Source organism: Phalacrocorax carbo, chromosome 8, assembly GCF_963921805.1.
Source record: "Phalacrocorax carbo chromosome 8, bPhaCar2.1, whole genome shotgun sequence".
Taxonomy (NCBI): Eukaryota; Metazoa; Chordata; class Aves; order Suliformes; family Phalacrocoracidae; genus Phalacrocorax; species Phalacrocorax carbo.
In genome coordinates this window covers 31,473,300-31,609,581 of record NC_087520.1, presented here as the reverse complement: position 1 = coordinate 31,609,581, position 136,282 = coordinate 31,473,300, and the positions used below count along the sequence as shown (strand labels likewise).

At 40.1% G+C, this 136,282-nt stretch overlaps 5 protein-coding genes and 1 long non-coding RNA gene across 11 annotated transcripts; 2 read left to right on the top strand and 4 right to left on the bottom strand.

Moving 5' to 3' along the window:
- Window positions 1–1,582: 1,582 nt before the first annotated feature.
- Window positions 1,583–22,672, bottom strand: MYLK3 (myosin light chain kinase 3). Its single transcript, XM_064459478.1, is given in 15 exon segments — window positions 1,583–2,426; window positions 3,424–3,556; window positions 5,413–5,565; window positions 6,587–6,715; window positions 8,197–8,267; window positions 9,293–9,434; window positions 10,709–10,818; window positions 11,136–11,229; window positions 12,347–12,452; window positions 13,960–14,531; window positions 16,889–17,327; window positions 18,572–18,662; window positions 19,660–19,677; window positions 19,679–19,729; window positions 22,160–22,672. Coding segments are annotated over 15 exon segments (2,694 nt in total). The 3' UTR covers window positions 1,583–2,354.
- A 27,539-nt stretch (window positions 22,673–50,211) lies between these two features.
- Window positions 50,212–63,987, bottom strand: C8H16orf87 (chromosome 8 C16orf87 homolog). Its single transcript, XM_064459477.1, has 4 exons — window positions 63,846–63,987; window positions 59,507–59,603; window positions 56,627–56,809; window positions 50,212–50,750 (listed from the first exon to the last, which is right to left on the bottom strand). Exons 1-4 carry the CDS (start codon window positions 63,909–63,911, stop codon window positions 50,632–50,634), a joined length of 465 nt encoding a protein of 154 aa, XP_064315547.1. The 5' UTR covers window positions 63,912–63,987; the 3' UTR covers window positions 50,212–50,631.
- Window positions 63,988–74,145: 10,158 nt separating this feature from the next.
- GPT2 (glutamic--pyruvic transaminase 2) lies at window positions 74,146–104,193 on the top strand. Of its 3 annotated transcripts, XM_064459466.1 has the most exons (11): window positions 74,147–74,943; window positions 88,927–89,016; window positions 90,514–90,622; window positions 94,353–94,486; window positions 96,502–96,745; window positions 97,487–97,566; window positions 98,128–98,264; window positions 98,958–99,132; window positions 99,920–100,075; window positions 101,157–101,269; window positions 103,550–104,193. In XM_064459466.1, exons 1-11 carry the CDS (start codon window positions 74,602–74,604, stop codon window positions 103,638–103,640), a joined length of 1,671 nt encoding a protein of 556 aa, XP_064315536.1. In that variant the 5' UTR covers window positions 74,147–74,601; the 3' UTR covers window positions 103,641–104,193. The 3 variants fall into 3 exon arrangements, with proteins under 3 accessions (XP_064315537.1, XP_064315536.1, XP_064315538.1); XM_064459467.1 differs by lacking the exon at window positions 99,920–100,075 and having other exon boundaries at window positions 74,146–74,943; XM_064459468.1 differs by lacking the exons at window positions 98,128–98,264; window positions 98,958–99,132.
- LOC135314782 (uncharacterized) lies at window positions 103,139–108,207 on the bottom strand. Its single transcript, XR_010374268.1, has 3 exons — window positions 108,123–108,207; window positions 107,681–107,753; window positions 103,139–103,589 (listed from the first exon to the last, which is right to left on the bottom strand). It is a non-coding gene; the product is annotated as an uncharacterized LOC135314782 (long non-coding RNA).
- Window positions 107,967–131,149, top strand: LOC104044974 (borealin-2). Of its 4 annotated transcripts, none has more exons than XM_064459473.1 (10): window positions 107,968–108,302; window positions 108,768–108,896; window positions 109,688–109,728; window positions 110,075–110,135; window positions 110,807–110,874; window positions 111,689–111,756; window positions 113,056–113,154; window positions 114,285–114,417; window positions 114,648–114,734; window positions 120,028–120,131. In XM_064459473.1, exons 1-10 carry the CDS (start codon window positions 108,173–108,175, stop codon window positions 120,040–120,042), a joined length of 831 nt encoding a protein of 276 aa, XP_064315543.1. In that variant the 5' UTR covers window positions 107,968–108,172; the 3' UTR covers window positions 120,043–120,131. The 4 variants fall into 4 exon arrangements, with proteins under 4 accessions (XP_064315545.1, XP_064315543.1, XP_064315542.1 ...); XM_064459472.1 differs by lacking the exon at window positions 120,028–120,131 and adding an exon at window positions 115,520–115,692; XM_064459475.1 differs by lacking the exons at window positions 114,648–114,734; window positions 120,028–120,131 and adding an exon at window positions 129,522–131,149 and having other exon boundaries at window positions 107,967–108,302.
- Window positions 119,456–130,606, bottom strand: DNAJA2 (DnaJ heat shock protein family (Hsp40) member A2). Its single transcript, XM_064459469.1, has 9 exons — window positions 130,473–130,606; window positions 127,609–127,668; window positions 126,462–126,685; window positions 125,221–125,301; window positions 124,780–124,913; window positions 122,886–123,082; window positions 121,023–121,167; window positions 120,744–120,871; window positions 119,456–120,224 (listed from the first exon to the last, which is right to left on the bottom strand). The coding sequence occupies exons 1-9, from the start codon at window positions 130,548–130,550 to the stop codon at window positions 120,036–120,038; spliced, it is 1,236 nt and encodes a 411-aa protein (XP_064315539.1). The 5' UTR covers window positions 130,551–130,606; the 3' UTR covers window positions 119,456–120,035.
- Window positions 131,150–136,282: the final 5,133 nt, after the last annotated feature.

Here is a 136,282-nt window from a genome sequence, read left to right as displayed (position 1 = left end):
TTTTGTCATACTTACTGTTCCAGTGACGCACAGGTCACTTATAGTTCATCCATTTAGCTTTTTGTCGACCCCCAAAGCAAAATGCACAGGACATGGTGAAACTTCCCATAAGGCTGCAAGAGGTAGGTTCCCACTGTACTGCAGAATGGTGTAATGGGTGCTGGATCTGGGATTTCTTTCTATTAGAAACAAAATAGTAATCCTGCTGGCTAGATGCACCTTCTCTTTGTAGAAAATGAAGAGGAAATATGTACAAGAGCAGAGAGCGTCTGTGTGTTACCCTCTTACAAAAATAGAGGAAGAAGCACACAGTAGTTGGAAAATGAAAACTTAGTGGCTATTTTCCTTTCACTTTTCCTCCCAATGCATAAAAAAGGAAATCACTTGAAGCCAACTTTACTTTAATTAGCAAGACCTAATTTCACCCCAGATGAGAGTTCTGAAATTTTACAGAAACTATTGAGGAATGGACTCCAAACAAGTGTCTGATGTGCAGAGAAAATAGTGGATGTTAACCCACATTGAGTGAGAGCTGTAACAAAATGCCTCCTGTTTAAAGTCTGATCTAATATGTCACAGAGGGACCTGAGGATGGGAGAGAATCCAACCTAGTACAGTAGCATTCTGTTGTCAAGACCTACTCAGAGATGCTTTCAGGTTTGTTTGGTGGAAGGGTTAAACCAGAATTGAGGAATAAGCATGTTCCATTTCAATGGAATTTATTAGTATTAATTCAGAAATATAGAGACCAATTAATCACATTTAGCATGCAGAACCACTGTGAAAGGAAAACATGAACAAAAGTGGGCCTTCACAGAAGGTGATACATTGTCAAGATTATGTCACTTGATTTTAATAACTCTTCTCTGTCTTAATTCTGGAAATGCTGCAGAAGTCCAGAATTCAGGACTATGCAAAGTTAGAAGCACTAGAGTGGAACAGATAACAAAACTAGGGTAAGCCAGTCTTACAAAACTCTTCTTATTAGCAGCCAACACTTTTGCTAATTCAAGGGATGTGAAAGTCAGTAAAGTTAAAGGGAGCTTTACAGTGGTTTGATACCTTTGCTGGAAAGTTGATTTTAGTAGTATTAGTTTACAGGTTTCCTATGAGCGCATCCAGCTCACAGTGAGTTTTGCAGAATCTAGAATGGGAATAAAGGAATCCACAGGTTTATTAAATAATGCTATACTTTTAGCTGAGAGACTGTAAGTGGCTCCAATTCTTTATACATCAGGAAAATGTTTAAAATCCAAAATAAGTATTGTGAAGAAAATATTTATATTAAAGAGCAAAGTGGGGGGAAAAAGAGGGCTTCAACCTCCTAACTAGGCTAAAGGCAGAGTCTGGCAACACACTGTTTCTCTGGCACTGAACAACAATAAAACCTGTTCTGCATATCATGCCATATCAACTTCTCAGACTTCATTAAACTTGTCACAGATGAGAAAAAAAAATCCTCAAATTAAAACTTAGAAAATTAAGGGCTGCAGTCACAGCCAATGAGAAGCACTTAGGAATTTTAAATACATATAAAATGACACCTGGAAATCTTTGCTGGACAGCATGAGATCTTTTTGCATAGACCCAACAGTCATTAGGCAATTTTTATTTGTGGCAGTTTCACTTATCTCCTTCCAAAAGTTCAATCAATTCAGCTCAATTCAATTCACCATAAGAAAAAGCAGCAATGGACCAATTGACTTAAGTTGCTTCAAACTAGGATTCTTCATATTTCCTAACTATGCAATGATGATTTTTTTAAAGGAGAGAGTAGGATTAAAAAAAAAAAAACAACAAAACCATTCAACTTTAAGTAGTTGCACTGAATCATCATGTTTGGGAGAAAAAAATTGATCTTTTTGAAGAAAGATACAGAAGAAAAGGATATCCATTATCTTTTGTTCTAAGTAACAAACACCTGAGGGAAAAATTGTGGCAGTGCTCTAAAAATTGATGACATAAATCAGTCATGAAGGAAGCCATCTTTCTTGGTATGAGAAACCAGAAAACTGACAAGGTGTTTTCTGGTGTAAACACACCAACAATACTCTGCAGAATCAAAGCCTTCAGCAAGAAGTCAGCACCAATAACAGCCATGTTTTTCCATCACTATGTACAACAACTGAAAACATGTAAAAACAAGCAAGGTAGCTTCTGCTTTTAGAAATTATTTCAGTGCCTCTTCTTTGGGGCACTTCTGAAACTACAGCACTAACATACATAATATTTGAGGAGGGCAGACCCAAAACCTTATGTTATAAAACAAAGGTGTAGAAATCATTGAAGATACTAAGTCCTCCTTCCATGGCTTCGATGTCCAGGTCCATGAGTGGTAGATGCTTCATACAAGATTACGCAAGCTTTACAGACATACTCTGAAATCTCTTCAGCCTGTTAGCAGCAGCCACCACATAAAAATGTTTCTGTGAACAAAACAGAACAGTCCAGGTGTAAGTGCAACTGCAGTAAAGGACCTTTTCTATGGCTGATGGATTTTTCTTAGTAAATCCATTTACCTCTAGTGATCCACACCTTGTATGGGTTGCAGCACAGATCAGCTTTGTACTGGGGAACCAGAGATTCCTGCAGAACAGACTCCTGGGACTGTGAACCTCTGCACCATTATGAATTGTATAGCGGATACATCTTTAGATTATGTATTTTTTAAAATGCAAGTGCAGAAGTCTGCAACCAAACAGTTGGAGTGCAGGAGTGGAAAAAGTGTAAGCCTCTGTTTTAACTCCTTGGCAAGGAATTACAACTCTCCAGTGACAGAAGAAAAGCAAATAGTCCTCACTGAGTTTTCCTCACATTTCTACAGGCTTATTTGTAACAAGATCACTGTGTTCACCTTTCAGGACTGATTATCTACAGTCCAATAGAGACTCCAATAGAAATTCTTATGAATCACTTCTTCATGTAAAATTTAGTTCTGAAGGAGCATGGGGTTATCAGAAAGGTCCTGAAGATTTCTCTAGATGGGTTTAAGCCTATTTTTTTCTCACTCCCACATTTCTGCTCTCTGCAGTGAGAAAGCATCATGACTCCATAGTGACAAAAGAACAATGCAACTGTTGTCAATCGAAAAAATCTCTCCAATATGAAGAGAAAGAACATTTCATATAAGCTAAGTAGCATCTGAAGACTCTGAACTTTTAAAGAAAAAAAAATTTATAACTTCTGAACACCGATGAGGAGTAAAAATTGAAACCAAACTTGCTAAAAATAGAAGCAATACCATTCTGCAGGAGAAAAAAAAAACTTAATTTACAACTGAAAATAGACTTTCCAAACTTGTATTTACAACAAAGAAGCCTATGGGCAAAAGTGAGCCAACATACAGAAAAGGAAGGAATGGCTCTGCCTGTGCTCAGCTGATTTTCCCTCTGGAAGTAGATTTGCCAGACTTCATCTATTTACCTTCCATTTCCTGTGAGCCATGTAACTTTGCAGCAACAACTGGGACTTCAGGCGAAGCTTGGATTTCTTGGCTTTGGCAGGTAGATTGTTTAACCACTCGTGCTTCAGACACTGTGTTGCACTCATCCGGTAGCTGCAGGAGAAGTCTGCCATGTAAATTCAGCTACCCTCATTGCCATTTTCTCAGTGCCCTGGTGCTCCTCAATATTGCTGAGAAAGAAACTGTCTTAAATGAACCAGCAGAAGTGAGTGGAGATGCTTCCTGAGATACTGTTCATACCAGAGCATTCGATCCTAATGACATCCTGCACTCTCCAGTGTAAGGGGTGAGTGATGTGAAGCTGCTAGTGGGTCTGCAGTGAGTTGACTGAGCTGTGGTTAAATACTGTATTTTGCCTTTCTAGGCTTTGGTTTTGGGTGTGTTTTTTTTTCTTTAAAGAACCAGCAGTACAGGTTCATCAGTTGATGTACCATTTTGTTATGTGGATGCAGAACTTTGCTAAAAGAATCAGTGCATACAGAAAAATAATATTTGCGGTGTTATCTGTCTGTCCTGATAGTGCAGGCTTATTCTGTGCCTTATATTTAAAATGCAAAATTGTCTATTTACCCTAAACTTGGATCAAGCTAAGCGTACATTGTATCCTGACATTCAACAATGGGCCTAAATGTGAAGGCCTATCCAAAAAGCTTTAAGAAATATATGGTAATAGAGGAAATCCTGGGGGAGAAGTGTTGAGATGAAAAGTTTAATTTGCCTTTTTTTTTTTTTTTTTTCAAAACAAAAGACTAACTCTAGCTTTGTCTGAGCTGTCGCTGAGAAGATGATAAAAAGATGGCTCCTGTCTGTGCACACCTGATTTCAATAGTCAGGGGAGGTAGGTACAGATCTTGCACAAGGCCAGACCTACTGTCACAGCATGGCAAAGGTGCCTAGTCTGTAGGAGAGCAGAGGCTGTCCGAGCACCCTGTGAATAACTGGGCCAACCAATCATTGCTCTTTACATCTCACTGACAACACTCTTCCATAGTCATTTCATTCACAGCTTCTAACCAGACTTTGCATAGTGTCCCTCTGGCATCCCTATTCCCATTGCATAGAAAAATGGAAGACTCTAAAGCAAAGTTTACCGTCTCATCATCACAGTCAGAAAAAAGTTTGCTGTCTCCTGCTGGCAACATGCTACAGTTCAGTTTATTCTTAGCTTTTCATATGAGTTACTGTTGAAAATGTAATTAATACTAGAACTGATTTGTCCGATTTAGGTAATGATCTGGAAGTTGTTCTTCCAGCACTTCAAAGCACTCCTTTGAATTCCCCTTGAACGTACCATCTGTTTTACTGTATGCATCATTTCCTGTTTTTATTAGTTTTGTATTTCTGCTCAGCAAGAGAAAATTTTCTCTGCTCACTCACCTAACCCCATAGCCATGGTCTGACATCAATATCATCCTTATTCTCTCCTGTTGTTTCATATGTGAAATCACTTTTTATTTCAGTAGAGCCAAGACTGAGAAGCCACATGCAGATTTAAGCTACTTAGTATCTACCAAATGCACATAGACCAGTTTAGAAGAGAACAATGCACATTTTCACAGCTGCAGCTTCCATTTATCTTCCATGGCATTCAAGAAACATTTTTGCAATTTGTGTCAGGGCTTCTGAGAATCCAAAGTAACAATAGAAATAGCTTTTGCTCAGAGAAGGAATACTAAAGAGATTCCTACACAGCAAATCCTTCCAGATTTCCTCTGTTCTGCTTGTATTGATGCTACTGTGAAAAACAACTTTCTTCAGTCAAGGTACACAGATATTTTTCTTTTAAATACGGGCTTTTGAATCCCTGAGGAACTGCCCAGTAAGCACAGATACTACACGACACTTTTGTATGCTGTAAATTCTCATTGTTGGCTGCAATCCAAACGGTTGGCTAGGAGGAACTTAACGTCAGTAGGTGCTACTGTCCTTATGATCAGACAAAGAGGTACCTCTTCTCCTTCACGAGTAGTCTGGAAATAAAGTCTTTAGCTTCCTCTGATAGTTGTTCAAATGCTTCTGCATCAAAATCCCAGCTGCAATTGACTATGTAATTCATTGTCTCTGCATCAGTTTCTCCCAGGAATGGGGACAGGCCACTAAGCCTTAAAAAAAAGAAAGAATGGGAGGGAGATGAGCAGTTATTATATACATTTTTCCTTCTACAAATCCTCTGCTTTGTGATTGTTATTAGCTTATGGAGAAGAAAGACTCTCAGCTATAGGGATTTCCACTTCACAACCCCTGCCAAGATAAAGCCAACAGTTTGGAGCAATAAAGCATTGTTAGTGTTACTCTCTAGCAGGTCACTCAGCTACCTCAGGGAGCTCTGCTAATAGATCCCCAAGGAAATTAATTCAGTGGGGATCTAGGTACATACCTCAGTGCTTTCCCAGCTATGAAAGCTAGGGGGACTCAACAGCTTTCCTAAATCAAGGCCCATATCCACATTTGGCTTGAATGAAACAGAATTCTGAACAATAGCTTTTTTTTTTTTAATTAGTCTAAGCCCCGATTTATTGCTTCCGTTGAGTTTTGGCTAACATACAAATTTAGACCAGAAATTTATCCAGTTCACAGAAAGCATTTGTGAAAGATTCTGGGATGCAAAGTCAGCTCATCAGAGACAGAGACTTTGGACATACAGGCCATCCATGACTGCCAGCCAGATATCAGAGAAGAGTTTTAGCACTATTTGTGACACCCAACATTAATTCCTCTGTGCAGATGCATGCCAAGTCCACGTTACTAAAATGATCAGACTGCAAATTTGAAAATGAATTCAAGTCCTCAAGAATGCAATGAAAATGAAAATTCTGACATGCTTTCAGCAACTTCAGAGTAAAAAAAAAAGAGACCTGACCCATTTTAACTTACCACATACGGTATGGGGGAAGAAGGACATTTACATATTTATCAAAAGGATTATTTGTTGTTTAGAGACTTCGTACGCGCAGCAAGGTGACTTTGTATTAAAGGCTGGGTTTTTTAACAGAATTAATTAGGAGGAATCACAGCCAGATGGGTTCAGTGGTTGCTGCATTCCTGCCCTGCAGATACCCTCCACTGGCATGCTCTTGCAGAGCCTTTGGTGCCATCGCCACAACCCCTCAGAGGATTACTCACAACATATACGTGATGACGCCTACACTCCACATGTCGGTTGGGAAGGAAACAAAGTCATAGTTCACCACTTCAGGAGCCAAGAACTCTGGAGTTCCAAAATTAACCTTCAGTTTCTCAAGAGGTTTGTACCTTTATCGGAAAGAGACAGACACCACCGATGAAAGCATGCTGGCACATCTCACATTTGTAAAAATCAAGGCATGGCTTTTTGCCCTGCAAGCATGGCTGAGTGAGCATAGCAGACTCACCCAGGCAATCAGGACAGCATTAACATCTTTAAAAAAATAAATTGGTGAATTTTGCTGTGACTTCAGGTGAATACACTATCAGCTATCCCTTTGCCAGAGCAAAACCAGATGGAAGGCCAAAGGCAATAAACACTGCAAAGGCCTCCCCCCTCCCTCCAAGTGATAGCAGCTTTACTCTCTGCCAGGCTCCACAGGATGCTTTCCAGGAGATGTTGTCAAACATAAACCAAATAAAAACAGGTTTGGAAAGCATTTGCTTAGTGGGATGTACCCAGCTACGGCTCAGGGCGAAGGTCTGTATAGATCCAGAGAGAAGCACAATATAACTGCTAACTCAATGGTAACAAGTTTAATTTTCTCCCTATATGGAGTCACTGTTATTCTGTTCTATTGCTTAAAAGGGAAAGGTTACAAAACTGAACCAGTAATAATTGTCACTGATGGCAGCTAGAATTACACCTGCATACAGACAGAACAAACCATTAAAGCATTGCTTTTACATGTCTATTTCCCAGAAGATTTTGTTTTCAAAACTGCTTTAGTATGTTTGCATCTTTACCCTCCCAACTTAAACAAAAACAAAAAACAAAAAACCCCACCAACAGAAAAAACACCCCACCCCCACCACCCCCAAGGTATCTACTTCTGTTTTGATAAAGTACTTCTAAAAGAAAAAAATCATTGGACAGATACGTACATACACTTAGGTATATATATGCATGAATGTACCAGGTTTGGGCTTAAGAAAAGCCTCAAAGGGTTTAGAAATGAAATAGAGAAATGTTATTACTGTTACCATAACAGGAGTCATTCCTTTTTATTCTAGGGGAATTGACTCATGCTTTCACAAAAGCTTTCCTTTAACAAACTCAAGCAAGCGAAGTAAAAGAATGGAGAGAAGTCCATACTTCTCTGAGGGTTTCCTGTTTCACATGGGATAGCTCAAACATGCTTTTTAATTTTTTTTTTCCTTCAATCAACTTAGCTATGTAAAGAGTTCAGCAGATAATTTCCACAACTAGAACCCGCACATTAAAACCCAGCAGTCAAGAAGTCTGAGAGCCTTCATGGATTCCCTAGAGTAAAAGCTTTACATGGGTAATCATTTTGAGGAAATTAGAACAGCAGTATAGCTTTATCCAACAGAAATGTTACTTGGAAAAGTAATTAGATAATTAATACACACAGCAGAAAACTCAGGCCTGCAGCAGCATAATGCTTAGCTCATTCACATAGCAGAATTACTTTTAGAGCCACCAAAATGCGTAAAAAAAAAACCAACCCAAGAACTACCGAAAACACATCAGAGGTTTATCTTAAAAAAACAAAACAAAAACAAAAATTCATAACTGAACTTCTTACCTCCTTGCTAATCCAAAGTCAATAATTTTAATCTGGTTTCCTGTGTGATTTACACATAGTATGTTTTCAGGCTACAAAAAGAGAAGAGTGTATGTTGAATTAAATGTATGACTTTTTGAGAGAGATCTCTAGCAAAAGTGTATAAAAATCAGAGATTTTAATGATAGTTTTTAGTATAATACTTTTCCTTTTATTTCTATCATGGGAGAGAAGGATTTGACTGGCATACTGAGTTAGTGACAGGTTTGGTTTTGGACGTCCCATAAAGAAGTTTAACTTCTGTTCCTGTATATTTCACCATAGATGACAAATAGATTTTGAAATGGAAAGGCTCCCCCCTGTGTAAAACGGTAGTCAGTCTGGTGGTTGAGGCTTACCCACTGGATTTACTCCTTAGTATAAAAGTAACTCCATACAAAGCCACAAGAAATATGTCAAATGCATGGTTTGGTTTGCCCACCATGATGAAAATTTGTTTTTTCCAATGAGAATATTTTTCAAGGTGAGGACTGGGGGGATGATGGTGTCCTAGCTTATTACAACTGCAGAACTGTCTACAGGCCAACCAGATCAATTATCACTTGTGTAAGGCGCTGTATAAACAAGCAGGAAAAAAAATCAGTTGGTATTTCTGTTCGAAAAGATCAGTTATTAAGGGGCCACTAGGAAAACATTGTCATTTTACTGCAGTTCAGTTCCAGGCAGTCAAAAGTACAAACAATAGGAAGATGATTGAATAGGTATTTGAACACAGTCACAAGGGGGTAGGCAGAAGTGGAAGACTGCAGGCATTTCTAGTCAAAGAGGGGTTTGGGTGTGGTTTTTTCATTGATGACAAAAGGGCACTGTTTAATTCCACACAGAATGAAAAGCTTCTAATTTGAGAGGCAAAAGCACAGAATCCTGTTCATTTCACTATTCTAAGCAAGCTACTAGACATTGAAAAAAAAGTAACGCATCTCTTTAGAGGCTATTGAATTAAGTCCATTTCTTTATGACACGAGTCCATGAAATTAGAAATTACTCTTGTAATTAGAGACTCTGTGGTGGTCCAAACCTTAGCATCGCTAAAGAATGGAGAGTATGAACTACTGACCTTCAGATCTAAATGGAGAATATAATGCTGATGCAAGTAGTGGACTCCTTCACAAATCTGTTTGGTAAATAGGATTGCATCCAACTCAGTTAGATTGTAGTTTTCATCTGTGATCCGGTCAAATAATTCACCACCATCAAGACTAAAATTTTGACATAGAAAAGTATTAAAACCCTAAGATTCCTCATTAGATCAATTTATTTCCAGGTTGGGAACTTAGGCTTTCTAATTTAGCAAGGGTCCTAACAACACATCCAATATAAAGTGTTATCAGTAGTCTCTGTGACTTCAGGAGACTTATTTCTGAGTGTGAAATTAAGCATCAATCTAAATTTAAAAAAATGGAAAAGCTGTCACTAACACTTGAGGGGGATATATGTCAAACCCAAACACACATGACCTGGTGATCCAATGGGGATCTGGAGAACCTACAGGGAGTACCAAAGTATCTATTCCTTGCTCATCTTATTATTCTAGAGAAAATAAGCCTTCAACCTATAAAATCTACTAAATTAAACTTCTCAAAGTTATTATACACGAGCTGACAATTGGACTTAATTCTGCACAAAAATTAAGAGAAAATTACATCAGACATATAGCTCTGACAAGGTTTGGCAAGGTAAAAACTTCAGTAGTAACTTCAATAGACACATTTTAAATGTCTTATTGTATTTATACATGCTATTTCATTTTGTATTCTTTTTTCCTTTGTGTCATTAACAATTAGTTCTGTAGCAGTAACTCAGGTTTTAGGTTATAAAACTTCAGGTTTTTGTAAAGCAATGCACAACTACACAGAAGAGGCAGCAAGTGTACATCATGAAATCTCCCTTTTGTGAATTCCATATTTTATATAGAACAAAATTCTTATTTAGCTTCAAATGGGGAGACATTTTTTAATCCTAAATTATTCAAAGGAGGCAGACCATGCATATAATTAATCACCTTCCTACCTTCTCCATGTCTCTTCTAATTCTACTTAAAACACATCATTCCTCCTCTTGTCTGGGTCTCTCACCTCCACTCTCTCCCTAATATGAGATTCTATTTACCCACACTTTTTATAATTTGGTAGCTAGGGACAGTGTTGGGGCCTGTAAGTTAAACCTAAATGAATAATGAACCACAGTGAAGTTCTGTTCATTAACAATCTTCTAATTACATTCATACTCTTGAAGATAGCTGCCTTTCTTACTATTTGTTTGAACTGTAATCTTGCCAAATACATAATTTTTAACCTGAAACAGTTACCTTTAAAACATATCATTTCTTTCCTTCTGAAAGTGAAACCAACTCTCTCTCAGGCTAGGAAACCACCCAAGTCTTCTTCACACCTGAGAACTGTCATTCCCTATTTCCTTTAGTGACCTGAGAAAACCCGAACATCTGACAATTTCTGAGATCATTTAAACTTACTATTCCATTATCAGAGTGATATTATTTTTGGCTTCAAAAGCATCATAAAGCTGGATCAGATTCACATGATCTAATTGGTTCATGACATTAATTTCATTTTTTACTTCTTCCTGAAAAAATAATAAATTAACAAAAAATAAGCAAAGTATGCTCCTTAAATTCCAATATATTCAAATACAATTATTCGTAAAACCCAATAACAGCTATACCACAGGTCTCATGTGGACAGAAAGTTTAATCACAAACATGGGAGGTGACAAAGTCATATAAAGTCCAAGCTTCTACTTACTAAGATAGATTTTACAGTATTCGATACTACCCAACAACAAGTTGCCTCTTACGGGCCAATTCAGGGAGATAGTGTTACGGTGCTTGCAGTAGGCCAGGTTTAGAGTGTGCTCACTTGTGTTCACAGCAACATAGTTACCCTCTCTTTTGCTCCTTTCACTTTTATGATTTTGGCCGCCAGGTTGAGACCAGTTGATATTTCTGTGCACTTGTGAACTTGTCCAAAACGCCCCCTGTTGATACCACACAAAAGATGGGAAACCAGCTTAACATAGCTCACCACAGAAACTTTTCATACAACTATTCTTATCATTGATTAAAAATAGCACAGTACAAAGTGAACAGAATCAGGTGGCCAGCAGCATGATTCTCCTCTTTCCCTCAGCTTGTGAAGGATTAGTTTTATCTTTCCAGCCAGTTGTTCAATGCTTACATTAAAATATTATGACCCCTTCGTATTACTACATTTCACTGCAGTATGATGACCTGATGGTATTCTTTTTTGGTTCTGTAATTGTAGCCGCTTGCTGTCCTTCAGTGGTGCGTTAGTGGGTATATTAACAAGTATATTTCTGTCCTGATCTCATAGCTTTTAAAATTACTATAAGATCAGTAACTGTAGCCACTCCACATGCTGTATTTCTTTCGTGTTGTAAATTCTCCCCCATGTCACCCACATACATTGATGTCCCTTGGGATGATTTCTAAACACTATCTTTCTGCTATTGCATCATCAGGCTTATACTTATTAAGCCATATTTGTACTTGGATCAGCCTGTAAATCAAACCTTCTTGTCAGATAAGTAAGGATACAAGAATACAAAGGCTGAAGCAGCTGCAGACTTCCTATGAGAGAAAACTAAACGTAAGGTCAAAATAATTATATCTTCTTCCTTAGTTTTCTTTAACATGCAGTTCAGCATGGAAAAAAGATTTTGGAAGCTCCCTGACCAAATGGACTTTGTTGACTTCTGTCCGCCTCAAGGTTACAGATTTTTCTCATGACACCAGCTCCATCCAGGATTATTGTAACAAATGCAAAAACCAGTCATCCAAGATCACAGCCAGGCATCTGAAAATGGAACTGGGGCAGAAACGAGCCATTTAAGGGACACCCCTCACACACACCCCAAATATTAACAGTCGGTTCATACAAGGATCACAGCAGCTCTGACAGCCCAGAAGGTCTCAGGAATGAACATGCTCACTCGGGCGGCAGTGAGTTTGTAGTTGCCTCACCCACGCACCTTGAAGCCATCTGAAGACAACAGCTTTAGCTCTCCAGCTAACTGCCTTTCTCCATGCCTTAGCCACCATCAGCAGTACAGCATTAGGGACAAGGAGACTTACCCGCCCAGTACTTCGTGATGACACACCAAGTAGCACGTTGTCACCTCTGTTTGCTTGACACTCACTATGCGATGTTCAAAAGGAGCCGGAGGAGAAGGGGTGTCATCTAAAGAGGAGACAAGCTGGTCATTGAGATGTTTCTGCACACATCACTGCACTCAATTCACTTCCCTCACACCAACGATTTCAATCCACAGGACGTGCACATCAACTTGTTGTGTTTTCTAAGTGCAAAGACAAGTCTCAACTGCCTTCTGTGGTCTCAGTACAGACTGCACCACAAAACCATACTCTTGTACTCCCCCCCAACTTCAGCATTACTGTTCTTCCGGGGATGAACCCAGTTTCTTGGACAGGCATTGCTGACACAGAACCTGGACCACAAATGCAGACGCACACACAGGTCCTCCCCTACCTCACCCTCAGCACTTCAGTGTCTGTGGGGTTCTAAGGGAGAAGCACTGGGGCCAACACAAACACCTAGACCGGCCAGCCTCTGGATGCTGCTGGTAAAAGCTGCTCATGCAAACACTCAGACTAGAACCTTAGCATAAAGTGTGCTACCCGCTCTCCCATATTTTCTCTTTGCTACATGTTCCTCTACCAAACCATTTTTTTCTTCTACTGGAATTCAGAGAAGCACTGAAGTATCTGGAAAACATTAAGCATGCGATTCCCTCACTATTTTTAGAGTGGCATGCAAGTGAAAAAAACACTGCATTTGCAGTTAGCCATAAGAAGGGAGGTGCTGAAAATATCCAAAAAGCTCTGTTACTTCAAGCTTGAATGAGGGGTTTTTACTGCTAACACCCTTTACAGATGAGGAATAAAGGCCCAGAACTGAGAATAGCATCCCATCTCCTGAATGTCAGCCCTGTTTTTTAACGCAGTAAACCCACTGGACAGCTTTAGAAGATCAACACCTTAGTTTATGCATTAACAGAAGAGGTCACCTGAAAAAAAAATTTGGAATTTTTAAAAAATTACACTTAATCTTCTTTTAATCATTATACGGCAGCTGGAAAGGCCACCACAAATACACAGCACTGACAAAAGATGACAGTTACTGGTAGCAGCAAGATTTTTTCAGACAACGTCCAAGTTAAAGCTGCAAACATTAACATTACCACGATTAAATTTAATCATAGAATCTTTAAGGTTGGAAAAGACCTTTAAGATCAGCAAATCCAACCATCAACCCAGTGTCACCATGCCTTCTAAACATCCTAAAGTGCCACATCTACATGTTTTTTTAACACTTCCAGGGATGGATGCACAGAGAGGTGCAGCCTGTGAAGAAATTTTTCCTGCTATCCAATCAAAATTACTCATACTTCTGATCACACATACACTTCACCCAATTTTATTTTGAAGGAACTTTTTTCCCAAAACACACTTATAAGGGAAAATTACTATTAAAAGAATTTGTACAAATGTTAATTCACTTGTTAACAACATAGTCAAAGGTACCCATGGCAAAATGCTCTTGAACTATAAGACGCAGGTCTACTGAGCACTGCTCCAGCCATTACTGTATATATAACATATATATAACACACAAATAGCACAAAATCCTCAATGTAAATTTCCAAGAGTAACTGCGAGCAACTTACCAACGACCATTTCATCCTGTGTGGAAAGCTCTTCACTAGCTTTCAGTGACATAGTCTTCTCTGGTGCCAGTCCTGTACACTGATGAGCATCATTTTCACTTTCTCCTGAAGATGCAGACTCACACTCTCTCCTCTCAGAGTTGGTATCTGTTGGGGATTCTTCTGTTTTTGCCATTTCTTGATGAATTTTCACTTCTACCCCTAGACCTTTTGTAGGCTCCTTTGCAGAGGAATTCTGTGAAGTTATGGGCTTGCATTTTAATTCTGATTTCTCTTCAGCCTTTTTACCTGGTTTGGGCTTGCTCAGTAACGGCTGTTGCTTCCCTGTCTGAGGTCCAAGTTCATATTGCTTATTGTCCCTTTTCACGTCTTGATTTGGCTCAGTGCTGATGTTTCTAGAGCTCTGTTTCAGTTTTAATTTGTCAAGCAGCTGTTCAACTCCTTCCATTTCTGCTGGTGTGGAGGATGGGGATTTTACTTTGGGACTTTTACCTCTGTGATCTTTTAAGTTGCCTTCCTTGGTCATCTCAATCTTTTCTTTTCTATCAGTCATATGTACATTGATAGATATCCTGCAAAGCAAACAGTTGACATTTTATGCAGATGACTAGCCTTGCTTTTATAACGTTGTGGGGAAGAAAAATCTAAGTTTCTGAAACCACAGATTTCTACAGTATTAAAGAAATCTAATTGCATCAATCCTCTTGAATACACACAACACTAAGGGAAGAGAACCAAAAAGCATGCTGCTACTTTTCTGTGTCCTCATCTGTGTATATGCTTGCCTTCTGCTGAACACAAAACATCTGACACTGCAAAGTGTTAATCCTACATTTGAAAGCTTACCCACTTTTTGCAACTATTACAGCTGGTCTAATAAAATACCTGATTTGAAACTTGTGGAGTTGTAAAGTAGATTTTATACAACAGCGAGTAAAGAAAATTTCTGATGTCTAGGAAAGAACGTACCTCATTTTTGCAAAAGTTATTTCTTCTTCCAGTGGAGCAACCCTATTACAAAAGATGTTATGAAAGAAAATGTTTCTGCTTTTGCATAACAAGAGGCTAACGTTTCTAATTTTCAGCACCTTTAACACCCTTGTGTTGTGCTATGGGTATAAGCTGCACCAGAGTGACCTATCAGAGCAGCTCAACACAGCTCTGAGCAAACACTTCCACCCTTATCTAGACAAGCCTGAACTCGGCAGGGCTCTTGGGCATTTCTCCAAGCAGGGGAACACAATGTTCTTTTGATGCTTCTGTGCTGGCTTCATTAAAAATTGCATTCATTTTAGAGAGGCATTTACCACTCTCATGGGACTTCACACACAAAAGCGTAAATGGTAGCCTGTGCAGGAAGGCTGCAGCTTCCCCTGGGGTTTACTCTAGGTTCTGCCCTCCAGTTACCTGTCCGCATTCCTCCTCCCCAGACAAGTCTCTGGGGCTTGGACGACTCCTGTCCAAACCAGCCAGCTGCTCCAGAAGCTGCTGCCTATCTCCAAGTTCACTGCCTGGAACATCATGATCAACCAGCACTGAGTTCCAAGGGGTAATGGCAACTGTTCCTCCAGTGCTTCACAAACACCTTGAGCCATCTACAAATACAGTACAGACAGAGCCTTGGAAGCAGCACTCCAGCAGGCAGCTGGGACCAACCTGCTCCAGCTGTTAAAGCACAGTGCCTATGGCTCATCAGCCAGAGCCTAAAACCCACAGAGAAAATACAGGGAAGTCCCTCTTTTCTTAGGGTTTACAGCAACCAATTTGGAGGTAACAATGTCTATAAACTGTTCACAAAGTTCTTCCTGATTGTAAGAAAAGAAGTCACAGTACTGAAAGCTTCTACCTTCTCCTGCCACATCCTTACACTCAGCCTGTTAGGAGAAAAATATCCCAGTGTGCCAGCCTTGCCATGAGCCCTTTCCCTCGTGAGGCCTATGTGCTGACATCAGGACAACTTTCATTCGTTTTGGTAATTTATTCTTCATTCACTTTTTTTAAAAAGAGTTTTGTAATCCCAGTAGACACCCATTGCACAGGAAGATTTAAGAGTCCATCCTATAGTCACAAGTACCACTACAAATTTGAAGTTTTCCAATTAAAGTACATATACACAAAAGTAGCATCATGTTCTTCTCCAGGCTTCAGACACTGATTTGTACACATGAGCAATGGGGAAATTCCACATACAAAGTACTATACATACTATGTATGTGTGTGTCTATCACCCATACATACACAAACAACTTTATATGCACCAACCCAGACAGAGCAGGCATGGCAGTTAAAATTTGCCACAATTTCCATCTGTTGAGGTTTGGTTGGTAAGGGTGTTTTGGTTGTGGGTTTTTGTTGGGGTTTTTTGTGTGTGTGTGTGGATTTTTTAATTTAAATAAATGGAATTAATATCAAATCCTAAATAAATAGTTTTAAAGGAAGTGGATTATGAAAGACCTATTATGAAACACCTATATAAGGAAAAGATTAGGCTAATAGAGATTAATAAAGAAACAATCTGGTTTGGTTTTGTCATAAACTAATAAGTATCTCAAATTCCTTTTACCCCCACATGGTTATAGAAACAGAGGAGCTGGAAAGGAGTGGTTTATAAATGTCCAAGTAGTTGTGCTATACTAGGGCAGTCACCTTTCTGTCTCTAATACACAGAAGCCTCAGTTGTATAAAATATCCCTGCACGTCTAGCCCTCTGACTTCTTGGCTTCACAGAAATTTACACAAGGCCCTTGCTACTCTGAGTATTTTGCCTTAACCATTTGTAAGGTCTCACCACTCCTACCCTAGCATGGCTGTTTTTCCTCTGGATCATGCCTCAGAAGGAGCTGCCTCCTTTAATGGCCTGCCTTTCCTTTTTGTCCTAACACATGAAGTGGTTTCAGATCATGCAGAAAGCTACCAGTGAGGCCATTACCTGGTATGTGTCACTTCACACCCTGCATCAGATACAGCCTGGGATGTGGAGGGCACAGCTTCCCAGGATGCCGCAGTCGACGACAGAGATTTGTTTTCATTCTCTCTGAGTTTCTGATGAACAAGCTGCCTGTGGCACTCATCTAGGTGTGGGACTCCGTCCATATCGTGTGCTTTAGCAGGAACATTTTGGTTGCCTACGTGTTCTTGATTTACGAAGGGAAATCCGTTGTGTTGATTTGAAGCTTTGACACCAACGTCTTTTTGCTGTTGACAGCTCTTAGAGCTGTGTGTTTTGCCAGTACCTTCTACTGCTTGCCGCTGCACCGTCCTCTCTTTAACTTGGGGTTTGGAGTCAGCTTTGTGGGCTACAGCACTAGAAGTGCTCCCCTTCTCACATGCTCCTTTGTTTTCATCCAGCTTTTCCCAACTTTTTACCTCTGAATAAAATGAGGCATTAATAAACTACCCTTGACAAAAGTCACAGCAAAACCTCCACAGTTACATACATCAAAAAGTAGCAAGAAGCCCCCTGAAATGTTTAAAATCCTTACACCAGCAGGCTTGAGACAGCCATTATTAATGCTTATGGCTTAATCAGAGGTTTAACTGCTCTCCTGACTTTCTAGTAGAGTTACAGATCAAACTTGGGTTTCCGTAAAGCAAAACACAGACCTGCAAGGCTCAGCTCACTGCTTTTCAAATCTGAAAGCAGTCTGCAGGCAAATTTAACAGGCAGTTCAGGCACTGCTGATCCATCCAGGACCCTCCTAAACCTGATACACCCTCTACCTGATTAGAGAAGCAGAAATGCATGGAACAAGACTCCAAGGGACACTGGTGCTTGAGACACTGACTCTTGCATTTTCCACAAAAGGAAAAGAAGGTTCTTCAGCCCCTTCTCATGACAATGGTTGTCAATATTAACAGTGGAAATTTCTCAGGTAAATTCTTTCAGAGTTCAGCCTACACATGTCACCAGCTATTGAGATCAGATCACAACCCTGTGTTGCTTTTGAGTCAGAATTGTGACCAACTCTCTTTTTTTGTCACTTCCTAAATGACGAAGCTAAAAAGGGGACCATCCATAATTCAAAGGATTCACTGGCAATTTGTGAAGACAAGAGCATGACAGAGCCTGCTCAACATCACATTCACCCCTGTTGCAACTCCACAGGCATTAATAATGGATGCAAGAGGGCAATGCCCTGACAGATGCATCCTAAACAGGAATCTAGCCCTGACATGGCAATGAAACTCGGTGATCAAAATTTGATATTCCCAATGTTGACATGTCCCTGTTTCAGAGAGGGGCGGAAGGTAGGGCTGGTTCACATCTGGTAAGGGAAAATAATTTTTTAGGTTTGTTATGTGATATTGTCACTACCTTCATGGTATCTCCAAACAACTACTGCTTTCTCAATACAGATCACTGTAATTTCAAAGTCTGTGCAGCAACTGCTTTTATTTTATTTATCTTCTAGGGTTTTGTGGGGTTTGATCTGGGGGACAGATGTTCTTGCGGAGGAGGTGAGAACATCTCTATTTCCCAGTACTGGTGACCAAAGTTACTCAGTTACATTTGAGTAATTCAGGTAGTGGGAAATAGCAGGCTATCAATTTCCAGTTTGTCTGCGGCACATTCTACAGTCAAAGTTTGTAGCATTCCTGGAGTGATACATACCTTCCAGAGACTTCTTGCTTTCAGTTTGGGTTCCTCTGTTACTAAGCACATGCTTAGGTTTTGTACCACCCTCCTCAGGCTTATCTTTGGCCTAAAAATGACAGGGGAACACAAAAGTAACAGTTATGGCCTAGAGTGTTTATTTCCCACTAGGTTCCTCCAACTGTGTAGGTATTCGGACTCTGTAAAATGGTCACTGACACCTCTGGTCTTCTGATTTTTTAGTTACTACTGTGTTTACTCCCTTCTCCCAGTCTCTCCCAGCTTTTGCAAACAGGCATACTTCTAAAATAGGATGACACAGAATAGTACAGTAGCTCACTGCTTTTCAAAATTTTGACTGTTAGACATTTTGCCTCCTGTCTCTTTAGTCGTATTGCTTAAAAAGCATGACATGAAATATAAGAGATAGATTAGAAAAAGAAATTATAATGCATTTTCTGTTGTTTTTTTGGCTAGTGACTGAAAGATAAGTGAAGTCTCTGAAGATATTGTTAACATATTTGTCTCAAGGCATTTAAAGATTCATGATTTGAGCTATGATAGAGGTGATATCAAAAAAGAGTCTCTAGCTTTATGTTAACTCTTGTGTATGTGCTTGACATTACGCATGTCACCTTTGGCATGGTTAAAACAGACTTAATGTCTTTCAGCAGCAGATTTTTAAGCAAATTTCTTCCTCCAATTAAGAAAGCACAGACGAGGGATATTTTGTAATAGCACCACTAAACACTTTACACAGCAATACATTTGTAATAAAATTAAAATGAAATAACTAATATTTAGCAAAAAGCATTACACAAATACAGGAAAAGGCAGAACATATTTCTTGGCTGGCACATAGTTAAGATCTAGTGATGAGCAGCCTCTTACCCTTACTTGTACAAGCAAATAAGCAACATTTAAAATATTTCTGCAGATAACTCTGATTACAGGAATGCTGCAAATCACCCCCTTCATCTGTTAGTAAAAGCATTTAAGGATTAAGTTTTTCATGCTCCAACCATATGGACTCCAAAACAGAGTTTGCCCCACACACTTCCCAAAAGCAAAACACCCAAAGCGTAAAAGTAGTAAAAAATCATTACCATTTTTATTACAGCTCTATAGCAAACCTGCAACTATAGCAAACCAGGGGAGCATTGTTCTTGCAAAATCCTACATGCAAAGAAAGCCTTGGGTAAGTGACAGTTTAATGCTGGTGGGTTTCTCTGTCTGTTTGGGGTTTTTTAAATATGAACTTAAGAGGTTTGGATCCTATGAAGCTCAGTTCATAGTCTTTTATTAATTTGACTCCAACCCCAGAAAATTTTTTCCATAAGCATTGCCATGGTATCCCTGGAATGCTGTCATACCATCAACAAACAGCTTCACACAGAAAAGAAAACATCACCTCCTCACTCCCATCCGCATACTGAGTAACCTTGCACTAAGCCAGATCTGTGATAAGCAGCATGCTGTTACAATACAGCAAAGGCTGTAAAACAGAAACAAGCAGGTAACGAATTCTTTTTGTGAGCAGCCCCCATGCATCTGTGGAGCTCTTTGGACATGTCTAAGCCACTATCACAAAACAGGCTGCAAAAACTAAACCAAAGTTAGCACATGGCTCAACACAAGCCAGTTTGTTTTTAAAGTCACCCGTGCTTTGCTCCACATTACCCCAGTTAGGTCACACACATACACTAACTCACTAATTAAAGCCTAGTTCAAATACCACTCAGCAGCCAGTGATCAAAGTACAGGCATATCTTAAGGCCTTATAACTGATCTTACACTCCAATTTCAAAAACTGTTCGTGACCAGAAACAAAAAAGGAGAACAATGATTGTCATATTGCAAAACTGGAGTCAGCCATAAAAATCTTTGCTTGCCCAGTACGTATTGTCTGTTCTACAACCAAGACGGTGGTTAGAGCCTGGCAGAGACCTCCATGCTGTCCTAGTCCATCAGGTCACCAACAGCAGGTCATTTCACCTCTCAGTCTCTATCCACCTATCCATAAAACTTGAAGTTCTGACCTCCTTCACATTTCCTCTTTTGCAAACACTGATGAGGCAGTGCATAGTGGCTAGCTGACAACTAACCGCAACAGTATGCTAGATGTCCATATGGAACATTCTTCCAGTATCCCTCACATCACCTCCTTTTATTTACATCCCTCCTTAATGCTCTTTTCACTTAGAAACTGACAATCTGGAAACAAAATTAGTTTAATATCTTTATACTCTTCTTCACCCGGCCATTGACATACTGTGCACTGTCAGTTTAGTTCAGGGTGTAAATCCTGCAAAGGACCGTATCTGTCTCCAGGCATTTTGCAGTGACTGCAAGGAGTAACTTGTAACAATGCAGCTTCAACCAAAACATATCAAACCTTACCATTTCTCAAAAAATCTGTAGAACTGAAATTGGAACTGCAAGCAAGTACAAGCTTCATCTCTACCCAGAATTAAGACTTAAACCTAACATGTGATTTATTGTCCTCAAGTAATAGAAACTATAAATTCTGTCTCCTAACAGTCTACCTCACTTGGCAGCCTCTGGCTCTTAAAAAGGGAGACCAGGAGAGCACTAGAAAAGCCAGAAAAGGTATGCTAGCATCTAGCATTGCCCCATTTTTGTAAAAGTTTAGGTGTACCTTCCACCAAAACTGTAAACAGTTTTGGTGAAAAATATTTGGATTAAGATACAAACAGACATTTGCATTTGCGTGAAGTTCTCCTTACTGTAATCACACCTTACATACAAGGAGATTCTTGCAATGAACAAACCTATTCCAGCTCTTGCAGTTCCCCCTACTTCTTCCCCACTGTGGGATACAAGCCATAGTGAAAACTGAGAAGTCCCATTAGCTAAAATGAATTCCAGATGCCTGCAACTTTTAAAAACAAGGTTAATAAATTCCAAAACACCATATCAACTACATACCAGTCTCACCTGTTCCACCCTCACTGTCCTCAGTAATTAAGAAATGCTTAGGAATTGATGTCTAGGAACTTTCAAACACAAGAACTATTTAATCTGAGGAGTGAACAATGTTGATGGTGTTGATAAAGTCACAGTTTCATCATAAAGATGTAGCTCAAGACAACTTTGTATGTCTAAGGACATAAAATTCTGCTCAGTAATGACCATAAGTTAGCACAGGTTTTAATAACTGGCATTGTGTTCAGAATTCATGTTCAATCAAGAAAATAGAAGCTTCTTCCAACAGAAAATGCTTCCAGTATGTTACTCATACTTTTCACTGGGGCCTCAACTCAGTCACTAATTTGAATGACATTGCTGATCTTCAAGCACTGGTAGAAGCTGAATTTTCCTTTACAGTAACAATCTACCACTCATACTTGTTACGGGACTGCCTGGCACACTTTGGGAGCCTCAGACATCAGACTACAAGCACACTTTGAGCCTTGGTCTCTGCCTTAAGAGCCTTGCAATTCAAAGGTCACAGCATTAACATGTAACAGCAATATTGAAAGGAAAACCTGAATTATAAGTTATGCAAGAAATCGGCAGGAGAACCTAAAACCCTGCTACATCATAAAGAAAAAAAAGAATGAAGAATAGCAAAACAAAACCAACCTCAACAAGTATTTCCAGCAGACTCCCCTTCTTCCAGGGCACAATGCCTTTAAGAATAAAATCCACTACTTTAGAATTTTTTAATACTTCTCCCACAAATGTAATAACTTTATCCAGTGTATCAACCCTTTTCTCTATCTTTGCCAGCTTCTCCTTATGCTTCAAGGCATCTAGCTGGGCAGCTTTCATCAATTTCAACACTTCTGAGCATATGTTCTGGATATCAGTCTGGTGAGTACTGCCTGACACCTTTAGGCCTTTTTTCATTGCATCTGTCTCATCAGGAGCTGTTCGGGATACTGTTAGCTTGTTAATGCCTTTTTCTACATCATCAATGCCTTTGTTAACTCGCTGCAGTCTGCCTGTCAGATCTTCTTGGAAATGCAACAGTTTGTCCATCTTTTCATTCAAGAGATTCAGTTTTTTGTCCATCATACTTAAATTGGTCACTTTTGTAGGCTGTAACTTTGTCAAGGCATTTCCCTCTGCAAGGTCCAAGCTACCCGCAGACATTCTGTCCAGACAGCAGGATGTCAGATAATTAGGTTGGCTTTTCATTAGAAACCGAGGGTCTGAAAGATCATCTTCTTTAGCTATTCCTATACCAGACAACCTCACTTACTGGAGTCACTAGAGAATATCATGAGATAGCTACTGCGCAAAAGATTTATTTTTGTATTATCTATTTCTTACCGCATACTTTCAAAGGAGGAGGTAATTTGGCACCAGACTATATTTTCTTGGGCCTCCTTGACGTCACAAAACCATTTAAAATTCTTTCTTGAGTGGCTGTTGACAGGCAAGCATCTTAATTACCAATGCCTGAGCAGAACTCTGGAGGGAGAAGGATTGTTTTTATGACCAGTTTTAGTTCTGTGATAATGAAAAGAACTTTCTAAAGCGTTTCTCTTTGTGAAATAGGAAAAACATAAAAGTAAATTTGGTGGCTTTGTGCTAAGGCTTGGAAGACTTTGTAGCATGGATGCAGAGCACCCAGTATAGACACGGTGTGCTCTTTAGGTTGGCTGGCACTTGAATTTAAAAATAGAGCACAATGACAAGGATCTGAAATATGTATCTAGGAGAAGCATGTCTTTGTCAGCTGAAACTTCTAAAATTAAACCTTTCTCCCAGGCTATGACAGTAAACCGAGGAAAAAAAAAATCTTCGTAAAGGCACAGCAGAATTAGTCCAACTATTGGCAACAAGAATATTAAATCATAAATCTTAAAGGATTAGCTACTGACTTGCTTTCACTTCCGAATCACAGTGTGTCTACCACAAAAATTAGTCAGTCACTAGAGAACAGAAAGGTAGTAGCTTTATGCTTGCACAGCCCCCACTGCCACAGTTCTGAATGCTTTAAAATCATTAATGAATGTATCCCTACAATACAACACAGGATAAGAATCAGTCCTCTTCCACAGAGGATGAATTGTGGCATTAAGAGATAAAGCAGTTTGTCCCATACCAGACATGACACTGCATCAAACAACTGCGTCTAGTTTTCTCAGGTCCCACTTCACTGCTGTATGTATGTAGAGCAGGGGGAGAAAGCAGTGGGGAAATCCTGTTGCCGCAGGAATCCTGGTGCAACAGAACAATGGAACCACAAAGTCATGGGCTTTGGGATAATGAGCATCCCATTGTCTCCAATCCCTTCCTCATTTTTTGGAAGGGACATATGGCAAAAAACTGTAATTCTTACAGTGAGTTTGCCATATGAAATAAGACATTCTAGAAACTAAAATCCTTCCTCTACACGCTGCAGAGTATTAGTAGCATTAAAATTACTTTCTCGAGATAATATTATGTCCTTGCCACATCTGTATTACTTTTTTTACTTTTACAATAAAAAAACACAGATACACAGATTCCCACAGATTCCCACAGATTCCCACAGATTCCCACAGATTCCCACAGATTCCCACAGATTCCCACAGATTCCCACAGATTCCCACAGATTCCCACAGATTCCCACAGATTCCCACAGATTCCCAGGTTGGAAGGGACCTCAGGGATCATCCAGTCCAACCTTTCTAGGAAGAGCAGAGTCTAAACAAGATGGCCCATCACCCTGTCCAGACGACTCTTGAAAGCGTCCAACGTGGCCGAGTCAACCACTTGCCTGGGGAGATTATTCCAATGGTTGACTGTCCTCACTGTGAAAAATTTCCCTCTGGTGTCCAATCGGAATGTCCCCAAGAGCAACTTGTATCCATTCCCCCTTGTCCTCTCCATGTGACTCCATGTAAAAAGGGAGTCTCCATCTTCTTTGTAACTACCCCTTAAGTACTGGTACATGGTGATGAGATCCCCTCTGAGCCTCCTTTTCTCAAGGCTGAACAAACCCAGTTCTCCCAGCCTATCCTCATATGGCAGGCTTCCCAGTCCTCTGATCATCTTGGTGGCCCTTCTCTGGATCCCTTCCAGCCTGTCCACATCCTTTTTGTACAGCAGGGACCAGAACTGTACACGGTACTCCAGGTGTGGCCTGACAAGCGCTGAGTAGAGTGGGATGATGACTTCTTTCTCTCTGCTGGCGATGCCCTTTTTGATGCAACCCAGCATCCTGTTGGCCTGCTTGGCTGCAGCAGCACACTGCTCATGTTGAGCTTCCTGTCCACCAGGACCCCCAGGTCCCTTTCCACAGAGCTGCTCTCCAGCCAGGTGGAACCCAGTCTGTACTGCACTCCCGGATTATGTTTTCCCAGGTGCATGACCTTACGCTTCTCCTTGTTGAACTTCATAAGGCTCTTGCTGGCCCACTCTTCCAGCCTATCCAGATCTCCCTGCAGAGCAGCTCTCCCTTCTGGAGTGTCTACTTCCCCACTCAACTTGGTGTCATCAGCAAACTTCATCAGGCTACACTTGATGCCAGTATCCAGATCACTTAAAGATATTGAATAACATTGGACCCAATATTGATCCCTGGGGGAGTCCACTTGTGACAGGTTGCCAGTTTGAGAAAGAGCTATTTACCACCACCCTTTGCGTGCAACCTGTCAGCCAGTTCCCCACCCACTGCACAGACCACTTGCCTAGGCCATAACACATCAATTTCTCCAGGAGGAGACTGTGGGGGACCGTATCAAGGGCCTTGGAGAAGTCCAGGTAGACAATGTCCACTGCCCGACCCATGTCAACCAGGCAAGTCACTATGTTTTGTTATGTCTACCAAGGCCACCAAAATTATAGCCAACCTGGTGGTTCTGTGACATTTAGAGGCCAATAACTGGGTTTATAAAAGATACAACAAGCTTTAATGCTTGAGCTGTTCATCACCTTCAAGGGAGAGTTTGAATACCAGCCAATGACTTCAGAGAAAACTTGTCTTGTGAAAGCTGATGGGATTCAGCATTTTGCGCCGTGTCACTCCTCCTGGTCAAAACAATATTTTAAAGTCACTGGTGTTTTCACAGTGGTCTGGGATAGCATTGCATAAGTTTTATGGTACCCCATATAATCTTATTTCAATAATCAAGCATACAATGCAGTAAAATATACAGCTCTATCTTTAAAGTATAGGGCATTGGCAATAAAAGCTTTGCAACTCTACCACTGTATTCAAAGAATCAGAGTTTTTAGCCAAATGCCTTTAAGTGATTAATTCTTTCAAGCCTACAAACATGCTTGATGACAAATAATCAAAACAGCCAATGTTTTTACTAAATCAAGAGTACCAGCTCAATGTTGTGCTCTTAGGGACAAAAATAAAAAGATAGAGTCATTTGATTGTTATATTTGAAGTTAGACATCTTGCAGCAAATATTTCAATAAGGAAACCTAGCCACAGAAAGCCATCCACAGCTGAATACTTAGAACTGAAGTTTCCACCACCAGTGTGCTATTACAGGCACAGCATGCATGGTCATGAAATAATGCAAGTACAATAAAAGGGCACAACTGGCCTCTGTGTGTGTTTGTGGGCAAATGGGAGTCTTCTGAAATCTAGACCTTCTTAATTATTTAACAATTGAGAGCCAAAAGCATTAATGCTGCCTCATTGTTATTTACTAGTGTTATTATTCATATAACTGATTATGTAATCCTCCTCACATACAAAGGACTATAATGGTAAATGCTGTGTAAAAAAAAGGGGGGGGGGACTTGGAAAAAAAAGATCTCTGAATTTATATTAGTTTACACAAGTAGACTTGCCTGACTGCAACTCAAGGGCCACAAACCATCTCTTCCTCCTTTTAATTCAGCCATATGGACTGTGTATTCCAGCTGTAAGGAAGATATTTCACCACCTAATACCTACTCACACAGTGCACTGTGAGATACGTAAGATAATGCACTATGGACAACTCTTGCTACATGCAGCAATTATTCCTTGCTAGTGCTGTCTGAGGTACATACAGGGAAGATACAGCCAAAACTGCCTCCTACTCAGATACAGCTGTTCAACTTAAAATGCTACTTACGTTGTACTGTGCATCCCTAAGCAACTGCATAATTACAGGTGGGATGAAGGATAGAGAAGAAGGAAACATCATTTGGCCCTAGTGAGACATTTTAATAACTTTGACAGATGTTTAAGGTCAGCTTTTTTCTTTTCCTTTTATTTCCTCCTCTGTCCCCTTTTGAACTGCTGGCAAACACACAAAAAGAAAAAATGGCTCCAACAGATCTGATTGTTTTGTCTTCAGGATAATAATATGCTCGAATACTGTCAAAAAAACTTTTATTCCTTTTGCTTTGAATCACATTAGAAAGCAATTTTTGTTCAGAACATTGATTTAGTGCCCAATGTTTGCATCTTGCTTAAGCAGCCTGAAGAGAGCATTCAGTTCCATTAAGAGTCTCAAGACTTTTAATACTTACAAAAAAAAAAAAGAGACCAATCCTAAATTGCATGACTCCATGTTACAGATCATTGTAACCAAATGCAATAGCCTATTAAACTCACTTTTTCTTTGTGAGGAGCTATTGCTTAAAATGACATTTTGCACTTACATACTGCAACACATGTTGCTTCATCTTCAATACTCCCCAAATTACATATGAAGAACTTGAAATGTTGTATGAGCAACAAATACCAATAAATCTTGCAGGACCTCTAGACTGCAAAGCTATGCTCAGTCACCCTGCGACATCATTGGCAAAATGAATTGGTGAGCCACAAGACTCCGTCATAGACTAGATGTAAGTTGAATAAAGTTTCTAATTAAATTGGTCTCCTGTGGGTTTCTGCTTGTTTCTTCCAGGTAACAAAAAATGAGCACTGTGATCTGGAGTGTATAGGCAACTGCCTCCATTCCATTAAGAGCTGCACTGAAATGAACTTCTAGGATACCTTTAAAATACCTCCAAGCTACCAAGTATCTCAGGAGTGCCAGAGAAAAGGAATATAAATGCTGAAGAACCAGAACTGCAAGTGACCTTGAACTGATGATGCCAAAGACATTTCTGTTCTCAAGGAGAAAAAGAGTTTATTCCTCTTTGGCTTCAACCCCTTGCACACTCTCCCAGTCATGAAAGACAGATGTCAGAAAACAAGAGAACAACTCACATCCAACACAAAGAATCCATAACATGGCAGTTCAGTTATGCTCCCTCCTTGCTAGCTCTGACCCAAAGAAAGAAAAAAAAACCACAAGTATGGGGTGAAGGAGGGGAACCAAACAAAAAAACTACACCATGTACTAAAGTAACAGCAGAGGTTTATATCCCAAGCAAGAAACGTCACAGAGGTTAAAACCAGCTGCTCAAACAGATCACCTCATTAGATTATGGCATTACTTCCAACAACATAGTAAAACTGGAGATGGCTGAAAATATGTAGATAAATAAAAAAATAACCTTTTAAAAGGCTGAAACAAAGCCAAAGTTTTATAAAGAACCTGGGGACTTTGGGAGAAGTTTGCAATGGTTGCAATGCAACAGAGTTCTAAGGAGATGAAGAACTCAATGTGGTAAAACATTGGGAGTTTACAAAAAGGACAAAAACCAAACCAGAAAGTAGATAAGCTCAAACCAACCTGGCTACATCTGCTAAGCATTAATCAGGCAAAAAACCTAATAAATATCCTTTACATATTTAGGAATCAGCTATCAACTTTTTCGAGTTACACTGAAAAATCTACTTCATCTAGCTGCTGCAGGTCATTAATGTACACCACTTTTTAGTTTTTTCCCCCCAGCAAATTAAAGGGTAACAAAACTATTTTAGGGTACCTAAACTTTTGAAAAATTAAGCCCTACACCAGTGGGCAATTTCTCATGAACAGCACGTTTCCTAGATACATGAAAGGTAATAAATCATGTCTACAGAGTAATGGTGTAGCAAGAGACCCATTCTCATGACAAATGCAAGCACTGAAATGGGCATTGGCTCCAATTTAGAGGAATAACTTCCAAGGGCAAGATCTGCCATACAGTCTGGATAAGTCTACCTAGTCCAATAGTTGGGTCTCATGCTGAGATCACACAAAAGCTGTCCATCTGCCATATTTGGTGGTGTACTAGGAACTGGCCCACACCTGCTTTCAAGGCCCAAGAACCTGTATTTTACACATGACTAATGCTGGCTGTTGGTTGAAATCCACCCACACGGTAAAAGGTTCTGTAAAGCACTATCAGTCTCCCCAAGTCACCCCAGCATGATACATGTCAATATCACCTGGCTAACAAGAGTACAACATTACTGTAGTACTAGATCAACTAAATCTTAACAATCACTATATAAACTATTTTTTTTTCTTTTTCTATATATTTAATGACAGAAAACTTAACACAGTAGGCTATGAAACACTCTCTTGCAAGTCTTGACTTCTTCCCCCCTTCTTTTTTATTCTTTTTCAAACAACTGAATCTAAGTATAATGCTCCCAGGCAGTGGAACAGCTAAGGATAGGCTAATGGATCTGAGATTGTGTGTAGTATTGTAAAGCATCTCTGTCAAGCAGCTAACAGCAGATAGTTGAACAGATCAATTATGACTTTTCATTTATATCAGCAATGAGATTTCTAGATAACATTGTTTACTATTTGTCCACATGGCTTAACAAGAACCTTTAAGTCCCTCCTCCAGGTTACTTTGCCTCTCAGGAGGCCAAGAGAGCACTTGCTGCCCATCCACATTCACTTACTTGACCCCAGAGCTTATTCTTACCAAGCCTGTCTGTTACCCACAGAAACTGCATTAAGAATTAGTCTCATTACTTTTAATTATCATTCTTTTAAATTTTTTTTTTAAACCCAAGCAGCTACTGAACTATTTTACCAACTTGGACGAGAAGGGTGGTCATCAGTAATGTTTCCCTGGTGTGGTGGTAGTGATTCACCCTCCCAGTCCTCCACACCCTTCAATGAAGGGCTTTCCTCTGGAAACTGAACAGAAAAGTCATCTTGCTTGTTCTGCTTTCCCTAGATTTCAGTGATTTTATATCTAATGCAGTCAGTTCCTTGTAAAGCCAGCTGATTTTAAAGTCAGCCACAAAAACTACGCTTGGATTCAAGAAGCCTCTCATTTGCAAGATGTTTTCTCACTACTACCTGGAGCTGAGCAGAGAACCCCAAAGCACCGTTTAGAGCTACCAAAAGCTTTTGTGTCTATGGCAGTTTGCTCAGGTACAAGTAATTGTAGGTTAGTAGGGATCTAAGGTAACATAGAAGAGTAGCCTTGGCTGTGCAGTAATGCCAATAAGAATAAAAACTATAAAAGCAAATTCATGTCACTGAAGTAATGTGACAGGCCTCTCAGTATAAATATATTGGGAACATATCTGTTCCATTAGAAAGGGTATTTTCTAGATAGCCAACTTTTCAGAAAAAAAAATTACAGAATCCAGATTTCTCTCCAAAACACATTGAAAGCAGCACAATTATTCTTGCTGACTTGAAATTTGACTGGCTTCAAATCAAATCCCTCAGAAAAATCTCTGCTTTGCCAGCAACATGCTTTTGTTTGAGAAGATGAAAATCACCAAACTGCACTGTGCTTTGTATTGTCTTCTGTTCCCTTCCCACTTCAGAAGATCTTTTCAAGTTTGAAAAATTGCCACAAAAATCCACACACAGAGCTGTACTAACTTGCTAATTTGTAACCATCGTTTCCAACTTCACCTTTCTCAACACCATGACTGACGATTGCTTAAGAATACATCTGATTATTTTCTTGGCTCTTCCACTAATATTGCCAAAGTTAAAAGACGATAATACTGTTCCCTCAACTACCCTTCTACCCTTCATAGTTACTGACTGAATTATGATCACCTTGAGCACAATTTTACATTGCATAGGTTTAAGTGTTTGAATGGTGCAACAGACAAGCACCTCAAAACACATCAGACTGCACTGGAATTAAGTGAACAAAGTGTTCATGGATGGTCACACAAGGGGCAGCCTCCAGCCACTCACAAACCATTTGACTGGACTTGAGTGTGCCTTGGCTACTGACGCACACTTTTGGAAACTTTTCCCAAGCACTTGCAAAAGCAGTTAGTGTCATCGTTTCAGGCCTTGTGCAAGCTGGAGTCTCAGTTACTGATTTTTTTCTCTCTCACATTTCCATCTGACAGTTGGTATTTGTTGTACCACAAGGGCAAGTAGTGTGCTCAGTGTTCCTTGCTAATAATGGTCTTTGTAGGAACCTAATGATGGGGTATTTTTTATTTTTTTAATGGAGAACATGCCTTGACATGCTATTTCCCACTAATAACCAGAATACCATGTTAAGAAAATTCTAGATCAAGTAAATTGCCATCCCTCCTATAGTGAAGTCTGTATGTGCTATATTCACCTGCTGATTTATCTCTCTGACATTTTGGTTTTACGTCATTCACAAACACAGGAATAACTTCACCAGTTCAGGCTTAGTCTCAATACAAACTCTGCTTTGAAAAGGATTCAGAGTAAGAGAGTTTGGATATAAAAGCTGGTGGGTTTGCAAACTCTTCTCAATAATCAAATACTCACAGAGAAGCTGCTTGAACTCCTTTAGGTGACCATATAAACGTCTGGCAAAAAAAAAAATGCTGCATCCATTTCAGATGTGCAAAAGATCTCCAGCTAAATTTATAATGGCTTTCATCAAGTTGGAAGAAAGATACAAGAAACAAACAAAAGAATGTCATCTACAGAAAAGCTTGTCTAAAAGAAAATTATACTGCATGCCAGTGGAATTGCAGAAAGCAGCTAGTAACAGGCTTCAAGCTTGCCAGAGCAAGGAATGAGGAGGCAATGTCTTTAAGTTTATCTCCCTAATGAAGATAGTTTAGCAACAGTTGGGCGTGAATTAGAAGCCTTGAGTTAGGGCCCCAGTGATATTACTAAGCACAGTGATCACTTTTTCCATCTGAAGTTGGTATCTCAGTAAAATATCTAGTAAAAACGAAAATCCACAGCACATTTGGTGCAGCCATTTTCACTCCTAGAACAGTAAGTACCCCCTAATGCTTCTATCAGAACTCAGGAATTTTGCTTCTGAGCCACCTCACTACCTTAAATTAACAGCCAATAGTCTCCAGAGTATTAATTTTAAGCAACCCTCTACAAGGTTCTCTGCACTCATCAGAAGCTCCTGAATTAAAACTACTAAACCATCAATTCTGCAATTCTGCTATTAGATCAGTGACAAATACATCTCCAAGTGCATTGCAGAGGCAGTTGTAGTGTAAACCCAGATACACATTGATAAGCAGCATTAGACTAAGTAAACAGCACCAAGCACTGGCACCATAAAGCCAAATCACTCAGAGGAAAGTAAGCAGATAACACCATTGATAAAAGATCCAGGATATAAATGGTTTGGATTTCATATTAGTTGATATCAAGAGTAGCTCTCTCTAAAGGGTAGGAGGGCAGTGCCAGCCACACATCTAGTAACAGTATATCAAGATCTCAGCATGAGAAATTACGACAGTAGTTAAAATGCTGAGCAGGATGCTGGAAAAGACTGCAGAAGTATTCTGCAGAGGTAAGCACCAGGACCACAAGTTACACCTGGCAAGAGTCTCTACATTCAGTCCATTAAAATGGTGGAATACAGAGCTCCCTGGCTCTTGTTCAGCCATGTAAGAAGGGACAGGAAAATTTTGCAAAAGTTTCTATAAACTGAATCTAGTGAAGAGTGGATCTTATGAAATTCTGCACTGACCATACCCCAGTACAAAGAGCTCTGAAACAAACTCAGTGCCCCACTGCAATGACTGACAGCTTACTACCTCCTTACCAAGAAAAACGATCACTGATAGCCATGGTAAGAACAGCCTTGTGGAGCAGGATGACCCAGTCAGCCATCTGATAACTTGCACCAATGTTTACTGACCCTAAGACTGATAATTCTGCATAAAGCAAACCAGAAACAAGAAGGTCTGTCAGTCACATTTGTAGCAAACTATTTTCTTTTTTTATAGCAATAGAGGTCAAGGAAGATGCAATTAAAGCTGTGCCAGTTCCTAAGGAAGTGCTAAGAACCAACCAGGACCCTGAAGCTGAAGCTCCCAACACTGGGCTTCTCGGGGACTTCAGCTGAAACTGGGAACAGGAACCCACAAAGAAGATATCCAGAACAGAGCTATATTTATAGAAAAACGGCATTTCTTTTCAATTCTACCCAGTCTCATAAAATACCAGTGAGCTTGAAATGACAGTGCTGGAAGGGATCAGGTCTCTGAACAGAAGCATTCAGGACAGTACTTACCTGAAGTTGGAGGCATGTACAAATAAGTTGGATGAGCCAGAAAGCACATGTACTGCTCAAGCCTGAACACCAGAACAAGGACACAAATGAGAGAACAAAAAATGAACGACAAACATAAGAGATAACAGCAGGAGGATCTGCTAGCTACTGTTATCTCAATTCAGCCATGGGAGAAGGTGAAAACAAACATGTTTTGTAACGTCAGACACTATATATAGTTTACTACTCTTGTTTCTGGGATATGAACTGTCTGAAAGGATACTCAATAGAACATATTTAGACTGCAACCCACTATACACTGGTGCAAAATTCAAATTGGAGCATACGATATCTTTCAAGTTCCCACAAAGCCTGGGAAGACAGTGTTAACAATTGAGATGCTCAGAAATTTTCCAACCATGTATTTTTCTGAAAGTCCCAATCCTTCAAAATGGCTTCTACTTCCACTGAATTTTTCCCAGTCTGTCCACCTTTCTGCTAGCTCTCTGTAGCAGTCTGCACATAGCCTGCCAGGACTGTGGACTCAAGGATGGTAGTTTCAAGGCCTTTGCAATATGCAGACTGCCTCAGAGCCTGGGATCCCAGATCTGCTCTGCTGAGTAGAGGAGCAACTCCCCAGGTAAACAGGAGCCTGAACTGCAGGTGTCAAGGCCTGGTCTCCATCGGGCGTATTCCAGCAGCTCTGTAATCCGAGCATCAAATAAGTACATAAAATGGGAGAGACAACTGTTCAAAGAGGCATTAAAACAAAGGTATTGTTGTGCAGGGCAAGATGTTCAAAAACAAATACACAAATGTCAAGACGTACCTCAGGAGTTTCAAATAACCCTACACAGAACTCCCAGAATGAATAAGTCTGAGTAGTAGTAAGATGCTACCCAAAATATGAAAGTGGAATGCACACCCCCTACCACAAACAAGAATTAGGAGAGGAGCATCAAGATTAGCTTCTGTGAAGGACTAGGTAACATCAGATATCTCGTTAAGCGGTTATGTACTAAGAGTCAGCTCCAGGAAGTCAGCAGAAGAAAGAGAACTGCACCACCAAGGTTAAAAGGATTAATGCAGATGAACATCAAAGCTGTTCAGCTCATGGAAACCACTCAAAGGAAGTATAGGCAACTTGGTCTCCAGGCACATTAACACACTCCTACCACTGCCTCTCCTAACAGAGAGTCCAATGAATTTCAGAAACACAAAATGCCTCATCTTATTGCTTTAGCATGAACTACACCCTCCACTGTACATCTGAGCAAAACCACAAACTTCCAAGAAATCTGTAAACACACTCTAGCCACCGCTTACAGAGCTTCCTAACGTTATGAGTCTTTCCATAACACCAGGATCAGCTGTGCCAGCCACTTACTTCAGTACAAGCAGGCAGATCATCAAGTACTGTCCCAGAAAGAAACTACAATCAACACACACAAAACCCAAGTTCCACACTGCAACCACTGAAATTAGAAGTGTACATACAGAATGACAGAATGGTAGGGGTTGGAAGGGACATCTGGAGATCATCTTGTCCAACCCCACTGCTTGAGCAGGGACACCTAGAGCAGGAGGCACAGGAATGCATCCAGGCGGGTTTTGAATATCTCCAGGGAAGGAGACTCCACAACCTCCCTGGGCAGCCTGAGCCACTGCTCTGTCACCCTCACAGGAAAGAAGGTTTTTCTCATATTGAGGTGAAACTTCCCATGTTCCAACTTGAGCCCATTGCCCCTTTTCCTGTCATCAGCTCCTGCTGGAACAGGGTCAAACCCAACTTATAGGCTGCCATTCCACATGGGAGAAGAGTCCTCACTAGGATTAATATTAAATTTACAGATTAAAGCAGTTCAACAACTTTATAAGAACTGCATGCATAGTCCAAGACACTATTTATCCTTATATGCTTCTCTGCTGGTCATATCCTTCAGGAATGAATCCAAGTGAATAGAACAAAATGATTTTCCAAGCGATAAACATAATGAATTTGGTAAACTAGTCTGAGTGATATAATCCAATGCAAGACATCCAAAACAAAGGTATTTTTGATTCTTAGCTCACTGAGGACTAGGAAAACCAATACATCAAACTACATCTAAGATAGCTTTTACCTGTCAACCTTAACATGTTTTCAGAAAAGTAGTATCATTAGCCCTAGTTTTACATGAAGGAAAATTGAAGCAATGAATATAAAAGAATTTGTCAGTCACCCAACAGACCAATTACAGAGAAACAAGATATTCTGAATCTCATTCTGGCCTTCATATTATTGCAAAATACTAACTCTCCTCTGCACAGAGACAAGCCACAGAATGCCATGTAGACAAAGAACTGCAGTACTTTTTTCCCCCCAAGATGTGACTAGTCAAAACAACCCTGATCATTTGCTTTGATGGTTCTAAAGCCACCTTCTGTAGTCCTTCCTGAAATATCTTTCATTTACATTACTCCAGCAACAAGCGAAAGAAAATTGCATGTATATCAGGCTGTTTAATATCTTTATTTAACAAAACATTGAACATCAACAGTATAAACACATCATTATCTTTTCAGCATGATGAACAGTTGAGTAGTATATTCAATTAAATTAAATTAATAGACCAAAATTTTTTCTGCTATGTTGCCATAGAGACAATAAGTCATGCAGCCAAAGGGGTATGAAATGTATATAGTCTTCTGAGCCATTCTGTTTCTTATGTAATAAATTATATTCAGAAAATCATATATTGTACTGTTGGCTATATTAAATCCACTACATGAGATTATATTAACTAAATTTGAGGCTTTGGAACAAGATCCTACTTGTTGAAATTGTTTAAAATTTTGTTATTTTCTTCAACTGGGCCAGAATTTGGTTTATCACTGTTGATTTAGTTCATTTACTCCACTGACTGTTTAAAGAACTAAATGATTACAAATATAAAGAATTTAAGAAAGCCCATTAGAGCTACTGTTCAGCAAAATGCATAAGGAAATCCTTTCTTCTAAATTTTTAAATAAAACAGCCCTAAAAGAACCCCACAACAATCTGATCCATTCTCAGTTAAAATGCAAGTCCTACAACTTTTTTTTTTTTAATATGTACATGACATTCTTTTTAAGGTCCAATTTCTGCTTCTGTCTGGATAGTAATGGTCTTTCTGGCAACTCAAAAAGTAGGAAAATCTTCCCTAGACTTCCTAGCACTGCAGCAACTGAAACTTAACTCCACAGACAGCATTAGAACAGTGATGAATAGATTATAAGGGTAGAAAAGCAGATTCCTAGTCTCTCTTCCACCAGCAACGTCTCTACATCTCTCTCGCAGGATTTGCGGTCTGTTGATCAGTGGTTAAGCGTTCACGGACAGAATCTCCTCAGACCCTTGCAGAACGGGGTTTTGATCTCACAACTTTTAAGTACTGCCAACAGAGTACACATGAAGTATGAGGTGCCTGGCGTTCAAGTTGATTGCACTGCTTTTACCACAGGTCGATGCAGAATTTGGCTCCTCATTAAATAGTGTCAGTGTGAGCCTGCCTGACAGACTCATTGACTTAAAACTCTCAGACATATGACAACTAGAGCAACAACCAACCTCCACATAATTTGAATGACAGTCTGGCATCCTGTACTACAAATATACCAGTTAGAATAAAAGTTTTAATGTGCCAAGCCTCTCACAAAAAATAAATTTCTTTACAAAGGCAAAGCCTGCACTAGCCATTTCAGAAACACCTCAATATCGCAGGTGTTTTGCAAGCCAACAGGCTGCACAACCTGGCCAAGAATGTCAAACACACATAGCACTTTACAAAAGGCACAGAAACCAATACTGCACCATCTATAAAGTTTTTACTTTTAAACTAGGCTCACAATAAAACACTAAGGAGTCCCTTACCGTAAATCTCTTTATGTATTCAGAAACACAAAATCCTTCCATGCTCAAACGAAGGGATCTGTGCAGGCAAGATTCTCGATATAAACTTCCCATCCTGTTTGGCTTGTATGGTGGTCACCCAGGTAGCCTGAAGCCTTTTACTGAACAAAGCTGCACAGCCTCCCAGATCTTGCTAGAATTCTGCTTGTGAGATAAACTAGGCATTTCATCTTATCTAACACTACACCACGCATTTCAATCATTTCATTTCCTTATTGGCAGTACTAAGTTCTATCCATATCCCAGCAGCTCACTTCCTGAATTACTGATAACGGCTACTGTAGGGCACAGAAACAACAGATGACGACAACCAAATCTCTTGAGTCACTAGAGTCCCTTCTTTGTTTCTCTGTTCCTTAGTTCATTTTTGCCCAGTTAAACTTTGCTTTAGCTGTAACTTAAGGACAGCATGTTTGCTTCAGCCAAGCAGTGACAAGGCCACCATTTATCTGAGTGCTGTGGTTTTTTTTTTTCCAGTGACACTGATTACTGCTGCAGGGCATTTCCTTTAACATAATATGATTACTATACATGTGGGCATTTCTCTTATTTCTAATTTCTTAAGCAATATCATAGGAACAGAGGGAACAAAAGAATGGACAAAAAAGGACAAATATTCATCCTCCATCAGAATTCACATACCTATTTATTCCTTCAAGCACTGTTTCTACAGTCTCATGCTATGCATATAGAGCCCTTCACTTCAGTCTGTAAAATATCTTACAGTCAAACAACAGTACTCACACAAATGCATGTTGCCATGAAGCCCATGTAGGTACATTTATGAACCCCTAGATTTAGAATCTTTCAATTTTTTTTTCCTACTTACACAGTTAGATTCATAGGCAGCCATAATGCACCCAAATTATGTTCCTCCTCATGTGTTTGGTCCTCAACTAATGAATTCCTTTTTGTTTTGCCCTGTGTAAGACACACATTTCTTCCATTGAATCCTTACCTATAAGATTGCGTCAGTAGAGTACAAATATGCAAAGACAACAGGTACCGAGATGCTGATGACCTAAGAAGGAAACTAAGTTCTGAAGAAGTAGAAGCAAATCTACTTCCAATTTTCATCTGTGCTGTGCCTTCCTTTCCCACTCTGCCAAGAAGCTGCAGCAGAATAAGCTCTGTTTGATTACTAGCTACAAGTGTTCTAACATTAACCCGAATCACACCAGACGTGTATAAAAAAATGACAGCCACCCACTATGGATCAGAAGCCTTTGAGTAGATGGACAAGCATCTTAGACAGCAGTATCTGGGCTTAGCATGGGCAATGTCTTCACTGTTTAAATCAAAATAGAAGTGTTTTGCCACAGGATGAGTGCATATGCACTCTCCCCTAAAATAATCATTACCTTTATCATTATGATCTAAAGAGATGTCCGGTCCAGAAGTGTGAGTATAGATCTGGCTACCCCTCTCACAGCAAAAACAAGTGCTTCATTTCCACTTGGGTTTGCACAGCAAGATAATCAATATTCTGTTAAAAAAAACAAAATAAAACCAATGTGAGTACACACAAAACCAGTGAATTAAGGTGACTGAGGAACTTACACAGGGCAAAAGCCAGGGAGAAGATGGCCATGCTCACTGTGCTGCAAGAATTTTTTACTGCCTGACAGGGAATGTTTTTCAGGCCATTCAACAAAAAAGTGAAAAGGCCAGGGGTTACCTGGGGTACAGGATGATTTGACTGCAGCTCATCAAGGTGACATAGTTCTACCAAGAGGTTCATAGTCTAACATCCTGGCAAAGGGACATAGGCAACCTGAGGCTGCCTGAGACACTGGACTCAGACCTCCAGAAATGCAAGGTCTGTCCAACTGCCAGACTCCTGCATAATTTCTAACTCAATCTCTGTGCTTTGGCTATTCCACCTGTGAAACTGAGTTAAACTCTTCCTAGCTCACATAATATTTTCAGAGCTTTTTAGAATCTATTGTTACTGTTACCCCTTTTAAAAGGCAAAACCAACCTATAAATCCTAGGTCAAAACTGACCTTAAAATTTTAAGACACAAGCTAGCTCCATATAGTGGCACAGGAAAACTGCTGTCTTCTGAGCAGTAAGCAGTGAGACTGCTGCTGACTGAGCCCTTTTGCCTGGATAGGGCAAGACTTTGTGGCAGCACCTGGAGCAGTATTCCTGGCATTTGGCACAAGGAACACTATCCAGCTGCTCTCAATGGGAGAAGAGACTACCCACATGGGCACCAAGCTCTTGAACATGGCATTAAGGGTTTTCTATTAACATATAACTGCTTGTATGGATTAAAGACCCCTATTCCATACCCTAAGAAAACAACAAATACTACAGCTGTTCAAAAAGTGTAGCGCTTAATAGATGAGTCAGGAGATCCCTAGACCTAGGGGAGAAAAAATAAAGTATTTTAAATACATTTGTGACTTATTGCAATAACACAAATAATCATGTTTTTACTCCAGATTTAATAAAGAGATACTATTACTTAATGTGGCACCAGAGGTATGTACAGCATGTAAGCGCCATGCCACTGGGGAAAGCTTGCATGACAAAGAGAATCCTTTCAGAAATTTGGCAAGCAGTCTGGAACAAGCAATGTGCAGCCTGCAACCTTCTGTTAGCAGATCTAAATACAGTTCTGTAGTGTAAAACAACACCTTCCTGCAGTATTTTCAGTAATTAATACTAAGAATATAATTATTATGATGATGAGCTTTATTGACTTTGCTTTGTCTCCATTTCAGCTTCTGAAAAAACACACAAACCAAAAAAACACAAAAACAAAAAAAATTTGGGGCTTTTCTCTCACCCATTTTCATTTCAGATCTTATGATGCTGATTCTGGACTCTGTTTTCAGAAGAGTATTAAAAGCAACAAATCAGTAGCAACCAAATAACATACAAACCACCACAAATAAATAGTCCACTTTTCACAAAGGTAAATGTATTGCTGTGGATAGGAAACAGGCAATGGACACAGGACTATATTTTCTTTAGTACTAGGGAAAAGTCTAGTGGGTTTTACATACAAGGAAAAACAGAGTTTGGTGCCTTGCCCTAAAATACTAAGAGCTAGAGACAAGGAAAGCGCTCACTTTGAGTATAGGTATTCCAGTACAGGCTTTGTAGATGTCAGGAGACGTCATTTACTTATAGAATAAAATCAAAGCTTTTCTAAAAATAATGCAAGTAACACCCAACAAATGAAATCAAGATCAAGGTTAGTACTTTAGCTTTTAGAGTAATTCTTTGAATCTGCTATACTTAAACTCCCAAAGCTCCTCTTTCAAACCAAGAGAGGTGTTTCACAGCTAGATCAATGCATTTGGACTGAAGACCAAACAAAGGAAAAAGGTAATGGTAAGAGGCTATTAACTATTACTGGCTTCCCCAGCCAACTGGTGACAGATATGCCAATTCCTGCAGGAACTACAGAGTAAAATGAAGCAGCTCAGCATTTTTGAGGTGACCTCTCTCACCTCCCAGCATCAGCCTCTGTGAATTAGGAGGAGGTGCATTGCTCCGCCAACACATCCCATTTTCAGGACATTTATAATCTAAACAACATTCCTTAGCTGAAACAGTTAACGTGGCAGTTAATACAAAGTATTTTCCTTCCTGAGAATAAATAAGGAGAAGCTTTAGTCCCTTGACACATTTCTTTCAGAGACTTAAGGGTTACTAAATTATTTAAGTATTTTAGAACCTTTTTGTCATTAATAATCAGGGTCAGGGAGCTACTAACACTGATGCCATCCAGTTTAACTCATCATGACTATGCCCAAAACATCTAACCAAAGGTTCACAGTTTGCTTCCAAGAGGGATTTCCAAAGTCTACCAATAACTTACCCTTTCATTATGCTTCCATCCATGCAACAAGCTAGAACTGAATGCCAGCATGCAGGAGTGTTCCCAGGGAAATGCACACAGAATCAGCAGGCAGGGTATTGATACAAGAAATGTTCAAGTCCCCTTCTGTGTCTGATCAGAACAAGTATTCAGGAGTCTGTGAAGACTTTGACTGACAAGGCATTTTCTAAGAGCAGTCAATTCCTGGTTGTCTCTATGCCAATATCAGTACATTTCTAGAGCTGCTCTGCTCACGATAGATTAGTATTAAAGGCCAGGTCTGAAAGCCTCCCCACCTTATTAACATTCATTTTGGATTTTAAATCCCATTTACACAAGGACTCATCCCCAAGGCTAGAAGCCTCAAATTATATTCCATTTTTAAACCTGCAGTATTCACTCTCACTGTTTCAGAAGGAACAGCCTAGCAGAGACAGCTTTAGGCAGGCTGCTTTAACTTCATTAACCCACAAAGATTTGCACTACAATGAATCCTGCCTGCAAAGCACAAACGCAAGTACAACTATCAGCAGATTCTCATTCTTTCATGATTCTGCTTTTGTTCCAGCTGCCAAAGTGGTTGGGTGTAATGTCTGTAGCTGAATAAACTCTCAGGAAAGGCAACTTACCTAGTGAACACTTCAAAAAACAGCTACAATCACCAAAAAAACAAATTAAAAGAGACAGAGTGATTCAGTATCTACTTTGTCTCCTGGCAAGCATGGATGGGTAATTTTGCATTCAAAGTATACGACATTACATAGCAAACCTGGCTTTGATGGTCATAAAAAAGGTCCAAAGGAGAACAGACTCAAGCCTTCTCTGTAAGGATGGGGGGCAATTTTTGGGCAGTAATCTTTTACTTCTGTACAGGACTGATGTGGAGTAAGTGAATGTGGCCTCCTGTTATCTCATTGCCCTTATTGGATGCAAGCTGTGGGACAGAAAAACAACCCACAGAAAAACACAGAACTGAGGCCCTGATATGCGGGACAGAAGGTCAGGGGCACAGCTGGAGCACCGAAGCAGGAGAGCGTGCTTATCTATGTTTATACCATATGTGGAGCTAGTGTGATAGAACACATTCAGAGGCGGAGAGAAGAGAAAAATACTAGCTCAGGAGTCAGACTATATTAAGGCTGCTCTTTTGGGAATAAACGGCTTTTTGGCTTTGTTTGTGCATGAATACGGAGTCCATGTCATGAATCGCCACAGACAGAGCCTTGTTACACAGGTCAACCCTACAGGCAGCAACAACCAAGTCTGGGATGCTGAGGCAGACAGCACCTGCACACTTGTAGTCTCCACTGGTGAAGGAATGAACAGCAACAGGGAAAAGTAAGATGAATTGTTCTGGTTTTACTTTATTCTCATTTGCAAATCATTTGTTGTAACACAGATTCACTGCTCAACAGCCTGTTAGTTTTTAATGTGAAGTAACCTTTTGCAAAAACCTCAAACCAGAAGAATTTCACATTATTCCTCTTCCCGCCTTCAAAAAAAACCACCCTACAATAGTGAGAAGTGCAGATCAAGAGTGCTTCCCAGAAATAAGATGGGATGAGTAGGCTGTCACTCACATTAGATGGTAGATGTTATCAAGATCCTACTTTGCACAAGCACTATTCTGTACATTTTATAAAGAATTAACTCAATTGACACAACCCTGTCTTACCCTCTTGCCCACTCTGAGGCAGCCACAAAAGCAGTCAGTAATTACAACCTCTCATTTCAATGGTCCATTAACTAGAGAAGACATAATTGCTGCCAGTAAGCCCCATAAAGGCCATAAGCAGCACTAATATTATATGTTCAATCAACATACGTGTGGAAGTGAGATTTATAGGATCCTTTACATCTGAATTTCAAACTTGAATGTAAGTATTTTAGATTTATTTTAACTTTGGCAGTCTGGATTGCTGACAATTCCCCCACCCCCACTTTAAATCAGTGTCCACTAACTAGGTTCATTCTAGTTCTCAAAAACCTTCTTTACATGACACTTCCTCATTTTGCATCAGCTCTGAAAAACAGGAATTAACACTCTCAGTCCCACTCCCAGTGGTGGTGGGAGGATCTTGTTCATCTTCCACATCATGTTTGAATCAGTTTCCCACAAGAAAAGCCCTGTAAACTCACAACTAAGGATACAGATGGGGAAGCCCAAACAACACACACACAAAATGAATATAGCCTCTGGAGAATTCATTTCTCAAACCACCTAATTTCTTAGTAGAGAGCTGCTCAACTCTGAGAACAGCTTGAGTAGCAGCATCCTTCCTCCTCCCAGAAATACAGTACCTCTCCAGTCACCTCTCCCTTGGTCTCCAAATTGCCCTGCTCCTCCTCACATCTCCAGAAATCTGAAACACATACATTGCTTTCTCCATCTTGATATCCTGAAGATCTCCATGTCTCTCTCCCAACAGCCTTAACACACTCAGCTTTAATTCTGAGCATTATACCCTTCTCCATTCCTAGCTAAGCCTAGCTTTTTTTTCTACCCTCACAACTCCTAGCTTGGTCACTCTGGTCCCTGCCTCCTTCTCATGTCTGGACTGAGCTGCAATTACCTTCCTCCCTTTGCTATATAAGGAAACTCCACTGCAACTGGCCAATAATGAGAACTGCATGCCTGAAATCCCAGAAATTGAGATTAATGTGAACATCTTACAATAACAGTCTGCCAGTGGCCTTTTAAGTCATCATGCTTTTGAATATTACTGCAGTCACAAACAGTGCAAGTTGTCAAAAACCTCTTTGTTTGATCAGCAAAGAAGCAGTAGTAAATTGACAAGCAGCGATCTCAAAAATAATTAATGTAATCTCAACCCATCTGCTAGTTGCACGAAATACATATTTGTTACTTTCTCAGATTCCCCATGTTCAAATAATTACTCTTGTTTCCCTGTAATGCATTTGTAACACATCAATTCAAAATAGAACATGTCCCCTGCTCTTTTCCCATCTGCTGTATTTTTATTTTTGATCTTTCTATAGCTGGTAGGAGTAGGGTTCTGTTCGTTTTCAAGTTCTTGTAATGCATTAACAATATAATACAGATTTGAAAAGACAACACATTTTACAAGACATTTTCCTATGTACTGTTGCCATCAGTCTCAATATCAGAATTGCTGAATGGTACAAATTGTTGAAGTATCTGTTTCCTCTTCCATCTCTGTATTCCTTTAACCTTTTTTTTTTTTCCCCAGAAAAACATTTAGATGCATACCCATGATCTGTACCTAAACATGAGCTTTACTGTTGCTAAGTAACTGTGTGCCAGCAGATATCACTGTAGATGTTGTAAGCAACATAATACAAGTTGCCAAATTCCTAATTTGGTCAGCACTAAGAAATGTAAGCTAAACATTTTGGATGAGAGTCTCAGACCTTTATAAAACAGGTACAAGCAACAATGAAAGAAATATACATTAAGTGACTAGACTCATGAGTAATCTTACACACTGTGGGACACTTCTTCCCCATCAGTACAGTTAGACTGTTAATCAGAATGCAGCTATTAGTATTTATCTAGATTAGGCTTCTTTCTCCATTTCCATTCTGCCCATTATTCACTGCTTTGAGGTGCCACTTTCAAAACACTCCTCTATGTAATTGTTAGAAAGACATTCCATCATTTTAAACATTCAGTTAAATACACAGTTTTAGAATTATCTTCCTGAAAACCTTTCACTCAATGTCAAGACCTGTCACCATAAAGACAAAAAAACCCAAACCAAAAAACCTAAACCAACAACAAACCCTAGAGCAAATTCTCATGCTCACCTTCAAATCTTAGGATGGATTTGTTCGCTGTTTGGTAAGGAATTCTATCTGTACAATGTTTTTTTTTAGTTTTTAGTTTATTTTCTTCTTTTTCAACAGTTTAAGAGGTAAATCTACAGGATCAGGCTCTGAATCAGTACTTGGCCAAGACTCATATGTCTTAAGTACCTCAACTTACTGTAATGTTTTTAATTCTTTGTTCTTTAAGACAGAGAAATTCCAAAGAGATTTGTTACTTTTTCAAGATGACAGGAAGTAACCATTCTCCTCCAGTTTCAGAAAGCTAAAGTAAAACACAATCATGCCTTACCCCTCATTCTACAGTAACATAGGTTCATTAGTGAATTTTTAAAAATTGAGCCTTGCATTTCTAACTTCTTTCAAGGTTATACATCAACTTCTCATAGTTTTAATAAAGTCCTCCAGCTGACAGTTTCATGCAAAGTAACAGCTATTCTTTTCAAGATTTTCTACACTCACACCTTTCTGACTTCTGTCTTGTTCAAGACAAAACCAGTACTACCTTCAGGACACTCTGTGTGGTTTTATAGACAGATTTAATATCTACTGCACCTCTTATGCATGTTATAACAACCCTAGATCTAAAGATTCATGAAGTATGCTGCTAATAAACTTTTACTTAAACAAGAATGACCTTTAATACATCAGAACTATTTTCATTTATTTGTCGAAGAAGTAAACTCCAATAAATATTACAGACCCTCGTGCAGTGCCAGTAAAAATCAGTGTTAGGACTCAATATCACTTATACATTTTACTGAAAACCAGAACTCCTGGTTAACCTCTTCCTCTAGCTAGTCCAGTGACCTTAGATGAAATGCTTTGTTACTGTTGTTGAGCATCAGAACCTGGGGCCCAGACCACATACACAGCAGACTCCAACCATGCGTCTCATCGTTACGTGTGCTCACATGTGCATGCACACGCACACTTCTCCAAATAAAGCAACTCAGATCTCAGTCTGAAGATTTTTCTTTATTAGCAATATATTTTCAACAAAATATTCAAAAGCTGTTTACTCCAAGACAAAACAAAAACCACTGAGACTTGGAAAATTGCCAGTACAAATTACTTGTACTTCTCGTATCTGGAACGCTCACTGTTCTTAACAGCATTTTGTAGTCTTCAGCACTGTCCAGGCTTATTTATTTCTTAACCCTTATGACAAAATTAAAGACTAAATTATTGTTGATAGAAATAATGCACAGTAGGAGACCAAAGGCAGTAAACTAGCTTTTGTAAGATGGAGTTCAGGTTCTATTTAGAAATCTAAGAAGCACCAAGAAAAGTGGCTTGTGGGGGGTGGGGGGAAGATGAGGGAGGGGTACCTTACTTTTTCCTGGGGGCTGTGCTACATGATGACACCAAATGATTCATGAGAATAACATTTTGAGCTTGTAATTAAACAACTTCGGGGAAAGCAGGTTTAGGTTTTCTTCTGGAGAAAAAAAAAAAACACCCAGCTTTATTCATTTCCACTGCCTAATCATTTTCTTGCTTTTAACTTAGATTGCACATCCCATTCAACAGCCAGCAGCTATGAGCAGCCCTTTTTAAAGAGCAGAAAAAGATCAGTTTTGAAAGTGACAGCCTCAAGGAAAGGGGGGGAAAAATTATTCTACTACTTATTAGAGCTGTCCTACCATCACTGCTACTTAACAAAAAAGGTTAGGCAAACAACTATGGAACACAACATCTTGAAATACTAGTTAGATTCACTAGAGAATATTCATCAGTATCCACAGGGAAATAAAAAAAGTAGAGGGAGCATACTACAAAATACTGATGACATTGTTAATACTTTGAATGATAACAACTCACCTGAAAGTGTTGGTTAAACTTGTTACATTTGCTCTGCTGTATTTTCATAATAAGCAAGAAGTGAGGCACAACAGGAAGTCTGTAGAGTGAAACAGTTGGTACTGAGAGCCCAACATCTGCTACAGGCAGACCTGGTCCTGCAGACCAAGCACCCACTAACAGTTGAAGGACATCTTCAAGGTCAAGTTTTCATAAAAGGAATCTAATTCCTGCTCCCCAAGACCATTCCATGACACAAACATAAACATTGGAAGTAAAGACTATCACCAGATTTACTTCAAACACACACTCCTAATCCAAACAAAAACACTTGCATAGACGTACCTAGAAATACAAAATGGGACACCGGCAATACCTGCACATGTTCATGCATGCAGAAGAATCATATTCTTGAGAACAGCAACTCAGAAGGGCTTAAACTAAACGGTGGTTTAAGACAGCTTTCTGGTTACATTGTTTAATCACAGGTAATCAATACCTTAAAGGTTATCAGTGAGCAAAAGTCAAGCACCACGTTCTGTTAGGCAATAAGATACTAAGCACCCTTGACAGTACAGTCCAAGATACAAGGAAGACACAGTGCTACTGCTAGCCTACATGAATCACTGTTTCACTCAAAAAAAAAAAAATAGAAAATCCTCAAAAAAATTTTAAAAGCACTAAGTAAAACCAACCCAAAGACTTATTTAGGACCTGATACTTGAAGCAAATATCTCAATTCTGGTCTTCCTCTCTGTAAATCCTGCTGCCCAACCACAGGGTGATGACAAACTGCAAACTACTCCCTAATACCTTGCCCAACTTTTCTAATCAATTACAACAGTATTAATGTGAAAACAATAGGAAAGTTAGAGATGTTTGTAAAATTTGACCTAATAAAACTTACGTATATAGGACTTCCAGGGGAGGTGAAGAAGTTTCCTTAAACTGTTTTTTTATTAAATTACCCACTGAAAGTTCAGAGCTCTTTGGTCTTGACAAATTATTCATCTCAACCAGTTTTCACAGCTCAGGAGGTAACATCCCACACAGCTGATGAAGCCATCTGCTTTCAGTGAAGATAGCAAATAACACCCACTAGCAGAATTTTAAGCTCCAAAATTAGTTATGAATGGGTGATGTTCTAAAGAAAAATAATCTTTCAGTGAAAACCGAATACTATATTCTTCCTAGTATCAATAATAAGAACACCTCAATAAACAGTAACTGTCTTTAGAATAAGGCTGCCACCTAGCAGCAGAACAGAGTAAATGCAGAGAAATCTCAAGCCAGAATGGACTGTCAACCTGCTCGACGGTCTCACATGCTGTTATGCAGAGATAAAAACACTGGAACTATAATTCATCAGAAAAAAAAGGGAAAAGAAGTGGCATGAAGCAGAGCTTGCTTGATGGTGGTTTATAAACAGGCAGTTCTACAGTACAATCCTTAACTATTCAATTCACAACATGAAGTTTATCTGGTCAGGTAAGTCAACATGTAAAGGCGGTAGAGAGGTGGAACGGTATTTCTGTGGTGGTGATATACCTGGTCTTCTTTCAAGTTAAAAAAACCTGTACCCTAATTCACTTTTTCCAAAAGAATATTATTTTTCTGTGAGAGGTCTCATGCTACAATACACAGTGAAACAAATTAAGTTAGACTGAACTAGAGACATTCAAAGGCAGGCCCTAAAATCTTATACTGGAACTAGAGTCATAAAAAAATTTTTGCATGAGCAACTTTCTGAAGTGTTACACATTTATTCTTGCTTCTTGGAAACTACGTGGTTTCCAAGTCAGTCAGAACTGCAGTACATAGAATTTTACTCTCTCATCATTCAGCTGTCACTGGCTTTATTATAGTTTCACAGACCGAGATCCAACACATTTTACAACTATAATCTACAATGATTTGCCACAGTGTTTCATCCACTGATCATGTGTAACATACAAAGAGCTCTTGAGGTGCCAGTGTGTTGATGCCTGTTTCACACAATGCACACATTTTCCAGTTTAGTCACTGATTACATTCCAAGAAACCTATGTCTTAGCATACCACAGCCACAGATTTACCAGGGCTTTTGGAAGATGCTGGTGTCCTGTCTATGTAGGAAAGAATAGTTTGTTTCTGGTTGGTGGGAAGAGAGTCGGGACTCTTGCTTTGAAAGATCCACTGGCATAGAAGCACTCTCTCCCTAGAATATTTTGAAGGCCACCTGCTTCCATCACAGCCTTCTCGAAGAAACTGGAAGCTAGCAGGGGAAGAAATATAGAATGATCACAAGTGGGAAAGAGCTGACAGCAGAGACCTGGGGAAATCAAAGCAGTACAGAAATAGGACTCAACCACTGTTTCAAGACCGGAGAAAAAAGGGCCTTGGGCTTTTGAGAGGTCTGAACATATTTTTCAGTACTGATCAGAGAAGGCACCAATCTAATTGTAGAAGTTGTAAATTAAATTTTGTCACATCTAATATTAACCAGTCCTCTGAAGATAACTTTAATTCCATGTACAGGAACAGAAAGAAATAGAAACCTGTAGGAACACAGGTTAGAGCACCAAACAGACTGCATTAGTAGTTTCCTTTGTCCCTTCTTAACACAGTAGATCTCATTCTAGCAACAGAAGCAACAAAATCCTGGCCATATCTTAAGTTTTCAAAATTAGAACTTCCCTTTTGTCATTCTGACTTTAATAACTTACCACGCAAATATATGCTCTATCCTTAAGAGTTACTCATCTGTCCTTACTATCGGTATCTGTGACAGGCTACAGTTCTGGAAAGCAGAAGTCTACATGATGTCCGGAAGTATGTCTTGAGTTCATAATTCCTCATTTACTGGAATAAAGACGAATGTACATTAGTGGTTTAAGTTCATTTCCATATCCATGCCTCTCATCCAGTGTTAAAAAGTACCCCAATTACTCCTTAAGAGTTAAGAATTAAAAATAATTTTCCATGTTTCCTGCTTCTGCTTACAAAGTTTGCACCTGATCAGTCCCTTGGGGCTTAACTCAAAACTATCATAGCTCCTTCCTTTAACCAATAACTAATAAACAGTCAATATTTGATAGTCTAGCTTTATTAATAGAAATCTCTGCTTCCACCCAGAGATCAGTTCTGTAGCAGAACCTCCTTAGGTAATTTTCACTATTAAAGTGAAGTGATACTGAAAAGCATGAGTAATACTGAAGAATTTAATTGCCTTCCCCTTCATAGAAGGGAGTGAGTGAAAAGTCACAAAAAGCTGGTATGTCAGATTTCATTAATACAATTGCCTCCTACAACCTCCTCCCTCAGGATTTTACAGGGCTTGAGCCTTTTTTTTTTGTAAGACAAAAACCCCATATATTTACTAACATTTTTGCTCAAATTGCTCTATACCACTTGAACAAAGAGGACTTTGTTGAATGTTTTCCCCAAACCTATTTCTACCACAACAGCTCATTTTGCACACTCACGTAGATTTTTGCTTTGGTATTTACAGTCAACAGTCCAAAGTCAATACTGCCAAGAATTACACTTTTAAGAGACAGACAAAAAAAGCTGATGAGAATAAAAGGAACTAGCATAACCTCATCTTTTAGAAATACCAGTATGAAGTTGCTAGCTGCAGATCTACATCTCTGATGCCTACTTCTCTCCCTCTACAGAAAATGATGGGCCAAGAAAGAGTATGGGAGAAGTACTTACCATCTGGACAAAACAGACACACAGCAAACAGTGATCACAAAAAAAAGCACTTAGCTCCCAAACTTCAGGAGTCTGACCCCAAAAAGTATGTGTGATTTTTAACAAACAACTCTATGTAACAGGGAATCATTTTCTAGAGAGAATTCATAAACAATACAAAGTTGTCAAGCAGAATAATCCCCCCCAAAGGAAACCACTTCAAATTTCCTTCCTATAAGAGTTATATCACACCTATAAAAAACCCCACAAATCTAAAGTCATCCCTAGGATGAATACCGGATTTCTAAGAGGATTAAAACGAACGCACCCTAAGTATCACAAACGTACTTAAGTTCCAGCTCAATAAAATATTGCAATATCAATTTATTAAAAGTTGTGAACTGTACATACGTAAACTGCGATATAGCTGAAAAATCTGAAATATATAATTTTAAAGGAAAATCATTTATTTTTGAAAATATTTAAAATATTGCGTTTCTGGCAGCAAATTTAAAAGAAGTGCTCTGGAATGGGTGCAGTCTCTCTGTGCATTTTTCTAGCATTTGTCTTCAAGGCGTAAAACAACTGCTTTCTGATTTTTCATAGCACAATCTTGTGAACACTTTCTTTCTGACTTGTAGAGACAGAATTCGATTTCCAAGAACAGCAGCAGAATTTTAAGAGGAACTATGGTCCTTGTCGGTGCAGACAACACTTTCCGAGAGTCCATGACACCTTGGAAACATGCTAGCCACTCTGCATATAAATGCATCAGATTGTGCTTGCAAGTTACAGAATAAGTCTTTGATTGATAATTTTTCTGTTTATTTCCGCCAAGGCCACTGAAAATACGAAGGCCTTTTCATCTGAAAGGTTAGCATACATGTCAACTTCTTTTTCTTGTTTCTCTGTAGAAGAAAAAAAAGTCACTATTAGAAGCTTTTTTCCATTATCCAAAGTTAATGCAAGCTACACAGTAGTTAATGAATTATGTGGAGTGGAGTACTGGAATTGAAATGAAGTTAGACAACTCCTAAGCAGGAGGGATTGAAAGAGAGGAGGAAGGAACACAGGCACACAAAGGTACTTCAAGAATCACAGAATTAGTCATCCAAAAGCATGACTGAATTTCTGTTCTTCAATGACAAAGAAAGGAGTGACTAACATTATATTGATTCCTAACACAAAAAGAGTATTCAAAAGTTCCTCCTGCTTTGGGCAGGTTTTATATTTTTATATGAACACTTCCCATCCTAGAACACAAAGATATTTCACCACATCCTCATTAAATATGACATTTGTCCCCCTATTTTATATCTAAGTAACAGAAACCCAAGAGTTTAATTACAGCGTCCAAGATCAAAGAGCAGATACACTGCAGAAATCAGGTTCCCAATTTGTCACCATGAACATTTCTGGGCTTTCTGTACCACAGACTTTTAATCTTATCCCAGGTATAGAGCAATGCTAACACCTCAGTGAGCAAGGGGAAGCCTCTGAATTCCCTCTGCTGATGTTGGCTTCTTTCAAAGCTACAGATACACACCAGTAAGCCATCAAGAAGTTTCCATGCTGCAGTGCTCAAGTGCATTAAGTTACACTACAGCATACGACAAAACTAATAGAATAATACTTTCATAAATACTACTTAGTCCAGAACATGACTATTTATATCCCAGTTTAGCTAGCCACGGGTAGCTGACAACTCATTAAGAACAAAAAAAAACAAACAACCCACTGAAAAAAAAACGCCAAATACCTAACAAAACACAGCTTTGCCAGCAGAAGACCAAGCTTGTAGACATAGAGAAAAGGAATACATCTAGAGCTTTAAGGTTGGTGTGTAGCTGTCAAACCCCTAATCCAAGTTCCATAGTGGCCTGGACTAATTTGCAATCACAACACAATGCTCACTTGACAGACCCCTCTGTCTCATTAACACACAGACACACACATGAACGCTCTTTTTGATCTCAGCACGCTCTGGCAGACTGCTCCACCAAGACACTTAAGTCAGCAATGGGCAGGTGAAAGAAAGCAGCATTGGAAAATAATGGAAAGCACCATGTGGAAAAAAGATCCCAGCATCTAATATCTCTACCTACTCACATGGCTTTTCCTTCAATAGGTCCACATTCATAATAAAATTTTTAGATTTGGCTTCACATCTGATTGTCTGTGTTACAGCTACGGACACCACCATTCCGACAGACTACCCCTCCTGTGAAGTCAAGTGCTTGTTAACAACTAAGTGGGAGAAACTGAAAAATAATTTACCACTGTGTTCTGATGTTATAATGACACAAACACACAGCAACAAATCCCTCTACTTAAAGATTTTTAGGCAACTTAATAACACATAAGCTCACCTTTCCCTGCAAGTAAAATTGCTTTGTGAGGAGCCTGGACACACAAAGATGCATCAGTTTTTACTCTGAAAACAAGAATTTGCCTTAGCTGAGTAAAACAAATGCAAGCACGTTTAATATTTGGAATGTAAGTGATTTCTGCTTGTTCCCTGGCTACACAAGGTAATATTCTCTAGCGTACTGAATTTGAAATGAAGGCTGAGAAACTCAGTTAAACTACAGGGTTGGACTTGCAGTGAAAGACAAATAAGTTTCTATATGTACACTCAGTCTGGGTTGCTCCACTTCCTCCCTCTCATCATCTACAAATTAACAATGCTGGGAGTTTTTCTGAGTACAGACACTATGTGCACGGGTTATTCCCCCCTAACCTTTTCTATTTTCATATCTAAACCCCTCCCCTTTTTTCATACTTCCCAATCCAAACAAATCCAGCCACCACCTGAATGTCAGCACCCAGTAAAACAAAAAATACTTTCTCTCCCCTCCCACTCCCCATTACTGTTAAACCACCAACTTTCTCAAGTTTCCCTTCCCCCCATCCTCCCAAAGTACTGGCTTGTTCTGAGAGATTTCAGCTTTAAAGAACAGAAATCTTGATATCAAACAGCAAAGATTAACACAGGTTTGCAAGCTTTATACATTAAGATAATTCCAGTTCTCTTCAGTAACTAGTGAAGAGCTTGCACCTGCCTGACATTTTATCATGTTGCTCATACGATACCATGGTTTTTACAGGCACTATTAAAACTTTCTGCTTCATGGTCTTATCTGAAAGTAGTTTTGACTCACTTCTCTATTATTAGCAAAAGATTGTCCATAGAATCACAATACCATTTTTGTAAAACATTAAAAATACAAAGTCTTTTGATATACAACTAGGAGGCTGTTTAAGTGAAAATACTGTCTTTCTGTAGCACCTCTCTCTCATCCTCAGATCTCCTGCAACGCCCTAGACCCATAGCCTTTAAAATTGTGATCCATGTATTAATCAAATGTGGATCCTCCCCCCTCACAAATTTTGTATGGATTCAAAATCCAGAGTTCTGAGATTCACTATCCAAGATAGTAAACTACTTCAAATGTGCACATTGAACAAATGTATGAGTAATACTGTTGGAAATTACTGGAAAGGAAAATTTGGGTCAAGAAATTTAATTCAGCTTAAGTTTTATCAGGATCCTGAAATCTCTTTATAAAGATTCACCCCTTGTTAAGTATCAAGTATGCTTTAGTAAGACTCCAGGCCACTCTTAACTAGTCTCACTTGATGGTAACCTCTTTCAGGAGCAGAATAACAAATACCACTTCTTCCGTCATACAAGGGTTTTTTTGTTTGGCTATAATCAAGGTTGTTAGCGAGATAACAAGGCAGCCTAGAAACCTGCCTAGCTGTGTATCGTAGTCCTACACAATAAAATGATTAAAAACACACAAAAACATACCACCAGCACAAAAATGAGAAGCGTCTATTTTCAAAATATATTGTAGCATTTCTGACAAAGAAATTAAGTGACAATTTTGCAAGCCAAGCCTGCAGTGAGAGGTTCCTATTTTCCAGGGTCATCACACATCTCTGAAACATGTGATAGGAATATTCTCTGGGTCCCGGCACTCTGCTATATCCCCTCAATCTGCATCAGCTTCCCCTCCCTCCCCCTCCATTCTTTCTCACTAAATTTGCAGTGAAAATAGCTTATTTAAAAAGCCCTTTTCTGCCTCCTATTCTTAACTGCTGTTGAATCCTGCAGCTCTTTGCTCTAACGTGAGCCAGTCATGAAGGATACAAAAGGCACAGACATAACTGGCAACAAGCATGCTATATATGAAAAAAAGCACAGCACAAGCAAGGAAGCAAAGCTACATATGTCGGTGTCCTTAGGAAGAAAATCTTCATAGCTAGGTGATCTTCAAATGGACAGATTATCTGCTCTTGCAGGTGCTCTCTGTCCCCATTTTTCATGTACAAATGTATTAGGCATTGCAGGAGCCTAAGAGGCACCGAATATTTATCAGCTTTGCAAATAGTGGCCTCCTTTCAAGTCTTTTGAGGGAAAGAAGAATAGCACAATCTCTAGCAGGAAGTAACATGTACCCAAAAAATATTCTAGAAATATAAAATAGGCAAGAAAATAATAAACTCTAACACTAAGCTAAGGTCTTGAAAGTCAGTTCTGGAGTGCAACAATATGCAGACTGGTAAAAGGACTAGCAATGACTCACAAAAACCACCTTAATTGGAGTAGAAGAATTACAAGTTGCTTAATATGCTTTTATGCAACCAACACTATCAAGCAGCAGGTTTGGTAAAGGAAGAATATTTCTAAAATCCTCCACTAATTACTCCACGTGTAGTAGTTAGGCCAATTTTATAAGCCACTTGAAAAGGGAGAAGTCAATATTAACTTGTTTTATAGTAATTACTTACAAAATTATGGTTCTCTGCTGAATTTATTTTTATAGACATGACACCCACATATATCAACTTTTTCTTGGTTTCTTTTAAATCTGCTCAATAATCACCACAGTGGTCTACACACATTACAGTCTGACACAACCAGAAATAAGTCATAAGTAAGAAAATACCCTAAATCCACTTATTCCTAACCAATGAGGTATGCTGTACTGGTGACAAGCAAAAGAATTACAAATGGGTGTGAATCCAAGTTCCATACTAGCTCTGCAGAAGAGGTCAAGGAAGAAATAGTAGCAGCAGTCACAGTACCAAGTAAAGGGGATGGTAGGGCAGGATAAGAAGATGAAGGTGTCTTCTCAAGTGAGATTCAACTTTTAAAAAAACCAACCCACACCACCAAACACCAATAAAGCAACACATCACACATGCACTCTTATGCAAAGATCTCACTACATCAATATTGCTAGTTTTCTATCTTGGAGCACTGGCATACTGTCACACTGGGGAGTTTGCAGCAAGAGGTTAAAAACATGCAGCCTAGTTTTAGATAGGAAAACATGTTCTCTAAATACCCCTCATTCTTTCAAATTCTTGCTTTTTGGAGACTATAAAACATGCATTAAGAGAATAGATATTTTCTTTTGATTGGTTAGATTGCTTTCTTCTTTTTCCAGGGACAGGAAATAAGATATGCTTTTATAGGGCAACCCAACAAGCTTGCAGGAATTTTCAAACCAAAGCTGTGTGAACTAGACTGGCAGTAAAAAGCCTAGAAAAGATCCTATAGGTGCTAGACAAAGACTAGCTTGGATCAAGAACAAATAGGGAAGCTCTGTATTCTGTGAAGCTACATACATCAACAAGCCATATGCAACAGTGAAGAGATTAGATATTTTAAGTGTATTCCTACTACAGTAAAGCAATTGCCATCCAGAAAACATATAGAAATCGAATTCTACCTCCTATTTCCACAGCCTAAACAACAAGTGCTAAAACAACAAAATCCCAATTTATACTTCATTTTTATAGGAAAGAAACTTTAAGAACACACAGTTTTACGTTAAACAGCAGACAACAAAATTGGTTTTGGAAAGTTAGAAGTTAAAGGAACTCACTTTGCAACATGGATTAACACCCACTTTTGTTAACAAATAAGGTGACAGGGGAAAGAAAAAAGTAAACTGCACTTCTGAGTGATGCCACAAGGTATGCTTGATGGTTTCAGTGTTTTTAAGAACAAGATCTTCTAAATATTTATATGAAGTCTTGCTCTTCCTCTTCTATCTGCCTTCCAGCCTTTTTAAGTCTATGCTAAATTTTGCATTAATTATTCAGGCCTAAAATTAATATCTCCAAAACCACAGATAGCAAATGCAGGCTCTTAAAAAAATAGGAATCCTGACAGTCACATACTTGAAGGGCTCCAAAATTACTCTAGTGCATGTAACAGTCTCTTTATTGTATAAAGATTAAGAACAGCAGGTCACCAAGGAACCTTAATAAGCAAGGAGGCATTCTTTCCTCTAGAATATTATTCTGTATAAACATGGGACAAAAATTCAGGTCATAGTTGTGACTCCAAATGCCCTCCAAAAGGTTTCAAGGAACTTTTAAAGCAAGCCAATCATCCTAATCACTCTCTGATAACAGGCATCATTATGTTGTTGGTCCTTGTGGCATAGAGCAGCAGTACCTCAAAAAAAATAAAAAAAACACAAAACCTGAAAAACCTCCAATGTCTTTCCACCTACATGTAGAAACTTGATCTGGTGGCTACAAATACAGACTTAGTTCTTTGTAGTAGTTCCAATCAGACACTGAAACATAAAACCAGAGGTCTCTACAGATGTGAAACAGTCCTTTCCCCATATTAAGATATCAGGTACTGGCTGAACTAGTCTAGTTACTTAAATGGTTTGAATAGTATAAAGTTTATCAATAAAACAAAATCTTCATACAAAAAGAAAACCCCATGAACATATTTCTCCAGTTCTCATACCTCTTTCTTCCTCGTGCTTTTTGGCTGAGGCACTCTTAGGTCTTCCTCTTCCTCGTCTGCTATGATCTGAATGGCTGTTAGACCTGGATCTTTTTCGGTTTTCTAAGTCTTTATTTACTGCAGAATTTATCTTCTCTCGCTTAACTCTCTCTGTCCGTCTCCTTTTTGCCTCACTCTTGTTTTCTGTGCAAATGAATAGAGATGGTATGATCTAGGGTTGTTTTCATCTTTGTTCTTGATTTACTTAGTGCTTACCACAGCCAATCACCTCTTTTCTTTAAATCTCAGCAAAAGTGGTTAGATGTCCATACCTTCGCATAACAATTATATCTGCATGATATCCATGCAGAAATTAAGGTGTTGGGTCCAGAATGACACTTCACTTTTTGATTACAAGGATCAAGCCTTTAATTACTTCAAATGCATTTTGCAACATGAGACATTTGCTAGCACACAAAAAGTTCAGTTTCTCATAATAAGATGGAAAAAACTGTATGGATCACAGCCATCAAGACATTGCACATTACCACTAGCCAAAAAAATAAAAAGTTACCATATAGACAAACAGCAAAGTACTACTTCTTTTGACACCAACAATGAAATCATTCCCGCTGCTCACACAAATCAAGATGCTGATTCAACAATACTGTCAGTAAATGCCACATGACATAGCAGACATGTCCTGCCAAATCTAGACTATGACAAGGTCTCATAATACTTAATGCTGAACAGGTGTATTGTCTTCCTACACACCAGAGGCAAAAAAGAGTATTGACATGCATTTCACCTGTAAGTATGGATTAATGAGCTTGGGCACTGAAAACAGTACAGTCACCACAGCACACTATTCAATACAGACTAGTCGTGCATTTGCAAGGTGCAGCACCATTCTGCAGTAGCTATATTGTTGAAAATACTGGAACAATGTTTTCTAAAAGAAGTGCAGTTACCTTACAATACAGTTACAATACACGGTGCCCCGCTGTATCTTCCTGGGGAACTGGTTTCCTTTTGCTGCAGTTGTCTCATTAATGTTGTACAGACACAGAGTACAAACTGGACAGCAGGGTAACTTGTCACTAGTGTTAATACAGAATACGTATTTCACAGTACCCCAAAAAGGCTGAGGTAGCAAGGGACCTCTGGAGACCAACCTGCCCAACTCCCCTGCTCAAGGCAGGCCACCAAAAGCTGGTTACCCAGGACTACATAGACAGCTTTTGAGTACCTCTGAGGATGGAGACTATGCAACCTCTCTGGGCAGCCTATGCCAGTGCTCAGCCACCCTGGCAGTAAAAAAGCGTTTCCTGATGTTCAGAGGGAACCTCCTGTGTTTCAGTTTGTGCCCACTGCCTCTGGTCCTATCACTGGGCACCCTGAAAAGAACCTGGCTTCATCTTCTTTGTACCCTTCCTTCAGGTATTTACATATACTGATAAGATCTCCCTGAGCCTTCTCTTCTCCAGGCTGAACAGTCCCAGCTCCCTCAGACTTTCCTCTGAGGAGAGATGCTCCAGTCCATTCATCATCTTCATGGTCCTTCGCTGGACTCAATCCAGTATGTCCATGTCTCTCTTGTACTATGGAGCCCAGCACTAGACACAGTACTCCAGGTATAGCCTCACTAGAGTTGAATAGAGGGGAAGTATCCCCTTGACCTGCTGGCAATATTTTGCCTAACGCAGCCCAGAATACCATTAGCTGCCTTTGCCACAGCTCATGTTCATGAGCATTGCTGGCTCACGTTCAACCTGCTGTTCACCAGGACCCCAGGTCCTCTCCTGCAAAGCTGCTTTCCAGCAGGGTGGCCCCCAGCTACATATGTGCATGGGGTTCTTTCTCCCTGGTGCATTTCCTATATACAAAGCTGAATTATACAAGACCTTTGCTCTACTAGATTATAGCTTTCAGCTTCATTTGGTAACTACTTTATCAACTTTCAAATAAAACACTGGAGGAACAGGAAAGAAAATTGATCAACGCTTCCAAACAGTACCACAGACATCACTTAACCTCCTCCACCTTGAAAGTTCAGTCATGTAGCATAATGTCATATAATTCCTACAAGGTGGGAAACTACACATATCCTTCAAAATAGCGATACAAAATATCAAATACTTAGTTTCCATTTTGTAGGGCTGGCAGGTAATTTTAAAAAGTAGACCTTATAAATCAGATACTTTTTTTTTTAAAACATCTCTGACAGGTGTTTGTTCCAACTAATTCCTACTAGGAACTGGAGGAAGTGATAAACATGAACACAAGAACGTTAATCATGCCAGAATGCATATTCAAATGACCTCTTACTGTGCCCAACAACAACAAAAAAACCACAAGTTAGACACAAAAAAACCCCACTATTTTTTGTTTAACCATGCAAAGAGACACAAGACCCACCTGGTTTTAGATTAAACATATGACCAATTTTACACAAAGTGCCATTCAGGTGTTCATTAAAAAGTACAACTCAGTATAACTTCTGAAAGTAAAAATCCTCTTCCTTTGAAGAAAACCCGGCTTCAATCAGCATGTACTCTGAAATCTGATCCCTTTGGCACCTCTAGCCATTTAGCTTCAAAAGTGGATTAACAAAGCTTTCTGTAAGGAGTTATTTTGCAAAGTGACCAATATGCTCAGCTAGAATATACACAGAATAAATGCCAACATCACAAGTAGAAAGGAAGTAAGACTGAAAACACCAGCTTTTCTCCCCCCTCAAAATTCAATAAAAATTACCATATTAAAAGTCTACCATGCACAAATTCAAAGGAAAGTGAACGACAACAGTCAATTTACACAGAGAAGTAAAATCCTCTATCTTTGCCTCCAAGAAATAAAGGGAAAGAACTGTTGCTCCCTTCTTCCCATCTCTGTATTTACCTGTGATGGGTGGTGATCTCTCAGCACGCTTAGCATGCAAGAGTTTTCGACTAATAAATATGTAGCCACAGGGACACGATTTACATGCAACAGGAACCTGGGAAAACAAGAGACAAATATTTCAGATCATTTCAAATTATGAAAAAATTCCTGACCGATTAATAACTTGTATTTTGTCCTCAGAAATACCTCTTCAAATTCAGTCCTAATGCAAGTTATGGCCTGTGCTATTATACAATTGTATTTAAACACATTAAAACCAGGTTCAGCTGTGAATCAGCCACCAAGCCTTTTCTTTATGCAGTTGCTAGAAATCAAGCTTGAAGCGTACAGCTGTTTTGACCACTTTGTCCTACAAACCCCTTCCCCCAGACTGTCAGGAAAGGGGTGGGGGAAAGCAGAAAGCACGAAAGCAAGGGTGAATTAGAATAGAAATATTAATTTCTCGTCTGAGCTCTCAAATATTCCCAGCCAAATCAGTCAGACATTCCCAGTTTTGCTTCCATCATTTACTTTAAAAAAAAGAAAAAAAGAAAAAGCATAAGCTTAAACTTTCAGTACAGTCTGAATACATTCACTTTCAAAAGCATTTGAAAGCAACTCCCACAGAGAGCAGGAGCAGCTTTAAACCAGAGGCACAACAGAGCCCGAAGCAAAAGATGCATTTGTACCCCACTCAAACACTGTTGTAGACAAGGCCAGGTGGTTACAGAAGGACTTAGTTTATTCAAAATGCAAATAACCTATGACAGCTAGTCAAAAGCAGACTGAAGAGTTTGAGAGACTACAGTGCTTCTCCTGATCAGCTCAGTAATCAGGAGCAGTAGTACATTACCCCAGCATAAGACACCTTAAAACAAGATGAGAAAATCTTAAAATGCCACACTTACAACATGAAAAATGACAAAAAATCTTACTCTGAGCAATTAAAAAAAGCGATGCTGATAAATTACAAACTTATTACCTTCACTTAAAGCCAAGATTTTTCAAAATCTTTTAAAGTTGTAAGGAGTATACCATATTGGTTTGATTAGGTTTAAGACTGAACACAAAGCAAGTTTAAACAGAGATCTGGAAAAGATTAACACACATTAAAGTCAAGTCATGTTGAAGCACAACAGTGGGGGGAAAAAATCAGGAGGTAATTTCTCAAATTTAGTGCTTTAAGGCAGGTCTCTACAAGTTTGCCAATGTCCACTGAAACGAACAGGAATACATAACCATGACTGCCTGCTCAATTTTACTGGACATGCAGAAGAACCAAGTTGAATGTTCTACTGGCTAGGGAGAAAACTGCCAATTAGTGCATGAATTTGTAAAGGGGAATTTAACTGCTACTCAGAATACACAGATTATATTGCTTCCTGTAGAACATCGTAACGCCTGTACTTTCACTCTATGAACAGCTTACAGACTTCTGATACTGGTTTTATATAAGTAGAGTCTTTTTAATTCCCTTTATGGAGATATTGATATAAAAACCATTCTAATCAAGGTTTACTGAACCTTAAAGCTCAGAATTTAGCAGACTTGTGTGCACGCTATTCTGCTGGTTCATAAGTCAGTCTAAGAGTACTAAAAAACACTATCTAGCAGATAGTTTGTCTGTATTGGTAAGGTGATATGGGAGTCCTATTTAAGCCCATTTTTGAACACCTGGTCTCCCCAATAATTGCGTTTCCAGGCTCAGCCTAAAAAAATGTGGGGAAAACCACCCAAGGGGACTGGAGCAGACCCAATATTCTTCAGTGAACTTAACTGTGTTTAACAGAACATTGTTCTCGTGTTACAGGTTTGGCATGTAGGGGTGTGTGTCATTGGGGGAAGGGGGACAGGATTAGATGGGAAGGGGCTTATTCAAAGATATCAGTTATCCTTTGAAGGCCTACACTGATAATATCCTGTAACATCATTATGAAGGCTACAAACACTATTTTACTCTATTGAACATTTTCCTAACCAAAAAGAAATTTAGTTTCTCATACAAGAAAGTCTGCCCAAAGCTAAGTTAAGAAGTGATAATTATTTCTTCTAATTGACTGCAAGTACTTCAGGCTCCCTAGTTTAACAGGGCCATGCTTTCCTTGTGAAAATATCACCAAAGCCCTTCTTTTTTTTATTATTTTAAAAGGCCTAAATCGCAGTTACATACCATTTAAGTTATAACAGAAAAAGTTTAAAAGCCTAAGAAGTTGTTACCCAACATTGCGCTCCAACATTTGTGGCTGTCTAAATATTTCCATACATGCCACTTCTAGCGAAGAAATCAGAAACAAATGCAAACCCCTTGTTTATGGAAGAGTTTAAGAAACACTACTACAGGACATAACCACTTAAGAGTCACACAATAGCTTCCCCACACTCTGCAGAGGGCTGACTTGTCCTGTAGGTTTTAGTTTCTTGCCTTCCCTCAAACGTCTGGCACTGGAAAACAAGGTCCTATGAGCAACACTTGTGCTGGGGCAGGACACATATGCAGATTAATTCCACGTTAGCCACAGGAGAGTTGCTAACAGAAAATCTACACTGACATATGCATATCATGTGTTTTAGTTTTAAAGCACAGAACAAAGTGAAAGTTTCAGCATCAGCTTAAAAAGCTTATGACGTTTACTTACTTGCTCTTCCTACTGTTGGTGGTTTGACATTCACTACATTAAAAAAAACCAAAACCAAAAAAAACACCCCACCACCACTCTCATATTCAACTTGTTGCTCATTTTAATTTCTTCTTTCACCAACTGAATAACCAGAACTTGGCACACAATTTTTTCTCAGAAATCATACTTCAGTGACATGCTTAACATGTAAATATTTGCAGGGATTCATCCACTGCTTAAAACATGAAAGGATGCCCCCCCCAGCTTAACATTCCAAACTGTTCCAGGATGAGCAGAAACGCTATAAAAATTATGCAAGTCAGAACAAATGACTTCTTTTTAATCTTCATAAGTAAAGAAAAATGGCACGAGATTGTCTTTTAATATAGCTAGAATAGCATACACCAGTCAAGTTTCAGGATCAAATAATAGGACCGTGTTTCCCATGACTACATGTAAAAGCCTCCCCCCTGCTCTGAGCCCCACAGCAGCCTTCTGCAGGGCTGTGCTATTGTTCCAGCAGAGGCGCGCTACTCTAACAAACTGCCTATTTTTAATAGTAACATCATCACCAATATCAAACGTAAATGAAGACAAGCTCGTGATATAGCAACAGTTGAAATCAGCTGTTGTTAATGTTTAAGTGTAAGTAACTCCATTTTGTAAACAGAACTGCAGCGAGACATAAACAACAGTTCACGTATAGGTTTGGAGTACATGACAGAAATTGCAGCGAAGATCTCGATTCTGCTGTTCTTAACCTACTCGATGAGAAAACAACACAGCCGAACGCCTTCCCCAGTAGCCTGAGGCACATTAGTCATCCAAAGAACAAACTGCACTGTATAAATTACTAAATTAATTATATTTTTAATAAATTACATAGTCAGTAAACAATACCAGCGCATAAAAAATTGGGAACGTCGCTTCAGCATAACGTAGCTATCACACTACCCTGCAGGAGGAACACGATGTTTCATCCACGTTCCAAGCAGAGAGCTGCAACGGCAACGATTACTGCCTTCATATAAACACTGCTCCGCAGCGGCACGGAGACGGTTTAACTCCTTCCGCTTTCTTTCTCAGAACCAAGCAGCTCAGCCGACAGCTTCTCGCCTCGCTACTGCAAACGCACGGCGGGCACAGAGGGGCGACCACAACCGGCGCACAGAGGGGAGAAAACAGGAAGCAAGGCTGCGTGCAGGCAGCCGGGGAGGGGCGGGGATCCCCTTGGAGCCACCCGGCGTCCCGGGACCTGGGAGGCTGCTGCCAGGGGCCTCCGCCACCGCCCTGCCCGGCGGAAGGTCAGGGCGGGACTGCGCTCACCCACTGTGCCGTGCAAGGATGAGCCGCCGCGGTGGCAGCGGCCCCCGAGATGCTACCCGAAGGGACGGGGCCGAGGCGCGGCGGCGAGAGGAGCGGGCCCCGCCACACACCGCAGCCGAGGGGCTCGGACCCGCAGGGAGCCACCAAGAAGGGCCAGAGCCCGCCTCCCCCGGCTCCACCCGCTGTTCCCCTCACTCCTTTCAGCCAGGGGCACAGCACCGGCAGATACCTGTCCTCGCTGAGGCGGCCGGCGGGCCCCTCCGTTCCCGCAGCCAGGCACCCCTCCGGCGGGATGGGCAGGGCAGCGGGACCGGCGCTCCTCCCGCTCGCCGGGCGCCGCGGCCACTAAACCCTCCTCCCCGGCGGGGCCGGCCCCGGAGGGAAGCGGGGAGCAGGGCCGGCAGGCGCCTCACCTGTTGGTCGCACTCCGGGCAGGACTTGGTGGCCATCTTCACTTTCTTGGCCCTGCTCGAGGACATGCTCGCTGCTGCTGCTGCTGCTGCTGCTGCCGCCGCCACTGGCGAAGCGCCGGCCGTGCCACCCCGCGGCGGGCGGGCGGGGGCACGGCGCCGGTCGGCCGAGGGGTCTTGCACAGCTTCCGCGGGCCAGCGCCCGCCCCCAGCGCGCCCTTCCGACAACGGGGCCGCTCCCCCGCCGCCGCCGAAGCCCTGCCCCCGCCAGCAGAGCGGGGGCGGGGCGCCTGCGCAGGAGGGCTGCGCCCGGGGAGGGGCGGGGTAACGGCCGGGCCGCTTCGGGCGAGTAACGGCTGCTGGTGTCCCGGGGCGGGGAGGGCCGCGGTGGCCACCCCGAGGCGCCCTTCTCGCTGTCACCCTCTCAGGCGGCGCGCGCTGCCGGGTTCCGGCGCCATGGCCCCGTCGGGTGCCTGCGGGGCGGCTCAAAGCTGGGCGAGGCACCACACAGCTGGCTCCTTCTTGGTTGTCGCGTGTCCGCGGCTTAACTCGCGGTAGTCAGCGAGAGGGCAGCTCCCCTAGCGCCTTCCCAGCTGCCTGCGCCCCGTGGGCAACACCGGCAGGATCGAGGCCCGCTGAAGTGTGCAGCAGTCGGCAGCGTTCAATACTATTTTTCAGGTCTTGGTCTCAATTCAGAAAAAGAAGGGACTGAAGTTGAGGGGGAGGGTTATCTCCTGCAGTTCCTTCGCGTTTGGTAGCCTGGTGGTTCAACAGTTAGCGTATTCGGTCATGCCTCTAGAAGCTGTTGTTATGCTTGCAAATGTAATGGTATTTGATTAGTATGTTAATTTTCCTGTCACTCCCACCTGAAAATATTAATAGCATAATGTAAACTCCCTACGCTTATATGTTTCTTATAAAATGTGTTGTTAAGGAAATAAAGCAGCTGGTAATACTCATTTCAGCTCCCAAATTCCTTCAAGATACAGCTCTCAGACTGAAACTTTGCATTGGCATTTAGAAGTTTTGTATTCCTACAGAATGTTTACATCTGAATAATTTACCTCCGGACTTAAAAAAAGAGGGAAGTGATCATGACAATACGGTTATCAACAAGAGTTTGGAGGATTTTTTTTGCACTGCAAAATGTCTACAGGAGAAAAGTGCAGTCTTAACAGAAAGTTCTTTTTGAAGCTTATGGTTTAAAATAGCCTGAAGAATGGCTGCCAACAAATATTAAAGAACTGTACTGGAACTGTAATGCTTTCACATGGGCAGCAATGAATGTATCTGTAAGGCTGGCTCTGGGCCCAATATAACTGAACTTTTATGTTTGTAGTTTAGTCTTGAACTCAGTTTGTTGTGCCTAAGTATTGAGGAAAAAACTGTGGAGGAGAGGCAGTTTTAACAAGACTTTTGACTAGACTTCTCTTTCAGGGAAATTAACCTAAAAACAGTTTGGAGGAAACTTCTGTAAAGCAACTTTTACAGCTATTTAAATGTTAATACTGTCTACTAGCTCATTACTGAGTTACTTTGCATTTGGCCAGTTCTTGGTGGACAGGAAGAAGTATTTATTCATCTGCCAGGACAGCCCAAATAATATTTTATCCCTGTCAGGCAAATTAAAAGGACACTTCCTTCAGTCATCTTCTCACAGAGTAAAATTCTCCCTAGAGCTGAAGGCCCAGTGGTCTTACCTTGCCATGGCTCACTGACCTTCCCTACAGATCAGATAGCTCACAGTATCCCAGTTGCCAAGTAAGCTTGTCTAGAGTCTTGCTAGTGCTTGGTTTATTCAGCCTAACTGTTGAGGCTAATTTATTACAAGTTCTGTGAAATTTGGAGTTCCAGACTCATAAAAGACCATGCCTGCTCTAGATAAGCAATATGTTTTTATTACAGGTTTCTAAGTGACATGATTGCTGCGCATTCCTTAAATGAAGACTGTAAAACCCGAAACATCTTCTGAAAGGCCACGTAGAATATCAAATTACATATGTCTGTCCTAAGGAAAATCTGAACACATTTAGGAGATAACACAGGGCAGTCATGTGATATAATAAACTTAAAAAGAGTAAAGAGGTACATCCTTACCTTAATAATTTTAAATGTGGTTCCTCTTAGTAATCTTGACGATTACTCTACTATGACAAAGTCCACAAGTGACAATCTTAGGATAAAATTTTCCTTTTCTAAATTTTAAAAACAAATCTTTCTCACTTCTTAGTAACCGTGATCTCCTCAGAGGAGACTTCTCACATTTACCATTTGCAGTGGGAGGTTGCAGTTCTGGCTCCACCTACAATCACTCCAAGTCATTTACTATCTTCTCTTGTTGACAACTTGTCTCTGATCTGTCTCACTGGGCAGATCTCCAGTGAGAGCTCCTGGATAAAACAGAATAACAGAACTCTGGGCTATGCTATTTTTCACATGCAAACTGAGGAAACGCAAGGGTTTTAATCACTTCTAATCTGTTTAGGCTCCACTTTGGCTACCTGGCCCAGGAGAACATCTTCCCACTGTCCTTTAGCAGTTACCCTAAAGAGAGAGAAGCCATTTCAAAGCATCCTATCAGAGGGGGCACACCTGGTAATGGACAGAGACTCCATGAAGACAGCCCCTAAATGAAGAAGATTATGATCCATATTTGTACAAAATACTGTAGTTCTCATTGTACTTCTCACTGTACTTGATTTTCCATCTTTAATATAAATATTTATAACTGTTTATTCACTAATACATGCAAGTTAATTAAAGACACTGAAAAATCTATTCCAGTAATAGATCAGCTGTACTGTTTTTTTGTTGTTGTTTTGCACTCTTCTTAAATGAATTGATTTAAGGTAAAACCGTTGTGAGGTTTAAATGACCAGAAGGATCTGTTTGGTAAATATTTTTTCTATCTGTTTTCCACTGGAAGCCCTACATGTCACAACAGGCTGCAATGGAAGCTTTCACATTATTGCAACAAAAAGGATTTTGATTTCAGGTGATAAATGCTGATAGAGGTAATTACTCCAGATAGCTTTATATTTTTGCCAGGGTAATAAGACAATAAAATAACCTCAGCATTTTGATTCTGAGTTACTCACATAAAAAGAAAGAGGATGGATGCTTATTGAACTATAGTAGAACTGAGATTTTCACCCCTGGAACACAGTAGTTAGACTTTATGTGCAATACTTGCTTCATGTGCACTATCATGAAATGAAAGCAATGCTGGAATGGATATATAAATTGCAGGCAAACAAAAATAAACTCATAAAGTACATATGGTCAAAATATAATTAGAAGTGTTTTAAATCCTGAATATTCATAGTGTGGGAACATCACTGAACTCTGATTATCAGCTCTCCACACAAATATGTTCTGAGTGGTTTTCTAGGTGCTGTGGGTATCTAGATGCCCTAAGTTACAATAAGCGTATGTAAGTATTAACTTTGTCTCTTATGGATAAATGTAAGATACACAGCTATAGAGTTTTGTTTGATCAAGTTTTCCTGATTCTATGCCCAATGCCTCAACTATAAAACCATCCTTACTGCAGTTTCACACACAAATTTCTCTTCCTGAAGACTGCAGCAGTGTTGTCAGACAGCACTGTGCTACCTCTACCATTCCCAGAGCAACGGGAACAGCACTAGACCTCTGCCATCACCAGGGCCTGAATTTCTAAGAGGTGAATTACATTTATGCCCTAGAAAGTATCGTTCAGATGCCCAGTTTGTCATGCCAGCCCTCTCCATCCTTACTACCAATATTGTTTGATGAATAAAGAATCAAACATCTTATCTGCAATATCCTCTCCTGTGACAGTACAACCTATTGTTTTTTTCTATCCTTCCTCTAGTGTGTCTGTCTTGAGCCCAGTTCCCAGCCAGGGCTTGAGGACACACTCTTCTGTACCTGTGAGCATCTTGGGCTCCCCCAGGTGTGTGCTGTGGTTTCTGCCTGAGTACAGAGCTACTGAATTGGCTGATTTGCCCTTTTCCTTTTCTTCTTCTTAAGTTACATCTCAGAGGGTGGGTTTTGCTTACCTTCTCTCTCTGCATATTATTTTCAGCCTATAGCAACCCATTATCAGCAGAGGTCTTTCTCCAGAGATACACAAAGACAGGACAGATTTATTTTTTATCTAAACTCTGATTGTGGCCAAAGCACAAATGTGTTATATATAGACAGGACATGCAGGCAGATTTCATTCCTGAATCAAGACCAAATCCATGCAACCAGGACCTTGAGACTACCTTTGAATTATTTTTTTTTTCATCTTAACTGAGAAGGTCCAGACATAGCAAAACATAGAAAGACCCCTTTGGTGTTTCAGAGGGTCTTTGTAACAGCAGGGGGCTCTGCTGTCTATGGTAATGGTATCTAGTAAATAAGTTAATGAATATACAAGAGAACTAACAGAGATCTGTTACAATACCATGCCTTTCTTTATAGAACAAATAAACTAGTCAGTGACAGATGTTCAACTATTCTAACATAAATAAAAATATTTTCCTTATTAAAAGCAAACAAGATAGTATTCATAGCTAAACAACTGATTATTAAGATTTACCAGACACATTTTTCTTGTTATCCTAATTTATTAACGCATTAGTTTTGAGTTCTGAAAGTCCAAGACTATTTCTTTTGCATCATTTCAGAGGTTTAATCCAGCACTGAGAAAAAAATAACAAATACTTTTTTAAGGATGCGGGTACCTCCTCTCTTAGAGAGCTGATAATGAGCGGCACCTTGCAAGACCAAGCCTCATTTAAAATGTGCTTTACATTAATTTAAAATAAAAACTAAGAAAGTTATGCAATTTCCCTACTTTATGAAAGGCTACACATTACTTTTTAAGTGTCTATTCCTGATGGCTTCTTTTCTTTGCTGTTGCCACAACAGAGTCCAGATGATCTGAATGGTTTGAGATCTTAGGGTTCTTTCCCCTGTCACGGGAATGCAGTATATATGCCTGCCACACCGGCTTCCTGCACACCACAGTGTTTTGGCACGCAACTATAATTCTACAATTAAAAATCCCAAAGTAGGTACAATTCACATATCTAATCCACATTAGATTTGGAAAGAGAAGCACTTCCATTTCTGCTCACCACTACAGACAATCTGGAAGCATTCTGCTCTCCTGCAGTAGAGTTCCCTGTGAGCTCTCCTGTGAGGGCTGACAGCCTCACACTTGCCGAAGAGCTGACTACATGCAGCAAATTGAAAAATTAAATTCCTAAAATGCTGTGCAACCTTGCGCCAGAAGGTTATAGCATGCATCCTGATTAAGTAATGACTTCCTAATTAGTCAGCCATATTCAGTGGGGCTTTTATTCTTTCCACAAAGTACTAGCCAGAGAATTATTCAGTTATATCTAAAATACATGGGTATTCATACCAAGAACAGAATGTATCAGAGGAAAATTACAAATAATAAGAACAGCTAGATGATAATATTTGCAATGTTACTATGAATGAATTGAAGGTGTAATGTTACAGTATACAACTGGTAAGAGGAAAGTACTATATAAAAATCGATTCATTATACAGACAAGTTTTAATCCTATTTTCTGTGATTCTGGTTTTGGCAATTTTGGTAACCACAACAGTTTGCAATGCTTAATACTGTTAGCATGATTCTCATCGGTAGATTTCAGGGTAGGTGGAATCTGAGTACCCTCTGAGTCCTTCCATATGAAATCACAAGAACGTTGTGCCTAACAAGTCCTTTGAGATCCCATTACTCTGAACTTGGGCAAGAAAAACATTTAAGTGGTACAAATGTTGGCTTTGTTCTCCAAGTACAGCTAAATATCGAGCATTTCCCAATTACAAAGTATTTTGTTCTTCAGAATGTTGTTATGCATTGATGTCTTTTGGTTTCAGGAAGCCCACATTCAGGTTGACTTCCTTTCTACAGTTCAGGTTTTGCACATTAGCACTTGCCTGAAAAAAACGACCATGCCACCAAGTGTGAGTATGGCAGCTTCTAACAACACAATGTAACTGCTAGCTATTTCAGACAACTATGACATATTTATGAACCAGCTCAGAGCATTACTGCATCACCAAGCTTCCCAGGCAGCCAAGGCCTGCTCTTGCTTTAGTCACTGCAGCACTTTCCCACCCCTGCAACTGAACATCATCGTCACTTGTCCAACACAATCTGTGGTGACAGAGTCTAACCAAAGTGAAGCCCACTTCAGTGAACAACATTTTACATTTTTTAAAGAAGTCATATGTTTTCTATACCTTTACTGTGCTTCTTTTTGTAATCAAAAAGAAACATTTTAATTTCTAGCTTCTGTATTTTAGTAAGTTGCTGTATTAATAATGGGAAAAAATCCCTGAACTTTTCCATTCAGCTGCTTGGTTGTACTTGATTCAGGTAAAACCACTCAACAGGGGGTGGTCCTTTTTTTTTTTTTTTTTTCTTATCATGAGAGAATGAGAGCTGGTAAATATTAAGATTTGAAGTCACTGGACTGGCACTTTTTCCACTTAACTGCACTGTGGTCTGGCCCAGATCTTAAAGGTTTATGTTCAGTTTGAAGAACAGTAAGAACAGTAATTTCTCCAAAGATGCTCATTGTATACTGAACTGCTACCATCAGCAGTATTCCACAGGAAACAATCATCCTCCGCACTTGTACAACACAGAATACAGGAAGAGGTTGCTCTTTTTGCCTAAAAACCCATAGTTTTTGTAATGTGATTGCCATTTACATAATGTACTCCGAATCCATTTAAATAGGACTTTATTATTTAAATATTTAACAACACTTTGCCATTTAAAGCTATTAAGAGTAGTTTTCTCTCCAGTGCCTTTATTTAAATGAAAGAGCAGAAGACAAGTGAATGCTTAGTTACCAGGTGCCATTATTGTAATCATGGGGTTTAAACCATGCAACTAGTCATAACAAAGAAGCTTGCTGAAGGTCTGTCAGAATGGAAACGTGACAGCAGCTGTTAGTCTGTTTATCAAGGTTTTTCTGCAGTTCTCCATCTACCTTTCTACATATTTATGCATTTGCTGTTGTTCTGTACCTCCAACTCCTCACCATCAACATGGTACTAATTATTCTAGCCTCTTATGACTGCAAGAAAATCAGCCTCTGTCTTTATGACTAAAGAAGGAATGCAGCACGGAGATTTAAGAACTGCCCTTGGTAAGCAGGATTTACCACCTTCTTTGTCTGGCTTGTCTGAAACTTGTGTTCATATGATTTGTATAGGATACATAAAATGTCTGTTGATCAGGTAAATTGATCACCACAGGCCAACTTGCAAAAGCTAACGTCGTCTTTGAAGGGTATAGCATGAACCTGTAATTATGCATGCTATCTGTAGTTCAAATCACAGGGCAGAGGAGAAATAGAAAGGAAGATTTCCGTAAGTAAATACAAAAAGATACTTCATCCTTAATAGGTCATTGCACAAGATTTTTACAAACATGCATTACCTAATGTCACAGTTCATGAAGTAAGTTTTCTTTTCCTCATTTTATTGGTAGATATGCCAAGGTACGTCAGAGTGCTATGAACAAAACCACAGTCACACTGACACAGGAGTGGAATGCTGACTCTCCCAAAGTCATCAGGAGCTTTGCTGCTAACTCCAAAAGGCAAGAAGATAGGCACAGCTTTGCCTCAACATTACAAGTTCATCATACATTATTTCCATTCCTTAAAGTATCTGTATTAAAATAACACTTGGAGATACAATTATCATAATTAAAGCAACAGCTGCTTTTTCTATAAAACAAATAAGACTTCATGTTACATTGAATATGGAAAGGCTTTTTTTCATCTTATTTTCTGTGTGCATTTCTTAACATAGGAAATTGATCAGCTATTGAATTTCAAGTTTGCATATATCCATTCAAATGTTTTACTAAAAACATATGCTTTGGCTTGTGCAACACACGTTTTAAGATATTGAGCTTTATTCCAATGCTGCCGTGCTATGTTACATGTTAATGAGCAGCATTACAGAATTTGCAAACAAGGTGTGAGGTCTTGCTTGGATTGTCAGCTAGACACAGAAACAGAGATGTCAGGCAATCTGTAGCTTTACTTCCCGGTAGATCAATCTGAGATACTGTGGCAGTGCTGGCTGGAAACTTTCTGCTATGCCAGCTGTTTCTGGGGGGTGGATTGGGGGTGGAACAGCAGTGTGTGGACTAAGAGCAAAGGTTAATTTGCGTTCTTCCCCTGGCAAAGTTAGTGGTTCCAAATCCATTGGACTTTGATTTTTAATAGGCTGGGTAGCATTTCAGTCCTGATTTCTAATAAGCCCTGCAGCACTCACACTCACACCAAGATGACTGGGAAGTCTACTAGTATACATTGAATGTAAATATTAGAATTTAAACTAGGTTGAACATTTCAGGTGATCTGAAAGCTTATTGCGAAATCAGTTCTGGTTTTGGTTTTGTGGTAAATTTTACTTGACAAGTCTTACCACAGCTTGAAATCATACCTTCTGAACTACATTTTACCAAACCAGGGAAAAAAAGCGCCTGACACTGCTTGTTAATTATCAGTCAAAAAGCCAGATTCAGGTAACACTCAACTTTTGCAGATACATGACTGATGACAACTTTAAAGGAAAAGTGTCAAAATGTACAGGCTCCAAAGCTTGACATTTCAAAAGGTAAAAAGGTTTATTGGGAAAAAACCCAGTCTGAATGAGAAGCAGACTGCAATGTCCTCAAACAGTTATTGAATCTGCAAATAAACAAAAATGCCCTTCTTGGAACTTGAATTTCTAACATATAGTGCTCTACTGGGTCATTTTGAGAGCAGAATTTTGGAGGGAGGCTAAGCAAGGCCAGACACACTCCACTCACACTCAGCCTTCACAAGCTGAGCAGTAAACAAGAAACACAGTTCAATAACTGGAAATACACAATATTTAATTCCTGAGTAAAACAAATTAGTTTTCTGCACCATCTCAAGTTGGTCACTTCAGCACAAAACCCATCCCATTTCCATTATTTTGTTAACTATGAATTCACTAAAATTCTCAAGTAGCGATTATTTTTAAATTAGCACAGAGCAAGAGCTAAAATATTGCACTTGAAATAGAATAAGGACTGGAACAAATTATTTATGAAACTAAAGACAAGGGCAAGCAGAAGCTCATTAGAAAGAGGAAATTACTAGTAAAGACTGGAAAAAGACTCAAGATATAATTGTATGGGACAAAATAAAATCAAATGCAGCCAAAGCAGCTTGCTTTCTCTTCATCAGCCAAAGAAGGATACCAAAACACACAAAGCCTCAAACCATCTAATTTAGGTACCTAAAATAGGAAGCTGGTTTTCTGTATTCTAAGTCAGTGGAGAAAGGAAAGTAAAAAGAAGGCTCTACAAAAACAATTCACAAATAAGCCTGATTTATAGCCCAGGCTCTAACTCAGAGAGGTAACATTAGGTCATAGGAATATTTCTGAGTGAATGATCACTTATTCTACTCTCCAACCACAAACAAGATGTCTCTTCTGGGCACCCAGGATGAGTAAAGCTGGCCTTCTCCTCCCCAAGGGCAGCAATGAGGAGAGAGCATTTACCTCCCTCTCCCCTGAATTCTGCTGCTGTTTTATTTCATGGCAGATCTCCAGCCATTTGCTATGAAAGTTGAACTGAACCCGAGATAAAAACATTTTAATCATCCGGAAGCAATGAGGAAACTGTGAAAGAGGACCGACTTGTTCCCGCGAGGGGGAAGGATCCAGTGGCATGATGACAGCGTGAGGGATGAGGCTGCTGGCGTTCACCCTTGCTGCCTGCTCTCGTTCTCCAGCAGCCCCGCAACTGGTGACCCATCTGCAGACCCCCGCGGCTGCGCCTAAGCCTCAGGCTGCATTTATAACACCGCCGCGAAGCTGGGAAACGAGAGCAGGCGGCTCTTTTGCCGCACGGAGTGGCGGAATCAGCGGGGGCAACGCCGCCTTTCTCCAGCCCCAGAGCGGAACGCCAGCTGCAGACAAAGGGAGCGCGCTGTGCCGCGGCAGACGGCGGCGGCGGCAGCAGCTCCCCGCCCGCCGGAATTGCGCCGCCGGCGCTGCGCCCCCGGGCCCCGCTGGGTCATGCACCGAGAAGACTCGGCTTTATCCTTCCCTTCGGAAAGGCCCCTGGACCTGCTGCCCCCTCCCCGCTTCCTCCGGCACCGGAGGCGCGGCGCCGCTCGGCGGCGGCAGGAGACAATGCGGGAGCGAGTCGGTCCGGGGCGGGGAGGGGAGGGGAGGCCTGTGGGCGCGGTAGTTCCGTGCCCATCACCTGATGCTGTAGGCAGACGCAGCCCAGCGCCGCAGGAACTACAGGACCCGCCAGGCAGCGCGCCCGGCAGTGGGGCTGGAGCGCTCCACACCTTGGCACGCCTCGAGGCTGGGGCGGCTGCTGGCGCCGGCTTAAGAAGGGTGGGTCTAGCTGGGAGTATTCCGGAGCACTAACGCGCGTACTTCTGTTGGGGAGCGGGGGCTGCAACGCTGTTCTGATGCAATGGTGGGACCTATTGCTCCTCTGGTGGCATCGCAACGCTGCAGCATCAGTTGTATCCGTTACAATTAAGTTTGCAGGATCTGGACATGGGAGGATCGAGCACGTACGCGTAACGGTGCCAGCCCTTCAGCATTCCTTCTGACTGCATCTCTTGCTCGTGTGCGTCTTACTAGCTCCCGGTTCCGATTACAGAATACACCCATCTTCAGCACTCGTGCCCTTAATCTTGCTTCGGGAACTACCTGAAAAAGCATGCACCGATTTGCCTTGATTGCCAAGCAAACTGCGGCAAGCCTGGGCTGCAAAGGGCCAGGGGTCTGCCGAGGCGGAAGGAAAGACATGGATTTGCGCTGCGCAGCTTCGCTGGCGGCGGGGCGGCAGCCGCTGTGTCCTCCGCTCTCGCTGCCGGCGCGGGAGCGGACGGTGCGCTGGAGCAGCGCTGCCAAGGCCTCCGCCGTGAAGATCACCGAGAAGGCGAGTAGGGAGAAGATCCTGACGCTGGAGTCTATGAACCCCCAAGTGAAGGCGGTGGAATACGCAGTGCGGGGCCCCATCGTCCTTAAAGCCGGCGAGATCGAGAAGGAGTTGCGGAAGGTGAGGGAGGGGCGACCGGGGGTGCGGGGCCGGGCAGGACGTACTCCCCTACGCGCCGCCCGCTCCCGCGGTGCGCCCGCCGCCGTCGCCCCGGCCCTGCCCCCGGGGCACTCCTCCGCCGCCGCCGCTCCTGATTGGGGCGCCGGGGGGCTCGGCAGGACCGCGGCCGGCGGGACCGCCGACACCCCCGGGGCCGGGAGGCGACGCTCAGAAGCCTCGGGAGAGCGGGCGGCCGGGGAGGCTCGGGTTGCGGCGGCGGCGGCCGTGCCGGCGCGGTGCCTCGTACCAAGCCGACACCCGGAAGACCCTTCACTTTGCCCCCACCCCGCAGCCTCCCGGAGCGGGGCCGGGCCTGTTCTCCCCGCGAGAGCAGCCGCTCCCCGAGCCGCCCTCGCCCGCCGCGGGCTGCCCCCGGCCCCGCTGCGCTCGGGACACCCCCTCACTCGCCAGCCTTCGCTCGGGAGGCGGGAGAGGCGCAAAACAAGGAAACCCTCCCTCCGGCTACAGTTTATCTCGTGTCACTTGCGTAAGGCAAATCTTGTATACCCCCATAAAGCGGTGTTTGTATTTCTTCAGCCACTTTGACCCTTTGCTGCAATCCCATGTCCTTTGTCTTATACAAGAGAGTGAGTGACCAGCTTTCATCATACTGGTAGAGCGTTTGAAGCATGCATTACCATTTTAGAGATACTGCCGGGGCAGGGAGGCGCCTTTGAAACTGGCTGCCCCCGAGGACGTGAGATGGACCCAGCTCTTCCCGGCACTGCTCCCCAGGCTCGTCCCGCACTCCTCTGCCTCTAGCTAGTCCAGAGCCGGAGAGGCTGATCTTTCTGAGAAGACCACTACGGCGCGCTTCTCCTTTTTCAGTTACACAAGCTGAGGTGCTTGAGGACCAGCATTCAGAGCACAAATGCTCGATAAAGCTGCGCAAAGTTTTAGGTGGTTAGAGCTTTTAGGGAGATCGGGCGATAAAGCCTGATACAAGATACTCCTCAGGGTCTGGGCCAAAATGTACTAAAGAAAGCATCCAAATCATTCTGTGCTTACGTTTTGGTCTTCATATTTTTCTCTTATTCCTCATCTTAATATTAAGACTTAGCATTGGAAAAAACAACAAACAAACAAACCAAAACCAAACAACCAAACCCTTAGCAATTCAGGTGTGGCTTTTTGCTTGTACTATTCACATCACAGCTTCCCTTGTCAGCACGAGAACTCACTTATTTTTGTTTTCAATAAAGCATCTGGCATAGTTACTTTTCTGTTATTTCATATATTATTCCCTGCCTTCTAAAGCCTTCCCTTCTAAACCTTCTAAAGGCCTATTCTAAAGCCTTCTCTGCTATAGAAAGTCTTGCCTACATATTATTACAGGTACTGCAAGACCAATTTGATTAGTATATGTAAAGTGCTTTGAACAAAAACAGGGCCATAGCAAGGCTAACAAGAAGAGATTATTTTAATTCTTTTTGTGTAACTTGCTTCCCCTTGTTTTAGAAGGTGAAGCATGTTTTCAGCTGTGTATTTATATAATACTTATATCCAACTCAGTAATAAAAACAGCTTCTTTTTTTAGAATCTACTTGGTACTTCAGAGTGGTGATGGAGATTTCGTTTCAGAAAATTTGTTTTGATTTTGGCTTAAAACTTGTTTATAAAGGTATCATTGTCCTTATGCAACTAGGTTCCCTACTAGGTCCATTTTCTAGGGTATAAAATCCTCCAGTGTCCTCACTGAGTATGTTTGTTTTCAAGTTAACATCACAGGGCAGGAGATATTACTTGACAAAACAAATATAATACAATTTTCACTAACTCCTCCCAACTCCCCTGCTGCCTGCAATTACAAGCTGAGTCACTGGCAGAGGAATAATCTTCTCTGCACTTTTTAAAAAATACAAGAGCAAGTCATCACAAATCACTTTATTAAAAGATTGTTATGGCAGTTTTGTGCCTGCTTATGTGGCATTTTCCATTTAAAAGTTGTTTTTTTCTTGAACCAGTCTCATGGAATATGATCAACGGCTACCAGCATTCACAGACACGTGACTGCTCTAAGACGAGTAAAGCAAACAAAAACCTCCCTGTTGGCAGGGAAGGAGGACAGTATTACTGCAAAAGTTGAGACAATGTATCTGCAGAGAACACTAGTCAGCTTAAGGAAGCAGCTGAAATACTTTATTTTCTTCTGCACTGCTCAAATTATTCACTCCTCTTTGCCTTTGTGACAAAAACACTGTTATTCCTTCTATTGTGTAATCAAACTGGTAAGGTATACAGCCTGGAGTAGTACTTAAGTCCCCTATAATTAAAATATTACATGTTATCTAAATGTCTACTTTTTGGTCTAAAATTGACTTCTGTGTGATCACAAGTCAATGGCACTTCTTTGTCTACTTTTAATTAAAATTGGACAACTACTTTTGTCATCCCTTTCAACTTCAGCTCACAGAGTTATGTCAGCCATTGCCAGCAAAATTAACCCTGACTGCTAAAGAAAAGAGGCTGAAGCAGTTGTCAGAGAAAGGTAATGCCCCACAGCATCTCTAGATCCATGATTACTCTTCACTGACAGGAAAAGGGTTGCCCCATAGCAACTCTGCTACATATGGTGGGGAAGGATCTTCGCACAAGCGTGAAAGCATGGACTCCATAGTGTGGCATGGAAGTGCTGCACTGGCTGGTGGCAGCAAGAACAGGCAGAAGCGAAGCAATGATATACCCACTAGTAAATCTGCACTTGTCCTGTTCTGCCGAGATGCCTTTGGGTCATTTGTTTCTAAACTAAAACCATCTTAAATGCACACACTGCTAATCAAATGCAATAGAGGTTCTCCCTGTTTAAACTTGGTTCAATACAGTTAGACTTCACAGTTGTGTAACTTATACAGCTTGTTATGTAGGCTGTAAAATAGCAACTTGAAGCTGTTTGCACAGTGTAAGCTTTTGTCTTCCTTGAGTTCTGTTCTGCTGTCTCAGATTCTGAATAGCAGATTCTCTATTATTCGATCTGGCACTCGCTTCTCTTGTATATTAACTGCAAATGATTACAACAGGAGCTGGAACTCCACAGTGCACACAGAAATAAGAACTAAAATGTAACTTGAGAAGTCTTCAACTAAGGATAGTTCTTTAAAAAAAAAGGAAATAAAAATGAGGCATTAATTTCAGCTAATGTGCTCAGGATTAAGCCAATGTAAGTGACAAGTTAGAATATTCTATTAAAGCAGAATAAGGTTGATTGCTCAGGAGTACAGATGGGGCATGCTGTACTTGGACTTCATGAGTTTTGTTGGCCTGTGGGTGACCTGTATTAATCTAGGTGGAAAAATCAAGCTTTTGATCTACATTCAATCTTTCCAGCTGGAAATCTTTAGGCAAAATCACTTATCTGAATCAATTCTCTGATTATTTTTTTTTCTAATTTTGAGATTGCATCACGCTTCAAAAGTGAAAACCTGATTTCTTTTCCTCTTTGCTAATGGTAATAATGAGCTGATTCTGGCTTGCTAAGGTGATACAAGGAAAAAGAACTGACTTCAGCCATTTTCCTTGGTGTTTCTAGAAACTTTTTAAAGCACGCTAGAGCACAGGTATATTTTAATAAATGATAATACTCTCAAAAGAAGTCAAACAAATGAGGTCTTTTTTCTATCCATTTTTTTTTAGACTTGCTGACAGATGGCCACCGTATTGAGTATTGACTTTAATTACATTTCAGACTAGAAATTTTAGCTTGAACATTAATTCAATGCAAAAATGATGTAATCTCTGGACGGAGCCTTTCTCTTAACTTAATTGGTAATAACAAGCTAGCTTTATATAGGCAGCACACATACCTGATTTGTTACTTCGCATTCATGGTAATTTTAACTGACCCTGTTATGGGAATTCCCTTCATATCTGTTACTCTCTCCACTTACACTCCCCTTATTCCTCCATTTCCTGCTTAGGTTTTACATAATGTCAAGTTCTGTGTCAGGTTAAGTTGGCTTACACATACTTGCAAAGCATGTGCATATTAAACAGCATTTTAGGATCCACAAGTCAACTCGTAACATTAGCAACTGTGCCTGGCTTAGTGTAAGTCACACAACATTAGGTCCGTGTTCAAAACTTTCAAGTTACTGGAACAGAATTGTAGGGCAGATAAGGGGTAGAGGGATGGTATGCCAAGATACATTGGTAGCGTGTTGAAAGTTCTTTCAGATCAGCATGGGTGGTTAGCATATTCCACCACCAGGTCTGGAACTATGTGCCTTTAATGGCAATACGCAGCCTCTACACATTGAAGCCCATTTTCTTCTGAACAGCCACTGTACTGACCTGCTTTAGTAAAAGGATTGTACACGCATCTCCTGTGCTCATGTTTTTCATTCGCACAACTACTGCAAATAGTTTCCTGTTGTATGTTTATTTTCAAGTCACAGGTTCACTCTCTATGTTTCTGTTTAGATAATAAAACTACAAAAACTCCGTTTGCTTATGTAGCTATAATATCTTTTTTTTTTTTTTACTAATTCTTCCGGCTTTTAAAAATTCTGACTTAGAATCCAGACTTAATTGTAAATGTGAGTTGACTGTGTCCCTGGGAGTAATGGAAAGATAAAACACAGTTTAGACAATGACATGTAGAAATATAATTTGACATGCCAAGAAAAAGATACAAGATTGACTGGTACACCCAGTAATGAAAGATGTTAAGCTTAAATTACCATCCTATAATTTTCTGCTTTGAATACGTGACTGTGTGCACATTAAGAAAGTATCTTCCAGGCAAGAGCATTTGACCTCATTAAGACAGAACTGTTGTTCCTCAGTTGCCTGTACATGTTGGATATGGAAGCGAATCTGTAGTAAAATCCATGTTTTTTAACAGGGGGAAAACTACTGCAGATGAAGATGAAAGAAAATCAGTTTTAAGAGTACAATTGTCAAAATCATATGTTCAGAAGCACACAGTCCACAAGATTCAGTTGTTTGATCTTTTCTTGTAAGCAAGAAAGCAAAGTAGCAAAATCTATTCCAAAATAGCTCTTTTCCAACAGGTCTCGAAGTTAAGAGGGTCCTAATGTCTAATATCCTTCTAATAAGCATTAGTTTAATTCTGCCATTTACAGTCACATTAAAATATAGGGCTTTGTTCCTACAGGCAAGATTTCTGAATCCAAATGTGCTTTGAACAATGTATAAGGCAAAAGTAACTTGAGGACAACCCCATTCTGTAATCCCTGAATCAGATCCTCCAATTAATGGTCAGCCCCACTGATTTTTTCATCTGATATCAGGGGACATGCAAGTCATCACTGCCATTTCAAGTCAAAATGCAGAATTTGCCTTCTCCTTCCTTCCAATAATAGTTCATGTCAGCTTGAATTACACATGCATAACACAAACTCAAACCCTAACTCTGTGGTAAGCAGGTCAAGTTTATTTTTCTGCTGTGAGCTGTTTCAGTAAAAAGATTGGAATGCTGATTCGGGCCTTCAAGTCCCTATTAATTAAGGGCCTCTGGGTAGTGCTTTCTTGGCCCTTTGAGAAAGGGGAAAAAAAAAGCAAGCAAGCAACTTGGCTACTACAATGTAGATCTCAACTATGCTGAAATGTTTGGTTTTGCCAGCTCTTTTATTATACAGCTTGTTTGTGCAAGTCACAGCAAAACCAGACTCGGCTTGTGCTAAGGAAATAGCACAGTGTTTCATAGTGTGATGTTATTGCCTGATAACCATCAAGAGGAGGTACAAAGCAATGGCAATGAAAATTAAACAATGAGGAGCAGCCAAGAGTGGGCAAATTCTGAAATTCAGAAATAGCTGAAATACCATGTTGCTGTTCTGGGATTAGAAGCACCTCACATTTTCATGGCCTCCTCAAGAGAACCGTTTTCAATTCTTTCTTATTGCCATTACCAAATCCAAATCACACAAGCCTCTCTACAGACCGAGGGTTTTCCTTTGCAATTTGCTGAATACTTTACCAAAGACAGCTTTAGGTCAGTTTGCACCCTTCTTTACTCTTTCTGGGCACTGTGTTATTTTGCAATTTGCCAGCATTTTTAGATGGCACCATCATAAAGGGAACCTCCAGGCATACTAAAACTCCTAAGAGACAAACCAGCTCCTGGCAGTGCATTGCCTTCATCTTAGTTCTTTGGAATACTGTATGTTCTGTCATAATATAATTTCTTTGGTCAAATAATTCTCTCAGTACTACTTGCATGGTGACTCTGTCCTTGAGAGACGGCTTATCATTTGCTACTGTACTCCATACCTGCTGGGTTTCTTAAGGCTGTGGGGATGTCTAGGGGAAGAGGAAGTTTCTCCAAACCTGATTAACTCTGTAAAGATTTGTATTGACTCTGCACCAATGAATTCTGGTTCACATGCAAAAATCCCTTCTCCCAACTTTGCGTGATACTTAGAATGCTGCTACAGTTGTTAGAATAATCCTGTCTGACCTGCTTCAGGTTTCAGGGGCTTTTCATCTGGTCTCTTAAAAGACTGCATTTCCTCTGAGAAGGGGAGAGTGACAGAAGTAACTGCTGAAGGAATTAATTTCCAACGAGCTTATTCCAAATCTGGGAAGATTCCTTTATTCCATTAAAATCCTTTCATTTTCAAGAATACAGCAACTGAAAAAAACCTCCACATTTCTATATTTTCTGCTTTACATCTGAATTTGAAAGTGCATGATGGCTTCTTCAGCTTTAAAAATGGCTATGACAATTAATCCATTTGCTAACAATTTCAAAAGAATGACAGATTGGCTTTGTTCCCAAGATGAAGATGAATCACGTTGTTGGGACAGTGTGAGGTGCCACCAAAGGCAGAAGGCTGTAGCAGTGGTTGTTTTGTAGGGATGGGGATTGGTTTTCCTTCTTGATGTGGTTCATATCCTCTTAAGTAGACATGACTGTCAATCTGGTACTTACTGTTCCCAGGTTTGTTATTAGAGCTCCTGTTCTGCAAGCTTCACTTTTCCAAATCTCTGCCTGCTGGCAGAGGCCAGTTACAATCCAGTCAGACTGCCTCTAGAACACACCTTGAAAGCCTGCCTGTACTGAGGGAAAATATGAGAGCAAATATGAGGGCAAGAGTGAGAGAGCAGGGGTGGGGTGGGGTGAGCGGAATATGAGAGAGAGAGAAGTGGGGTGTGAGGGCAGCTATCACTAGAAGCAAGCAAAACAATTCCAATGGCCTTGTTTCTGCCCCCTCTGTATGTTCCTTGGCTTGCCAGGGACTTAAATTGTCTCAGCATAGGCATGTTGCTGACATAGTCAAACACTGTTTAGCCTTCTGCAGTGAAATAAATCTTGCCCTAACAAACTATGTCCTGTTGCAGCACTTTTCCTGCTGTTTTACACCTGATGTTGAGGTTATCAACATCACATTCACACTTCCTCCTTTCATACAGATCTTTTTATAGACCTTCCAAAAAATATTTGACATTAATCTTCCCTTGGCTACCCATGCACACCAGTGCCATCACCATAGGAGAAACCTTGACACGGGTAACCAGTGACTAATACCACTCTGTTTTGAGGATTTAAGCAGAATTCCACCTTGAACTCATCTGCAGTCATAAGCACTGTCTAGACTTCCCTTGATGCCAGCTTCTGATATTCTTGCTTTGAAACTTTGACTCATTAGCATTCAATATTTGTTCTTGCTTGTACTGTTTCCTGTTCCTTCTTTCTGAAATGGTAAGATGGGACTTTTTGTTCTGGAGGAATCAGAACTAAATCTGAACAATTTCTGATATTGCTTCTCCATAGAAAGACTGGAACTCAAGTAACAGAAAAAGGTGAGAAAAAAACTAAGTAGTCATAACATTTTTTTCTAGATTTCACTAGGAGGGGGTGTAGTGAATATCGTGAAGACAGTTCTAAACTATTGATATTAACTCATTGCCAGGGAAAGCAAAGGCCTCAGTTGTTTAAAAGCACCTCTCTTGAAAGGCTAATAGGACAACAGCTCTTGTAGCTGAGACCAAGAAATACAAGTTAGACAAGAGAACCTTTAAGCAGGTATGTGGGAAGAGTGTGTACAACACAGAAAACCTAATAATTCCTTCTCTACCAGGATTTTACAGTAAGATAACTGTTATGTATGTTTTGCTATTTTCTCCAGATCAGTCATTTTAGTAGCAAAGCTGGTGTGGCATTTATGGAGTAGGTCATGATTATATACTTGCAGCTGATGCAAGTGATGGCATAAACCATGAATTTGGCACAAGCAGGGATCTGGATGGTACCAATAGTAATAAGCTACATTATCATATACAATAAACCTGACACAGACACCAAAAACATCTGTTACCTTTGTTGTAAAGGCTATATCACCATAAAAACTCCAAAGGTGCATTATGAAATGCAGGGTACCTTTCAGCATTTCACTAACCAAAGAAGCAACTATTTTTTTTTGCTGATGACAATAGTATTTGTGTGCAAAACCCATCTAATTTATCTAACATAATATATTTATGTTATTAGTGGGTTTATTTGTTCTGGTTTTAATCTGGTAACACGGGGTATTTCTGCTTCATCTTGTTGCTGAGAACTGCTATGGTTTTTTTAGACTGCCTCACTTAAGGCATCTCTTATTCTTTAACAAATTTGTATTACTGTGCAAATCTAGTAAGACTGATTCAGTTTGCTGTAAGAAGGACCAAATGCAACCAAAATCTGTTGAAATTTTTCTTAATTTCATGCAAACTGAATTTGTTCTCCTTCTACATGTTTCTTTCTTTTCCTGCTTATTTGTAAATTAGAATGAAACAACGGTGTGCTATCAGTGGACCCCAGATAGTTTGAAAAAACCTATTTCTTGCAGTTTGCATTTCTCATATATTCTCATATATTGCTAAACTTCAGCCTCAGATACATATAATCTTTACCTGGCATCCCTTTTCCTAATTCTTTATTTAAGGTTGAAATACAACTTTTATTTAGGCACTTGCTTAGATCAGCAGTTATAAAAGCAAATGACTCAATGGAGTCAGTGTGTCACTTTCAGTTATTTTAAGTGAATGTTTTTTTCAATTCCTGCTAAATTTAAGTCTATATAAAATTGACCCTTTTGAGTCAGAATCACATAAGTCCAATTGTCTTCTTTCAATGCCATTCCTAACTACATATTTAATTTCAAAAGAAAAACCTAAATGCTATTAGTTATATGATGGGATGGATCTGTAGTGGGGATTTGAATCACATTATCACATAACCTCTCATCTGTAAATCTTCAAATCTTGGCATACCTGGGAATCAATATCCCTGGTGACTACTAGTATTTTGGTCATTATTATCTCTGCACATCTGGGTTCTAGTCTGTCATTCAAGACCAACACACAATCCATGGTAGAAAAGCAAAAAATTAGTTAAGGCTTGCCAGCCACATATTCTATATCCAAAGCCAGTAACTTGCTGTAAATACATGGGCCAGGACGAGGCTTTGTGAGTTCAGTCCACAGCCAGAGCAGGTTGTTATATGTAATTTTGTACAGCAAACTAGTCTAATTTTGCAGTTCATTAGTCCACATGAAAATTCTGTCTCTGTTAGAAGGTCTCCCTACAACCTCTCATACTTAAATATACATTAGCAAAGCTATAAATTTGTTCTTGCCTACCTTATTTATTCTTCTTGTAATGTTGGCCTTTACTTTCAGTTCATATTTTTTATTTTACTCAGTGGTGTTTCTTTCTACCAGTCAGTTCCTTGCCTTTTTTCCCCTTATTTTATTTTGCTTTTAAAGGGGTTCTGATTGCTAATCAACATTCATCAACTGTTTTCCCTCTGTTCTCATGATGTATTCAGTTCCTCAGAGGAAAAATGGCTGTCTGTTCAGATTTCAGAGATTAGAAGCTTTTAAATATTCATGGTGATTATTTAGCACTTCTGCTGTTTATCATATAGAGCCTCACTGTGATATACTTTGTAAAACATCTGTATATGGAAAAGTGGAGTCATCGCACAATGAATATTTAATCTAAATGGAAAATAAATAAACAAGCAGTATCTCTACTCCTTTTACTCTAAACAGTACAAAAAGTCTTGAGGTTTCTTTTGTTGGTGCATTTCTCAAATGTCCTCAAACCTTTTTAGCTTCTTGACAGACTCCTCCTTCCCTTAGGTGTAGCAAACAAGTTGCTCTAATACTGACAATTCAAAATGCCTCTTTTTCATCTTTTCTAGTTCAACATGTAGTTTCTAGGCAAGTCACTCATAGAATCATAGAATGGTTTAGGTTGGAAGGGACCTTTAAAGGTCATCTAGTCCAACCCCCCTGCAATAAGCAGGGACAACTTCAACTAGATCAGGTTGCTTGGAGTCCCGTCCAACCCAACCTTGAATGTCTCTAGGGATGGGGCCTCCACAACCTCTCTGGGCAACCTGTTCCAGTGTTTCACCACCCTCATTGTAAAAAATGTCTTCTTTATGTCCAGTCTAAATCTACCCTCCTTTAGTTTGAAACCCCTTGTCCTGTCACAACAGGCCTTGCTAAAGAGATTGCCCCCATCCTTCCTATAGTCCCTCTTTAAGTACTGAAAGACCTCAACAAGGTCTCCCTGCAGCCTTCTCTTCTCCAGGTTGAACAACCCCAACTCTCTCAGCCCGTCCTTGTAGGAGAGGTGCTCCTGCCCTCGGATCATTTTTGTGGTCCTCCTCTGCACCCACTCCAACAGTTCCATGTCCTTCTTGTGTTGAGGGCCCCAGAGCAGGATGCAGCACTCCAGGTGGTGTCTCACCAGAGTGGCATAGAGGAGCAGAATCACCTCCCTCAACCTGCTTGCCATGCTGCTTTTAATGCAGCCCAGGCTATGGCTGGCCTCTGGGCTGCAAGTGCACGTTGTTGGCTCATGTCTTGCTTTTTGTCCACTAGTACCCCAAAGTCCTTCTCAGCAGGGCTGCTCTCAATCCCTTCATCCCCCAGTCTGTATTGATATCGGGGGTTGCCCTGACCCAGGTGCAGGACCTTGCACTTGGCCTTGTTGAACCTCATGAGGTTCTCACAGGCCCACCTTACCAGCTTGTCCAAGTCTCTTTGGATGACATCCCATCCTTCTGGCATGTCAACTGTACTGCTCAGCTTGGTGTCACCTGCAAACTTGCTGAGGGTGCACTCGATCCCACTGTCTATGTCTCTGATGAAGATATTAAACAGTACTGGTCCCAGTATGGAGCCTTGAGGGACACCACTCATCACCAGTCTCCATCTGGACATTGAGCCACTGACCACTACCATCTGGATGGGACCATCCAGCCAATTCCTTATCCACTGAACAGTTCCCCCCATCAAATCCGTATCCCCAATTTAGAGAAAAGGATGCTGGCGGGGACCTTGTCAAAGGCCTTACAGAAGTCCAGATAGATAGCATCCATAGTTCTTCCCTTGTCCACCGATGTAGTCACTCCATCATAAAAGGCCACTAGGTTGGTCAGGCAGGACTTGCCCTTGGTGAAGCCATGCTGGCTGCCTCAAATCACCTCCCTGTCCTCCATGTGCCTTAGCATAGCTTCTAGGAGGATCTGTTCCATGATTTTCCCAGGCACAGAAGTGAGGCTGAGAGGACAGTAGTTCCCCAGGTCCTCCTTCCTACCCTTTTTAAAGATGGGCACAATGTTTCCCTTCTTACAGTCCCCAGGGACTTCACCTGACTGCCATGACTTTTCAAATATCATGGAGTGGCTTGGCAACTACATCAGCCAATTCCCTCAGGACCCTGGGATGCATCTCTTCAGATGCCATAGACTTGTGTATATCTAGGTTTCTCAGGCAGTCACAAACCTGATCTTCCCTGACAGTGGGAGGGGCTTTATCCCCCTGGTCTCCATCCTGCAGTCCATCAGCTTGGGAGGGGTGAGGAGAGAGGTTACCAGTGAAGACTGAGGCAAAAAAGTTGTTGAGTACCTCAGCCTTCTCCTTGTCTGCTGATACTAGGCCACCATTCTTGTTCATCCGGGTGGGGGGCATGCTTTCTTTGACTTCCCTTTCTTGTTATTCTTTGCATCCCTTGAAAAATTCAGCTCCAGCCATATCTTGGCCCTCCTGACCCTATCCCACACAACCAGTCAGCATCCCTGTACTCTTCCCAGGACACCTGTCCCTGCTTCCACTGCCTGTGCAGTTCCCTCTTGCTCTTTAGTTTGGCCAGCATGTCTCGGCACAGCCATGCTAGTGTCTTCCCTTCCTTGCCTGATTTCTTACACCTGGGAACTGAGAGCTCTTGTGCTGTATGGAATGCGTCCTTAAAGATCTGCCAGCTCTCTTCTGTTCCCTTGTCCCTGAGGATCATTTCCCAGACCATTTTCCAGTTAGTCCCTGCAGACTAACTCCTTGAAGAGCTGGAAGGCTGCTTTCCTAAAATTTAGGGTCCTGACTATACTCCTCACTTTTCCTGTATCCCTCAGGAGTATGAACTCCACCAACACATGATCACTGCAGCCCAGGCTGCCTCCAGTCTTGATGTCACTGATGAGCTCACTTGCATTGGTGACCATCAGGTCTAGTACTGCATCCCCGTGGGTAGGGCTGTCTATTACCTGGCTCAAGAAGTTATCCTCAATGCATTCTAGGAATCTCCTGGATTACCTACAGCTCTCTGTGCTACTTTTCCAGCAGATGTTGGGGTGGTTGAATTCCCCCAGTAGGACAAGAGCCTGCAAGCACAAAGTCTCCTCAAGTTGGAGGAAGAAGGCTTTGTCAGTATGCTCCCCTTGATCAGGCAGCCTGTAGTAGACACCAACCACAAGGTTCCCTTTGTTGCCTCTGTCTCTGGTTCTTACCCATAAGCTTTCGACCTGCTCGTGGTTATTCTTCAGGGACAGCTCTTCATGCTGTAATGATCTCTTGATGTAGAGAGAACACGTCTGCCCCTCCTTCCTCGCCTGTCTCTTCTGAACAGCCTGTAGCCATCGATAGCCATATTCCAGTAATGGGATTTGTCCCACCAAGTTTCAGTAATGGCATTCAGGTCAGTAGCTGGCAGGCAGCACAGTAGCTTCCAATTCCTCCTGTTAGTTTCCAATGCTGTGTGTGTTAGTGTAGAGGCATTTCATCCAGGCTGTGGACCATGTCTCCTTCTTAGTGAAACACCCCTTAGTTCCCTTGAGGTGTTTCATGGGAGTTTCCTTGTCGGCTCCTGCTATCTCAGGAGCCCCCAGCTCATCTCGTCAAGTCTTCGACTGTGCTGCAGTGTCCCCAGCACACCCGTGGGCAATAGGTTGAGGGCTCATAATAGCAGCCCATCCCTTTAACTATTGTGTGTCATCCCACAGCTTGTCACAGGCAAGCCTGATATGTTCCCCCTCTCCTTTTGCCTCTAGTTTAAAGCCCTCTCAATGAGCCCTGCAAGCTCCTGAGCAAGGACACTGTTTCCCCTTTGTGAAAGGTAGCTCTCCATAGACGCCAGCAATCCCGGTGTGTGTAGGCCATCCCATTGTCAAAAACCCCAAAGTTGTGTCGGTGACACCAGCCATGGAGCCATATGTTGATAGATTGAGTCTGCCTGTTCCTTTCAACATCGCTGCCCGCAACCAGAAGGAGGGAGGAGAAGATAACTTGTGCCCCAGATTCCCTCACTAACTGTCCCAAGGCCCTGCAGTCTCTTTTAATCACCCTTGGGCTATGTACTGCAACTTCATCACCATCCACATGGAAGAGCAGTAATGGGTAGTAGTCTAAGGGCCATACCAGACTAGGAAGTTTCCTAGTGATATCTCTAACCCAGGAATCTCTTACTTGTATCTAGCAGAAAAAAAAAAGCCAGCCTATCATTTAAAAATGTGTCACAGTCAGCATAATTTCTGTAAAGCATTTAAGATTTACTGGCAGTATCCTATAAGAAATGTATTAAGCTTTACGTTAAACACTCTGTTCCAAGATTAGGCACTGTTTAGTTACAGCTGTATGACAGATACCAAAAAAGACGATTTTTTTATTATCTACTTCAGCCCTAACAATACATTGTGAATCATCTCTTCTTAGGGAATCAAAAAACCTTTTACTGAAGTAATTAAAGCCAACATTGGAGATGCACATGCCATGGGACAGAGGCCAATCACCTTCCTTCGTCAGGTAAGAATATTATAAAATATTGTTCTTGATCTTTTATTAGATTACCAAGAACGCCTTAAAATCTATCTGATGTGTGTATTAGTATAAATGATTCCCTAGATGCACTTAGACTTAAAATAATTCTTTCGTAAAGAATTACAAATTTTGATTTCTGGGACAAACTCCTATACCTTGCTTGCTGAGCATCCTCTCTCAACACAGTAGCTTTCCTTACTTTCAGATCATTCCCCATCCATACTTTCTCCTGCCACTTCTCCTGTTATCATTCATCAAATCCATTATCAATAATGCACTTCAAAGAAGAAAGTGTTTGGCTTCAAAGAAAAAAGCAAATGCCTTTCTTCATCTGACAGTATACTTTAAATCTGCACACAGTTGGGTGCAACTAGTTGTACTATTGCTGATTTTGCACATTTTACCTCTGGGCAAGCTAATAGGTAGGTTAACTTTTAGGAAAGACTACTACAGAATCGCATTTGTGTATTATTCCTAAAACACAGGCAAAGTTTAAAACTAGTGTTACACTATTTACTGAGCATCAATTACACACACATGTAAAATCCGCAGTCTATAATAATGTAAATTCAGAGAGTTCCAGGACAAACTGAAGCCATATCAAACTGGGGGTCCAGATGATAAGATTATAGAATCGAGCTACACAGCAAACTGTAAGCAAACTAGGAATTCCAGAGCTTCTTACAAATTATTCAGATACAATGTTATTAAAGAAAATAGTGGGTAAACAGGAAACTCTTTCTCCCCATGACTGTGTGCACACATGGATTAATTCTTTAGTCATGGTCCCACAAGATGACAATAGCCTATCCATATTACACCGTGTAAGCATAAAAAGGAGAGAGAGACTGGAACAAATTAAGCTGATCTCAAGCAAGACCTCTAGATTCTTTTTGTCTTACATTCCTTCATAAACTTAATTCTGCTAGGTCATGTTTCTACTTTTACTATGTTCTATATCACCACTTCTTTTTAAATTAAATATTTCCCAGAAATTCAAATTAGTAATAACTGTAAGTTATTTTTGGGAAGGATTATTAGAACATGAAACTGGGACTTCAAAATTTTATCATATTTCTCAGTTCTGCTCCATATTTAAACTCTTGATTTCTTGGCAATAAAGTGGGTTAGTAATACACAAAGAGGGGAGGATAGAGCTGTTTAGAGATAACATACAAATAATTAACTGTGTTTTACTGTTTGCACTATGCATAGCTCATTCGGACTCTAATCTTCACTGTCTGTAATAAAAATAGTTAATAATTCTATAACTGTTTTTCTCAGCAGAACTTGGAACCTCATAAGATTTCTTCACTTCTGTAAGCACTATCCTTAAAAAAAACACGGCAAACTTCCTCAATAACCTTTGTTTTAAATTAGCTGGTATTTGTGATCTTCATTTCCAAGGAAAGTTAACAGTAGTATTACCAACTTAAAATAACCATTGAGAAGTGGCCAATTTACCTTTTCTTGGCGCTCTAGGTGGTGGCACTGTGTACATACCCAAACCTGTTGGATGGCCCAAGTTTTCCAGAAGATGCCAAAAAGCGAGCCAGACGGATCTTGCAGGGTTGTGGAGGAAACAGCTTAGGTAAGCGTCTGTTTCAGTTGCTCATGTTGGTATTACAATCAACAAAGGTAGTTTCAATATCTGCAGTGCTGAAATTTCTTAATTGTGTTTTATATCATTACAAGTCAAATGGGAGATGGCCTAGGGCAAAATGGTAGGGGGAGAGTTGACAGTGTTGCCTACGGACAAAGTGCAAATTTTTGATGAGACTTGTCACAGAACAGGACAAGATGAGGATTACACAGTGAGGCAGCCCTCACCACAACAACACCTAGGCATAACCCTAAACAGAACGCTGAGCTTTTTTGCATTAGAAAAGTAAGTGGTAGAGGGTAGTAGTGAAGCTTTGTTACTATTCTTATGACATCTGTTAATCCTGAGCTCTGACAGCTATGTCTCCTGCTAAATCTAGGTGGGATTGTTTACAATTTTATAATCTCTAGATGTTTCTCTGCCAAGGAGTCTACTGCCCCTGTAATGATGGTATCAACAAACAATGTCTGTCTATCTCATCTGATCCAGTTCACAGTCCTGTGTCTTAATTTTGAAACCATCAGTCCAAATATGGTTGTCAGGATATGAACTGGGATATCAGAAACCCAGGTACCAAGGCGATAATGCTTTGCAAAGGGAAAGCTATACAGCTGAAAGGAGGTAGCTTTTTACTTAGCTGAGATAGTTTTAACTAAAGATGTCAAAGCCCTATTTCTCCAAGGTAAAATAACCCTTGAAAGAACTAAAGAACTCTGTTCTTCAACCACTGTTCCTGCAAGAGTATACATATGATAGGCACATAAATAAGTATAAACTTTGCATATTCAGTAGAGAGGAAATGGAAGACACAAATTCTTTATCATCTAGCAACTATACTGTCTACTTGTACCTGGGAAATGCCACTAGAATTTCTGCTCTGCAGATAGTGTTACATACAGCTGCTGGGTACAGCAAAGAATCTGGTACACTTAATTACCTTCTTTCAGGTAGGCTAACAGTGACATTTCAGAGTATGTATTGAGTAACTGGCATATTTCTTAATCTTTGTGATTGCAGTGCCTATTTGCACTGGCATATTTTGAGAATAGGTGCTGTGAAATTTAATAAAATAAACAAAACCTGAAGAGTGGTTATGTAGCAGTAATTCAGCCTTGGACTATTCCTAACAACACAGCCTAATACAGAATGTATTTATCTTTACTTTTTTTGCATTGATTTTGTTTCTGTATGTAGAACATTAAAAATACATTTATCAAAACTGAGAAGTTCCTCTAGCTCCATTAATTCCTTTCCTGGCTTACTTTGGAACAATTAACCCACCCAATACTAGTTGTCATGTAAGAGTTGCTGGGGATACATTTGAATTTTGCCTCAATCTTTCTTTGCAGTGATTTTCAAATTCAAGGACATGGTAAGAGTTCTCAGAATGTTGGGTTTTGGCCCCATGCTGGAGTGAAATGAAAGGAATTCAGCCTTGCAGGGTATTTCAGAAATAGGTTGACTCTGTACAAAATCCCCTCTTCAGCAGAAGATCACATATTTCAAGTCATTTGCGTGAGCTCAGTAGATGCTGAGGAAGTAGGCCTGAAATAGTTGCAATATTCAAATAAGATGATAATTCTGAATACACCCTTTTATTTTCAGTGGATAAATTGAAGCTCTGTAGGTAACTGGAGTGTAAATTTTTTTTCCTGATATGATATGTACCAAGAACAGCTGTCCGTCTAAATTCCTGGGAATAAAACCACTGTAGACCTTACTGATCTGCTGTACTGGTTTAGGCCTTCTCTCTACCCTCCCTGTCTCCAGTGTCATATATCAGCCCCTTCCCTTGGCCTCAGTTGCTCATCAGCTTCTGTACAGCATGCCATAAACACACAGTCTGAGGCAAGTGGATGTGCAGCTCAATGTAAGCTACTCCTGTCACTTCCTTGGAAGTCTGACAGCTGTTCTCTTCATGGCTGAGAAGGAGAAATTGGCTTTCTTGGGAAAAAGCAAAGGTCAAAAACTGATCCCTCCATGTAGCTTTAAGTGCTGTGTTGTGTTCTTGTAAAATGTTATTTTCAAAAAATTTGTCAATCCAACATATTAAGTAGCTTCACTACATATGGTCAAGCTATTTGAAGCGTTTTACCCACATCTATACCGGCCTATTTAAATGTATTAACTGCAAACTTAGTATGAATGTCTTGACCTCTGGATATGAACTAGAATAATCTCACTTCCAGTGAATGTTCATTTGGCAAAATCCTGCTCACAGTATTGAGTCCCGCTACTCCCAGACCATGTATGAAGGCTCAGATATGTCCTCAACATCTGTTGTGTTCAAATACTCTGGGATTCCTTTGACATCACTCACTTTGCAAGTGGAATAACTGTCATATCTTTCCAGGCAGTTGAGAAATTTACCCCTCTCCTATATATAAAAATATATAATATATGGCCATGCAGCTTTTTGGGTTGGGTTTATTTATTTGCAAGCCACAGTGCAAACAGATGCATTCTAGTCAAATCTATCAACTGAGTACAATTAAGTGTAGAAGACCTGAAAATTAAATTCAGGTCCTCCCTATGTCTTCACTGAAGAATGGGACTCGGCCCTCAAGGAGCACAAGACAGAATGACAGCTTAGGTTTGTTCTCTTACTTCAACAGCAGCTTCCTAGCTGTGGTCAAAGACCCATGTACAGTCCCAATATAACTTTTAGTCCTGTAAAAGTAAACTTTAGGACATCAGGAAACTTTGTGCCCTGAAATAACATTTTGTCCCATGCAATTGTGCTATACTTGCAAAGGTTCTTTGTCTTTATAAATTATGCTTTCACAGAGTATTATCAGGCAGACTACTAGCATATAACTGAGTGATGAGAGTTAAGTCAGGCACAATTATTCCACTCCACCCAACAAGTAAAAAAGATGCTGCAGCTTCATGACAGTGTTCTAAATTAGATGTACACTTGTCACTTCACCATCCATCAGTCTTAGGCTTCATAGCTTGAATCCATTTCTCACCTTGGCTTAGGCTTAGTTTTACTCTTTATTTGTTGCACATGCTCAGCAATGATGTGCACAGGCACCTACCATCTTCCTTTATTATTAGTTGTGCTCTGTAAACTGCACATTAGGCTTATAGATAGACTGGGTTGATCCTAGATGTTTCTGCTACAAGTAACTGAAAAGTGGTTGTGGGAGATGCTGTGGAGGGAGAAAGAAGCAGTTTAGGATTTTGGGGGGTTCAGACTGTCAGAGAAAATGGTATAAGATTCTTTTCATATTGCAAATAGAAATGTTATTTTTGTCATGGATTTGAATAAGTTATTTTCCTTTCTATTGCACATGCTGCCTCTGTTCCTTGTTCCCATTACTTAAATAGGTGTTGGTTGACATTTTGAAGTGGTTTTCAACATAAAGAAAGCAACTGGGAGGTAGTCAAAATGGGATTGCTGTCCCAGTTTGTAAAGTAGCCTTCAAATCCTACTTTTTACCAATCTAGTATATTATATTTGTATTTTAGTGATACTTATTATATTTGTCTAATTCCAAATGAATTTCTTTGCTGTATGAACAAACCAGCTCCATTTCCTACTCCTTGGAAAAAAAAAAACTAACAACAAAAAAACCCCAAACCAATCCTGGGGATCCAAAGCCCTCATATATACAAACTACTTCATAAAATACTAGCTCAGGAATTTTGCTGGCAAACAGAAAATCTGATGTTAATTGTACTCAATTCTCATCCCATTCTCTATTTTTCACAGGATCTTACAGTGCCAGTCAAGGTATAAATTGCATCCGTGAAGATGTTGCTTCATATATTGAAAGAAGAGATGGAGGGGTTCCTGCAGATCCAGATAATATATATCTTACCACTGGGGCAAGTGATGGTATTGCTGTGAGTGTTAAAATTAAACCTGTCTCTTCTTGATATAAACTATAATTTATCAGTTACTTTCGGAAATACAGATCTCTGTTGAACATCTGGTCTCACAAGCTCCTGTGAGTTTGTCCTAACAGATACTGAAGTCACATGGAGTTGATATTCAGTACACCCAATTATGTGGATGTAAGATGCCAACTAAGGAACAGGCACATTAGGAGACAAAGTCTCCTAATATATATTAACTTGTACCTTTTGTAAAGGTATTATAAACCACATAGGTGCCTATATATAAATTTAGGAGATTCAGACCAAATAATGGTGTCCTCGGTGGTTAAGATATATAAGCACTGAAGATTAGAGGGTATGAATCAGTGGCAGAGAGAAGAGAGAATGACCTTGGAGGTGAGAAGACTCAGCAGCTCTTCTTCATAGTAAACTCTGTGCTAGTGCAGATTAATGCCAGTCAAAATCCCAAAGATCTATTTCAATAGCCAGCGTGTTTGGGAAAACTTCAGGTTTTGGCTTCAACCACAGTTCAAAGATGGTCCTCAGTTAAGATAGGAATAACTGTTTCTAATAGATTTTTCCTTACATGGACACATTCACTGATATTATAACAACCAGCAGTTCTTTGCTTTTATTAAGGCAGACTTTTATAGCTTGTTTGTGAAAGATTTTTTTTTAAATTACGTCTAGTGGCAGAGATCAGAACGACAGTGTTCTGACAGGAACAGTTCTCCAGATGTCTTTAGTGAATTGGCTTTCCAGATTATGATGCCAAGTGTTATACTGGCAGCTTGTCAGGAATGGCAGCATAGCATATCAAACCTGTACCATGCTTATTTGATTTCACCAGTGATGAAAAGTCAGAATTACAATGAGTCTTATTATTTGGCACTTCCAAAGATAAAACAACTATTGTTCCATAACTTGGGGGACAGAGGGTGTTAAAGAGTTTTAAAATTTGCATTTGGTCCTGATTATACATTTTGGATGCTTGGTATTTTTAAACTAGTGGTGGGTACAAAATTATGTTGTTTATAAAATGTTAGCTTAGCAGCTGAGTTAGTATGTGATGAGAGGCACAGAAAGGCAGATTTTGTTCTAGAACCAATGAGGAACTTAAAGGATACCTCTGTCATATCTGAAGAGATATTTTTGTTGTTACACTATCAACGTGTTACACTATGTTGATAAGGATGCCTGCTTTGATTGCACATGTACTTCAGAGTTCTCCCTTGATCATAAAGGCAAGAAATCTCCCTACTTCCTGCACCAAATGCACTCTTTTATTTAATTCACATGTTAAAAGCCTACACAAAGACACACATGGACACACAGCCGCTGGGCACTGGTAAATCCTCCAGACTGACTTTAGTGCAAGCATTACATTTCTGCCTGTATCTTCTGGGCATAAACTACATACAATACTTTAGATTTCCATCTCAAGACATGCATAGTTTTTGCCTCTTCTATCACTTGACAATGAAACCATAATGCAAGTCTCTAGCTTTGTTCCCACCTGGCCACAATTGCTCCTAATCTAAAACAGGTATCTCTCCCAAGGAGAACCTCCACAGGCCCCAGTTCTAATTTCTGGTTTTATTTGTGTTTAGTGAGATAAAATGAGTGGAAGGCAACAAGCAACAACTAGCTGAGGTTTCTTTCTTACAACTGGGCACAGTAGAAAAATCATGATCCTGATATTCCTGTTTCCAACTTTCCCTCTAGCCTTCTGCTCAGATTGTTTTTCCTAAATTTTGCAGTTGATCAGACATGATCTTTAGAAGCTGCGACATGCAGAGGAATTCCATTAAGCTGAATTAGACCATCCTCACTCAGTCAGTAACTTCGCTCAAAACAACTAAATGCCCTTTAATATGAGAAAATGACTGTACGCTTCCCGAATAGAAATCTGCATTAACTCTGGATTTGTTAAGAAGGAAATTGGTAGCTTATTCTAGAGTATACTGTTAATTCTGGTGTGTGATTTTTTTTTGTTTTTTTAATTCCTACTTTCTCCCCAGACAATATTAAAGATCCTGGTCTCTGGAGGTGGAAAATCTCGAACAGGAGTGATGATCCCTATACCACAATATCCCTTATATTCAGCAGTCATATCTGAACTGGATGCTATCCAGGTGAACTATTATTTGGATGAAGAAAATTGCTGGGCTCTAGATGTGAATGAACTTCGCCGTTCCTTGAATGAAGCTAAGGCATATTGCAATCCAAAAGTCCTCTGCATCATCAACCCCGGAAATCCCACAGGTCTATAGCAATTTTGTTTAATGGATGGGTTTTAATACCAATTTTTTCCCCCCTCTTTCATTCATTTGACATTGCAGGCAAATCCTAAATATATATCAAATATGTAAAGCTGAATTCTAGAGATCAGTGCTCTAGGTAAGACAGTATGTCATACTTTTAGAAACTTATTTTCAGTATCATGGAACTCCAGGGATTTGGGAGAAGAGGCAGGAGCAGGTTCACTTCACTGGATCCCATTTGGGGCCACTGTTTCCACTGAACTTTTGCAGATTTGTGAAATGACTTTCAGTGACTTTTGGTCTTTATGAAAGATCTTGTCTCTGACATGGCCTGTAGCCTCTTGCCTCTGAGAGGCAATGACTACAGATACACTCTGAATTCAGTGCCAACCACTGCCTCCCTAAGAAGAATTTAGTTGATTCTATAAGAAACTAGTTCCTATTTAACTATCATTGTGGGAGTATTTCAAATTATCATTTATACACAGAGTAGTCTTAATAAGCTATTGATTACTGTATCTTTTCCTTTGCTTGAGATGGACTAAGTTACCTTGAACCATAATTCCTCCAAAAACGTTCCTTAATTTCACACTTAGTGATTTGAATTCTAAAATTCAATAGCACTTTTCTGAGAAAGAGGAATATCTTATTGAAAAGCTAGTCGTCTAACTAGGTCTGGGTGAAAAGATTCGTATACATATGCTCTACTAACTTTGTTCTTGCTTTAAAAATCAAACTATAGGACAGGTACAAAACAGAAAGTGCATTGAAGATGTGATACACTTTGCCTGGGAAGAGAAACTTTTTCTTCTGGCTGATGAGGTAATGGAATATTCTGTTCTCTCAAAAGCACGCCTAAGAGCACAAGTATGAGGTGTAATTTTGTTCCATGTGTGGTATTGGTATTTTTTAAGTACAGGGAACAGATTCACTGTTATCATATTAAGACATGAACAAATATGCAAGATTCTTAATATCAGAGGGTTAATATGAGAGGTGGCTTGATCTGGATTTGAACAGGGGGACACAAGCAAAGAGACACAGGAAGAACTTTGCTGGAAACAACCTAAAAACCTGTGTGATATTCAGACCACTTGAAATGAAAGAAACACAAGGAAAATACATTTAAACATACAAGTAAAGGTTAAATTATACAAAGAAGCTCACTGCTCTTCCAAAGGCTGAACTATTAACTATGGCCACTTGAGATGAAATGTATCATAGTTTGAGTAACTCTTACTTAACAAAGAACCTTGTGTCTTCTAATGGCTTTAAGTTTTGAGTGTTACCACTGTTCCTTCAGTTCAGATCTGGCTCTCTAAAAGGCCATCTTTTATCCTTAGTTAGGGGAACAGAGCACATTAATGTCTTCTGACTATTCAGGTTTACCAGGACAATGTGTACTCTGAAGGATGCCAGTTTCATTCCTTCAAAAAGATTCTGTATGAGATGGGACCCGAGTACTATAACAATGTTGAGCTGGCCTCTTTTCACTCCACCTCTAAGGGATACATGGGCGAGTAAGTCTGCTTTAGTTTTTTTTATTTCATCTTCCTCATTAATCTGGTTGGACAGCCGTTTCGTGTTAGTGACCTGAAGGTAATCCACTGTCTTCTATTAATTTTAACTAAAAACTATTAAGAAAAGGAAAACAAGCATTTAAAGTGCAGAGTAATAGATTAGCTCAGTGGTTTTCAAAATAGCGAATAAGTGTATTTATTTCAGACACGTAATGTCTCAGTCCCACAAAGGTGAAATCCTACAGTCCTAAACCAGACCTGTGATAAAGGAAAATACAGTCTCTACCATTCAAGGCAACAACTCAAGAATCACTGGGACCTTTCATACTACAAATGTTTGGGTTTGGTTGTTTTGGGCAGAAAGGGAATAAAAGGAATTTTCTGAATAAATGAATGCTGCTACAGCTGTATGCTCTTGTTCTGAAGAGCAAACAATCCAAGTTAATCATTAACTTGCCTAACAGGGAAGCTGTATGTACATGATTTTGCAGGTATGGAATACTAGGGCTTAATGACATATCATTGAGTTCCATCTAAAAACATTATCAGCATAGCAGGTGTTTCAACAACCTGTATGTTACATATTGTAAGATCCCCATTAATTGTCTTTCCACTTCTGCAGCTATTTTCATTGCTTTTCCAGTATTTATACATTTGAGGTTAACTGATCTTTTCTGTCCACTTTAATCACAGATGTGGCTACAGAGGAGGTTACATGGAGGTTATTAACCTGCACCCAGAAATTAAAGGACAGCTTGTTAAGCTACTTTCTGTTCGCCTTTGTCCTCCAGTCTCAGGACAAGCAGCAATGGATATTGTAGTGAATCCTCCAGTACCTGGAGAAGAATCTTATTCACAGTTCACAAAGGTCAGCAGTAACATGCTTGTTCTTTTGTGAATTTTTGAAACCTATCCTAAGTATTGTGAACTCAAAATATGCACAGAGACTGGACTTCTTTCTTCTTCGACAATCCTGTAATATCACCAATTTACAGAACTATGTAGGGTATTTTAAAATAACTCAATATGACTACCCTTAAGAATATTTCTTATTCCTTTTATGGTTCCTTTGTTTAGGAGCCAAAAAAAGCTAAGAAGACATAATCAAGTCAGCTTTCTTGCTGATAAAGTCAACATTTCTCCTGTGTTTGGCATGACAAAAGAATTACTAAAGATTTGCTTTTACTAAAATCTAAACAGGAATGTAAGTTCAAATATAGTTATAAAATCAGCCTTGTTCTTAGGTATCAGTGCCTCTATATACTGAACAACATGGTATTCTGTATTAAAGCATACTTTTAGTTTCTCACTTGTAAAAATTAAACTGAATCTGGCTTAAGAAATTACAGTATTGAGTCAGATCAAAGGTTCAGCTAACATGGTGTCTAAAAACAGCCAAGAGTAGATGCTCAGAAGGAAGTGGGTAAGAATAGGGCATGCAGGTAGAGACTCCTGCAGGTTACTGCCTATCCACAACACTTTGCACCGATGTCTTTAACAATATGACTGGAACTAGGAACATCATTTCCTCTAATAGCTCAGCAAAGCCCTAAAAGTGCTTAGTTCAGGGAAGGCTTCTTTAAGCATCATAGTTTTCTCTAACATTTTTATTGCCACTTCAAATATGTGAAACTGAACGCCTTCCTTTTAAACAGGAGAAGGAGTCTGTTTTGAAAAATCTTGCCAAAAAAGCCAAACTAACAGAAGACATGTTTAACAAGGTACCAGGAATTCACTGCAATCCACTTCAAGGAGCTATGTATGCATTCCCACAGATCTTTATTCCTTCCAAAGCCATTGAGGAAGCAAAGGTCAGTCAGTCATTTTTACCCCAATCCATTTTAACCTTCACACACTTGTGCCTGCCACTTCTAATGATGAATTTTTATTCCAGAGATAGAGTAAGCTTATGTAGTTACAAAAGCAGTACTTCATTGTCTACATGTGGTCTTAAATATAATGTGACCTTTATTTTAAGAGAGGAAAACAAAACAGAGAATTTCATCACAGTAGTAAGGTTTCCAGGTTGAGAAAGTTACCCAAGGACATTAGTGTTGAATAGATTAAGTCACAGGGTGGGCAGGTAGCTGGACCTGTGCAAATTCCAAATTGCTGCTCTTGCCCAGGTTAGGTAGGCCAGCATGTGCAACCAGGATTGTGAATGGCAGTGTGCTGCTGGGCCCTGAAAAGAAGCCCACTTGCTGAAGTGTGGGAAAGAGGGAGGGAGGTTTCCTTACAAATTTTACTTCTGTACAATACCTTTTTGTATTTAGGTCAGTAAGCTATATTACTGAATGACAAGTCTTTTTTGTTCTAAGCTAGAGCTCTGTTACCTAATGTGTAATATTCATTTTTTAAAGGGAATTTTATCAACATAGCTGAGGACAAAAATAGGGCTGTTTTTCAGCTGATTATTTGTTTAGGCTTATAACTGCACGTATTTAAGAACTTGCCTTGTAATATATCAGGGGATTTTCTAGTTGGCAGATAATTCAGGGAAAATAATAGTAACTGCCAACGGAACTGGAACACATCACTCTCAAATTTATTTCATCCTCTCAAATGTCAGTGGCTTAGATCTTTGTAAGAAGTACAACTTTGAGACTTCTGAGAAAAAGTTACAAGCAAGTCAAGGAGAAAACAAAAAATATCTAAAACCTTTCTTTTGAAGTGAGTGTTTTGTGTAGGTTCTTCAGCCTTGTTCCTCCATTAAGTACCGTTATTTAATTCACAGTGTAAACTTTCCCATTAGCAATTGTTCTTCATCTTCTTTAGTAAATAGAATACGAATCCAATAAAGTAAGATAAGGTTTCAGGAGGAAAAGCAATCATGAAATTCTATATATTTGGAATATCTTGACTTCAATAATTCCAAAACATCTGTTCCCTTAGGCTCATAAAATGGCACCTGATATGTTCTATTGCATGAAACTTCTGGAAGAGACTGGAATATGTGTTGTACCTGGAAGTGGATTTGGCCAAAGAGAAGGAAGCTACCATTTCAGGTAAAGTTTCAGTTTGTTTAAAATCACATGAACTGTAATAAGCTAAGTACCATCCTAGTACTTTCTCTTCTGATTAAATACAAGGATTTTTATTTTGCTTTATGTTGTCTCACTTTCTGCTGGACATTTTCTGTGGACTCAGAGCTAGGTCAAAGACCTGATCTGCTAGATGAGCTCTTCAGCTTTTTACAGTGTTTTCACAGCTTGCTGACATAGTTTTATTCTATTTTTATACACTGACATTTGCAATGCCTTCTCCAGGAATACAAACAATAATAATCACAGAATCACAGAATCACAGGTTGGAAGGGACCTCAGGGATCATCTAGTCCAACCTTTCGAAGAAGAGCAGAGTCTAAACAAGATGGCCCATCACCCTGTCCAGATGACTCTTGAAGGTGTCCAACGTGGCCGAGTCAACCACTTCCCTGGGAGATTATTCCAATGGTTGACTGTCCTCACTGTGAAAAATTTCCCTCTGGTGTCCAATCGGAATGTCCCCAAGAGCAACTTGTATCCATTCCCCCTTGTCCTCTCCATGTGACTCCATGTAAAAAAGGGAGTCTCCATCTTCTTTGTAACTACCCCTTAAGTACTGGTACTTGGTGATGAGATCCCCTCTGAGCCTCCTTTTCTCAAGGCTGAACAAACCCAGTTCTCCCAGCCTATCCTCATATGGCAGGCTTCCCAGTCCTCTGATCATCTTGGTGGCCCTTCTCTGGACCCCTTCCAGCCTGTCCACATCCTTTTTGTACAGCGGGGACCAGAACTGTACACAGTACTCCAGGTGTGGCCTGACAAGCGCTGAGTAGAGTGGGATGATGACTTCTTTCTCTCTGCTGGCGATGCCCTTTTTGATGCAACCCAGCATCCTGTTGGCCTGCTTGGCCGCAGCAGCACACTGTTCACTCATGTTGAGCTTTCTGTCCACCAGGATCCCCAGGTCCCTTTCCACAGAGCTGCTCTCCAGCCAGGTGGAACCCAGTCTGTACTGCACTCCCGGATTATGTTTTCCCAGGTGCATGACCTTACATTTCTCCTTGTTGAACTTCATAAGGTTCTCGCTGGCCCACTCTTCCAGCCTATCCAGATCTCCCTGCAGAGCAGCTCTCCCTTCTGGATTGTCTACTTCCCCACCCAACTTGGTGTCATCAGCAAACTTCATCAGGCTACACTTGATGCCATTATCCAGATCACTTTTAAAGATATTGAATAACATTGGGCCCAATATTGATACCTGGGGGACTCCACTTGTGACAGGTTGCCAGTTTGAGAAAGAGCCATTTACCACCACCCTTTGGCAAATAATAATAGCTTATAGAGAGTATAATAGCTTATACTGTAATGTTAAAGTTGGCTAAGGCATTACAAAAATTGCCCTGCTTTCTTCTGGGGGTAGGGCAGGATTAAACAGTGTTTCCATATGGAGAAACTGTGTGAAAGATGCAATATCTTCCCTATAAATCTGCTCTTTAAACACACTGAATAACTCTTCACTTTACCAAAACAAGATGTTGGACTAAATCTTCTAATACCAAAACATAAACTCTATTGCTCTTGCTTCCAATAAACAGAACTTTACTCCAGCCAGCCACTGATAGCTAGAATTTATCATGGAATTTAGTCTTGTTTGGTCTGAAGCAATGTAATAGAGGGCAACTTTAGCCATGATAGTTCTGTAACACAGACAGCTGGCTTAGATATCTGGGTGTATGCAGCTCCAGGAAAAAGCTAGTGCGAGTCCATTCCTGTACCAGTGTGAGAAAAACATTTTGTTCTGTAGTTCTCACATACAGTCTTGCATACATACTCAAGGTGGTTTTCAGATTATGCAGAAGAAAGAAAAAAGGGACTAAAAACTGCAGTGTTGGATGTTGTGCTGCTTTAATGCGTCTGAATTAAGTTTTCAGTTCAAAAAGAAATGTACATTTATTCATACCTGCCTGTCCCTAAAGCTCAAAATATTGAGTATAATTTGGCACAACTGCCCCAAAAATGGAAACTGGGCTGCTGTTAGTTCTTACTGATAAACTTCTTTATCACTCAACAGAAAATAACAATTCTTTAATTCCTATATGTTAACCAATTGAAACAAATTGCTCTTGTTTAATAGCATAGTTCAATTACAGCATAAATGCAGAAGAGAATCACACCCCAATAGATATTAAACTTAACACTTTACTAGCTGAGATTCATCAAGATCTGTCAAAGATCACAGTTTAGTTTGCTTTGAAGATAATGTGGGTTCGTTTTTTTCTTCCTCTAAATATTATTTTTCAGAATGACCATTCTTCCTCCAGTAGAGAAGCTGAAGATCCTACTGGAGAAAGTGAAAGACTTCCACATAAAGTTTCTTGAAAAATATGCATGAAACTACTGTGGCTTTTTCCCCTCATCCCCTCCCCTTCAAGGCAAATGCAGAAAATTAAGAGAGATGTGCTGAGAACGTGCTGTTCATCTAATTTAACTAAATTCAAAATAGATAGAACCAATCTCAGATACTGCTACAACATATTGGACTGTTACATTTTACGTCTGGTATAGAAGACATTGTTACACCAACTTTTTTTAAGGGGAAGGGGAGAATGCGAAGAAAGCAGTGGAAGACAGTCAGTAAATGATTTTGTGCCTTGATTGGAAGTTACATTTGTGAACTTTTGACTCAATAGGCTGGGGAAGGGAGTTGCTTGTTGAAATTGCTACTGTTGCATGTTTGTTTGTTTTTACAAAACAGAAATGCCAAAAGCAATTGTTTAGCTACAAATATATTTCCCATCTTAAAATTCTACTAAACAAAAATTCAAAAGCCTACATTATAGGTATTGTTTCTTTTAATTTTTTTTCTTGTTGTTAAGTATGAAGTGTTCTCCAAATCTGATTAAGCATGTAGGTACAGCATGCTTATTTTAAAAAAAAACAACAAACTTTGGCAGATGTGTGTAGGTACCTTTGAACTTCTGTTAAAAAGAAATCCTGCCATCACAGCATAATCTTAGTGGAATATACAGTTTGGATCGGAGGAGTGAATGCGGTGTCTGCTTGAACCGTATTTTTATGAAACTGAACAAAATGAGGAATATTAGCTTCTTATTTATATGCTATTCAACACAATATCCCAGCATAGGATGAGAGCACTGAGAACACTTCCTTCACAACTCCGAGAGTCTCCTGTTAACTCGTACCTTTTATATATTTGGAACATAATAAGTTACTATCTCAAAGCAGTTGTGAGTACTGTCAGTCCTTTCAAGCAGGGTAAAATACAACACTATTTCAGAATCGCTTTATCTATGGAGAACATTTGTTTGGAATCACGTGACTGAGACACCTGTTAGCTGGCAAAATCCAGCTTGAACTGGCAAGAACTAACGAATGTTGTTACCAGGAGAAATGCTGGGGGTAGTTTCTAATGAAGGAAAAGGTATTAAAAGGGCAATGTTTTGCACCAAGCATAAAGATAATGAAAGTACCACTCACTCTTAAATCTTCCACAGTCATACTGCTGGCTGAATCATCCAGAGTGCTTATTAAAACCCAGCTAAACCAGGTTGCTATCTAGGAGTACAGCTGTATTACTCTACTAATCTGTGCTAGTTTCTCTGCAAAAAGAAAGAAGGCTTCAGCTTCTCTAGAGTTGGAAGCTGGTCACCTTCTGCCAGCACTGATAAAGGACGGAAGGAACATAGCTTCCAGCATTCAGCCATGAAAGCATTAGCATTTGTCAGGCTTTGGCTTAGCGTTACAAGGTTTGCTTATTAAGAATATCTCATTTAATCTAGTCATTAATTTTAAGTTATTATTTAGAAGTAAACTAATTTTAATGCCTACTAGCACTTTGTTAGGCTGTCTTTGAAGCTGATTCAACATCCTATGCTGATCCAGGTTACTAAAGCCAAGGGCTAGAGAATCACCATACAGATAAAGCATGTGCCAATCTGTTACGTGTGGAAGATAAGGGATGTTGCCAATAATTGTCCTTCCAACAGCAGCTACTGGTCTATGACATAGCATTAGCAGTTGGTGTACTTCTCACATTTCCTTACTAAAGTCTGTGTGAAGAATTTAGTACTTCCCAATCACCTGTCAGTGGTCACAGGTTCATAAATGAAAATGGAATGCTGCAACACAAAGTGACTATGGAGGCTTGGGGAAAAAAAATTATATTTTTATCCTTAGAGAAATGGACTTCTTGGAGAACAGCAGGCTGAGAACACTTGCGTTGCTACTATCCATTGATACATACAACTTTTTATCTGTTGGCGCTCTCCACTTGACATTCTTAATATGCACTAATAAAACAAATCTAGAAAGCAAAACTGTAGTAAGAGGTCTGAATACTAATGTAAAAATAAGTCAAACAGCAATTTCCTATTCTAGGAATGTGTCCAAATCAAATCTGGCTTTGGACTTATAATGCAGTGTTGACTAAAGCTAAGATCTAACACTGGGAGTTAGAATATTTTTTTATATTTTTGTAACTACAGCTTTTTCATGGGGTAGTATTTGTAATGTAATAAGTCAATAGATTTTATATTTGCCTTGCATTTGCACCTGATACTTCTGGAAAAAAATATAAAGGTTTACAAGTTTCTAATGATAATTTACAGGTGTGAAAGTCTTTTTGTTTTAAGTCGGGACAGCAATTCTTACACTTTTAAATCAAAATGTAATGACATAAGCTGAGTTTTTTCTAAACATTCTATTATGGTGCCTTTTATGTTTCTGACATCATAAGGGATAACAATTTGTTCTTGATGCATCTTGTATGGCAGGGTGGTGGTTTCTGTTGTCCATCACAATATTTGTATGTACTGTGATAAGGTTAATGTGCATTTTTGTGGAACAATCCTGTAACGCTAAGAAAAAAGAGTCTTATTTTCAGTGTCTTTGAAATATTTCATTAGTAACAGACAATCCGTACTTTCAAGTGCATGCTTCTAGATTTGATTTCCCTACAGGTGCTCCTTATAATGGTACTTCAGATGTATGAGACTTCCAAATAATAAAGCACATTAAAAAAAAAAAAAAGAAAAAAAAGGCTATAGTTCTCCATTTCCTATGTCACTGAAGCAACACTTGCTGGATTGCACTATAAGGCATTTAACTTCATGTTCAAACTAGTACTTACTTTAATCCATGTACCAGATCATTAATTTCTGCATCACTCCGATTTGTGGACTTGAAATTTGTCAAACTTGTTACCACAAAGCTATTCCCTGCCAACACAGAACTCTACATTGAGATGGTCTTAGGCATGTTTTATGCTCATAATTAATCATATCTTTTTATGTAAGGAGTTATAATCAGAAGTTAACCAAGCCAGACCTTTTTTTCTTCATAGAGAGGATCAATCAGTCAGTTGAGGCTGATTGGCCTGAAACCTTTGCTGAGGGGTTTGTTACGTATTCTCAGTTGTTTCCTTTTTAAAAAACCTCTTACACGGCTTGTATGAGATTAAATTTACAAAGCAACACAATCTTGTCTTTTTGCATTCATACCTCAGAATGACTTTAGTGGTGTTTGCTAATTCAAAAGAAAATGAAGATTAGGGAAAGGGAAGCTAGCCCTGCTTCCCTAAATTTATATGCATATGTATGCCAGCACCACTAAAAAAAAAAAAAAGCCAGGGCAGGCTATTCTCTTCTTTGTATCAGTTATTTGATTGTTTTCTGGAGCAGAAACATTTACCTGGGATTTTGGGGGAGCAAGTTTTTTGTTTTACAAACGAGAACATGGCCTGATATAAAATGGTTATATTATGAAATGTCACTCAGAATTCTACAGCTTTTTTTGAGTGATGTAGGCTGTCCCATCTATGTCAGTAGGTAAGGATACTGTGCTAGACGCATATGATAACAGAAAAAGCTGCTAACTTCAGGGAACTTGTAATATCAACTACATGCACTGTGTGAAAGCCCCTAGTGTTTCAAAACATTATCTAAATTCCTTTTTACGCAGTTCCTTGGCCAGTAAAGAACAAAGGTTTGATCATTTGTACAAAACCTAAGACACTCATACCTCAGGTGTGATTTTTTATTTGGATGCAAGACAATAAGTTTCTGCAAGGAATTGTACTTTTAAGGATATGGCTTTGAATTTTTTTATATATTCAATACTATATGTAGTCATGCCTCTCTGATGTTCCACATTACTACATGTTTATTAAATACTCACTTCACCTGATTAGAATTTACACAACCTGTAACCATTTGCATCAGGCAGAACAGGTTATTCACTTTGCTAGCTTGGAAGCACTGCACGTTATGCACACTGAACAGCAGTAAAAGAGCTAAAACCAAACCTTAGCTCTGAAATAGAGTCTTTCGTATAGAACAAACCCACCAGCTGTCAAGCCCTGGCAGCACAGGCCCTTGGCTGGTGTGCCACACACACCCTCGGCTCACAACTCACCGGGGTGAAAGCAGTCACCTGCCCCACCGCGGCCCCTCAACTGCCGAGCTCCGCAGCCGCCGCTTCAAAGCCACTAACAGAAAAAGCACAATTAATTTTGTTCCACCCGGACAAGGCGCGCGTGTATGCCAGCCTGCCCAGCTCCAGTCCGGACGTGGGGGCCGCGGCCTCGCGCCTGCCCGGCCGTGCCCAAGCCCATCCCTACGCCACCGCCGAGGCGGGGGGCCCCCGGGTTTCCGCCCTCACCGCTCCTTTGCACCCCTTTCCCTCCCTTCTGAGGGGGGCGGCCGCGCACCCCCGGGGCTCCACAGATCGGGGCCCGCCGGGACGCCCCGTCCCCTCACACCCGCGGACCCTCGCAAGGGCCAGGGCCGCCGTTCCCGTCGCCCCGGAGGGTGTGTCCGCTGGGCAGGGCAGGGGAGGGAGAAGCTCCTGCTCTTACAAAAGCTTCCTGGCCGAGGAGCGGCGCGGTTGTCCCGCTAGGTGGCCGCCATGCCCCCGAGGAAGCTCGCGGGCAAGCGGCGCAGCACCGACTCAGGCGTGGAGCCCGACCGCGGCGCCCTCTCCCAGGAGAAGAAGGATCAGCGCATCGCGCTCTTCCTCAGCGACTTAGATCAGCAGGGTAGGCCTGGGGGGTGGCGGCGAGGGCCTCGGGGCTGCCCGGCGATCGCAGGTGCCGAGGCGGCTCCGGATTGGCGTGGGGGGCCTGGGGGAACGGCGGCTCCCGGCCAGGAGAGCCCCGGGCCCGGAGGCGGGCGGCGCGCCGCCGGGCGCTGGGAGGAGCGGCCTGGCAGGCGCGAGGCCTGCGCGACCCGCGGGGGTAGCGAGCTGCAGCGCCCAGGGACGCCCTCGGCGCCGGGTGGCGTTCCCCGTCCCTCCTTCCATGGCGCTGACAGCCGCCGGCCCGCACAGTGTTCCTCGTCAGCCTAAGGAGCACCTGATGGTGGCGTTCAGGCGCTCCCACCCCCACGTCAGATAACCCCGGATAAAACATTATTTTAACTTTCTCTTCTTAACGCAGTCCACTAGCGCTTGTACTTGGGGATATGTAACACATACGGCAATAAAAGCCTGTTTTGTTTTAAAGCCAAGGAAAATATCCAGGAAATGAAGAAAGAGCTTGATTCGCTTTTGCAAACAGCTGAGAAGGCGTTCGCGGTGGAGCTGCTGAAGATGCCAGTCGCCATCAGGAAAATGAAAAGAAAAGACTTGCTTAGTAAGTGTGCGTGGTCTTACATGTACGAGGGATGCAGACATCGTTACAGCAGGATGAACCCTTGACTAGAGTGAGGAAAACCGGTAAACTTGGTGACTTCTATGAAAAAGTTTGCTTTGTCTGCTGAGTATTTTAAGCTAATTAGTGGTATTACACTGCAGACAATCAGCAAGCACTCTTGTTCAAGTAGACTGACCTGTGTAACACAGGGTATAGAATTATTGGGTAACAGCGGATAATCTTCAGCCTCCTTTTATGTGTGCTCTTAAGTCATCTTATTTAAAGCTCAAAGAGACAAGGAATAATTACAAGTCTAGTGTTTTCTGTGCATAAAAACTTAAGCACTTCTTTCCATCTGAATCTGTTCATTCTAGCCACAGAGATCATTTTGTCTTTCTGTTAATCTGAGGTCTTTTAATACTCTAAGCTTTTGCTGAGTATGTATTTCAATGTCTTTCTTGACAACTTCTGTGTAAAAGCATTAGCTTTCCGCAGCACAATGTGTGTGGGGTTTTTCTTCTTTTAATTCAGGTTAAATACTGTGTGACTACACTTAGTGTTCTTTCAGAGATTAAACATACTGAAATGGCCTAAGACTTTCGTTGTTGTTTTCTAGGAGCAACTCCCCTACAAGTCTTGAATCTCGTTCAAGTTCATGAGTCTAGCTAAGGTTAACTATTTAAGTAACTGTAATCCTGAAGTACTTGTTTGGCTTCATAGTCCATAAGATAAGAACCTACAGATAATAATTATGCTAGTATATAAACAAGTTATACTTTCTTGCATTACAGATCTGCAAGGAGGGGAAGAAGTGGCTCTTGCTGCTGCAGTGGTAAGTGTGTGTTTTCAAATTTTATCACAGCTTACAGAATAGAATTCTTCTCTCCCTGCTGTAAACATTTCAGACAAATGATTTTGTTTAGCTGTCTGTTTAAATAGAAAATACATGAAAAGGCTAGACAGCCAGTCATGGTGCAATTATGAGCATTACCTAAAGCTTTAAAGTCATCTGCAGGCAGAAATCCAGATGTTTCTGAAAAAAATAAACTGGTGTTTAGCCAATCCCACTTCTGTCACTTTCTTTTATGCCCTTTTAGTTCACTGCCTTTTGTAGGATAATATGCAATTACTGGGCAAAATCTGTTGACTTTCCTTTGTTGGATAAACTTTTTTTTTAGACTGACTGCTCTTCAGAACATATACCAAATCCAAAACTGGTGAGAACCAATAGCAAAAAAGGCAAGTCATTCCATTAATATATAGCTTGGTTCTTAAATTTTCTTTTTTTAATTGGTTTGAACTGGGCATTTGTAAAGCAAATGTTAAGCCTGAAGGATACAAGAGGGAAGGCTAGAGAACACAAGAGGGTATAACTGGAAGTGTAACATACAAGTCACCCAGCATTCAGTGTGGAGGATCATCAGCTATGCTACTGTTGAGTTACTTCAAAACATGACTTAAGAGTGCCTGTGCTTTGGATTTATCACTGAAAATAATGAGAAGAGACAGATTTAAGTGACTTCTCAGTGCTTTCCAGTAGAGCAGAAGAGCTAGGAAAGTTACCCCTATTTTCTCATAGGTTCCCCTTTGGCCTCCTGCCCATTGAGGCTTGTAAGGAAAATACCATTTCTTTTCATACTCCAAAATATGCAATAGGAAGGACACTACCACTGAAATGTAATTCTATTTTGTCTGAGGGTTGAAGGGTTATCTGGTGTTTTTAAACTGTCCCCTGTGTCACAGTGTCTATGACAAACACACATAGTTTGCTTTGAACTCTGGCAAATGACCATCGGGTAGCAGAACTGATACATAGCTGTCAGCAGGTAAATAGGCTTCAAACAAACAAATTTGAAGTGTTTTGTGCTCTTCATGAGATTATTTTCCTTGTCTTTCTTATATATTTCTAGTTAAGGTAACTACAATTGTTGAATATGAAGATGCCAAGCATATTTCTGCAAAGAAAATATCTAAAAAAGTAAGTTTACTTGGAACAAACAACATAAGGGTTTAATCAGTTCTGACCTGCTATGATCCCTGCTAGATCCATAACTGGGTAGGTCAGTGGCCTGCTGTTTGTTTGAATAATCAGCTATATTAAATTCAATGTATTTTGAGTTAAGCAAGGCTAAACTGTATAGTCAATTAATTTCATAATGAAATATGGTATTTGCACTTCTGGTAGCTCATTCACACGCACTTGCAAATACTGGTATAGTAATTGTTTCTTAACTTGCCAATAAGCCTTGATGGTTTGAGGAACCATTTTTTCTTTTGTTGTTGAAACTTAAAAAAAAAAAAAACCAACTGTAAACTTCATGTTTTAATGCATGCTTTTCTATATTTGAATGTCTTGTGCATTCTTGTGTACCTTGATCTCTAAACCAAAAAGCACAGGTGTATTAATTTTACCACTTCAGTCCATCTGTGCAATTGCCTCAGCCAGATACTGAAGTATGTAGCAAGATGACAACAAAGACAAGATGATTATATACGGAGTTACAGGCACTAATCATAAGAGGGCTTACAAGTTGGAAGGGTGTATATTAGAAAGGTGGCTGTTTGTACAGAACTTGAGTATGAACAAATATGTTTTGGCATAATGAAACTCTTGTTTTGGAACACATATTTGCCATTTCATGTATATGTAGAACTATATATTAGGCAGCACTATGGGGCTTAACTGGTCATCTTCAACAGGGAACTCTTACAGTATTGTTCCCTGGAAATATTTGTCATTTTACCTTAAAATGCCACTTCTTTTAACTGCAGTCTTACATATACATTTTCAGGTTTCCAAAACGAAGTCATTGGTTTCATTGGCCTCTGGTTTAAATAGCAAACTGAGCCCTCTGTCTAGGTAAGACTGATCTTCAATAGCTTATTTAACTCACCTGAACTTGTGAATGCTGAATAAAAAACTCTTTTCAGATAAAGTAGCTGAGATTTGAGGCCAATAAGAACACATCTGATAAAGATGTCTTCCATAACCTGAATCAAATGCGTTGTAGTGATGTGAACCCTGAACAAAAAAGTGCCTCTAGCTGATTAAGGGATGTAGTTGTATCTCCCACTTGCTGAATGGTGCACAGTTCTCAATATATGTAATCAGTATAGATTTCCAAGCAATAATCAATGGAGAAGAGTGTGTAAGGGAAGCATTTTCATTGCTCTGTTAAGACTAATAAATTGTTCTGGAATAATTTTGCCCTCAGACACAGCTAAAAGGGAGGTTATTAGCAGGAAAATATACCCTTACAAAAACACCTCAGAGCTACTTACAGTTGTGATGGACCAAATTCAAGTCTCGCTTATAAGATTTATTAAATTTAAAAAATCGGTGAGTATCTGCATGAAAAGTTTTTTGAGAAATTCCTGCTATGCCTATGGCTCCAGTGTGCATACTTGTACCCACTGGCACTTACTTTGATACATTCAAATTGTCTTCAGAGAAATGCAATTTAAATATCAGTGTTTAATGTGCCTAAAAGAAATTTTAAAAAATCTTAGCCAGGTTTAATTACTTTATTGAATTGGGATTATAGAATTTTTGCCTGAACACAATCAAACTAGAGAAGGCTGTTTTGCCTGGAGAAGTCTAACTTTCCAGTCTTTGAAGGTTGCTTTTATTCAAGTACACTAACACTGGGTCAAAAATACATGCCCTTAAAATATCTCCAAAATATGTGTGGGAGAGGGAGATGAGAAAAGAGTGAGGTAAACTTCTGTCAAGATTTCTGTGAATTGAGTTAAAATCCAAAACTGGAAGAAAATTGCTCTCTGGATTCAACTCAACAACACAGGACAAATATCCTGAGATAATCTAGAAAAATGAATTCCTGCTGGAAAAAAATTCCCAAGAAACTTTTTGCACACTGAGAAAGCTGTGGATGCTCCCTTAATTATACCCAACTTGGGTATTGCAGCCCTCTTTTTATCTACTAACATAAATTATCCTTTCATTCCCCTGTGGTGTTAGGTCCCATTATATCATGTCTACATTGGGAGGGCTTCTTCACGTGTATATACAGTAGATCTCTGTCATGGAGCACTTCAGCATTCTCTAATTCACTAGCTGCCTAGCTTCATCCTAGCTAAAACTCTACAATAGATGGGGAGGAAATTAAAAAAAAAAAAACACAACAATTTTTTTTTTAAGGTCTGGTCACTCTTCTGCAAGTGTGACTGAGGCAGTTAAGTCTTCTGCTTCTGATTGCAGTGCCACAAGTTTCAAAGCCATGCCAAAGGTACCTAAAAGGTAAGGGGTTTTCTGCTTGTTCTTAACAAATAATTTTGTTAAATACCAAGACACCATATATCTACATAAATATCAATCTAGATATTAATCAGACATCTTTAGTCTAGATTTAATAGATCTTCATGATCTGCCACTAGATTTGGTAGCAGGGATGTGAAGCAGTCGCACTTTCTGCTTTGATTGTGGGTGTTAACTTAGGTTCCCATGGAGGTACAGGATTTGATGTCATAACTAAGCTAGTTTAAAAAAAAACTAACAGATTTTAGAGTATAAATTCTACTCTCACCCACTGTTGTTTAAAGCTATAGTTCACACCTTAAACTAAATCTCAAAACCCAAGCTTGATTAAAATGTCACTAACCCTGCTGTGTTTTTTTTTAAAAAAAAAAAAAAAAAAAAACAACACAACCCACCAAAGAACCCCAACCAAATAAGTGGACAATCAGTTCTTTGCCTATTGAACAGTTAAGGTTTTCAGTTATTGTCATTCTCCATACATTAGAGTTTGGTTTTTATAGAAGTCATCAGCTGAAGTGAGGCAGTGAAAAACTTAGTAACTTAAATGGGTCATAAAACCAGCTTAGTTTCACCTTGGCCTGCTATAAATTTCAGAGGCTTGTTTCCATACAGAAGATACACAAATCTTACATTTTTGAAGTGGAATTAGAAAAATTGTATCATGAAAGAAGCTTAGAAATTTTGTATGGCATAAGGCATACCCTGTACCTCTGAGAGCTAGCAGCTTCGGTATCGATATCTCCCCCTCTGTAGTAGACAGATACAGCACACATTTTATCTTAAGCCTTGAGGCATGACATTTTCTCTTTCCCAAACTATAAGCATTCACTTTTGATGTTGGAGAGTGGATATTCTTGTTACTGAGTGGTCCAAACAGCTTGCTCACTGGCCTGTAATACATGCTTAGAAGGTTACTGCAGCATTACCTAGTGGTGCTAGTAAATGCTGCTGATGGTTGGATTTCTTGTAGTCTTCTGGCAGAACTAGAAAAATTTTAACATGCTGCCTTTCCATTAGATACATTTGCTACTATTTGTATTTTCTTCATGCTTGAAAATTTTCTGCAGAGCACAGGAAGTTAACCTCAGAGTAATATTATTATTGTATTCTAGCACTAGAGTACAACAGATTGCCTCAAGAACTGTACCTAGCAGTGGAAGAGTCCAAGGCATGTTACTAAGAAGCAAATCAGTACCCCAAGATAAAAATCTTCCGTTTGTAAACATTCCCCTGGCTGATGGACAGGTATCAAACTTTTTTTAACTTTTTTGTCTTGCAGTAGAGTTAATAAACTGTGAATGGTCTTTTAGTGATAGCTCTTGCTATCCTTAAATGAGTTGCTGCTAAACAAAAGGAAAAATGGTTACTGAAGTTTTGCAGTGTAGCAGGGAAGCACAGGATTTTCAGAAAATCTGGCCATGCAAGTAAACTTTCAGAATAGTTTTTATCTTAAAGCTGTTTTTCTTCATGTTTAGACGCTCTGCACGGCTGGTGGAGACCTCCATAATATTGATGTGCAACTACTAAATCAAGATACAGTACAGCATATTCATAACTTAGTGGTAAGCTTAAACTAGTAGGCTTACATATAAATATTCAGATACCTAGTCTGAGGTTTTTATGTGAGATACTGTCATGAATGCAAATTAAGTGCCTTAACTTTTCTGAGGTTAAGCCTAAATTGGTTGGCATAAATTGGAGGAACAGGGAGGGAAGAACTGCTGCACACAGACAACGTGTAGAAGTAAATGCGTGCGTAGCTTGGTAATTGCCTGGGGGACAACAGAGGTGTAAACTCTTCTAGACTGCTCTGGTGTCTCCTACCATGTGAGCAAACTGTAAGCCTTTGTGAATATGAGATAGAGAATGACAAAGCTACAGCTAAGTTTCAGTGCTTGTTTTAATCTATTATTCTATGTCCCTTGCTCAGTAAGAACTCTATTCCTGTTAATTCTCTGCTGCAACTGAATAGTAACTAACTGCCTTACCTTTGGTTCAGTGAAGTAAGTTGTTTTGAAGCAGAATGAAGTAGAACAGAACTTTGTAGCACATAGTGCCTGACTCTTCTGAAGATGAGGGTACCTGGGCTTTGTGATGAAGTAATGTGCAGCACTAGAAATCTATCTAGACATATTTAGTTTACAGTCTTGCAGGTATTTAGACTTGAATGTAGCTATATGAGTTTAGCTAAAGGTCCAGAAGTTTTGTATAATATGGACCTGCCTCTGTAGGTGAAGAATGGGGGACTGCTTGCTTACTGCTTGCTTCAGCAGTAATGACTCTCCCCTTCCTTCTTCCAAATTCTGTTGGGTAGCTGAAACTAAAATGACTTTTTCCCCCATCTTAGAGTGAGCTGACTGTACTATGTGGAAAAGCAACAGCTAAACCAAGTTAATGGAACTGTCTTGCAACTACAGAATATTCATGACAGCCCTTGCTTGCTGTCTCTGAAGTGTTTAGAGAATGTCTATAATGTCTTAATAAAGCTGTATACTGCCCAGTAATAGGTTTTATATAAAAGCCTACAATGTTATGTGCATTATTAAATTCCTCTTATCTCAGAAGGATACAAAAGCAGAAGAAAATTCTACTTTTCCAACTTCTTTATAAAAGGCTTAGTTAACATCTAACCTCAGTTCACAGTAAAATGAACGGTTGTATGGATAAAATAAGTTTTAATGCTGATATTCTAAATATAGTACTCCTGGTGCTTTCTTACATAACTATTTGTAAGTAAAGAGCTGTTTAATGTCATCCTTCCATGCATGCAACAGGCAGGATGTTACTAGGAAGACTAAATTAAAGTAGTAAACCAACACTACAATCTCGTTGAATCTAACCCTAGAATTAAGCTGAAGTCCATGTTTCTAAATTCTTGAACAGCATTAAGGCATGTATTTTTAGTTCTGTGGTAGCATATATGAATCTGACACTTATTTCCAGTCTTTTGCTGTGACATGACAGTAATGTCCAAGATGACAGGTAGTAACCCAAACTTACTGTAATTTGTGGTGTCTACCCTATTTTTCTAGTACTTATGTGCTTTTGAATAACTTGTAGCAAAGCCTTTTAGTGTCTTTCCTGGTGAAAATGCCAGTCCAGCAGTCACTCTGTGGGTGCTCTAATATTTTCAGAATTTCAGATGTACTTGGCTTTTACTCTGCCAGTGGTGACTTGAATTCAAGTGTTTTCACTGTGATAAAGAATAGTATGAAATACTTCTACACTTCTTCAAATGAAAACATTAGTTTAGATTTTATTGTTAGACTAGTTTTTCTTCTGTTCTGCTTCCTCCTTTGGTTCAGTTAAGGAAACAAAGGTCACAAGTTTCAAATAAGAAAAAAAGAAAGCTTTCTAAGGCATGGGAGGCAAAACTGATGAAGAATAGGAAGTTAAAACGCTCTCAAACCTAGACTAAAACTAGGTCTCAGTTGGTAACCAGAAAATACAGCAATAAACCTGTCATTCAGATTATACATAAAGTTTACAGAACTACCTATTCATCAGTGTTCTGTAACCTAGTAGTTTAACCTGAATTAACATCCATCTTCCATTAAATTAATAAGAGCTTCACATCAATGTGGTATCAGCTTGTGATTACTGCAGGCAAACAGACATTTCAACATGAATGATTTAACTGTTCATTCCTATGCTACACTAAGGTAAGCGAAATTGCAATATAGTACTGAAACCTTCAGTTTTCTGAATTTTTGGAAGAGGTAGTATTAGGCATGCATACAAGAGAGGCCAACAACTGTGTTGTGGATCTCAGGTGGTAGTCATATTACAAAAAGAGCTGCTACTGTTTAATCAAACATGATCTTGTTTAAACTTCAACACAGAAAATACTTTGAGATTACCTTTTTTGTGAATAAAAGGCCACTAGTAAGAGCTAGGAAAGTGTTTCTGGGCCCTGATACAACAGGCAAATTCACAGGAGGTACACTGTAATGAAGCACAAAGACTCTTCAATCAGCTGAAGTCCTTCTTGTCACCAAGCTAGGAAGGCTGCAGAACTCCATTTATAGCTACAATGTTCCTTTTAACTGGCAAGAGAGGCCCTGCACCACCTCTAAAGTGTTTGTTTGAACTTCATACTTTCATCAGCCTAAGGCTGTAGCAGAAGGTTACTAAAATACAATTTTCCTACTAGGTCCTGTTTAGAGTGCTGAGAAATTGCTACATATTAACAGACAAGTCTTTGAAAAAAAAAATGAAACAAGTCAAAGAGCAGTAATCTTTCTTTCCCTGATTACTTCTAACTTCTTTACAAACCTATTTTTCCAGAACAACATAGCCTCATCTTTTACATGAACAAGAATCATACCCTTGTATCTTGTGAATAAATATTCACTGTGAATATCATGGTAAATTAAACATACTCAAGGGGACAGAAAAGCTTTCTTGAAGAGTCAACTTTAGGTCAATTCTAGTCACTGTATGTGCAGGAATAGATATGTCACAAAATAAGCCAGATAAGACTACTTGAGTGTTTTTCTTTCAGCTTCTTGAGGCCAGCATTAAAGATAGTGTCAACACAAAAAATAGTTCTTATACAATTTTGGTGATCACATTGTCTTCCTCCCTCAACATACAGAGGTCTCATTGGTTCGCAGTACCTCTTCCAACATAAGTACTTAAGTTGCAGCTGTTTATTGCTGAGAACACTCAATGTTTATTTGATCATTCATAGAACAGTCTCAGTGGCCCAATTTAATGCTTTAACTTCATCAGTAAACTACTAAAGCATTATTAACTCCAGTAGTGTATTACTTAAATACTGCAACCAGGACAATGTAGACTGAATTTATGTGAAGTTTTTCTACACTTCAACTTTGTAAAGGGATACCCTCTTAGTAGAGCAGGAGATACATACAGTAAGGGCAACTCTGAAGAAGTCACCTCTCATTGGAAGCTGCCACTGTCAGGAACCTATGTTAATGCAACCTCAGGACTGAAACAAAACTAGTCTAACTCACACTAGATACAATGATCAACTTCCCCTCCACCCCTTCACTTTCAGCATGCTATCCAAAGAATTACCATGAATCCCTTCCTCTCTCTCTCCAAAAAAAGCAATTTTTAAGTGAGGAGATAAAAAGTTTACAGAGTATATACACTATCTTTTCCAAAGAGGTAAACCCTAAAGCTGCTACTTAAAAGCAGAAGACAGGCATTAACTGTTTAGGCATTACAGCTTAAGATGACAACTTATTTGAAAAATGAATCAGGAGAAAGGATCAGTATGTAACCATGGCTTTATGAAAAGCAACCTGAAGTTTTACTTAATGAAAATAAAAATTCACAAGACAAGAATGCCACAGCATAAGAAGTCAATACTGAAACACAGATCAAACACTATTCTTGCTTCAGTTTAGAGTCTGTAACAAGGTTGTTCAGCAACACTCAAATGCCAAGGCCTACCCAAGCACATGGAAACCCTTGGAGTTTTGTCCCTCCAAACTCATGGATAAAGTGTCAACAACTATCTGACCAATAAGTTAACAAATTACACTTTAGATTTGTAAAGAAAAGTAGAGGCATCTTTCAACTTCCTCACTTTAACAAGGAGAGAAACCTCACACCAGAGAAGCAGCTTACCAACATTGTAACAAAACACTTAGACAATTAACTGCACCTGGTAATTACTTAAGGTCTTATTTTTGCTTTGTTGTAGTATTCTTACCAATTAAAAGCATATAAAAAGGAACAGAACTGAAGCTGGAGAACTTATGTTAATAGTTAAAACAGAAAGTGCAAACTACTGGAAAAGTAACAAAACAATCTACATTTAGTATGTTTCCAGGTCAAAACTTTTTGTCAAATACAATACTAGTCTTAATTTCTTTACAAACTGTGTTAATGCAACCACAAGTTGCCAGGCACAACGTTCATTTTTACAAATATTTTTTAAAACTGGAAACATTTCTCTAGAAAGTCAGGCTGAATCAGGCTTTGAATTGGATTCAGGGGCTAAGAGAAAGACACTTATTTTGGGATTTAATCTTCATTTAAAAGGTTTTATCATCTTGATTGATCTCTGATATCCTTGTATTTTCTTCATACAAAGGGAACATGGCTGCAGCTTTCCCCATGCCCATTTAGTCATCTCATTTCAAGAACAGAGACTTATGTGTGGCACACAATTGGTATTTAACTGCAACCTAGTCTTAAAGCAGCTTCAGCCTCCCTGTGTTTATAAAATGTCTACCATCCACATAGTCTCTACATACACAGAATAGTTAAAGCCACTAGAAAAGTAAGAGTTATAAGGCAAAAGAAATATTATACACCAACTGCTTTTATTTAATTTCAGAAACCGTTCACAAGATGGTAGAAAAAACTTACAACCACTTCTAATTTAGTCTTCCATTGTTCCCAGTCAGCTCTAAACCCATATGTGCAAAGCCCATTTACCATGCATCTAGATGATAGATACAGGCTATGAAATTCTTTATTCTACTTGTAGCAGCTTATGCAGGTGCAGCCAAGTACCAAGCCTCAGGACAAATTGTACACAAACTTTACAATGTAGAATTTGAATTTAAAATATGAAACTTAAAATCTACACAAAACTGGTAAAAATCAAGCACAGATACGAGGACAAACTTAAAACCCATGTGAAAAGGAGTCTCGTCTTCCTTTCAAGTGCTTTATTCTGCTACACAGTCAAAATGAAGATGTAAGCTTGTGGTTAGTTTAAATTACACTCTGTAGATACTATAGACCAATTTAAGAGTTACACATACAGCAATAGATGTCCGTTGGTTCATCTGGATTACTTATACAATCCATCTGGATTGTTGAAAACAAGTCAGGCAAAATTTGAAAGAAAATCCTTGTGCAACTTTTCAGACAAACGTTTACTGATGGGCACACTGTACCCCAGGTCCATGGTGGCTGCTTTCTTCATCAGAACTATCATTATAAGCTTCACGTCTCTGGCCACCACCTGAACCACGAGTGGTATCAAATTCCTGAAGATCTACCTCTTCTGCATCGCCAATTACATTGGGAAATTCTGGCCTAGCTGGCAGAAGATCTTCAAGTTCCTGCCCCCCCAAAAAAAAGAAGTGTATTTAGTACTGTATCTACAGCTGCTAAATAAAGTGACCAATTTTCCCCAACTCAAAGACTCCCTCTCAGAGTAGGTTTGGTTTAGAAGTCTAAGCTGATGTAAACCCTGAAATGCATACTCATTTAAAAGTATCCAAAAGTATTTGTATCAACTGGAAGATGCCACTTACGGAAAACCAACAGCTCCACATACCATCAACCAAAAGTGCAATCAGTAAATACAGTTGCACCCTGAAAACTTATCACACCGCAGCAGGAAGATTCTTCCTCCTGCCTGTCTGCTGAACATGTGCACAGCTCTTAAATAGAAGTTCCATAAATTCATATTCCAATGGGTATTTTCTAGTTACATGTTGCCCATAAACAGTGCTATAAGAACAACTGTACTTGCATCTAAATTTAAGCACTGAGAGCAAGCACATGTGGTACAACACATACTCTTTGCATACACTGTTAAATAAGACCACCACATTTATGCTTTAGAAACTACTTACTGAAAGCTTTTCTGGGCTAATCCAGTTATTTTCAGGAAACTGAACATCAAATTTAATGTAAAGATCCCCCTTCTCAAAAGGATTGCGATACTGTGGCATTCCTTCGCCTCTGACTACACGAACACAACCTGTAATTCAAAGAGAAGTCAGCTGGACAGTGCTACTTCAGAACAAATCCGTCTCTGTACAATTCACTTCATTCCTCTAGCCTGGGTTCCGTTAACAGGGCAACAAGAATGGGATTAAGTGTTCAAGGAGTCCTTATCAGGTCAAGCTTACCTGGTTCAATTACTTTTCCAGGAGGATATTTGACCACAATTTGACGTCCATCAAGGTGCTTAAATGTGAACTGAAATCCACACAGTGCTTCAACAAGTCCAATCTTGTGTGTCATATGCAAGTCATTCCCATCGCGCTGAAACACCTGAAAAACAAAAGCAGAAGTCATCTTTTCTAGTCCTATAATCATATCTCCACAAGATTCACTATTTAGAATTCGTTATTTTTTATTCTTAAAATTCAGTGTCAGAGCAACAGCCTTTGTACAAAGTTAACTTGGCTCTGTTAATCCAAATCGCTTAACATGACTGGAAAGTTTGTGCCTGATGAAAGCATCATTTAAGATAAGGCAAACCACACTATGTACTATCATATAAGGTTCAAATTAAACAAGGCCTCTGTAGTAGCAGTGCTCTCTCACCCCCAGGATCTTCTACATAAGCAATCTAGAAACAAAAACTTGTAACAGTCTGACACTACTTCCCCTGCATCGGAGTACAAAAAAACCCCTACATCTATCTATCTTAATATTTAACTAGTCATCATGCATATCTGCTTCAGCTAAGTTTATCTACAGCAGGGCTTTGATCAGTTAGTCCACTGCTGTCATAAGCAATCTTTAAGCCATATCACGTCATGATTCTTAATCAGAGTAAATGTAAACTTCATCCACTGGCAGAATCATGGCTCCTAGCTCAAGGGAAATTTTAGTAACAGTAGAAGTCAGCCTAGTTTTACTCGCTAGGTAACAAGGTACAGTATTTTTCAGAATTGTTAATTCTGTAAAACTAGATGTAGTTCATTAGAAGACTAAGACAGAAATGGCATCCACCATCTGGCGTTTGATGCCATCATGCACATCTGACCATTCTGTATGCTTACAAACTCCTTCGCCCTTGTCATAGTCAAAAATCAACTGCAATGCCATATTTCAACCAGTATTACAGAAGAAAAGAGAATAATGTTTAAAGAGCTATGCAAAATTGATTGAAAAATTAGTGGTCCATGACACAGCTTTGAAAAGCTTACAAAGTAGTTAGTTTTTAGATAGCCAACATTATATCCTTAATATAAGACTGGAATTTAAATTTGTACCCAGTGCTATTCTTTATGACACAACAGAACTCCCACCGCCACTCCATTTAACATCTTTTCCAGAGTATAACACACAAACTATTTCTTATTTCATCATAGTAATACCTGGCCTTTCTAAACAAAAGCATTCAAAAAAAGCAGCAGTCACCTCAACTCTGCCCAAAGGGAGTTTTAACACAGAAAGAGAGAAATTGCAATATTTACAAGTGCAATGTATATACTCCATAATACAGTAAGCATAAGCCTTAACAAACCAGTAAAAAATAACAATGTTTATTTGTTTTCTTAAATGAATCTGTAACATCAGCATTTTCTGTTATATTTCCACAGCCACAGAGGCAGAGACAGAAAGCACTATCAGGGAATTTTAATAGGAGTTCCCTGCCATGTCACGGGACACTGAAAAAAAAAAAAGCAACACCTAGCATTTTCTTAGTGTCACAAGCAAAGCAGACTGAAGTTAACATCCTGAATGGCTCTTCACTGCATCCACTGTATCAAAGTGAGCCTAAGCTTACCTGAGAAAGCTACCTTTTATTAGCATTAGGAAGCACCAAAATCTGCATGTCCTCTAGCTACAAACTTGCAAAGTTTCTTCTGGCTCACCATGAAAGCCATGTTACTTGCTATAAATCTATTAAAAGCTATCCACCATCTCTCCTAGAGTTGCAACTATATGAATTACTTGAAGATTAATACCCATCTATGTCACCTGAATATTAAAGATTAGGATAAAAGGCCTTTAAAATATAAACTCAAAAGCATTACCTCATTCTCCTTTTCTTGGAGTAAGAGGACAATATCACCTGGTTCCACACCTGGAGCCTGATCTGCTTCTCCGCTGAATGTAATTCTTTGCCCATGTTTCATGCCTTTGTCTACATGCACTTCAAGTATTTTTACCTCTTTGATCACCTTCTTCCCTTCACATTTTTTACAGCGGTCTTTTTCATTAATTACTTCACCTAAAGAAAGAAAAATTTTAAGTTCAGAGATTTCCTCATAATTGCATCTGATTCTGAAGAAAAACTATTTTAAAGTAGTCTGAATAATACATGCAACAACTAGTGATTTAGATGTTGCTTTATTAATTCCTCATAAGAAGAAAGCCAGGCTGAATTCACCCCAGCTGGAAGAGAGGGCAGAAAAATAAAAAGGGGGTGAGGGGGCAGAATATAAAGATACACATACCTTTCAAGCTGTCTTATGAAGGATTTTGCAAATTGAGAGTGCTTTAGAGAAAGGAAAACACAGCTTTGTCTATAGCTTCTAGTGTTCCTTAAGTCTTAATTTGAATCCAGTATCCTTACCACTCAACTTACTACTCTTAAAAGAAAGCCTACTTTTCCATTCCTTGTTATGCTGAAGGATGACAGTTATTAAGAGAAAGGATGAACCTAAAACCAAACTGAAGCATCTTGCCTCCCTTAAAAGTCAGAATATAAATTTCAACCTATTTCAATTAATTTAGGAAGCTTAGTTCCACTTCTGTTAACAACAGTATTAAAAGGATTACTGTGTTCTATACCGCAGAATGCTGCTGCCAATGAATACCACCACAGCAAAGCACTACATAAATGCAGCCAGTAGAACTAGAGTCTTGCATACAAAATGGGGGAAGATCGCTGGTCAAATCACAGTTTCATGCAAGAGCACCAGACAGGTTTTTCATGGAAAAGCTCTAACATTTTCTGACACATACAGGATTTCACTTTTATACTCTGAAACTGAATAGTTTTTCACATTGTCCGTGACCTCTAGCAAGGCAATTACTTTTTCCAGCAAACTGGATGACTATCCAAAACAGCTTAAATTCTCTGTTCTACTTCATATTTATTTTTCAAGTAAGTTATTGTCTTTGTGCAGAATAACCGAGACTTTAGGCCACATGCACTGTACAATTTCAGGACTTATTTCCAATACTACTCTAAGTCCCACAAGCAGATGCACTTGGCTTAAGATATTAAACCTGCCAGCTTAAACCACCTTTCTGTGAAACAAAGCATAACATTATGATGCAGTTGACACTCCTAAATATGTGAACTATGAAAACAAGATGTTCAAAGACAACATCATTTATGAAGTGTTTTGATTAGTCACAAAATACAGCTCTCTAATTTCCAAGTATTGCGAAGAGTAAAATAATCCACAAGGTGACATTACTACCCTGCAAACTGCAGATCTAAAAAGGAATCACATGAAGGACAGATCATGTGCTGAACTTGTTCCCTCAAACACAACCAGTTCAGCAAAAGGTATCTTCTTAATCTGAAGAAGCTGAAATCCAACTGTAGATTTCCATTTTTAACCTAAACCTGACCTTGGATATTAGGAGAATGCAAAAAGACAAAAAGCTCTTAAAACAACAAAACCTTGGTTTTTACTTTAACACAGGAGTAATAGGAATAAGTAATGTTCACATCGAAGTGTTTTCAAAAACAATCAATCCCTACTGTTCAAGCTTCCAGGTTGCTTTTCAGTACATCGAACACTGTAAATCCTGCTGCTATTCCAAGTAAAATGATTTCTCCACATTGACATCAGATTGAGACTTAACTAACTAGATGGGAGCAAAACTGCCCTAGATAAGTTCCTCCTGAGATTTAAGCAGAAGGTTGAATCCAACTAAACACATTTAGTAACATAGAATAGCTTGGCCTACCTTCTCCGTTGCAGTCAGAGCATACAGACTGCATCTGCTGAACCATTCCAGGAGCCAGCTGTCTAATCATGATACGTACACCTCTACCCCGGCAAGCATTACATTTCTGAACAGCTCCAGCCTTCCCTCCCTGCCTAGAATAGAAAGCACCAGTTGCACAAGAAGCTTTTCAGAAACATATGACAACCCCCCCCCTACATCAGTAGGTTAAAATGCCTAATTGCACTGCCAATTATAATTAGGCTCTCCCCTCCCCTCTTCCCCCCAAAGCCCTTGAATAGTTCCAGTTCCATCGACAGTATCATTCAAGTTCAATAATTTTCTAGTCTGAGAGCAGGCTCCAGTAAGTCAAATACTGATAAAGATCTGACATAGGAGATGCTTCATTACACTATATGCCAACAAATCAATGAGAGAACTCAAAAATAAAAACAAACTTACCCATTACATGCACTACAAAGGACATTCTTGCTAAGTTGTAGTTTAGTCATCTTTCCATTATATAGATCTTCTAAAGAGACTCTACAAAATAAAGCATTTCTCCTGGATTATCAGTTAACAACTTACTTTCCCCATGTAATTAAACTACTTGCCTAGGACAAATTAAAGAAAAACAGTTATTCATCTAAAAAGGCTAAATCTCTATTAAAACAAGATTTTAAAGCACCATTTTAGCTTTCACAATAAGTCATTAAAAACTATTCCATACATATAAATATACACATGTAATCCTGAACATAGTTTCAGAGAAAAGCTGTAATTTAATCAGAAGACACCAGACAGGATTGCTTGAGTTTCTCAATAGGAAACAAGCTGATCTAGGAATTTAGGTTTAATTATATAGCCACAGTTTGGGGTATTTTGGGTTTGTTGTTGTTGGGTTGTTTTGTTTGTTTTTTTTTTTTTTTAATAGTTTTATCAGGCAGGTGAAAAACAAACCTCTCTAGACAGTCCTGACAATACTTACAGCACGCATACATAAGAATACATACAGAATGCTACTGTATTGGGCTTTCCACACAAGATAGTTTAGTGAGGAGGGGTTAGCATGTCCCTAGGGCCACTTAGTTCTTTAGATTTGTTCGTGTTTTTTCTACAGTTTGCCAGCCATAGGAAAGACACAGCTAAACTTAAGAATTTAGAAAGGACCTGCTCAGCAGGCAAAAAGCTAGCCATGACTGCAAGCGAAGATCTACAAAATACAGTTAGATGTTATAGTCAAGAATGGCTTAAAAACATAAAAACCAAACCTGCCACACACATTTTTCCATTAATTATGCAGTTAAACTTTAGTTCCAGCTAGTATTACACTATGAACGCAAGTCAACTTAGGGAAGCAGAGATACTAAGGCTCTGGAAAGACTTAAGAATCCAGCTAATAATCCAACCAATACTTGGCTGTTGAATGCTTTTTCAGATTAGAACTCCCAAACATAATTAAAGAGCAAAACCAAGGGAAACAATGCTAACAGGCTAATAATCAGGCAAAGCAAAGTACTGCGTAGTCCATAAGCTTAACCAATCATTAAAAGTAACTGCCTTCTGGGCTACGCATGACACTGAAAAGTAGGTGCAGACTGCAGAATCTCTCAACCATGAAGCATATCAAGAATATAAACTAGCGAAGTCAAGTACTGATCAGGAAAGCTTGAAAGTACAAATTGCATTATCAAGATACTCACTTGAGTGGATGCATCATATCTTCTCCTCTTCTTCTACCATTACGACTTCTACTCTGACCACCCATAAAATTGAACAATCCACCACCAAAGATATGGGAGAAAATATCGTCCATTCCACTGCTTCCACCACTACCTTCTCGAAGGCCCTGCTCTCCATATCTATCATATAACTCACGTTTCTCTGGATTTGACAATACTTCATAGGCAAAGCTTATTTCTTTGAACTAGAAGAAGAACAGAGTCAAAACAGTACATGATAATTTAGAACTTCAAGGGAGCGTTTTACTACTGTTTCTTGCCCAGCATGAACACCCAATTAAGAAGGTACACAACAGAACAGTTTTCCACCCTCAGTTGTGTTACCTCTTACCATAAAATATGACATTTTATTGCAAGACTTTGACGACTTTGTTCTTTACCGTGCCTAGCATAAGACAGTTCTTACAAACAAAAAAGAATCCAACCAAAGAAAACCCCAAGTACGCAATGCTGCAGTAGCCAACAGGCAAAAACCCAACCACTTACACACTAATGGCAAACACTTCAAAATACATTAGGCCCTTAAAATACGCTAACAACTGAGCAACCTATTAAAATGCATATTAATGTGTTTGTCTTCAAAACAAATTAGTGTCTTTTCATATTCATCTCTGCTCACCTCTAAGCCACCATTAGAACTTCAGTTCTGTTAACAAGAATCAGCTGAGTCAACTTAAGTTTTTAAATTACCATTAGCATAACAAATCTAATTCAAATTTCCCACATATGTAGTTTGGTTTATGCTGCAGTGGTTTCAGGAACCTCCACACATATGTTTTTCCACATTGGAAAAGCTTAGAAAACTGATTCCCCATTTTTTTCAAATACTTATATAGATTGCCAACACCAGCTGACATCATCTCAGCAGATGAAGAGAGGCAGTTTTTCCCTCAGCATTACCTCCTTACCAATTTGACTTAGCCAACATCTGTATTTTTTTCATGAGGTACACTGGTAGATTTTGAGATTGGGAAGAAGTAGACAACACAGGGTTCCCTCTAACAGTTAATATTTTTTAACAACTTGTAACAACAAGCCCCCAACACCTATATTTGGTCCCTTAGATGCTACTGTAATAGGAAACTTCAGGAGGTTAAAAGAGTCTTACTTTGTCCCCTGCATTTGGATTCTTATCAGGATGGTATTCCTTGGCCAGCTTTCTGTATGCCTAGTTGAAAGAAGTACAAAATTAGTTTAGCTTTTGATTAATCAGTTCTTTTCTGAGGAACTCAAGCAGTGTCTTCAATAAGAAAGAAAATCCTAATAAAGTGAAGCAAGAAAATGAGTGTTTTGAAATCACTCACGCATTGAAACGATACATAAAACATTCTGACATTACTACATGCATAAATTAACTACACTTGGATTTAAACTATAGCGCACAATAGCTAGTAGTCTTCCTACTTATCTTCATTAACTTACAGGAAGAATCACACTGGACTTTCATTAAAATGACTTACTCTACAGAAACCACTCGAAAGCTACAATACAACAATTTAAGTTTCAACACATTTATCTTTCACCTCAATCACTACAATACATTAAAAACAAAATGTCTGCCTCAGCTTCTCATTCAACTCTATTGGTCAATCCTCACAATAATAATTTTGTTCTTCCTTACCCATCAATAATGGAAGATTTCATCTCACTTCTAACAACGTATATGAGTTACACATGCAGAAATATACAGACCATTGCTTTTATTTAACTTAATTGTTCTATAACAGTAGGGGGAATAAATACAGTCAAACCTTCAGAAGAGATTTTTCAGAATGCTTTTTTTCTTGACCAGGACTTTGATTCCCAGGACCATCACTTTTTCTACAACAGTACTTCATCTGTTTTCCTTATACTTTAGAGGACCGAAGCAAATAACAGAATAGGCAGAGACTTATCCTACAATTTGAGTTTCTGACAGTAAAGACCTCAACTCTTCCCCTACTCCACCTCAACACCCCCCAGTAACAATGAGGGGATAGATATTACTAAACTACATGGTATATTTTGTTTTTTAATTGACATACAAAAAAGCTACAGTGATACAACTGCAAACAACTGAAACACTGTTTCTTAAGACTAAATTTTGAAAAAGCTCCAGTTCTGCAGAACCGAGCATCTAAACTAATTCTTTAGAACTACAACTTTAAGAGAGCTTTACACAAAAAGCTTTACAAAGATCACAGCTTTCCATATTGTACTGGAATATGTAAGATTCCTTTTTTGTATCTGCAGTTACTTCTCCTAACTGATTATCTTAAAATACTCTGGACTTCTCATGCAATCAAGAATTAAAGTTTAATAAGGAACTAATGAAACAAAAATAGAACACATATTACAAGCCAAATATTCTAAAGCACAATAAGCATAAAGAACAAAAAATCATAGGTCTTATAGGGCAAACTACCCATCGGTAACAAAACTTCCACAAAACTACATATTCTGTAATAATAATAGATTTTCCCCCCATATTTCAAGGGGTCTAACTAAGAAAAAAAAAAACAAAAACCCACAACAGAACACTAAGCTGAAAACCCACAAAACATTATCTAATCAGGAAAAAAGGGATCTTGCATGGTGGTCTTTAAAAAGAGAGAGCATTCATGTCTTTGATAACAGCATTCCAGTTTAGAGTAATTCTTGAGACTACCCATGGCCCAAAAGGAAGCTATCACTATTTATTTAATCAGAAACAGATGCAGAATCAAGCTCTGCACTGGCACCATATTATAACTTCAATAAAAGTTAATTTAACTAATCAGCATTAGAGCCTGTTCTCTCAGCTCCTTTTGACTAAGCTAGTACCTATTTGTTTCCTCTTTCCTATACTGATATACAGGTTAAAATACCAGATTAATAAAGCATTCATAGGACCTCTCAGGGACAGTAAGATATAGATGAACTTCTTGCTGTTCAAGCAGCTGGAAGCTTTATATTCCATGACAAATCCAATCTATAGCAATTAATATTAAGCAGCGCAGGTTATCCAAGGGGAAAACTGCCATCAATTTTTCATTCTTACAGGACACAGATGCCTTTAAGAGAATTCAGTGAGACACTTGACTGCGTTGGGTGTGCAGCGCTGTCTTCTCACTCCATGCCTTCCACCTCTAATGCTATTTCAACACCGCAATTGTCTATCCCTGCACAAATTAGGCAGCCACATGCATGATGGGTAGCGCACAGTTGTTAATACCAGCACCACCCATCAGCGGAAGCAGGTCACTGCTAGTGAACTGCCTAGTTATCCTCCCTCATGTGTAAGTGGTCATTAAGTCCTTTTCGAAAAAACACCGCAGCATGAAATGGACGTAGCAAATTGCTATACTGATGATCTGGTTCCAAGTTTTCACCTCACTTCTTTGTTTACCTTTCCTCGTCGCTTTCGGCCTGGGAGGAATCGAATACATGAGCAAAGCGAAACCTTAGTAAGGCCTACACGTGGGGCGGACAATAGCACCGGTTAGAATCTACTAGTCCTTCACGAGGGTTTTGGGACCCAAAGCCTTTCGCCGGCCGCGGAGGGCGCTCCGCCGCGCGGGGGGACGCGGCGCTGCGGGGGCGAGGCAGGCAGAGACCGGCGGCGCCCGGATCCGAGGCGGGGGAGCCCCGCACACGGGGAGCTTCTTCTCCGCTCCCGCCTCTCCTCGGGGCCCTGCCCGCAGCCCACCCCGCCCGCAGCCTGGGCCCCAGCAGCGCGGCCCGCCCCGGCGGGCTGAGGCGGCACCAGGCGCCGCGCCCGCCCCCCCCCGCAGGCCTCACCCGCGCGGCCCGGCAGGCCGCCGCCACCGCTGCCTTCAGGCCGCGCTCCCCGCGCGCGGGACCCTCCCTCGGCTCCGCGCCCCTGGCCTCCCGTTGGTCCCGGGACCGCCTCAGCCGCCCCGCGGGGCCATGCCCCGCAGCGACCTCACCACCACCCCCTCCCCCCCAGCCCGGTCTCCCCGGGCTCCGGCCGCCACCGCCCCTCCCCCACACCTTCTTGAGTTCGTTGTCGGAGGCCCCGGGCGGTACCCCTAGGATGTCGTAGAGCTTCGTGTCGGCCACGTTCGCCATGGCGGCAGCAGGCGGCAGGCGCGGTCCGGAACGGGCCGAGGGGCGGCGACGGCGAGACCGGGAGCAGGACGAAAGCCGCCACAACGTCACGCGCAGGAGCCTGGCGTCACCACGCCGCGACGCGGGAGGAGCCCACCCGGCCGCCCCCTTCGTCCTCCGGCGGCGCGCGGCCCCGCCCCCTCGGCCCACTTCGGGCGCCTGACCCAGTTCCGGTGCGGCGCGGCATAGGGTGTTGTTGCTGGAGGCGCCGCCGGAGGGCGGGACGAGGCCTTGAGGGGATCGGCTCTCTGTCTCGAGCGGGGCGGGGGCGGTTCCCGGCCTGAAGCGGCGTTCCGGCAGAAAGAGGAGCGCTACGCATCAAAACGGCATCTTCAGCTTCCCCCATCACGTCGAAGCCTGAAGCGGCAGGCTCTGTTCGCGTGTTTCCCCAGAGCCCTGTGCCTGATGCGGTCACTCCTTCCTCCTGAAGTACGTCACTGAGGTTTATAGGGTGAGGGGCAGCCATGCACGGACCTGCCGTCTAACCTCAAGTGCCAATGTATTCTTCTTCAGGAATGTATCGCTAAGGCTTCAACAGTTATAAATAGCTTTGGTACTCATCTGCTCTGGTTTTGTGGTTTGTTCCACTTCTGGGATCTTAGAAAAAAGCCCTAGCTGCTATGCGAGCCCTAAAATGACTCAGAGAAGCAAAGTGTACTTGAGTGGTTCAAGGGTCCCGAGGCCCTAGCTAGGCACCACTTTCAGCAGGCAAATAAAGTTATGTTTAATTAGAGGTTTGTCTCTTAAAGTCTGGCTAGGAGAGCAACTACTGAGCCTTTCCTCAGGTGTGGTCTCTTGGTTGTTAGCCCTTAGTTAGGCAGAGGCTACCGGAAGGCTCCAAAAGCTGCAGCAAGTGCCTGGCAGAGGAAGATGTGATGGGTCTCTGTAAGGGCAGGAAGCCAAAAATAGATTCCTGGGCTCCCTGTAGGCTAAGCCCAGGGTGAGTATGGGAGAGGGTGGTCTCTGAGGAAGAGGTAAATGAGGCTGAGTCCTGGGAGGGTCTTCTGGTAACAGATCAGTGACCTGGCGAGTGAGAGAGAGCTTGGAAAAGGAACTTTGAAGTAACTCATGGGTTTGTGGGGAGAAATTTGAATAGGCCCATTGCCTGAGGGGAGCAGATCTGAGTGCTCAAAGGCTTCTTCCCTTGTTGTCTGTAGGGGGGCTCTTCATCTTTAGTTCCTTGACACAGCTTGTGGTTGCAATGGCTGTATTGGGAAATGTAGTCTGCTAGTTGCTTCTCTGTTCCTTCCTAGGCTGGTGTTTATGCCGCCCTAAATTTCATCGTTGCGTTTATTTAGTCTGGCATAGTCTGATTTAGTAGATGATGGTAATGTCAGCCTCTGGTGTTGTGGGTGTGGCAGCAGTCAAGAGCTTCAAAGGAAAATGGAGACTAGTTTTGTAGGAAGAAAAATAGTGTCAGGGCAGAGAACAGCTACTGGAAAGATAGTCCCTGTGGACTGTAATTATTAGTCTGGTTCAGAGATGTGCAGAAAGAAAGAAAAAATTCATAAGGAGTGGTATGTTTCTTTGGTATTTTTGGAGACTGTGTGTACAGCCTTTGGTAATTACATGGTCGTAATATGTGGATAAAGCTAGTAGGCTTCACAATTTGTTTTACCTGGGTTTTGTGCTACTTGGATTAATCTTTTATTTTGGCAAGGCTGCATTTAGCTACTCTAAGAACTGTCTGGCTTGACTATTTTGGATTGTGTTCACTTAGACATTGATGTGTTTCTAGAGAAGATTTGTGTGTGTGTGTGTGATACAAGATTTTCTTTTTAGCAGGCAGTCAGGTAGGAAGAAAAGTTAGGAGTGTGTGGAGCAGCACTTCTTTTCCCTACAAGTCAGACTTGTAATTTTAGGAGTTCAGCAGAATCAGCAGGATGGATACAAGCAGTATTTAAAATACCATAGGATAGCATTTATATGTGTCTTTGAATTTAAAAAAAAACAAACTTAAGGACCTGAGGAGGTGAGCTACTCCAACCAGTGGGATGCCAGTCATATCTATGCCTGTAGGGATGAAGTTCACCAAAGCATGATTCAGCCCAGATGTACCTGTCCTGTGAGCTGAGTGGCTTGTTTGCAACTCAAGCCAGAATGTGAGCCAGTGATATAGGCTTTTATTTTTATCCAGTATTATCCTGTAGATTATTAACGATGACTTTGGGTATAATATTTCATTTGTAGCTCAGAATAATTGGTAGCAGTGAAATGTATCTTAGAAAGATAAGTATGTATCTTCGGTTGGAGCAAGGTGACCTACAAGGAATGTGACATAAAGAACAGAGATATGGACTCAAGGACGAAAAAGAACTAAGGATGAAGACAAAGAGATAAGAAGAGCGTTGTTACCACTAAATTAGCATTTCTAAGGCCAAAGATTATCCAACATATGGAAGGCTGGAAAGCAAACAACAACCAAGCTAGGTAAGACCGGTACTATGGTTTGGAGATTTACAAGAAGAAAAAGGTGAAAAGTTGAAGTGAGGAGGACTATTGGCCTTCCTCCCCTCGACCACCAGAGAAGACCCCCAGGATCAACAGAGTCTGCGCAAAGAGGAGGGACTGTATGTTAGTAAGTTCTCGAAGTCTCCACCTTTTACTTTACAAATGTACATCCCCTTCATGATTATGTATTTGTATGTGTATTTAAGTCCTGCCAATGAGTTTTGAGGTATGCACGTTAGGAGGAGTGATCCCCTGTGCATTCGAGGCCGTAAATAAAGAATGCCTGCCTTTTAACACTACATTGGTGTTACGAGGTTTATTGCCGATTTCGGTAACACCAGCAGATTGATGGATAATAGGAATGGTAGGTGAACTTGGTGTATCAGCCTGAGCCCAAGCCAAGGAGGTAGTTTAGAAGCAGTGTATACTTTCTTGTCCCTTGCTAAAACATCCTGGTTGCTACAGGCCTGTTTTGTATCTTATACAACCAAACCTTGCAATAAATAATGACAGAACTTCTCTGGGATGAAACTGTGCACTTTGTTTTGAAGTGGAGCTTAAGATTCACCAGCTTGGATGATTCCTTTTTTATTAAATTAAAATGCAGATGAATAGCAAGGTAGAGTTTCCTCTTCCTGCATGTGGCTTTTACCATTGACAGAACATGTTAGGCATGCAGCTGAAATGCTGTGTTTGTTTTCTTTGTCTTTTCCCATACTTTTTATTATTTTTCTCCTCCTCCAGATAAGAGCTTACTCACTGAGTTTCTAATATTATTGCACAATGTTTGATTTTTAAATAGACTGCATGATTCTCAGCTCTTTGATATTTTGGCCTTACACAGGCACTAAAAGAGATCATTCAAATTCAGTTCTTGTTTCTGACCTTTTTTGCATTCTTTATATGAAACAAAGTTAATTTCTTTTTTAAAAGGAGAATCAGAAATAGATCAGTTGTTACTACAAAAGAAGTATAAGCCCCTTTCCTTCAAGTTTATCACACTATTTTAATGTGTTTAACATGGTCTTAGCATGAAAATATGAGTAGCCATTGCTGACTCTTGCTTAAATCTACTACTATACCTTCAAATTTAAATTTAAAAAAGTGTTCGGTTTAAATACTTCTAAAGAAGAATGCAGTTATACTTTTAAAAAATTGCAGAGCCTATATGGCCATTGCTTTGAACGTTTTTGGTATCAACTTTCAGATAAGGCAGTTGGTGTATTGTGTACACTGTCTGTCTGATGTCTAGAACTTTTCAACTATGGAAAGAAAGCAAGCCAGTAAAGAACAAAAAAAGCACCTGAAACTCAGAGAGAATTTTGAGACTCAGTAACTGATGAGCCTGTTAGGAAGCGGGCAGTTGCCTGTGCTGGGAGGCATAGGCAGCACAACCACCAGGATTTTTGTGCCAGCCAGCTGTTCCCTTGCTGGTTGGGAAAAGCACCCTGCCTGCCCCTACCCCAATTCTCCTGACCAGGGAAGCAGGCTTGAGTTTTACGATATGGTCAGAACAACAGCTTTGGTTTATTGTCCTGCCCCAGCTGTGGTGATGAAACCCAGGGCTTCCTGATAGGTACTTCTGTGCAGCGCCAGTAGTATGAGTTGTATACCTTATTCCTTTTGCCCTTTCCTGGCCCTCCTTCTTGCTGTCCTTGCACCTCTGATTTTTCCATCCCAGTCACCTCCCCAATAAACAACCCACCTCTAATTACTTATGCCCCATTGGTCCCAGTTCTGCTACATCTGTACTCATATTTGGGTTACTTAGATACTGTTACTTAGATAATCCCAGCTTTATGTGGTATTACTGATATGGGTACCTAGGTGCTCTTGGCCTTGCATGACTTTACTCCCTAAAACGTCCCTAGTAGCCCCTTCCTGTTATCTCTGGTGCCTGGCAATTTCTCCTATAACTCCCCCTCAAGCACCTGTGGGATCCCACCACCCATGTAGCACTAACTTTTGTTACTGTCTCATAGTGTTATTTGTAATTTCTAGTGATTTTTTTTTTGTCATGTCCAGTAGTTTTCCACATCTTGTTCAGTTAACTGAATCTCACAGCAAAACCTAGTCAGTGGTCTGTCATTTGCCTGCAACCGTAATTGAGTATAGCTGAATAACTGATAGAAAATCAGAATATTAAATAGTTAACTGTTTTTGTTATTTTTGTGTTCATAAACATTTAAGTGCTCTATTAAAGCACTAACCAAAATGCATAATTGGGGCAAGTTCTTTAGAGTGGCAGCTTAATACCACAAGTAGTCTTAGCTGAAAATATGGGAAGCTCGCCTTTACTTCAGGGAATGAATAGACATCAGAGAAGAGGGGAACATTGGCAGGTAGTGTCATAACAAGCTTGGAAGACTGTACAGTAGGAATCTGTTAAGGGGGAGGGAGATAGCTTAAGGGATTTTTCCTTCTAAGTAAGCAAGAAGAGTCACAGAGTTCCATATTTTTAAAAGCCAAGTTATCCTGGCAGTTTGGCTGTACTAGATTTTTCCATCTGAAGAGTATGTGACAAATCTGGTTTTTTTTATTGTAAATGGTGTGTTTTGAGTTTAGATTTAGGTTTGGGGTTTCTTGGGTGTGGTGTTTTGGGTTTTTTGTTACTCAGGGAAATTATCCTGCTTTTGTCTGAATACAGGCTGTTGTCAAAGATCACAGAGCTCCCAATAGATCTCTGGGTGGGGAGATCCTTTCATTTCCTCCTCACTGAAAGAGATGTCTGCATGATGAACAAACAGTGTTCAGTGTTATGTACAGACCTGTTTGAAGGTTAGAAAAATCTACAAACAAAATTTATCAAATTTCTTTTCTGTTCCAAATAAACTCTTGGTCAGGTACCTTACTTTGTGAGCCAGAGCAAGATAAATCGCAAGTTTCAACTCTAGTTTGATATACAGTTTCTAAGCTAAAGTTATGAAGTACTAAGTAAGATTATCAAGCTGAATTTGTAATGGCCTTCAGTAAGGTGTAAAGCCCTTTTTTCAAAGCTCAGGAGAAAGCATGAAAGGATTGTTATTTTATCCTGTAGTAAGAGCTGGCTGAGTAAAGGAAAAAAAAAAGCATCTGTGTGTATATAAAAGGCAAAAAAAGTGTGTGTGTGTGCATATATGTATTGAAAAATTTCCATTGCAAGAAGTTTCCTTCTCCATTTGAGTTGCTGCTATTTGGAACCCATATCACTGATTTTGTAACCAAAGTGATGAAATTAATCAACCAGGGATGTTGTCATATTG

Coding starts and splice junctions, on each gene's coding strand:
- LOC104044974 (XM_064459472.1), top strand. CDS start 108,173: ATGCCCCCGAGGAAGCTCGCGGGCAAGCGGCGCAGCACCGACTCAGGC. Junction 109,729..110,074: donor TGGCTCTTGCTGCTGCAGTG/GTAAGTGTGTGT, acceptor CTTTTTTTTTAG/ACTGACTGCTCTTCAGAACA. Junction 113,155..114,284: donor ATGCCAAAGGTACCTAAAAG/GTAAGGGGTTTT, acceptor ATTGTATTCTAG/CACTAGAGTACAACAGATTG.
- DNAJA2 (XM_064459469.1), bottom strand. CDS start 130,550: ATGGCGAACGTGGCCGACACGAAGCTCTACGACATCCTAGGGGTACCG. Junction 127,669..130,472: donor CCGACAACGAACTCAAGAAG/GTGTGGGGGAGG, acceptor TCTTTCAACTAG/GCATACAGAAAGCTGGCCAA. Junction 126,686..127,608: donor ATCCAAATGCAGGGGACAAA/GTAAGACTCTTT, acceptor TTCTTCTTCTAG/TTCAAAGAAATAAGCTTTGC.
- C8H16orf87 (XM_064459477.1), bottom strand. CDS start 63,911: ATGTCCTCGAGCAGGGCCAAGAAAGTGAAGATGGCCACCAAGTCCTGC. Junction 59,604..63,845: donor GCCCGGAGTGCGACCAACAG/GTGAGGCGCCTG, acceptor TTGTTTTCCCAG/GTTCCTGTTGCATGTAAATC. Junction 56,810..59,506: donor GAGATCACCACCCATCACAG/GTAAATACAGAG, acceptor TCATTTGCACAG/AAAACAAGAGTGAGGCAAAA.
- GPT2 (XM_064459466.1), top strand. CDS start 74,602: ATGCACCGATTTGCCTTGATTGCCAAGCAAACTGCGGCAAGCCTGGGC. Junction 96,746..97,486: donor CAACCCCGGAAATCCCACAG/GTCTATAGCAAT, acceptor ATCAAACTATAG/GACAGGTACAAAACAGAAAG. Junction 97,567..98,127: donor TTTTTCTTCTGGCTGATGAG/GTAATGGAATAT, acceptor CTGACTATTCAG/GTTTACCAGGACAATGTGTA.